Source organism: Pelobates fuscus, chromosome 1, assembly GCF_036172605.1.
Source record: "Pelobates fuscus isolate aPelFus1 chromosome 1, aPelFus1.pri, whole genome shotgun sequence".
NCBI classification, from domain to species: domain Eukaryota; kingdom Metazoa; phylum Chordata; class Amphibia; order Anura; family Pelobatidae; genus Pelobates; species Pelobates fuscus.
The window spans coordinates 428,201,077-428,345,255 of record NC_086317.1 but is presented as its reverse complement, the minus strand read 5'-3'; the positions used below and the strand labels follow the sequence as shown (position 1 = coordinate 428,345,255).

The 144,179-nt window shown below is 36.8% G+C and overlaps 1 protein-coding gene across 4 annotated transcripts; it reads right to left on the bottom strand.

Annotated features, from left to right (window-relative positions):
• Nucleotides 1-74,974: 74,974 nt before the first annotated feature.
• On the bottom strand, nucleotides 74,975-120,083 carry POSTN (periostin). 4 transcript variants are annotated; one of them, XM_063429042.1, is made up of 27 exons: nucleotides 119,936-120,083; nucleotides 118,575-118,673; nucleotides 108,196-108,260; nucleotides 106,700-106,857; nucleotides 105,045-105,209; nucleotides 103,857-104,003; nucleotides 103,430-103,571; nucleotides 102,620-102,832; nucleotides 101,858-101,992; nucleotides 100,176-100,324; nucleotides 99,182-99,318; nucleotides 95,120-95,250; nucleotides 93,964-94,094; nucleotides 93,754-93,856; nucleotides 93,169-93,236; nucleotides 90,872-90,917; nucleotides 88,910-88,933; nucleotides 87,573-87,626; nucleotides 85,010-85,057; nucleotides 83,686-83,778; nucleotides 82,238-82,336; nucleotides 81,814-81,909; nucleotides 81,372-81,452; nucleotides 79,587-79,667; nucleotides 78,176-78,211; nucleotides 77,989-78,030; nucleotides 74,975-75,917 (listed from the first exon to the last, which is right to left on the bottom strand). In XM_063429042.1, the coding sequence occupies exons 1-27, from the start codon at nucleotides 120,046-120,048 to the stop codon at nucleotides 75,874-75,876; spliced, it is 2,700 nt and encodes an 899-aa protein (XP_063285112.1). In that variant the 5' UTR covers nucleotides 120,049-120,083; the 3' UTR covers nucleotides 74,975-75,873. The 4 variants fall into 4 exon arrangements, with proteins under 4 accessions (XP_063285112.1, XP_063285128.1, XP_063285136.1 ...); XM_063429058.1 differs by lacking the exon at nucleotides 79,587-79,667; XM_063429066.1 differs by lacking the exon at nucleotides 82,238-82,336.
• Nucleotides 120,084-144,179: the final 24,096 nt, after the last annotated feature.

Genomic DNA, 144,179 nt, shown 5'->3' with positions numbered 1-144,179 from the left:
AGGAACAAGGCAATAGTAAATCCACAGGCAGAGTTTCCAGCAGGCAAAATAACACAGCAAGATCCCCACAGCAATCCCAATAACTGGACGACACACAGTTTCAGGAACAGAACTTGCTGGCTGGTACATCCAGCCTGCCTTTTATTACAACTGTACACAGACAGGCCACACCCAGGGGAGGCATAAAACAACCAATGGTATCTTGGGTGCAACCCACAGATTCCCTCCCCTTAGCCTGGGAGATAATCCACTTATTGTACAGTTTCAAACATAACTTTTACACAATATCCATAACTTCTATAATATTCGTGCTACAAACATAAAACATGCATTTTCATAATCAGCAGCCTTTAATTAGTAATCCTCTCAAAAATCGTCCCAATCCCTCCAGTAGATCAATAGTTAGTTGGAGGTCCCTTTATGACCGACCGCAAGCACATTTTCCTGCCCAAAACAGTTCCATAGATTTGAGCTGTGCGGTCGGTCAATTTCTGGCATAAAAACGTCTAAGTCCCGTTCCAAGTGTGGCCGGTACTTCGACGTTAGTTGAAGTGTCGAAGTGGAGTCGATGGTACGGGTCGGCGATGTTCGGAGTTAAAATGGCCGCCGCCACGTGGCCCTTTGTTCGATGCCGTGCACTTCGACGACTTTGACCGCTTCGACGATTACTTCGGCACTTCAACGGTATCCGAAGTGCCCATTTGAAGTAGCAACACTGCCCTGAGGTAATCCAAGGGCCAGGCACAGTATTTGTCTTTAGGGCCAAGGTAGGATAGATGAGGGCAATCAACAATACAGGAAGGACAGCCACAATAGGGTTCCGCTACAATATGTTTAAGGTTAAGATGCCCATAGTTGTTTTGCTTAAACCCAGCAACACCAACATTAGGTTATGGATGTGCTCCCAAGTATTTTTTTGTTTTTGTTGTTGTTTATATCATTCCTGAAGAGTATCTCCCCTAAAAGCGTCTTCTTCTAGTTTCTAAAGCTGTGGACTGTGTGGAACACACATCTAAATGTGATGGGAATGAAGTCTACTTAAATCTCTTTTGCATCAAGTGTTTCCTCTGGAAGAGGAGAGAGCCAGTGTGTCATAGACTTTACTTAAAAGAGTATGCTAGGAACCTGAACACTTGAGTAGCTAATAATTTGTAAGACAAATATATTAGCAATAGTCAAGCCTTAATAAATTATAGATCCCTTACTTTGTGGTTGAGAACTAAATTTGGCAAAATTTCATCCTAATACTAGGATGCTAGTGCCTGTTACCCCTGTTTGTTTTTCACATTTTCCCTTCATCTACTTTTCCTTTTTTGTTGAATGTTTATAAGAAAAAGGTATGAGATACAAAACATGAGTAGGTTAGCTGAAGAATGCAAGGATGAAGAAATATTAGATACAAAGACATGTTTAGGGGACTGAACTCTCTCCCAGACACACTGGACAATGAAAAGACACATTGAATTATCACATCTTGTTGTGATGTGACAAGAAGGAAATGAAGACTTGTTGGTAATAATGATAAAGATATGGTGAAGACCCAGGATGAAAGATGCCAAAGCAGAGAGATAAAGAAATATAAAATTAAGTAGGATGAAACACAATCCATGTTCAATGACTCTATGAAAGTAAGTTAAACACATACAAATAATTATTCCCGGGGTCTCAATCCGTGTTTTGTTGTGAAATTATTACTTTGCTGTGAGTTAATTACTGTTCTTTATGTAATATAATTTTATTACTAATTTAATAATAAACAAAACATCCATGACACCTTACATCTCAACGCAACTTTCAGTCATACAAAGTACACATGTAGAATATTATCATTAGCATACTCAAGGAGAAAACATAAAAAAACATCTAAAAACTGCAAAAGAAAAAAAAGAAAAAAAATAACCAAACAACAATACACATACAAAACACACAAAAAATGTCTGGAATTCAGTAACTGAAGGGTGTTAGAGGTAGTGGATAGGCTATAATTACTATTTTTTTCCCAAAATCAAAGTTATAACTCTTAAATCCTAGATCAAAAGCAGTCATATCATATTGAAACCATATAACTTACCTTTGAAAATAGAGAAATGAAATTGAAAGCTGTAATTTACGCATTCCATTTTAAGAATTGTCCAATGAAAGATTGTCATGGAAGGTTATCTTATTTTGTACTATGTAACACTTAAAGGAGATTGCATATTTGTAGTTTTGAAGTTCGGAAACAAAAATTGTAATGATGGTTTTGAAGAGCGAAACGATAATTAAAAGTGAAGATAAGATACATCCATTGAATTGACTCAACTACAAATACCAACAGGAGATAAGCAGACTTCCTTGCATTCTTTATGCAGTTTATATACACAGGAAATGGAAAGAGAATACATTTGAAGGTAAATGAAGAATGGCATAGAAATCAATGTTTATGAGAAAGACGTAAAAGAATTTTGGAATGAAAAATGAGCATATCTATGAGGTATGGGACTTAATAAAAATATACGCCCATGACTCCTCTCCTTAACCAGTTCTGTTTTTCATTAGTTGTTTCAGAAGTTGACATATTAGTCTTGTAAATGCATAAAGCATGCATTGCAGCAACTCAAGATAGGTTATAAATTTAATTTACTTCAATTCTTTCAGTGATTCTTTAATGTTGGAATGCCACATGGAAATTTCCTACTGACCTGCTAATGCAGATTATGTTGTTTTTTTCATGCCCAATATGTTTCTTACTAGCTTTAATGTCCCTGTTACATTTAATATTAATGTACTAAACTATATAAGGCCATAAAGACTATTGGTGCTCCCCAGTTGAAAACATTTGCTGCAATAGGACAGGTGATTCAGCACAGGTGTAGGGCAGGTATTCGAGCACATCATTCTTCTGAATTTCTAGATCGGTTAAACACAATATCGTATTATCTAGTTTCTTACTAGCTTTAATGTTTACTAAACTATACAAGGCCATAAAGACTATTGGTGCTCCACAGTTGAAAACATTTGCTGCAATAGGACAGGTGATTCAGCACAGGTGTAGGGCAGGTATTCGAGCACATCATTCTTCTGAATTTCTAGATCGGTTAAACACAATATCGTATTATCTAGTTTCTTACTAGCTTTAATGTTTACTAAACTATACAAGGCCATAAAGACTATTGGTGCTCCCCAGTTGAAAACATTTGCTGCAATAGGACAGGTGATTCAGCACAGGTGTTGGGTATTCGAGCACATCATTCTTCCGATTTTCTAGATCTGTTAAACACAAATATTGTATTATCTATGGTCAATATGTACATATTTATCTCTAACATGTTAAATAATCAAAAGGCATTTTGAAAAACGTTAACATTCTCATAAATTTTTATGTGACAAAATAGAATGCTAAACAAAGTCAATAATATTTGTCTATACCAGTGAGTTTTTTTATGTGCTTATTATTAATGCTATTATCAGAGTTCATTTATAAATCTAGATTGTAGTATATTACATTATATTATATTGCATGATCTAGCATTTACGATATTATATCCATATTAAAAATAAGCTATTGCGTCTTTCAGGGTTGCTTTATAATTTGGAAACTTGCCATAAGTATGGTATTTATAATTTTGTTTTAAATAATTTCCACTCCAATAAAAATATATAAATTGTAATAAACAAAATTAGATTGTTATAATTTATTGTATCAATAATGGTACAGTTATGACAGAGTGAAATCACATTAGATCAATATTAACTGAAAAAAAGTTTAAATTATTCCTTTGATGCCTAAGGCACATGTTTTGTTATCAAATCCAAACCCTATTTCTTTGATATATAATTAAATTTTCCTCTGTAATCTAATATAACGTTAAAAAAACTTTTGCAGTTCAGTTTAATTTATATTTTGATTTATGAAAAATGACATGTTTATATAAATTAATTTCCAAACTGTTCAAGCCAAATAAAAATAAAAAATCAGGAAAATTCCAAATAGTTTTTTTTAGAAGCAAGAATACTTATTGTGCTGTTTGTTTTTTGTTTGATATCATGTAAACTGTTTCTGGAACCCCACTTCAATTAAGGGCAAAATAACCCCTTAAACAAGTGACGTGTCCCAAAATTTATTTTTCAGTTTAAAGACATAATCTACCCTAAAAATGGTTGTTATTATTTTTTTTTTAAAACAGAATATTACATTTTATACTAATATAGATGTTAACAGTATGTTGATCCAATGGGATATGCCATTACGATTTTGGAATCAAGAAGAGATTTTTCCCTGTTTGCTGCACACTTGGGAATATATTTGAACTGTTTTTCTTTTGCTTTCTTTTTTTATCAATTGCGGAAACACATTTTTGGACAGTTGAACTTGATGAACGTGAGTATTTTTTAAAACAGAGATTAGATTAGTATGTAAAATAAATTGGGACAATCATTCTGATTAGAGTTACTCTGGAAAAAAAACTATAAAAAAATAAACAGAACAAAAAAAATGAAGACGTTGCTATAATTTATTATCTTTCAATAGTTTTGTATTCACTTTGTCTAAAATGTATCAATTTTTTTACTACATTATATTTTTTAATTTATGGTGTTTTTTCCCTAGAGAATTTGGAACAACAAATATGAAAATGAATCCTCTTGTACAATTTCACTTAAATTAGATCAAGGTTTTACCTGACATGGTCTGTGTCTGTTTTGAAATGTTTGTGCATGTTTTCTGCATAATGTTTGCTGCAGGCAGATTCTTCCCAAGAGAGTAGAAATAAAAGGTTTTTTTTTTAAACAGTCAGAAGGATAAATTAGTTATTGGAGAGAACAATTATTTCAAGATGTTATGTACAATTAATTTAAATTGTTACACACCGATTGTGTTTCTTCAATTTAACAATTTATCTCTAGTAAGCATTCTGTAACTTTTGAATCTGCATAATTCATTGAGTATTTGGTCTACTTTATATAGTTTTTGAAAGAAAATAAAAGGATTTTGGATTTTGCATTTGAATATGCGGAAGGAGTTGGGGGATTGCAAAGAGACACACCGAGGGGTTAGGGGGACAAAGTAACACACAGAGGGGCTGTGGGGGATGAAGAGACAAACAGTAGTGCTGGAAAAACAAAAGGACACACTGAGGGCTGGTGGGGGATAAAGAAACACACAGAGTGACTGGGGACAAAGAAACACAGAGGTGGGCTGGAGGGACAATGAGACACACAGAGATTAGGGGGACAAAAAGACACACAGGGGGGCTGGGGGACATAGTAGTTTAATGTTTTATGCTTTTATTTTTTTTTTTCTACAAACATTAATATCTGTTTTTAAAAATCAAAGCTGGTAATTTTATAGGGGGGTGTGGATACTTTAATAAATATATTTTAAATAACTATTTTTGCCTCATTAATATGCTTAATTCTTTTTAGTTCCAGCAATATTTTCATGCAATCAGCATGGGCAAGGTCTCCTACTACCACCAATGAGTTTCTGTGTAAAATGTTGTTGTTGTTTTTTTTTTCTATCAATTTGGCATGGTGCCAAAGTGATCATGGGCCTGGCAGAGCCATAGGAGGTTTATTATTGGACTATCTCACTTGTCAGAAATCCAAAAATAACTAAATATTGCTGATCGCAAATGGGGGCAATTTAGCTAACCAGTGCACGTGCAGCCACTAACTGCATAAAATACATTTCTTAACACAATATTTTGCTTATTTGTTCTTATACACCCCTTAAGGACCAAACTTCTGGAATAAAAGGGAATCATGACATGTCACACATGTCATGTGTCCTTAAGGGGTTAAAACAACAATAAAATTGTATACATCTGCAAAATATGTAGCCGGTATATCAATGCTAATAATAATAATAATAATAATAATAATAATAATAATAATTTTCTTTACATTATTGTCAACCTATTTCTATCAATTTTTTTAAGTAATTTGATTTACATCACCATAGTACTTCTCATGCTTCTCTCATATTTATCTTTTCTGCCCTAAACTCGTCAATGTTATCTTTAACTTTTTTTAATATCTTGCCCAATTCCAGCATGTTTTTATGGACGGTAAAAAAAAACATTTTTGTTTCTTTTGCCTTTCTTCTGTATCCTTCCTAAATTCTTCTCAGCTATCAATTGCTGTCTAACTTTCTACCCTTGATTTTGATGTCAGACCTGAAAACAATAAGATCTCTTTATATGTGAATGAGCACTATAAGCTGCTATGGATTTGGATACCCTTCACATTATGTATCAGTTATTGGATTCAAATAATTGTCAGGATAGAGATTAGATTAGCATTCATTATGTTCTGACTTGTGGGGGAGAGAAATGCAATCCTTTGCAGTGGTACTTATGTTCCATGTCACAGCATTCCTTTGGAAAATTATTACTTAAGGAATCTGAAAGCAATGTAACACTTTTGAACCAAAATCGTGGTTCCGCTGTTGCGGCTGTGATTAAAGCTCACACATTTTTATCAATTTACCTTCATTTTTATGTAGTATATTATCTTGTTCTTGAGAAACATCTTAGAACGTTTAAAATGTTTTCAAATACATATTCTATGTTACTATTTGAAATAATAATGATACCACGAAAATATGATTTTTTCATTTGTAGCTATTCTGACCACAGCATTTTTAATATTTCAACAATATATATTCTCATGAATGATTGATTACATTTTGATTTTGAAAAACTGTAACATTTCTGTAAACGAGGACATAAGTAATTTCATAGGCTGCTTTATTTTTATAGAGATATTGTTATAACTGAAAAAAATATTTGACAAATTTCATGGAGAAAAGAGTCCTGTGAAACCTTCAAAATACTTTTTTTTATAGAAAGTCACTTGTAAAAAGTGATTTTGTCTTGGCTTCATTCAGTAATTTTAAGTCACGTAATTCTTGCAATTCGCTACTAGTCAAGTATAGGAAACGTGCATTTTGTAAAAAAATAGCAAACATGAGCAAACATGAACTGACCTTGAGTACACTCTTAATATTTTATTGGTTGCTTAGCAACATTCCCTAACATTCAGCTCTACAAAATTTGTTAATGAGCAGCAACATCAAAAACTCTGATAGCAACAATTGCAATAAAAATAATTAAGAAGGGATGCATAATGGAAACGGGGGGATGAGTACAAAATTAAACAATAATGGATCTTCCAGACATGAAGGACTATGTAATGTTTAGGTTTTGAAACATACACAAAGTATTAACCCCTTAAGGACCAAACTTCTGGAATAAAAGGGAATCATGACATGTCACACATGTCATGTGTCCTTAAGGGGTTAAAGGGGCACTGTATACACTTTAACAATGTAATCTTATTAAACTTGTTTTAGTGCCATCAGTGCTTGCCTCCCTGCCCTACCCCCAAAAATCCAAAATTAAACTAATTAGAAGGCTTGACGTCACATGCACATGTGTATTGCTGTCATGAGCGCCATAGAGAATCATTGAGTACAATGAGGAGCATTGGAATGACCCATCATCCTGATTAGAAGGTTGAGGCAGCATTGAGGGAGATTCAATGCTGGAGAAAAGGTGAGTAATTTGTTTATTTTTTATTTATTTTGTGCTTTTTTAGAAGCAGTTGTGGTGGGTGGACCCAATTGACAAGGAGTAACAGGGAGGTAACGTTAGGAATAGAGATATGTATTCCTAATGCTAGAGTATTCCTTTAAATAAATAAATGTTCCTCTTTTAATGAGTCATTTAGTTTCCATCGCACCAACTGTTGTCACCTTCTCACCAAGCTGCTTGGCGATGGTCTTGTAGCCCATTCCAGCCTTGTGTAGGTCTACAATCTTGTCCCTGAGATCATTGGACAGCTCTTTGGTCTTGGCAATGGTGGAGAGTTTGGAATCTGATTGATTGCTTCTGTGGACAGATGTCTTTTATACAGGTCACGAGATGAGATTAGGAGCACTTCCTTTAAGAGAGTGCTCCTAATCTCAGCTTGTTACCTGTATAAAAGACACATGGGAGCCAGAAATCTTGCTGATTGATAGGGGATCAATTACTTATTTTACTCCTTGACAAGCAAATCAAAATATAACTTTTTTGACTTCCTTTTTTCTGGATTTTTGTTTGTTATTCTGTCTCTCACTGTTAATATACACCTACCATTAAAATTATAGACTAATAATTTATTTGTCAGTGGGCAAACATTCAAAATCAGCAGGGGATCAAATACTTTTTCCCTCACTGTACCTATATTGTATATAAACAGGAAAATATCTAAAAAACAACAATGAAATGGGCCAATAATTCAAAGGTCTAGAAATGATTAAATTCAAGTGTTATATAAACCAGCACAGTTAGAATTCCACCGTTAATCATGGCAAACACTGCAATTCATATACATCAAGAAAAAAACAATATGCTTAGTAATGTTCTTTAATTTGTTATAGAAAATTAATAAGCAGTGTATTGAAAGTGCAAATTGTGTGTGATTGACTTCACTCGCTCTGTTCTCACAAAGGACAATTGAACGTACTAATTCTCCTTCTAAGCATGGTATTTCAATTCTCGTCATGCCTTTCATGAGTTTACAGATGAAGTTGAGCGTTACATCTTACTGTAATCACTTTGATGTTTACACTTCCTCTTAATCGACCTCAAGAGCTTTGAGATATAACAGATTTTCTTTTCATGCTTTTCCTGTGGTTAGGAAGCACAATGGAAAGAATAGATAATATTATTCTGCACTTTATCAACCACTAATGAGTAATGAAAAGTATTTCAGTGAATATGAAAAATAAAACTCCCTAAATATATTAGCAAAATTAATCTATGGACTGATATGCCATATTTGAAACCATGATCACATTTACTCTTTAAAAAAACTTTTAAAATATCAGTAAAATATCAGCCCTAGTGAGAAGAAATTAACCCCATGCCAGGAGCCCTCCAGGCTTTCAGCAGCATGCAGCTTTTAGGCCAGTCTAGTAGTGTGAAACTTAAAAATTATGAGCCCTGCCTCTACTGTGCATGGCATAGACCTTAAGCAAAGGATAAAACAAGATATACTATGAATTTGTAAGTGTTTTTGATATGAATTGGACATGTCAAGAAAGATACAAAGGATTGCCTGTAGACCAAATTAGGAAACAAAACTTGTCCATGAAGAATGCATAGAGCATAAAGTGTGTCCCTATGGTTCAATGCGCAATGACAAGCTTCAACTTTCTACCGAAGTAAGATCGTCACAAGAATTGTTTGAAAGAAATTTCAAGAAATGGGTCTCAGATAGTAGTACGACCATCAAAAAATCACTAAGCACACTTGTTACATTCAGGCATTCCAGACCATAAGAGAATCTGGAACATTTCAATGAAGCTCTGTTCAACATCCTTTCATGTTGACTTTACCTCTAATATTTTTTTTATGTGGCTATTGTATGAAAAAGTTTGTGTTAGCTAATAGTATTGATTTATTGGTATTGTCGGCTGGATGTTCAGTATTCTAATTTAAAGTTTGTTTAAAATATATACATACATTTACAATAATGTTTGGTTACAACCCAAATGGATATTTAATGTGAGCAAAATCTACTAATGTATTGAACAAGAGTTTAAAGCTAGCATCCATTTTAATTTTGAGGACACCAAATTATTTGCTGGTGTAAATAAAATATACTTGCCTTTAAAAATATAAAAAAAAACTGGCTTTGAAAAAAAAACATCTGAAATAAATTCTAAAAGATTGGTCTATAAAAATTACAATATCATTGGAATAGTTTTATCTTTTCCCAAAGCATTCATGCTATTTTACAAAAGGACTAGAATCTCGAAGATAAAGAACAGTTATATAACAGTTACATTTGTATATATATTCAACTATTTAAGAAGCAGAAACCATAGTTTACTATATATGGATGTATTTCCATTTGAACATTTTTTGTTTTAGTTTATTTGTGAAAGTACAATGTTATGTAGCTGCAATTCTACTGTGTACCAATAACATAACATATATATTCTGGTAGCAAAAATACCATGCCTATAGCCCTGCATTTCGACTACCTCATGTATTCATCTACAGTAATCTACAGAGAATTGCTCGGAAAAAGAGAGAAAGTTCATACTTTAAATGAATCAGCTAGTTATGAAATCATGCTTTGTGTCTGGATCATGGAATAAAGCAGACAATATATTACATTATACTTCATAAAAAGGAAGTAGCCATACCCATTCTTGAAACTTGTCTTGCTTGGCAATTTGCCCATAGCGACTATACTAAACAAAGCAAAAAGTAATTTATGGGTAGTGAAGAATAAAAAACAGTAACATTAAACAAAAATTGAAGTATAAGAAAAATGAAATTTAACTCTGGAGTTATTTGAAAAATGTAGGGATAGATTGCAATAAAGGAAAAATAAAATAATATTTAGTCCTATTTTATCTGGAAATGTCCATTGGTAAGCAATACATCACACTGCTAAATTGCTTCCCAAATACACATACAGTTTTTAATTATTTTTTATAGTTAGCAAAATTGTGTGTTCTCTATTAAATAATAACAAATAGTATAACATGAGGAGGTAAATTCTTAATAGAGAATCTATGTCCCAATCAGCCTGCAGCAAAGTGGGCAGTGTGTGGTGGTGAAGATTCTGTAGAAGAGCAGTGTGTGAGGGGTGCAGTGTGTTTGAGGGGTGTGTTGTGTATGTAGGGACTCAGTGTGTGTGAGGGGTTTAGTGTCTGTAGGAGTGCAGTGTGTGTAAAGAATTCAGTGTGTTTGAGGGATATGTTGTGTGTATGGGTGCAGTGTGTGTTAGAAGTGCAGTCTGTGGGAGGTGTATAGTATGTGTGAGGGATATAGTCAGTGTGTGTAGGGGTATAGTGTGTTTAGAAGCATGGTCGTGCGCAGGAATTTTTGCAGGGCTGGACTGGGGATACAAAAAGCCCTGGAAACAATTGTTGAATGTAGTGTTTATGTGTGTGTGCATATATATATTATTGGTATGTTTCTTTTTCTAGTTCAAAATATTGGTTCTGTCAGTGTAAACATGTAACTATACAGTAAACATACTCACATGCAGACACAGACAATCTCACTGATACAAACCCACAATAAAACAGACAATCTCATTGATACACAAACTCATTGACATAAAAACACAAGATTACTGATACACACAAATAGGCTCACTGCCAGACAATCTCACTGACACACACAGACAAGGTTACTGGTACACACACACAAACTTGGTACAAACTATGACACTCACACAAGATTGCTACAGACAAACTCATTGGTATACAAACACAAACATACGCACACACATACGCTCACTAAAGAGAAGCTTACTGTCACACATATGCCCCTACAAACAAGCTCACTGACACACACGGTCACTACAAACTCACTGACACACACATATGCTCACTACAGAAAAGCTCACTGATACACATGATCACTACAGACAAACTCACTTACATACACACATGCTTACTACAGAAAATCTCACCGACACACACAAGTTCACTGACACATATACACATGCTGACTACAGAAACACTCACTGGCACACACATGCTTACTGCAGAAAAGCTAGCTTACACATTCATACATGCTCACTGCAGAAAATCTCACTGACACACACACAGGCTAATTGACACACATGCACATGTTCACCACAGACAAGCTCATTGACACAAACATGCTTCCTACAGACAAGTCTACAGACAAGCTCACTGACACACACACACAAGCTCACTGATACACATACTCACTACAGACAAGCTCACTGACACACACAAATGCTCACTACAGAAAAGCTCACTGACACACAAGCTCACTGACACATATACACATGCTCACTACAGACACGCTCACTGACATACACATGCTCACAGCAGAAAAGCTAGCTGACATACACAAGCTCGCTTACACATAAGTTCACTGACACACACACACAAGTTGGTTAACAGTGCTCCTTCGCAGGTATTTTAGTCAATTTACCATAAGAGGCAAGACGATAAAGCTGGGAAAACTTATTCTGCCCTTCATCACTCTGTATTGTCTAATTTTGTTTTAGAAACTTTCTATGAAACTTTAAGATAAGGCTTGCAGGTGACAGCACAACCCATGAGCTTTGTTATTTGATACTGCTCCATTTGCTTGTCAGTCTGTAATATCTAAGTTATATGCTTGGTTGGTACAAATGCCTCCTGTTATGGTTGATTTATTTGTCAAAGTCTGTGGTTTCTAAGCAGATGTGTCCATAACTTTGTGTCTGGCATTATATCATAGAATATGTCACGCCACTCGGAAATTATTTTTTACAGAAGAGCACGGCCATGTAAAATGTTACTGATGTGTAATGAACAAACATGAATTACTTAACATTTAACTATTACAGGGCACTGCACAGGCATATACTCAAAATTAAATTAAAAACAATAGAGGCCGTCTTAACCGTGTAATGTAAACATTGCAGTTCCTTTTTTGATTTTTTTTGTATGGGTCGCTCTGTTGGTCACTGAGTATGTATGGGCCACTTGTGTGTGTCAGTAAGTGGGTATGGATTACTGCTTGTTATGGAGTGTGTATGAGTCACTGTGTGTGTCAGGGTGTGTTAATTAGCTTAGGTAAGCATCAGTGTGTGTCTCTGCCAGTGTGTATTGATATGTGTATCTGAGATTTTGTATGTACTGGTCAGTGAAACTGCAGGTCAGTGAATCTAAATGTGTGTGTGTGCACATTTGCAGTCATACACAGCCATACAAATCACTCACATGTATCCACATCACACACTGACTGCCACATACACGATACACATAACCATCCCATACACAATCAAAACATTGAACATTTGTATATTTTCACACACCTCACTGTTTTGGCAATTTGACAATCTCCATGGATTCCCCAGGCACCTAATCTTCTCCTGCAGCTGATGTCTTCATAGAGCAGGGGCTGAAAGTGAAGGTGCTTGTGGGAACCAGTTAATTTGCTAAACGTATCTCAACCAGTAAGACAAATTACTCTAGGTGGACACCAGGACAGTCCTGGCACCATAACCATTATAGTGGGTTGTAGTGGATATGGTGTTTAGAATGTTCCTTTTTTTTTTTACTCCTACACATAAACAACTAAGAGATTAATTATCCTAAGGTTGATTAATGTTTGCAGCATACTTGAAAAATGTCAGGAATACATCACATAATTAAAGGGACAGTCCAAGCACCATAACATATTTATTTAAATTAAGTTATTTATCCAGGAGGCTTGATGGTGCACTTTTATCTTTTTTTTTTATCAAACCCTAAAGTTTGCCTCTAGCGCTGATCTCAAGGTCTCCCAAGCGGTGTCCAGCTTCTAATTCAGAGTTACTGGAAGTGGGGAGTGCTGCTAGACATGGGCGCTGCTGATTGGCTAGAGCGGTCAACTGAAACTCTAAGTCAGTCAGTTGCTCGACATTCATAAAAAAGGTACATACCATCAACCTATTGTTCCCTGTAGCACTTTGTAATGTCTTCTATAGTGTTAAATTCCCCACTTTATAGTATTGTAAAGCGCTGTGGAATAAGTTTGCTCTATATAAATGCTACCGCTACTTAAATAATAACTATTGATTTCTGGTATAACATTGACACTGCAGAAATTACCCTAGAGGGTAACTGGACATATTGAGAAATGTAACTTAACCTGTAATGCTAAGGTTAGACATCACTGACCCCCAGTGAGCAAAGGTCACAATTTTTCTCTTTCAACTCTTTCTACAGTTCTGATCAGGACAGGCTACAACACACAGCTGGGAAGCCCCAGGCATTGGCAATCACCCACGGATATAAGTAACACTATAAACCTACATTTTGAGAAAACCCAACCTTCCCTGTTATTATGATACTTTATGAAAAGCCCAAGACGTGCAATTATTTAGATTTTATAGTGATGCACAGTTATATAACAATTTTATTCAATCTCGTATCATCAACTTGAAGATTTTCATAAAAATTATTTTGGGGAGCTTCTTCACATTTGTTTTACTGTGTAACATTGCATATTATATATGTGTATGTTATGTTTCAGCACACATGTGTTTGCAATGTGTAATTTATTATGTGAAAAGGTTAAAAAGCATATAATTATTATTATTATTATTGCCATTTATATAGCGCCAACAGATTCCGTAGCGCTTTACAATATTTTGAGAGGGGGGTATGTAACAGTAAATAGGACAATTACAAGAAAACTTACAGGAACAATAGGTTGAAGAGGACCCTGCTCAAATGAGCTTACAGTCTATAGGAGGTGGGGTATTAGAAACATTAGGATAGGAAATATCAAGTAGGAGTGAAGCAGAATATGTGAGTATATTAAATTAACATGCCTGACAGGTGGCCATTTCACATTAAAGGGACTCTCCAGTGCCAGGAAAACAAACCCGTTTTCCTGGCACTCCAGGATCCTGCAGTGCCCTCCCTCCCACCCTCCATCCCATGTTGTTGAAAGGGGTGGGGGATTCCGGCGATGCTTGAGGTCCTCATGCATAGCGCGAGGATGTTGAGCGTCGTTTAAAACACTGTTTGTGTTTTAAGAAGCCAGAAGTCCCTCTAGTGGCTGTCTGATAGACAGCCACTAGAGGAGGATTTAACCCTGCAAGGTAATTATTGCAGTTTATAAAAAAGGGTGATGGGAGTTGGCACCCAGACCACTCCAATGGGTAGAAGTGGTCTGGGTGTCTGGAGTGTCCCTGTTACGGTTGCCTCCAGGCTGGCAGGAAGTTGGACAGTAGAAAAGGATGCTCCTAGCGCTCACCAAAGGACCATCAGCACCGTAGACACCATAACTACTGTGTAGCCACCATAAGTACTGCAGACTCCACGAACCACCGCTGCTGGGCTGGTATCTCGCCGTCTGCTCTGCGCCCTGGACCTACGACCAGGCTCCAGGTTCAAGTAGGTGAACCTCTTCCTTCTGTAGAGCGAAGCAGGATCAGGAACAAGAGCTCTTACAAGAGCTCAGTAGCTAAGGGAGTATGAAGAGCATAGCAATCCCTGTAGTGATTATAGCTGTCCCCTACAAACATGAGTCAAGGCTGCAAGTTAGAGGGTCAAGTCATTCTGTTTTATTGGCACCAAAAGAACCTTCTTTTATGCAGGATCCCCTTAGATAGGACCACCCACAGGGCGTTACAAAAGAACCAATCACACACGTACATTACAGAAAACACTCCCAGTTATTACACACAAAATCCTCCCCTCTACCTGTGATATAATTATGTTATACAAGGGATTAACATAATTATCACAGACAGTAAAAATACAGTTTTTACCCATACCCTGTAACTTTAAAACCATACATCCAATCTTCATATAAATTGCATATTTAGAATCAGCAGAACATTTAAATACACACATAACCAAAAATCATACAAATCCATGCAGTGGATCCTTTATGACTGACCGCAAGTACATTTTCCTGCCCAAAACAGTTCCATAGATTTGGGCTGTGCGGTCAGTCAATTTCCTGTAGAAAAATGTCTAAGTCCCCTTCAAATTCACGAACGGGTCCATTCGTGCAAATAGCATATTGGAACCGGGTGTTCGAATTGTTGAACGTACTTCGACTTTCACCGAAGCGTCGAAGTGAAGGCGACGGTAAGGGTCAGCGGTGTTCGTGTATTTGCATAGCCGATTTTAGTTCCATGGAATCTTTAGCATACACCACTGACCGCGTTCGACTAAATTAAAATGGCCGCAGCCACGTGTTCCTTTGTCGAATGGCGGCCACTTCGACGACTTCGACAACTTCGGCACTTCGACTGTATTCGAAGTGCCATATAAAAAGTACCAATCCTTCCCCACAGGATTTAAAGGGCCAGAATGAGTGACATACACTCTGGTATGGCCGAATACTGGTTTTAAAGGGCCCAATCTCCCAGGGCCATAGTCATGCGGGAGGAGGCTGGCAAACAGGCTTTTCCACAATCCATGGAAGCAGGGCAATTTCTAATTGAAAGGGCCAGTTACAAATAGCAGTTTGTAACAGTCCATTTAAGGATTGTGATGGATATGCTTTGGGAAATGAAAAGTTTTTTTCTAATGACTAGTTACCTAAATAAACTTAAATTAATTGTCAAAATACTTTCAAATACTTTCAAATTGAAATTACTGATCACTAACATTGGATACTCACTCAGGTATCTTCACTTTTTCTGGAATGATTGGTTTAAAGGGACACTTCATTTTTCTCTTTCACTCCATTTATTTACATGTGAAGAGTGTGTCCTCTTTTTTTATTTGACAAAATATGCTGATTTGTATAGAAAGCATAACTTTTATAAATTAAAGGAACACTATGGGGTCAGGAACAAAAACATGTATTCCTTATTAGTGATGTACCGGACGGTTCGCTGGCGAATAGTTCCCAGTGAACATAGCATGTTTGCGTTCGCCACGGTGGGCGAACACATGCGCGGTTCGATCCGCCCCCTATTTGTCATCATTGAGTAAACTTTGACCCTGTACCTCACAGTCAGCAGACACATTCCAGCCAATCAGCAGCACACCCTCCCTAGCAGACCCTCCCACCTCCAAGACAGCATCCATTTTAGGTTCATTTGGAAGCTGCATACATTTTTTTGTATTATTCTTTATTTTTGTAGTGCATGGAGGTATAACAAATGAGGATGTGGTAACTCAACGGCATTCCTCATGCTTTTCAAGTAACAATTGTAACAATAGGGTATATGTTAATACCTAGTCTGCGCGGAGCCCTCCATGGGTGAAGATGGATTAATTTTTTTTTTGCGCTTGGGTTTTTTATTTTATTTTTAAGTTCGACTGGCTTTTTTTAGAAAAAAGAAGACGTTGAATAGTAAGTGGAATTTTACTCTACAGGGTAGTCATTTTATTCCCCCCTCACTATTTTTTAGGGTGAGGGGGGTAGGTAGGGGCTTTTTTATTTGGGTGTGTGACTAGGGGCTTGGGGACCCCTAGTCACCTTAGTCACCTTATTGTTTTTTAGGGCCCCTACCCACCGAGCAGGGGTGGGGGCCGGGGGGGAGGACAGTAGGTCCCCCCTCTTATTGTAACTTAGGACCCCCACCCACCGCTCAGGGGTGGGGGCGGGGGGAAGGACAGTACGTCCCCCCATTATTCTTTTATAGGGCCCCCACCTGCAGCTCAGGAGCCATGTTACTCTGTATATAGAGGGAGCATGTTTACACTGTATATAGAGGGAGCCATGTTACTCTGTATATAGAGGGGAGCCATGTTACTCTGTATATAGAGAGGAGCTATGTTTACACTGTATATAGAGGGAGCCATGTTACTCTGTATATAGAGAGGAGCCATGTTTACACTGTATATAGAGGGGAGCCATGTTACTCTATATATAGAGGGAGCCATGTTATTCTGGGTGGCGAAGTGCCGCCCTGTGTCTTGTGTAGAGGGACCGGCCGCTAATAAGACTATCTACCCGATTTTCCCATCCAGCAGCAGCAGGGTCCTCTGTTCTCGCGATCCGCGAGAGCGTTGCCTTGGGTTGCCATAGCAACGCTCTCGCGGATCGCGAGAACGTTGCCATAGCAACGCTCTCGCGGATCGCGAGAACAGAGGACCCTGCTGCTGCTGGATGGGAAACTCGGGTAGATAGTCTTATTAACGAGCATGGAGAATACTGGGCCCCTCTAAACTGCCCAGTGATTCTGTGCCACCGGACCACCAGTCGAGGAGGACCGGAGGGACAGGTAAGGCTCAGCACTTATTCCACACAACATACACACTGCATCTGCATACACTCTACACACACTCTACACACACTGCATACACTGCATACACTCTACACACACTGCATACACTCTACACACACACTGCATACACTGCATACACTCTACACACACTGCATACACTCTACACACACTCTACATACACTGCATACACACTGCATACACACTGCATACACTCTACACACACTGCACACACTACACACACTGCATACACTCTACACACACTGCATACACACTGCACACACACTGAAAACACTCTACACACACTGCATACACTCTACACACACTGCATACACACTACACACACTGCATGCACTCTACACACACTGCATACACACTACACACACACTATACACACACTGCATACACTGCATACACTATACACACACTGCATGCACACTGCACTCACTGCATTCACTCTACACACACTGCACACACTCTACACTCACTGCATACACTCTACACACACTGCATACACACTACACACACTGCATACACTCTACACACACTCTACACACTCTACAGTCACTGCATACACTGCACACACTGCAAACGCTGCACACACACTGCATACACTGCACACACACTGCATACACACTACACACACTATACACACACTGCATACACTCTACACACACTGCATACACTCTACACACACACTATACACACTCTACAGACACTGCATACACTCTACACACACTGCATACACTATACACACTCGACACACACTGCATACACACTGCACACACTGCACTAACTATACACACACTGCATACACACTGCACACACTATACACACACTGCATACACCCCATACACACACTGCATACACACTATTCACACACTGCATACACACTATATACACACTATACACACTGCTTACACACTATACACACACTGCATACACACTATACAGACATTACATGCACACTATACACACACTGCACACACTATACACACACTGCACACACTATACACACTGCATACACACACTGTACACACTATACACACACTATACACACACACTATACACACACACTATACACACACACTATACACACAATACACACACACACTGTACACACTATACATACACTGTACACACTATGCACACATTGCATACACTATGCACACACTACACACAATGCATACACACTGCACACAATATACACACACTACACACACTGCATACACACTGCACACACTATACACACACTGCACACACTACATGCACTACACACACTGCATACACAAACACTATACACACACTGCATACACTATGCACACACTATACACACACACTATACACATACTGCATACACTATGCACACACTGCACACACACTGCATACACTATGCACACACTGCACACTCTATACACACACTGCACACACTATACACACACTGCATACACTTCATACACTATACACACACTGCATACACATACATTTAGAAAAAATTGCAGTTGTTTTTTACATTTCAAAGTTGGGGAGAGGGTGTCAAATAAAGGATCCGCCCCGGGTGCCAAATGCTCCAGGTATGCCCCTGTATAGAGGGGAGCCATGTTACTCTGTATATAGAGAGGAGCCATGTTTACACTGTATATAGAGGGAGCCATGTTACTCTGTATATAGAGAGGAGCCATGTTTACACTGTATATAGAGGGGAGCCATGTTACTCTGTATAGAGATGGAGCCATGTTATTCTGTATATAGAGGGAGTCATGTTTACACGGTATATAGAGGGAAGCCATGTTACTCTGTATATAGAGGGAGCCATGTTATTCTGTATATAGAGGGAGCCATGTTTACATGGTATATAGCGGGAAGCCATGTTACTCTGTATATAGAGAGGAGCCATGTTTACACTGTATATAGAGGGAGCCATGTTTACACGGTATATAGAGGGAAGCCATGTTACTCTGTATATAGAGGGGAGCCATGTTACTCTGTATATAGAGGGAGCCATGTTATTCTGTATATAGAGGGAGCCATGTTTACACAGTATATAGAGGGAAGCCATGTTACTCTGTATATAGAGAGGAGCCATGTTTACACTGTATATAGAGGGAGCCATGTTACTCTGTATATAGAGAGGAGCCATGTTTACACTGTATATAGAGGGAGCCATGTTACTCTGTATATAGAGAGGAGCCATGTTTACACTGTATATAGAGGGGTGTCATGTTACTCTGTATATAGAGGGAGCCATGTTACTCTGTATATAGAGGGAGCCATGATTACTCTGTATACAGAGGGAGCAATGTTACATCTGAGGTGGTTAACTATGATTGGCCCTGGCATGTTTGTTAGTCTGGCCTGCATGGTTGTCTGGCATGAATAAAAGTAGCATGTTTCAACTATATTAGTAGTTAGACTAGTTTGCACTAAAACATGTGCAAATGGGGAGTTTGCGGTTGTGCAAATGGACTGTTTGCGGTTGTTTGCGGTGCGTTAAACGGGGAGTTTGGTCTGTCACTGTGAAGCGGGCGTAACCCTGACACTACCTGATCGATACAACATCATACCTGATGTTTTAAAGCACGTTATTCCAAACAATTTAGGAATGTAAGGTGATTTATGCCCTTTATGGATTAAAACCAGACTCTGCATCAACTATGTAATTTTCCATGGGAGTTTTGCCATGGATCCCCCTCCGGCATGCCACAGTCCAGGTGTTAGTCCCCTTGAAACAACATTTCCATCACTATTGTGGCCAGAAAGAGTCCCTGTGGGTTTTAAAAATCGCCTGCCCATTGAAGTCTATGGCGGTTCGCCCGGTTCGCCCTTTCGCGAACATTTGCGGAAGTTCGCGTTCGCCGTTCGCGAACCGAAAATTTTATGTTCGTGACATCACTATTCCTGATCCTATAGTGGTAAAATCACTATCTTCCCCCTAAATATAGTAAAATCGTACATTCTGCTGGTGCTGGCTTTGCCTCTGATCTCGCTCATTGGCTGACATCATCAGAAGTGATGATCCCCCATGGGAAAGCTTTGGATTGGTTCAGATTGTCAATTCTAATGATCTCAGCTACTGAGGTAGTCCAGGGGTGGAGCCAAACACCTCATTGGCCAATCAGCATCTCCTCATAGAGATGCATTGAATAAATGCATCTCTATGAGGAATGTTCAGTGTCCCCATGTGTCTGAAAAGACAGTGTTTGCAGCAAAAATCCTGCAGGGACTGACTATACTCACCAGAACAACTACATTAAGCTGTAGTTGTCCTGTGACTATATTGTCCCTTTAACCTTATTCCACGCCCCAGCTGTCAATCAGATATTCGGTCCTGTTACTTCCTGGTTTAGCTTAGTGGAGCTAACCTCAAAATGCAGGCAATTGCTCAAAGAGCAGCATTTATAATTCTGTGATTGGACAGCTGCAGAAATACTGGGAGCAGGGCCGGCCTTAGGCATTTAGACGCCCTGTGCGAAAAATCTTCACAGCGCCCCCCCCCCCCCCGTCATCCATGTATGCTGTTATGTTTGTGTTGTCTGTGTATGTAATAGTACATGTGATGACTGTGTGTGATATGTATGCTATGTGTGATATTTGTAATGGGTATATTAACAGTGTGTGATATGCGTGTATTGGTTGTATGTGACACACACACACACACACAGAGTCAGACGGCCATACACACACAGGAAGACATCCACACACACACAAGCAGACAGTCATACACACACACACACAGGCAGACAGTCACACACACAGGCAGACAGTCACACACACACAGACACACACAGGCAGACAGTCAGTCATACACACAGACACACACAGACAGTAATACACACAGACACACACAGAGGCAGACAGTAATACACACAGACACACACACAGTCATACACACAGAGGCAGACAGTCATACACACACACACACACACACGCAGACAGTCATACACACAGACACACACAGGCAGACAGTCAGTCATACACACAGACACACACAGTAATACACACAGACACACACAGACAGTAATACACACAGACACACACACAGTCATACACACAGAGGCAGTCATACACACACACGCAGACAGATACACACACAGACACACACAGGCAGACAGTCATACACACAGACACACAGAGGCAGACAGTCATACACACAGAGGCAGTCATACACAGTCACACACACAGAGGCAGACAGTAATACACACAGACAAACACACAGATGCAGACAGTAATACACACAGACACACAGTGGCAGACAGTCATATACACACACACACACACGCAGACAGTCATACACACACACACACACAGACACACACAGGCAGATAGTCATACACACAGAGGCAGACAGTCATACACACAGACACACACACAGAGGCAGACAGTAATACACACAGACACAGTGGCAGACAGTCATATACACACACACACACAGTCATACACACACACACACACACACACACACAGGCAGGCAGACAGTCATACATACACACACACACACACACAGAGACACACACAGGCAGACAGTCATACACAGGCAGACAGTCATACACACACACACAGTAATACACACAGAGGCAGACAGTCACACACACACACACAGACAGTAATACACACAGAGGCAGACAGTCACACACACACACACAGACACACACAGGCAGACAGTCATACACACACACAGACAGTAATACACACAGAGGCAGACAGTCACACACACACACACAGGCAGACAGTCATACACACACACAGACAGTAATACACACAGGCAGAGAGTCACACTCACCTGACAATCACACAGTTACCTGTGGAGTTCATTGTTGAGGCAGTGCAGCTCCTGGTGACTGTTTGGTGGGGAAGCAGGGACTCCTTCCTGCTTCCCCTGCAGCCGTTTTCCAGCGCTTTTAGCTCCGCCCCCGCCGCACGGTAAGCTCCGCCCCCGCTGCAAATGTAAAAAAAAAAAATTTTTTTTTTTTTAAATCGGCTGTGCGGCCGCACGGCGCCCCCTGCTCCATGGCGCCCTGTGCGGCCGCACAGCTCGCACACCCCTAAGGCCGGCCCTGACTGGGAGGGGTTGGTTGGAGAGGACTTGCTATGACTTTACACAAGAGATGTGCAGCTTTTCCAAGTTGCTTTTATATATATAGCCCAATTAAAAAAATGCATCATTAAATGCATACATGTTTTCATTGAGGGTTTATTTACTAAACAATTATTTATTTATTATTTATTTTTAATCCAGTAGGTAATTCATATAGGCAAGATACTCTTAACCCCTTAAGGACGCAAGACGGTTCAGGACCGTCATCGGCATTTTTGCGTTGCCGACCGACGACGGTCCTGAACCGTCCTAAATTTAAAATGTACTTACCCGATCGCCGTCGTTCCCCCGGCGGCGATCGGCGTTGCTCCCGTTGTGGGGAGACTGCCTGCAGCCCAGACAGTCTCCCCATGGCGGATTAGGACCCCTGGGGCCATGTGATCGCCCAACAGGGCGACCACATGGTCACAATAGGTGTCCTAGTCTCTGCCTGCAGGGGGACTGTCTGTGCTGACAGGCAGTCTCCCTGCAACTGTAAAATCATAAAAAAATTTAAAGTGAAAGGTAATAAAAAAAAAATATTATTATATATGTGTATATATATATGATATATAGACATATATTATACCTATATAATATATGTCTATATATCATATATATAATGTCATGCTAAGTGTATTTTTATATTAATATGTACATATATTAATATAAAAATACACTTATAATTAATTTACACACATATATATATAATATATAATAACTATATATATATTGTATATATATATATTATTATAAAATACGAATAATAAATAATTTAAATTAAATTAAAAAAATTAAAAATAATAATAAAAATTAAAAAAAAATTATATATCTATACGAAATGTTATTCTAACTGTATTTTGATATTAATATATATATATTTATATCAAAATACACTTACAATGAAATTGTATATATATCTATGTATATATAAATAAATAAAAAGAATACGAACTATTCATATGTCCATATACAAAATGACATAAATAATTATATAAATATACACGTAGACTTCAAATATATAAATATGCATATATATTTAAATTCTACGTGCGTATTTATGTAATATTTTTACATAATTAAGTTATTTTATTGATTGCAATTTAAGGGACCTGCCTGCCAACCCAGGCCAAAAGTCTAGAGAATTTAATTTGCTAGCACTGTATTTTACCCTGTAACGTTCTACGACACCCTAAAACCTGTACATGGGGGGTACTGTTTTACTCGGGAGACTTTGCTGAACACAAATATTAGTGATTCAAAACAGTAGAACATATCACAGCGATGATATTATCAGTGAAAGTGACTTTTTTTGCATTTTTCACACATAAACAGCACGTTTACTGATGATATAATTGTTGTGATACATTTTCCAGTTTTGAAACACTAATATTTGTGTTCAGCAAAGTCTCCTGAGTATAACAGTACCCCCCCATGTACAGGTTTTATAGCGTTTTTGAAAGTTACAGGGTCAAATATATGGGTCAAATATTTTTACATTGAAAATGACCAGGTTGGTTACGTTGCCTTTGAGAGCGTATGGTAGCCCAGGAATGAGAATTACCTCCATGATGGCATACCATTTGCGAAAGAAGACAACCCAAGGTATTGCAAATGGGGTATGACCAGTCTTTTTTAGTAACCACTTGGTCACAAACACTGGCCAAAATTAGCGTTCAATTTAGTTTTTTACTTTTTTCACACACAAACAAATATGAACGCTAACTTTGGCCAGTGTTTGCGACTAAGTGGCTACTAAAAAAGTCTGGACATACCCCATATTGAATACCCTGGGTTGTCTACTTTAAAAAAAATATGTACATGTGGGGTGTTATTCAGCGATTTATGACAGATAATAGTGTTACAATGTCACTATTGATACATTTTAAAAATATATGTTTTGAAACCGCAATATCCTACTTGTACTTATAGCCCTATAACATGCAAAAAAAATAGCAACAAGCATGTAAACACTGGGTATTTTTAAACTCAGGACAAAATTTTGAATCTATTTAGCAGTTTTTTTTCATTCGCTTTTGTAGATGAATAAAAGATTTTTCACATAAAAGTCAAAAAACATGTATTTTTTTCAATTTTTCATCATATTTTTTCATTTTTTAAAAATTAAATTACATGAGATTATATAAATAATGGTATGTAAAGAAAGCCCCTTTTGTCCTGAAAAAAACAATATATAATTTGTATATGAACAGTAAATGAGAGAGCGGAAAATTACAGCTAAACACAAACACCACAAAAGTGTAAAAAGATGCCTGGTCGCAAATGTACAACATCGCAAAAAAAGTCCAGTCCTTAAGGGGTTAAAGAAACCAGTTAACACTCCTCACTTGTAAAAAAATTTTTATTATTTTTGATAATCTTTCCAAATCACCAAATTCTCTATTTATTCTTACATTTCCTCCTCTGATGTTTCTAGTAAAATATTCACGTTCCTATACAGAAAAACACCATTCTTTTTGTGCTCAAGTAACCTGTTTGTATTCTTCAGTTCCTATGATGGTTAGCCAATTTAATGAATATCAATTTAATATAATTTGCTTTACTACAGAAACAGGCTCAAACTAGACAGACTGATAACAGTAGGGAACTCTACGCCCTGGCTACAAGTTTGAAAATAACATTATTTTTAGACTATTCATATGAAATTTCAAGATATTATTAATTCTTTAATTAGAGCTACCTGGCAATATTTCTACAATGTCTTGGCATGGACCTCGACAGCTAAAAAAAAATCTAAAAAATTTTTATGCAAGAATCTTTTTCTTCTATAATCATCTATGAGCCTCCTGTTACAGTCATTGCATGAGTAAGTAACTCCCGTTTTATTTGGAGATAAAAATGTGAAATGAATCAGAATATTTTTTGAATATATTTTTGAATATATTTGAAATGATTATTATACTTTTAAAATGTTTAAATGCCAGAACATCCCGCAGCACTGTACCTGGGTACAATTGACACACATACAATGCATCTGAGACAATAAAAAAATTGACAAACAAATACAAGAGTGTTTGAGGGTCGTATTCCAATGGGAATTTACAATCTGAATGTCTGATATAATTTGCATATACTTATATACCAATTTTACAATACTATTTCAAGTCAACCGTCAAGGAGAAATACTTAATAGTCAACTAACATCAAGGGGCTTTAAAGTTATGTTATACAACTGTGTTTAAGGTCACTAGTTATGTTAGCAACTAACTAACTGTTGTAAAAATTAATAATAATAATAATAATAATAAAAAAGTAATAATAAAAAAAACAATAGCCCATTCTCTTTCCACTAATTGTATTATCTCCTTGGTAGTTTTACCGTATTCTGTCACTTCCCAGGTTTTACTATTCTATGTTTAAATATCATTATTTGTATCCCTCCATAACTGTGAATTTTTTTATATATATATATATATATATATATATATATATATATATGTATATATATATATATATATATATATATATATATATATATATATATATCAAATCTGAGCAAGCAAGGGGGAATGAACTGGATAAAGTTTTAAACTCACAGAGATGACGCTCGCTCTCAGTCTCGTTTAAACCATTACCACAGCATCAATAAGCACTTGCATTTTAAATTACAGAGCACAATTACTTTTACAATATATTTAAAAAATAGCGGGGGAAAAAAATCTGTTTTACTTTTAATAATTTTTACTAGTGGAGCTAAAGCAAGATAATTCTAATGAGTCACTTATTAGTTCTGATTGTTGAAATGCCTTATATGCCTTGCAGTTCAAGTAATTCTTTTGTTTTAAATTATAAAAAACATATTGCAAGGAGTGTGGTATGAATTCAAAGTTACATATTTTCTAAGACTTAAATTTAAAGAGCAGTCACAAAATCTAAAATGAATGCACAAAATATACACTCCCAGAGTATTTTAAACCATTTTTGAAACTTTTCTATGAAATGTTATCACCAGTGTTTGCCAAAACTGCTGGCTATATTTAACTTTTTCGAGAAGTTATAAGGAAAATTAGCAAATATGCATATTTCAGTTTTTATTTTATGTTCAACTTGTTTAAATTGATTTATGTGTACATGCCACTTGTGGGACTAAATACTAGTCTCAAGTTGCACTTTACCCCTTTTGTAGAATGTTATTTGCAATATATCCGCTATTTATGGGGTATTTTAAGTTGTTTCACTTGGCTGTTTCATCACAAGTTTATGCTGCATTTAGCAATATGTTTTATTTTTTTCACATGCATATTGAATGTTAATGGCAAACTTCACAGATGCTGTGTGTCCTACTACTTCAAAGAAACCAAGGCTGCATTCTGCTGCATCTTCTCAAAAGTACCCACAATGTATATATGTATATCTTTTTGTTTTTATTATTTATTATCTCTTTTTTAGAAAGAAATTCTTGTTTTTAACAATACAAAGCATATAAAATACATACATACATTGTGACAATAATAAGTACAATTATTACCAGATATCTAAAAGTCAATACTAAGACACAATCCTTTCATACCACATTCATACATGGTGGCCAGTCAATAGTCATATTTAATATAACCAATTTTTCAGTTGAAGGTTTAACTAGAATTCATATATACATCCGTACTGGAGATCTTAACATATCCCCTTTAGTTTTTTCTAATAAGATTATCATATACTAAATGGATTTTTTCTTTATTTATATTGAAGTGCACATCTTTCTCCATTTCAAATTGATATTGTAATTGAGATCTAAAGAGACAACATTGAGGGGACATAGTAGATTTCCAATTTCTTGCCAAGACAATTTTAGCTACCATCAAACAATGTGTAGTCACAATTCTACCCTTCAAATTTATATTCCCCCAGTTCAAATGCAAGAGAGATAACCAATTTAACATTACTCAAATAAAATATAGTGTTATACACTTCCTCCCAGTATTGAGTAATTAAAGGGCAGCTCAAGCAGATATGTACCATGGATCCTCCTTTTTGTCTGCACCTCCAACACAAATGACAGTTTTTAGATGAAATTTTAAATAGTCTTGTTGGGACCATATACCATCTTTGAAGTATCTTTATATGTGTCTCAAGGCTATTTAAGCAATGAATGATTTTCTTGATATTATACAAAGAATCACACCACTCTTTATATGCTATTGATATATTTAGTTCCTTCTCCCATTTTTTTCATTTCCGGTGATGACTCAAGATTAAATCTAGTTTTTAAGAGTTTCATAGTAGTTGAGCATATCTACTTAACATTTCTGCCACCGAAAATATTTTTAAACAGACCTTCATCATATTCGTTAATAGGTGATCTTTTAAAAAACCTCTTAATTCGTAAGTAGTTGAATATTCCCTGGCTTGGTACATTAAATTTACTCGCCAAATCATTATATGTAAGAATAATAGAACTGTTGCAAATATCATGTATACTTGTATCTTTTGAAAGTCTCCAATTAGAAAGAGCTACGTCTGGCATAATTTTCTCTAAAATCATTATATTAGTGCCCCCATACATTTTATCTGTAAGATGTAACTCTTTCCTGATTAATTGCCATTTGTTTATAGTTTGTTGTACCGTAATTGCTGAGCCATTCGGGAAGGTAAATCCTTGGTCATTGATATCTTGCCATAATAAATACTCTAGGTGTGTTTCCCCCACTAAATCTGCTTCCAATTTATACCAGCTTTGAGTCAGTTAGTTCTAATTTATGAATATGAGCCATCATATTAGCTAGATATACTTCTCTTATTATTATTATTATTACTGGCATTTATAAAGCGCCAACAAATTTCGCAGCGCTGTACAATTGGGAAAAAGACAAACACAATAAGAACAGACTGATACAACAGGTAGAGGACCCTGTCCGTGAGCTTACAATCTAAAGGTTAAACTGGAGAGATGAGACAAGAGGTAGCAGATGGATTTGTATGTGTTAGCAGAGAGTGTTAATAGTATAACTGCAGCAGCTGATAGCATGTGAAGGGAATGAGGAGGTGATTGGCTATGGTTCCAAACAGCTGGAAGAGCATGCTATATAGTTAGAAGAAACCAGGGTAGGCAGGAGGAGGGGAGGGTGGGTGGGTAGAGCCGATCAAAATTAAAAGGCCTTCTTGTAGGGATGTATGGTGACTTGGGGCTAAGGAAGAGAGCTAAAATAGTTACTTATTTGCTATAATTTGCTATAAACAAGTAAGTATTGGCAACCAAAATTCTATCAGCCAGATTATTAATAACTACATGTAACATCAAGTACAAAATATTACAGTAATAAACTATATGTAACAATGGTAGTATCATTATAGTAAAGTAATTATCTAGTAACAAAATGAAAGAAATCTGGTTGAATATCTTCTCCATCTCAGTTCCTACCTTACAGCTGCAGTGATTAAAAGGCCTTCTTGCAGGGATGTATGGTGACTTGGGGCTTACAGCTGCAGTGATCAAAATTAAAAGGCCTTCTTGCAGGGATGTATGGTGACTTGGGGCTTACAGCTGCAGTGATCAAACTTATTACCGGGTGGCCTACCCCGCCTTGATATCCTTTCTTCGCTAGAGTGTTAACGTTTATTCTAGGTTTTTTACCTCACCATATGAAATTAGAGACGCTTGTCTGTATAAATTGTAGCCAGCTATTATGCATTTTCAGTGGTATCAGTGGTATCATGCTAAAAAGTATATAGTTCAATTTTGGAATTATATAGGATTTGATAGTGTTTATCCTACCCCACTAGGAAATCTCAACCTTACGCCATTCATTTAATTTTCTATTCATAGTTCTTAATAATTTACCAAAGTTTAACTCCAATATATTTTTAGTGTTATTTGTTATCGTAATTCCCAAATAATGTTTGGTCCATCGAAAACAAACATTTTCTTTCAGTTTTTTCAGATCCTTTAATTTTATATTTTTATACATTACTGTAGTTTTTTCCATATTTAATGTATAATTAGAAACATTACTATATTCATTAAATTCAGTCATTACGCCTGTAATGACAAATGAGGATTAGTAATTGTAATAAGGATATCGCTAGCATAAAGACAAATTTTTAGATAGTCTTCCTTAATCTTCATGCCTTTAATAGCTAAATTATTTCTAATGCTAATTGCTCATGGTTCACTTGAGATAATGTATAGCAAGGGTGAAAGTGGACAACCTTTCCTAGTACCATTAGAAAGAAAAAGACAATCTGTACAGAAATCATCCTCTTGTACTCTGGCAGTTGGTTTTTTATATATAAAGCATTTATCGCTCCCAAAAACCAGCCGTTGAAACCAAAAACGCTATTAGGGACTTTTCTAAGTATCCCCATCCAACCCTGTCAAAGGACTTCTCGGCATCAACTGACAGGGTCAGGAGGGGGATACCAAAAAACATCTGCTCGGTCAATAATATCTATAATCCTACATATATTGTTTTTGAAAGGAGGAAAAATTACTGTACAGACATAGATACCCATTCCAAATCCTTTTTGTGTATTTCTATTTTGATCTATAAAATATATTAGGAAAGCCATCTGGACCAGGGGTTTTAAAGTTTTCCAGTCTATTTATTGCAATGAACACTTCTGTTGTCGTTATTTCCTTATTTAGAAGGTTTAATTCTTCTTGTGATATATTTGGTATTCTTAATTTATATAAATATCTATTATATAGACTAAATTATATAGACTTTTATAAAATTATTTGAATGCCTTACCAATTGCTTCTGGGGAGTGAATAGTGCTTCTGGGGAGTGAACTTAATACACGTTTACTAAAAAAAAAATTCTGACATATTTTTTTTTAAAGTTTTAATGTTAACATTTTATCTGCCTTATTGTTTTTAAAGTAATACTTAATTCTTAATTTGCGTAAATTCATTTCCATAATGATTTTTAGTGCTTGATTTATTTGTTCTAGAATTTGTATAATATTTGACTTTTCCACCGATGGATTTTCCTTAAAATCTGTATTCAAATTATAAAATGTTATTTGGCGATCAGAAATATTAGTGGATTTATTTTTGAATTCTTGACTAGCAATTTTTATCCAGTATCCTCTAACTACCGCCTTATATGTCCACCAAAGTATATCATCCTCGATACCTTCGGTAGTATTTTCTTTGAAAAAAGAGTTTAGATATCTTCCCTAATTGACTTAGAATAAATTAACTTTGGACTCAACTTCCAGGGCGGTTATATTTTCTTTCCTTTCGCCTCCCAATCAATAATTAAAATATCATGATCTGACCAGGTGTTTTGTTTTTTTTAGATACACGAGTAAGTTATTTTTATTAAACTTAAATCCCCCATACACATGTCAATTCTTGCTGAAGTACCATGAGCACTTGACTTGCGAGTAAATTCAAGTTCATTAGGATGCATAAGCCGCCAGCAATAATAAATGTAATTTTTCTTAATCAATATGTTTAAAAGATCAGCTTGTTTGGTTATTATTATTATTATGATATTTATATAGCGCAATCAAATTCCGCAGCGCTTTACAATGGGTGGACGAACAGACATGTAGTTGTAACCAGACAAGTTGCACACACAGGAACAGAGGTGTTGAGGGCCCTGCTCAGTGAGCTTACGTGCTAGAGTGAGTGGGGTAAAATGACACAAAAAGGTAAGGATAGTATTAGACTAGTGATAGTTGCAGAAGAGGAATCAGTCAGGAGCTATTAACAGTTTAATTGATACGCTTTTATGAAGAAGTTTTTAACGATTTTTTGAAGGAGTGGAGACTGGGTGAGCATCTAACGGAGGAGGGAAGTGAGTTCCACAGGAATGGTGCAGCCCTCGAGAAATCTTGAAGGCGAGCATCAGAGGTGGGAGTACGGACAGAAGCGTAAGTCTTCAGCAGATCGTAAGGGCCTAGATGGGACATACTTGTGTATAAGGGAGGATAAATAGGTGGGAGCAGCATTATGTAGCAATTTAAAAAGCAAGAATCAATAAATTGAGCTCTATATTATACAATTATGTCTATTATACAATTAAAGTCACCTGCAATCAGCAAGATACCTTTTACGTATAGGATTTACTATGTTTAATATTTTTGAGAAAAATTTGAAGGGGTGAATTGTTCGGTAGATAGACATTTACAAAGGTAAAAAGTTTATCATTTATTTGACATACCAAAATTATAAACCTCCCTTCTACATCAATATATCAAAAGGGAAATTTAAAATGTATTGAATTGGATATAATTAATGCTACTCCACATTTCTTTTTGTCCTTAAGGGAGGCACTGAAGACCAGAGGAAACTACCTATATTTCCAGTATCGTACATCCTCTGGTCTCAAGTGTGTCTCCTGGACAAAACCAGTAAGAGCCTTCTCTCTTATCAGCGTTTTATAAATAAAACCTCTTGTATATGGTGAATTTAAACCCTGTACGTTGACTGATATAAGTTTAACCATTAAACCCTAAATCCATAATCTAAACACATGACTAATTTGGCTGGCCGTCACACACACATTCATACCAAAGCAATAAAAACAAAAAAAAACTAGCTTACATCTGCGTGTAATGGGATTACCTAAAATTATGCACATTGACAGGGACATTATCTCACTAAAGCCCATGTCCATTAGGCACTACTCTGTGCCCAATATCTGAGCACCTATCATGTACTCAAAGGGAGGAGACTATCTAAGCCGTCAATAAATTATATAGTTAACAACTTAAGGAGAAAGAAAAAAGAGAGAGAAAGAGGGGAAAAAAATATTTAAAAGTCATCCTTCATACATTACGCTTAACATATATCATCAATATAATCTTCCTTATCTTTTGTGAATGTTAATTGTGAAAGTCTCTCCTTGATATTTATCTATCATTACTGTCTCGTGTATTGATGTGTTTATAAAGAAGAAGAGAACCCCCCAAATAAACCATCTATTAGTGATGAATCTAAACATTCAACTTCTTATAAGTGTACATTTGCTCAAATAACCATAAGTATAAATTTAATGTTAGTTTATTTATGAGTGAACTTACTATTCGATTTGTGTACCTATATATATTTCTAATAGTAACCCTCCATGTATTTACTAGTACATATTCTTGTATATATTATTTATTCCATTATTATGTGTGTGTGTGTGTGTGTGTGTGTGTGTTACTAGGTATTAATCATAATCTCAATACTATATCCAATTCAGTTAGATAACACATTCTTCCCTTTGTTCAATCATCCTCAGCGTTTACCTCCCCCTTTCCGCTCCAAGTCATATCTCCAATCCATAGTTTATAGAAAAGAGAGAGAAGAGGTGAGAAGAGAGAGACAAAGGGAGGATAATAAGAAATGTTTTTAAATCCATATGTCCTTTCATTCCGCCTTCCTTTCTCTCAATGTTTATTTTCTTTTCGTGCTGAATATCATCATATCGATTTTAGTCTTGTGTTTGCCTTTCTAGGTTTTTCTGCTATTTCATGTTTCGTTACTTTTTATTTCCTTTCCCTATCTCTCAGATCATCTCCCTCCAGCTCTTTTCTTCATTCTCAGATTCTTCATTCCTGTCTTCTTGATGGAGATCTTATATTTTTCATTTAGATTTATATAGGTCTTAGTTTTTCATCGATCCATATTTTCATTTTTTCATGATTGTCAAAGGTTGTCCATGTGTCTTTATATAATACTTTTAGGATGGTTGTCTAGCCCCAGCGGAATTTTAGATTATGTTGCTTCAATAATGAAAAGATTGGGGCAAATGCTTTTCTCTTTATTCTTGTTTGGTATGATAGATCTTGTATGACTAACACATCTTTGAATTTTTCTTCCATTGTTTTTGAAGATCTAGCAGCATAAAAAACAGAGTTTTTAAAGTTGTAAGAATGAAAGGCCACAATGACATCTCTTGGTAGATCTTTTGAATTTGATGGGCTAAAGATCCTATGACATCTTTCAAGTTTGCTTTCATTGGGTTCCTTTGATAATTGAAGTTTAGAAATAAATTCTACTAGAAATTCCGCTTCTCTGCCGCAACCCTTTCAGGTATATTTCTAAATCAGAGATTGGCTCTCCTTGATCTGTCTTCTAGATCTGCAATTTTGTCCTCTAATTGAGTAATTTTTGTTTTCATTTCATTGTGTGATTCTTTCATTGACTGGGATTGAAACTCTAATAGAGCTTCTTTCTCTTTTATCGATTGCATTCTTTGGGTGATATTAGTTAGATTCATTTTTATATCTAGGAACTTGCTGTTTATTTTTATTTTTTGTATCATCCACGGTATGTTCCAGACATTGTTTAAGATATTCAGGTGAGATCATATTGGTAACGGACTTATGCTCAGTATCATTAGAAGGATGTTGGAAGGACATCTCAACTAAGGAATTATCTTCTATTTCTTGTGAGGTTTGAGGTATAAAGAAAGTATATCATCTTTTTTCTTGTTTACTATTTTTTGTCAGCGTTTGTAGTTTCTTGCAATTTTTGGGTTGCCATAGGTAAAAAAAAAAAAAAAAAAAACTAGCAAAACTGACCAAGTTTAGTAGTCCATACAAAAATACACTGCCCTTCACTTTAATAATTGCTTTTGCCTTATCTCGAATAGCTTTACAGAATGAAATGGCTATTAAATCGTTGTCTTTATATGTTGTTGTTTGTTATTCATATAATTACCCATAAATCAAAGTAAAAAGTGCACAGAATAGAGGACAAAAATAAATTGACTTTCTTTTTTTTTTTTATTTATCTTAATTTTAAGTTTTCTCAGTACACCACTATCCTGTGGTTGGCAGAATTGTCGACAATAAAGGATTAGAAACCAGCAGGTTTCTAGTAGTTAATGACCCCTCTAGAGTTAAGTCAATAATCAGATTTTTACAGCAGTGTGTTGTCCACAAGCATTATCTTTATAGGAGACTTTGGGTTGCTCTTAAATTCTGCTTACTTTTAAGTAGAAAATCCACCACTGGTTTGTTCTTCCCATCAATTTTCCCTTTTTTCCCCTTTTTTCTGTTTCTTTTTCGGCGCCAAAGCACCTATGTACTCACTTCAGCCGTATAACCGCATAGCCTCATGCGGCCGGCGAGCTTCCAGCCACCAAACACAAATGCAGACACCCTCAACCTCTCCAGTCAGCACAAGTCAGAGCCTGCCAGGAGAGACACCACTGAGGATCCTCCAACATGCCACCCTGCACCAGAATGGTAAGCTTGTCGGACATCCACAGACCCGTCAGTACAGTTTTTCTTCGGCGTCCCCAACACACAACTCTCAGATCATGGTCGTTAGTTTCCTCCCTTACATATATATATATATATATATATATATATATATTTTTTTTTATTATTATTATTTTTATTTTTTTTATCCTTTATTTTCATAGTCCTATTGTGTTTTACACCCCACCTCCTATAGAATGTAAGCTTGTTTGACCAGGGTCATCTCCAACCTAACGTTCCTGTAAGTTTTTTGTAATTGTCCTATTTATAGTTAAATCCTCCCTCTCATGATATTGTAAAGCGCTACAGAATCTGTTGGCGCTATATCAATGGCAATAATAATAATAATAATAATGCATAGATTAACATACAAGCTTGTCATGCTACGAAAGCAGTAACAAGCATTTTTGATCATACATCTAGATATAGTGTCATAGCAAGTGAGAAAATTGCACAATTTGTATGGTTTAATGCACAGGCTAAACTAGCGGTCTAAACATAAGACCTGAGAGAGTATACGGTTAAATAAAAATAATACTAGCAATCATGAGTATCAAATATATGGTAGCTGGTCAACATCATTACAACAAGGGGATGAACAGGCTAGGCAAACTAGTAACACGACTGGTTATAGTGATGTAAGTAATCTTGCATTGGTTTGCGATGGTTATAAACTGTAGTAAACCGTAATTAAAGTAAAGTCCACTTTGTGGGCACTTGGTACTGAGCGCACCGTGAGAGCTGATTTAAAAGAGTAAGATTAAGTGTCCCTGCAGGAGAACAGGCATACATTACAGGGCACTCCTTCATCCTATGCCGCAGATGGGCCATCGGAGATTGGCAGGCTTCATGTCCAGCAGGGTAGCGTTGTTCTCCCTCAGGAAGGGCTGTGTGTTGGGCCATGCTCCCTGTATGTGGACTGCAGTAGGTGAGCTGCGCTGGGGATTTCCACCCTCCTGAGCCCAGGCCTTAAGGGGAGCCCATGCCGTAGGTCCAGGGACCTTTCATTTTCGTTTGACAGGGTCACAGGCCTGTAGGTGCTCCATGCATCAGGGAACCCTCCAGGTGTCTTGGCGGCTTGTTGGCTGTGCCTCCGGGTGGGCCCCCAGCTCAGTGCAGGAATCGTGGTCCGGCATACCCTCTTGATGAGTCAGCAACCCATGTGGGTTTCGGCTAGTGATACGGTGCCAGAACGCCTGGCATAGTCGCTCAAACCGGGCTTAAAACCTTCCCGCCAGGTCTGGATGTGAGCTTCTTCTTTGGTATGTGGAGGCTGAGGCTTGGTAGCCATCTTGTGCTCACCATGCGGTCCCCGGGTATGGGAGATTCTGTAGTTGCGTGGTGGTGGCTTTCCCCAGTGGAGACCAAGATATCTCCCACTGGTCCAGAGGGGGGGGGGGGGTGACGGTGCATCCGATTTGTCGCTTGTGATTGAGCGTCCCCAGTCAGGAGATCGGCCGCCTCCCCCAACCTGCAGGCCGTCTGTCTTGCTAGGCCTCACGGCCAGACGGTTGGTATCTGTGTTGGAATGGCTTGCTGCATACATAATCATGCCCCTGTTCTTTTTAGTGATAGGATGCTGCTCAGACCAAGTCATTTTTTGGCCATTATAGAGCAAGAAATGCTGATATTCAGCCCTGTTTTGCAGGAGTTGAGCTGAGACACGTCTGGCCATCTTGACTGACAGGCCCCGTCCCCTAATTTATTTATTTTTAAATAAATGGGCCTATTCCATAGTCATGGGCCTGGAGCTGCTAACAGTATTATGAAATTCACAGGTAAAATGCCATGCAGAACTTGAAAAATAACTAAATTTCTCACATCTTTTTAGATTTGATGTGAAACGAAAGCCCTACTTCTCCTGAACAAAATGATGTATAAAGAGTTTAATATAAGATGTAAATTATGGTTGAACAGACATATAGGTAAATTCCTATATTTTGTTTTGGCTCAGTATGTTACTTGCCCCTGTCCTTAAGGGGTTAAAGAACAACAAACATACATGTTTTGTACCAGTTCCCAGTCCATTAGCATAGAGACCTCCAAATTTTGTTTTAATGTAGACAGATAGTGGGACAAATAGAATATTACAGTTTCTCCTACTCCAATGTAATTTGTGCCCTGGCTGTGCCAGTATTGATCTGGATTGTGACGTGAATGTCAAAATCTTTAATATACATTTAAAAGAAAAGTGAGTATATATTGAATAATATGTTAACACAACGTATAGGTAATTTTCAATGTTTTGTTCTAAAGTATTATTTGATGTAATGGTTCACCTTTATTTTGAATTAAAATGTTATTTGTAACTTTTTTTTTTTTTTTTTATTAGTGCATGAAATCACATTCTGGCTTGCCCCACCACAATAGCGGTTGGAAACCGTTAAAGGAACACTATAGTCGGGGGGCGTGTCTGACTTCCGGTGAGAGCGGTCGCATGGCTTAGGAGCTCCGCCAACATCCCGACCTAAAAGCAACTTTATTCACAGCATTTGTCGATAAAACTTGATAAAACTCACCTGCCCTGCCGTAGTGAATGCACAGGCACACCATGCCCTCAACTAAACAACTAAAACTTTCTGAAACGGCCAGAACGAAAAGATCTGAACGACGCAAAGAAACCCAAGATGGCGACGATGCGCTTAACCTGTCGGATGGCCAGTCTGACTACGAAACGCACACTACCAAATACTCAGAGGGCCCGGTTACGGAGCGCGGCCTCCACAAAATGCTGCAGGAACTCCGGGCGACAATAACAGCCGACTTTCATCGCATAACTGGTGAACTGCACAAAGAAATCTCCAACTTAGGCGAAAGAACAAATAACCTGGAAAACAAAACGGATGAATTATGTGCGGCCCACAATGACATAGCGGACAAACTCCAGGTACTTTCGGAAGAAAACGCAATGCTGAAAACCAAAATGGCGGACATAGAAGACAGGTCTAGAAGACAAAATGTACGTTTTAGAGGCATACCGGATGATGTTTCCAGCGATGCTATGCCTGCTTACATTCTTTCCCTGTGCAAGTCTCTAGTCCCGAGCCTGCCCGATTCAGCATGGGCCTACGACCGAATGCATAGACTACCGCGCCCGGCTCGCTTGTCAACCGAAGTCCCAAAGGATGTTATTGTCAGGTTCCACTATTATGCGCATAAAGAAACGCTACTACTGGCGGCGAGGAAACTCTCAACTTTGCCAGAACCTCACCAACACGTCGCTCTGTACGCAGATCTATCGGCGGCCACGATGGCGAAGAGGAAGGAGTTCATCACGATCACTAAGACTTTACGAAACAACAACGTAATCTACAAATGGGGATATCCCACAAAACTGGTTATATGGCGACAAGGTCGGAACTATGTGGCGAATGATCCGAAGGAAGGTATGAAGCTGATTACATCCTGGGGTCTATGGACTGGATCGCCCAAAGGACCAGAACCCGCTGAGATTGCGCCACCTAAGAGGTTCCAGGCAGAGTGGCAAATGGCCAAATCTCCAGCCAAAGCCCCTTGAACGCTTTAACATATCTACCTACTTGCAGGTTATGTTATTCTGAGGTTTGCCTTAGCGTTGTTATTTTGCCGATATGTGCACTATATATATGTCTTTGCCCTAACTGTTCACTATGTTTGAAATAGGCCCACTTTCAGGTACGCCTCATGGGCCTTGCCCACGCCACGTGGTGCCCACTCAGCGTTATTTAACTCACGCTTCCAATCTTTCCTTTATTACCGCTAAGCTGGCCTGCATTTTAGTTACTTAGTGCGCAACCTCACTATTCCCGGGTGCACGTTGTCATACATTTCCAACTCGTATAATTTCTGAAAAATGTATCTCAATGCTATTTTGAGGATTTAACGAACCTCTGACAACTCGCCCACTAAACCCATACCACTTGTGTTTACGCAAGGCGGTACCCCAACATACCCCATGCACTCCCAGTTATGTTCATACCCAAATGTTGTTTAAGCCCCAATCAAGTGCTCTCTGAGAGCGGGTGTTGTGTATTGTGTATTGTGTATTATGTAAGTTATGGTTCTTCAGAACTCACATATGTGGTTATTGTTAGTATTATACTAATTTAAGGATACAATCCATAGGTCGGGAGGAGCCTCAAAGCCCCTCGTCGTGTCACTCCTGGGTACTACAGTTTTACCCTGAGAATGACTACGTTTGTTAACCTTACCAAGGGTTATGTATGTAAATACTTTCGTTACTGGTATATTTTCTCTTCTGTGTTTCCCCTCCCCCATCCCCCTTTTGTTCCCCACCTAGATGGTTCCCAGGAAAACCCATTGCAGGAAAGACGTACTACCTGCCGTCCCCCCGTGACCACTCGTTCTGTCTGCATGGCTTCAAAGTTTCAGAAAGACCCAAAACTCTCATGGCTCCAGGTACTCAGAGCTCGCACTACACCTTCCACCAGGATAGTTCGCCCCATAGCCTTATTGATCCTAACTCATTATGGCCCATAAATCAATGACAATCCTCTCCATAAATGCCAAAGGCCTCAATAGCCCTTATAAGAGAAAACAATTATTACAGGAAATGCATAACTCAAAGGCGGCTATTGTATGTGTACAGGAGACTCACTTTTCGAGCAAAAACCCTCCCCAACTTCGTTCCCCGAAGTACCATACAGCTTATTTTGCTCACTCGCGAACAAAATCTAAAGGAGTTGCAATATTATTCCACACGGACTGGGTGTTCACATTACACAAACAATATACTGACAAAGAAGGCAGGCTACTTATATTGGTAGGAGAATTAAATGGAATAACGGTGACAGTAACATCCCTTTACGCCCCCAATGAGGCCCAAATTTCGTTTCTAGGCAAGGCATTCAAAAAAATTTCATCCATCAAACAAGGTCACTTAATCGTGTGCGGCGACTGTAACTGCACCCTAGATCCCTCCCTGGACATCAAACGCACACACAACAAGTCTCCCATCAAATCCTCCGCACACAACAGCAAATTACTCTCTCAACTCATTCATACACACGACCTCTACGATACATGGAGAAATTTATATCCCAAAGCTCAGGATTACACATACTTTTCACCCGTCCACTTGACGTATACGCGCATTGATATGTGTTTTATTGACAAATCTACACTTCCCCACCTGTTAGATCACACCATCGGTCTTAGAACGTGGTCAGACCATGCTCCAATACTGATCACACTTGAGGTACCATACTGTCAGGATCGGGACAGGGATCCAACACGCAGAGTACAAAGAGTGGAAAGATACGTATACCGGGCCTTAGAATGGCCGGACTAACGTACCGAGAGTAATAGAGAATAGTCAGAGACAAGCCGAGGTCGAGGGAACGGGAAGACAGATAAGCGAGAGACAAGCCGGGTCAAGGGAGAACAGAGAAGCAGGGAAGTACAACAAGCCGAGTCAAAACCAAATAGAGCAAACTAGAATACCAGAGCACTGAGTGACTAGACAAGCTAGAACCACGACAGGGCAATGAGCTGAAGAGAGAAGTAAGCTTAAATACCCTGGCTCCGGATGGTAAGCACGCCTCTGACAAGTACCGATTGGATATCGGACACTTGAGTGACAGGTCGCTCGTGATAGCGTCATGACGTCACGTATTGAGCGTCCTGCTAGAAAAGGACGTGGATTCCTCGCGGCCGGTGTTTAAGTGGCTGGATGAACCGCGAGGAACGGAGGAAACAGCTCGCCTGGACGGATAAACCACCAAGTCTCTACCTCCCTTAGAGGTAGAGGCCTCAGGTACCCTGACACATACCCCCCAAGAGGGAGAGGGAAATGGCGCTTAAATGAGGCCATCCTTGACGACCCCAAGAATAGTCGACAGATTTCCACAACCCTCGATACTTACTTTTCCCTCAACTCTACTGAAGACACTTCAGTTGAAACTCAGTGGCTTGCACACAAGGCGGTTATCAGAGGGGAATTCATAAAAATAGGATCTATGGCCAAAAAACGCATCATTTCCAGAGACGCCACACTCCGTCAAAACCTCCTGACACTGGAAACCTCCAATAAAAAATCTCCTTCTAAATCTATCTCCAAACAAATTGCTAAACTGCAAGAGGAAATTCATAATCTCCAGGCCCAGGTGTACGCCAAACGCCTACTTAAAACCCGCCAATCATACTACGTTCAGGGTAATAAAGCAGGGAAACTCCTAGCCAATCAATTAAAAGTCAGATACTTGCAGACAAAAATCCCATATATCCTATCCAAAGACAACACCAGAATTTACAACCCTAACGGTATTGTGGAGGAATTGTCCCATTACTATGAAGATCTATATAACCTAGCCGCTAACGGGACCACGCACATACCGAACTCTACTGAGATATCACACTTTCTATCCCAAATCACGTTGCCACAAACAACAGAACATCAAAATGAACTACTAGACGCACCTTTCACTGAGGAAGAAGTAGCACAGGCGATACGTTCCCTACCCAAATATAAAGCCCCAGGACCTGATGGCCTCTCCAATTATTACTATATCAAATTGTCGTCATCCCTAACACCGCATATCACTAAACTATTTAATAAAATTAGATTGATAGGCAAATTTCCTGGCGAAATGTTAGAAGCTTACATCATCACCCTGCCTAAACCTAACAAATCACCAACAATCTGCAGCAATCTACGCCCTATCTCCCTACTTAACGCTGATGTTAAATTGTACGCTAAACTGATTGCCAATAGACTTAAACCCCTCTTACATAGCCTAATTTCGGAGGAACAAGCAGGATTTGTTCCCGGGCGACAAGTAGGCGACAATACTAGGTATTGTATGGATCTGATTGATTGGGCCAATAAGCATAAAGTACAGGGCGTCTTAATGGCGCTAGACGCAGAAAAGGCGTTCGATCGCCTGAACTGGGACTATATGACCGCAACACTGTCGACATTCGGCTTTTCACAAGCCTTTCAGACCAGTGTTCTGGCCCTTTACTCAGCACCATCTGCTAAAGTATTTAATTCTGGCTTCACATCTAGAAATTTCCGAATATCTAACGGAACAAGGCAGGGGTGTCCCCTGTCTCCGCTGATATTCATCCTATGCCTAGAGCCATTGATTAAAATAATAAAACAGGACAGGAATTTACCCGGCCTTGTTACTCCAACAGGAGAGAAAAAACTGGCTCTCTTTGCGGACGATATTGTGCTTTTCCTTGCCAAACCGACTGAATCTATTCCACGACTCATAAGTACTTTATCTACCTACGGCTCCATATCGTACTACAAAAACAATGTCGGTAAAACACAAATCCTCCCTATAGGCGTTAGCAAACAAGTGACACAGGATCTGACAGATAAATACCCCTTTGACTGGAAAACGAAGGCCCTTTCCTATCTAGGGATAAAACTAACTCACTCTAGATCACAGACAATGAAAGAAAACCATATAGCGGTCCTCACCAAAATCACTAAACAAATGGCAGGGTGGGAAAAACTGTATACTTCCTGGATAGGCAGGATCAACTCAGTAAAGATGATGATTCTCCCACACATACTCTATTTGTTCAGAACACTGCCCATAGCTTTGCCTGCTTCTCTTATCAAACGGTTCCAAGCAGCAATTAATGCCCACATTTGGAAACGAAAGCCACCGAGAGTGGCCTTTCGGTCGCTTTGGCGTCCACTCCGACAAGGCGGGCTCAGTGTGCCAAACATTGCACATTACTACAGAGCAACACTGTTGGCGCAAGGCCTAAACCTCCTATTGGGTACGACGACTCCGGTATGGGTGAATCTTGAATCCGCCTGCGGCAACTTAGTCTCCCTCCCAAATGCCTTGTGGGCCTCCATTTCCCCGTCCACTCCCTCCATGCTCCCAACAACCCGATTCTTATTAAATTCTTGGCAAAAGTGGAGCACATCACTGTGGTCCAAGGAGGAGTCACTGTATCTGGCACCTCTATCAGCCCTCTCCAGTATCTCACCTGATCTCCCAACTCACAGGTGGATGTCACTAGGTATATCCCATGTTCACAAATTATTTGATAGGAATGGGCTACACCCGTTTCCAACACTGCAGGCGAAATATAGCTTACCACCAAGAGATATATTTTTATATATCCGACTGAAAAACATACTTCACTCCAATTCGATCACACATATCAACCCATTGGCATTTGGCAGTCTAGGGAGGAAATGCTTCAATGCAACAATGTCTCGTCAATCTTGTAAGTTTCTCTCCCTATGTTACTCAATGCAACACGACATCAACAAGCTTGCAAAATTGCCCTACATGCTTAAATGGGAGGAAACTTTAGGTATAGCCCCCACTATAGATGAATGGGAATATGTTATTTCGTGTACTCAAAAGTCATCGCATTGTGCCACGCTTTGGGAAGCATACGCAAAAATGCTGATGAGGTGGTACCTGGTCCCGAGCAGACTTCACAAAATATATCCTGACTCCTCCCCATTGTGCTGGAGATGTAATAAGGCGGAAGGGTCCCTAGAACATATATTCTGGTACTGTGAAGACATACGTGATTTCTGGCGTGACATACAAAACGCCATTCACTCACTTTGCAAAATTAAGATCCCATTATCACCCAAAAGCTACCTGGTTCACATTATTGATGACCTGCAAATTTTGCCTGCAAGGGATGCGGTAATTAATATACTCTTAGCTGCCAAAATCAGCATAGCAACCCACTGGAAAAGTCCCACCTGCCCCACGGTAACAGAGGTTCTTCGTAGAACTGACACCACATACTACCACGAAAAAGAATGGGCAAAACAGGGAGGACTGGCCAAATTCCTAGTCAAATGGCAAGATTGGGAGACATTCAGAGAAACGGCCTTCTAAGAATTGTAATCGTACTGATATCTTACTGTTTGGGGTAGCATGCTGGTCACCACATCCACTCCCCTATCCTCCCCCCTTTTGCGTCCCATTGTACTCTTGTTCTTCACTCTACTCCCCTGGGGTACCTGCCTTAAGAGGTTAAAAGTGTTTTTGATTGTTATTGTGTACAACATTTGACAAACAGCCGCTTACACTCACGCATCTTGTAACACAATAAGTTGTTGCCTCCTTGTAAATGTCCACCGAAGAGTATCCGTGTAAGACACAGCAGATGTACCAAGTAGATACCTAACCGCGCTGTAGTATATTGTTGTATCTGTCGCTGTCCAAACTTTTACCTCAAGCATTGTAATACTATGTTTAAACCTCCTAATCCTGTACATTTTATCTTTTGTTATTGTATTGTACTGTATTATTTTCCCCCTGTCTGTAAGTCTGTTATTATTTGTAAAATCCAATAAACATATACATTGAAAAAAAAAAAAGGAACACTATAGTCACCTAAATTACTTTAGCTAAATAAAGCAGTTTTAGTGTATAGATCATTCCCCTGCAATTTCACTGCTCAATTCTCTGCCATTTAGGAGTTAAATCATTTTATTTCTGCAGCCCTAGCCACACCTCCCCTGGCTATGATTGACAGAGCCTGCATGAAAAAAAAAAAACAGGTTTTACTTTCAAACAGATGTAATTGACCTTGAATAATTGTATCTCAATCTCTAAATTGAACTTTAATCACATACAGGAGGCTCTTGCAGAGTCTAGCAAGCTATTAGCATAGCAGGGGATAAGAAAATCTGAATTAAACAGAACTTGCAATTAAGAAAGCCTAAATAGGGCTCTCTTTACAGGTGTTTATGGAAGGCTGTGCAAGTCACATGCAGGGAGGTGTGACTAGGGTTCAGAAACAAAGGGATTTAACTCCTAAATGGCAGAGGATTGAGCAGTGAGGCTGCAGGGGCATGTTCTATACACCAAAACTGCTTCATTAAGCTAAAATTGTTCAGGTGACTATAGTGTCCCTTTAAGTATCAATATAAAACATGGCATGGGAAATACTGTGCACAATTTTTAAAGGTAGAATGAGAATAAACCAGTTTATCTGACATTTTGGCTAGAAATTATCGAAGCATAGGAAAGGATACAAGCTTTTTTAAGTAGTATAGAGTAAAGTTCATGCTTAAGGCACATGTTAGGTAAATTAAGGATTAACGTTGCCATCTGAACCGGTGTAGGCATAGGGTAACACAGGTAGGGTCATTCCAACAGCAGTGACAAGGTACGTAGTATACACATTTGTGCAGCCTAGGACAATATAAAGTACAACGCATTTTTAGTAAGGCTAAATAAAAGAGTGGCACATGAAGGTTAGAAGATACCTCCGCATAGAAGCCTGACTACTAGCGTGTTACTGTCAGATGTCACAAGAGAAACATTGAACTTAGTATGATACTGAACCTGCTAGGCATATAAGAAATAATTAACTGTAAATCATCGCTGACTAGCGAACGGATAGTTATTACACTAACTTGGTGAGTAGAAAATGAGTCATTATCTTTATTTTTGCAAGTTTAGCTAAAACAGCTAGTTCTATAGGTTAGATAATGGGACTATACTGTAATTGTGACAATAACCCACTTCCTAAACTAACCCTGGCGTTTGTAGGTTTATGCACCACCAAACATTATGTGGGTGTTAGAATAGAGTAACGTAAAGTCCTGCAGAGATAACAAGTCAGAAACAGTCACAAATAGAGACAGTGGGAAGTGTGGGGTGCTTATCTTATCTGTGGTGACAAGTTTCCCGGTCAGCCAACTCCTGCTAGAGGTATGTTGCAGGCCCATTTAGAAGCCTTTGTAAACACAGCCTTGCAGCCATCTATATGTTGGGGTTAACTTTGGCGGTCTGTGTGAGAGACTTGCGGCCAGCTGTGGTTTGGGGTCAATTTTGGCTGAATTAAAATGTTATATAATGTAATTTTTTATTTTTTTTATCTGATACTTCAGGGACAAAATCTGAATGTAAATACAGCCAGTAGGTGTGTTATTTACTAAACAATGAGCAGTACTGAAGTGCAATCCATGTTGCTTACACTGGTCTACTCGTTTTAAAAGTTATTTTTAACTCACCATAACAAGCTGTTTAGTAAATACATCCCTAACAGTTCATTGTTCTTGCAAAATTCCAAGCCGTTGGTCTACAAAATCCTTGTCTACACTTTGTCTTAAAAAATGACATTTATATTTATTATACTCCTTATTCACTTCTTTACATTCCAACTATATATAATAAGCATGCTATGAACCTAAATAATAAATGACATACATTCTATGCTTTTGAAGTTAAAAGCCTGGGGAGCCTGATAGACCATCTTCAAGAATCTAGTGTTCTACTTCCTTACAGAAAAGTTTTGAGTGATAATGATTAGTTGAGCTAATCCCACAATAAAAGAGAAATGTTCTATTCTACTATGTAATGCCATTAAATAACACTTCATCAGAGTTAGAAGAAAACGTAGGGCTGTTTATTTATTGAGGAACAATGTAGTGTTTAACACATCAAGGTAATGATAAAGCAACCTGCAAAGCACATTTTAAAAAACATGTTTGCAGATATGTACAGCTCAGAGTGACAGAAAGTTGAGACAGTCATTGTTCCATTATGTGTTTAATACTCATTTTTTATACTAATCTTAAAGGGTTAAAACTTTGTTATTTCTATGAATGCAAAAACCATAACTAACAAAGCACATTTGCAGGAATTTTCATTTTGAGAAGCAGTTCACTTTCAGTAGATGGTATTCTACAAAAAGGTTCAAATTTCATCCCAGAAAGGAGAGGCCCTTAACCCGTTCATTACTAAGCAGTTTGCTAAAGAAAAAGTATTTTGGGTGTCTTGGGAAGTCATGTTTAAATGTATTTTTAATTTAAGTAGGTATAAATAGCACATTTCTTAATGGAAAGAAAAATTCACATTCACATTTACAAATGAATAATGAAGTGAAACATGAGTAAATAACATTTCTGAATAAGTAAAATACTTTTTACCATGTTGTCCTCACATTGCAGCCGTGTTGCAACTTTGAACATGCACACAAATACATGCACACACATACACAGACTGATACATTCACGCATACTTACACTTTGATGCATGCATACATATACACACTCTAAAACATGCACACACATACACACTGATACATGCATACACATACACATACACACGCAAACACTGATGCTCAATGACACATAGGCATGCACCCTGACTGATACAGATACAAAGTAACAATGTGTGTGGCATTGTCCGTGTGTTCTTGTCTGGCATTGTGTATTTGTGTATGTGCCTGAAAATGTATGTCTGGCAGGGAGTATCCTTGTAGATATGTGAGTTTAGTTCTGTGTGTCTGTGTATTTGTATCTGTGACTTTGTCTGGAATGTATATCTGTTTGTGTGTATGTGTATGTCTATGTGCCTGAGAGGATGTGCATCTCTGTGTCTGTGAGCATGTGTGTGGAGGATCTCCTTCGAGTGTGTTATATTGGTGTCTGCTTATGAACTTGATGTGTGTTGTGTTTATGGCAAGGTTGTGTTGTGTACATTAGGATGACTATGTGTGATTTTGGCAGGGTGACTGTGACAGAGGTGAGTGTAACAGATTGACTGTGTGGGATGAGTGAGGAGGGGTGAGTGGTGTGACACGGTGACTACGTGTAGAGTTGAGTGTGGCAAGGTGAATTGGCAGTAATTACGTATTGCAGGGTGAGTTGGGGGTAGACTGTATGGGGAGACATCTCTGTCACATTTTTTTTATTTTATTTTACCACTGTCCATTCTGTTTACCACTGTCTTCTGCTTACCTTTTGTGCATGAGGGGGTGAAACTACTTTTCCCAATGGGCTCCATGATGGTTTGGTGCAGGCAGGTATGTACCTATGGCTGGGATGCAGACCAGCTCTGAGAGCGAGCACTAAGACAGAGTGCAGGGGGGGGGGGTAGATTTCCACTCCAACACTTGCAGCTGCTGAGGGGTTTAGCAGAGCCAGAGCTGTAATGGTGGTGCTGGCTCGGCTGTCAGCACAGAAATTGCAAATGTAAATTAATTTGCAAAAACTAATTTAATTTTGAATTGTTAAAATAATTCCAGGACATGATAAGTGTAGTGAAAGGACTAATCATTCTTTTGTTTCTCTATTGAGTTTTTGGAACACTGATTTGTTTTAGGTACTAATATATTTACCTAACTAAATAAATCAGTAAATTATTTATTCAAAATATTCCATTAGCATTTAAAACAAGAAAATGAACTAATAATCGTCTTTCTAAAAGTAAATTAACAGATTCATTTAATACTAATTGTATTAACCGCTTCAGTGCCATCCGTATATAATATATATGTATATATATATATATATATATATATGCAAAATACACAATCCAGTGCACTCGCTTATTCACTAAACAATGATTTCAAATCTTACAGATTGTAATAGTTTTATTTAAAAACACCTCACCCAGGCAAAAAATAATGGGGGTTTGGTTACAGTATATGATCATAAACTAATATAAAGTAGATAGGAGCTGATCCAAAAGTCCCAATGGTGCTGGGGGCTAGTGGATTAGTTCTGAAAATGCCCACTGTTACTCTCCTAGAAGTTGGGGAATAACCCACAAAGTACAATATTACAGAAAACGGTGGGCTATCTGAGTTTCTGGTTTGGGGTTGTTGTGGGTGGTTTGGGGTTTGGCGCCTTCATCTTCACCCCAGTATGCCTTACCTCTGAATATACTTGACCTCTGTATACTGGCTGGGACAGTGCTCAGTTTAGGTTCAGACCTTCTTAGTAGTTTTGTTCATCTTAGCTAACCCAGCAGTATTCCCATAGATGTATGTGTATGTGTGTATATATACATATATTACATATACTTTTCTCTCTCTCTCTTTCCTTTCTTACAACTCCCATTTCCCCTTAGGACTATTAAAGGTAGGGTTTCCTTTCTCTATATTTTGTGTTACTCTCCTAACTAGGACTTCTAGTCCACCCTTTTCTGTTATAGTATATGATCATATATTGCACAAGCCTGCCACAAAGTCAATGTACCCCATTCTTGGCAGGTCCTACTCTAGCAGCCTAATGCGGAATAAATAAAACTATTTTGTGGATTAGCAAATATATGTGTATGAAAGGTTGAATTGAATAGACTTCGAGTATGTGAGGAGTGACAAACCAGACACAAATGAAAACAATTCTAAAAATGATAATAAATAAATAAAATGTCAGTAATTAACATTCTGGCCAATTTTCTTATTTGTAATATAATACAAAAGGTTAAAGGGGCACTGTAATCACTTTAATTACTTCATTTTATTGAAGTTACTACAGTGCCTACAGTCTTGCCCCTCCCCCCTCCCCCCTACTAACCCTCAAAATCCTTTAGTTTACTAATTAGAGGGCTTGGAAGCACATCAAGCCTTCTGGGTAAGAGAGCTGGAAATCTTACTTCCCGAGCCATCTCTCGTAACATACCGTAATGTCATGCATGCGTACGCAGTGCCATCACATTCGGCCATAGAGAATCATTGTATTCAATGATTCTCTATGGCAGAATCTTTGGCGCATTGCAGCAAGCATCGTGGTGAGCATCACACATGCACCTAAGATCACCAAAGCTTCTCCATGAGGAGCATTGGTTTGGACCGTCATGCTGGAAGCACACCACCAGGATTACGCATCTCGAGGAGGAGGTTGAGGCAGCTCCACTGGAGAAAAGGGGAGTAATTTGTTTAGTTTAAATTTTATTAATTTCAGTTTTGTGTTTTTTACACAAGATGGGAACCTGATTAATAAGGGGCTTTACGTCTGTAGCATTAGAAATACAGACAGGAATTCCTAACGCTACAGTGTTCCTGTATAGTGTACGCTAGTGAAGAAAGTGCAGACTGAAAATGGGTAATGTTCCAGAATCTTTGATAATGATATAACACTACTAATACCCATGAAATAAATTTGCTTATGTGAAATATTGCACAAAGGTTATGTAGGATAAAATAACCCAATTATAATGAATTAGTACATGACTAGGTACATATCACATAATTCTTTATATCATTATGCATATAATCCTATATACAAGGGTGCTGTGGTAGGTTTTGAGGAATATAACGTTTAAGACCACCTAGCTTGTAAAGATTGCAATACTAGTTATTGAGTAAGTTGCCAAATTACGTTTACTTACTAAATAAGCAATATGTTAATAGCTGGAAATCCCTGAGGTTACTGTCTTTTTTTTTTTTTTTAAACCTAGATGGTTTTAAGCATGATTCCCATAAAAGTAATAGGTTTAACAAAAGTTCAGGATACTATGAATGACATGGCAGTTGTGAAGGTAACAATAGTAATTAAGGTAGGGAAAAAAAACACCAAACTTTTCACAAATACTTGTCGTGGATGTTGATACAAAGAAAGCTGGAGGATAAAAAGTTACAATGACTTAAAGCTATATAGTGAGTAAAGGTCAGGATATGTAAAGTCATAAACCTTTCATAAAGGCATCATTCATGGGGCGATGATGGATATATACGATCTATGGTGCAGGTCATAATCAGCAGCTGTGAACTGCAATCTGTGTGGAGAGAAAACCACCTCCAACTCTAAAGAATTATAAAAGGTTAGTGAACACCTAGTAAAACATAGCTAAATATATTTAGATTAATTCAATAAACATGGACTATAGAGAAACAACAAAACAAAAAATACAATGTACAATGCAGAATAAAACCAAAGTATTTATGAATGTATCAGAGAGAAATGTCTTTACATTTTCAAACATCACTCATATAAGTGAAAAATATCTAAATGGTACTTTCAATAACGTATACAAGTTATACCCATATTTTTCAGGTCCTTTTTTTATATCGTCAACATATAGACCAGTGTCAGCAAACTACAACACACAGAAAAGCATATTAGCAGTATTAACATAGTTATAGTGTATTTTTTTCCAAATTATACCAATGTGTCAACAAGCCACTGACAAACTGTCACGTACATGCACATTGTGCACCTTGTCAGTGCGCAAATTTACAACCCTTTGTATTTTTTCTCATCATTATTGATGAGGATCTCTGCCATACAGGGTTCTTTTATAATGCCAGTCACCTGAGTCATTCTAGAGCACCAATTACCATGATATCATTTTGGCAACCACGCAGTAAAAATGCTGTGGCCTCTGTGCCCGAGAATGTGTCATTATTAGTGTTGTGATTTTGGTAATTCATTTGGACTTGTCCCTGATTATTCAGTTCTCTGTAATCCCAACATTGGCACTGTCTCTGATTTTGCTGATTCCTAGATTCCTGACCTTGGATAGCCTAGACTCCACTTGATCTCTTTTCTTTTCAAATAATTTTTATTGAAAGATTTTGCAGATTTTACAAGTAATAAAAAACAATATATTAGGGGAGGGGAAAGAAAGGGAAAACTTGGAAGTGGGAAAAAGGGGGTATCCATCCATTATGGTAAGTATGTTAATGTACCAGGCACTTAAGTTGAAAAACATTCCATAACAAGTTATTAAAGGTTATATGTTTTGTTGAAATCAGTTTCCCATTGATCCCAGTGGTATTTCAATTGTGCAAATATATGTGTGTTATTTCTATGTGATTCGTATGATTCGTATGATTTGTTTTCTAGTGTTAGTGTTAGTACTTCTTTAACTGAGGGTGTGTTTTAAGATTTCCAATATCTAGGTAGGCATGTGGTTGCAGCTATCAGAATGTGGCCTACTATAATTCTATCAATTTTACTGATGGATTCAGGGAATTTCTTTAAATAGAGCCAGTTCAGATGTGAAGCTACCTATGTTACTGTTCACCTTAATAATTAAGTCATGTATCATTTTCCAATATCTAGTCAGTCTTGGGCAAAACCACCATATGTGGGCCATGTTGCCCAGTCCTCTGCGGTCTCTCCAACACCTATTGCTGTACTTATTATTCATATTATCATATCATACCCTGTCAAACGCATTCTCTGCATCCAATGAAAGGAGCAGAGAAGGAGTTCTTGTTGAATTGATATGCTGAATTAAGTTAATGAACCGTGTAGTTCCATCAGGTGCTTGTCTACCTTTCACGAAACCCACCTGGTCATTATTGATCAATAAAGGTATTAGATTAGTTAATCTGTTCGCTAATATCTTAGAATACATTTTTGTGTCATTATTAATAAGGGATATGGGCCTAAAATTAGAGCATCTGTCGGGAGTTTTACCCGGTTTTGGCAATCTGTGCGGACAAAGACTCTCCTGGCATCTTCCCCCCGGACTTATAGGAGTTGAATAATTTGGACATATGAGGAATTAAAGTTTCTGCAAAGGTCTTATAGTATAAAACACTTTATCTGTTTTCTGTATGTGTTTGTGTTAAGCCTGGCAACCCTAAGGACCAGTAATACACTCTATCCAAGATTTCCTATTCTGTCTCTGGTTTTACTGTTTGGGTATTCCAAAGCGTACACAAACCAAAGGAGTGCACAAAATATTTAAGTATTGTTAAATTAACAGAAAGTGGTTAAAATTTTTAAAATCTGACATGGTTAATTTGCCAAAGACATACAATAGCATCAAAGTCCCATTCATTATAAATTGTTCCATACATTTAAAATCACACATGACTCTGTCTATCTATTTCACAAAAGTCGAAAAGTATTTAAAAAAAATGTTAAAGTAAAATAGTAACACATAGAAGAAGGTTTTTATGCCACAAATAGAACAAAAAGAATGATGTAACTTCAAAATCTATGCTATTGGAGTGGTCTTGGACTAGTTTACTCCAATGTATCAGTAGCAATGGGTAGTGGCGTACCTAGAGGCTGCAGGGCCCCAGTGGGGGCTGGCTGTATGTAGTTGTGTGGGTGGTTGGCTAAGTGTTATTGTGTGTGAAAGTGTGACTATGTTCAATAATAATTCAAGCACTCCCTTGCAAAGTGAACTCACAGGCATCAAGAAGCATTTTAGAATTAGATAAGGTATTATTAGTATTGCGATTTATATAGCGCCAACAGATTCCGTAGCGCTTTACAATAATATTGGGGGGGGGGGGGGGGGGGGAGAGGGGTTGGGTTGACTATAAATAGGACAATTACAAAGTGTAGACTTTAATTCACTTTATTATTATTATTATTATTGCAATTTATATAGCGCCAACAGATTCCGTAGCGCTTTACAATATTATGAGAAGGGATTTAACTATAAATAGGACAATTACAAATAAACTTACAGGAACAATAGGTTGAAGAGGACTTTACTGTTCAGAACTGTTCATAGCAAGCAATACTAATGAAAAATAATTTTAAAAAAATAATGATAAGCACATATATTCTTGTGTAAATTCACAGATAACTGCCTTTCAGAAATGAAAACTCATATTGTGCATGGCATACAGAAACATTACACAAACATTATACACAAACATGATGCAGTGTCCCAGTAACACTTAGAGCATAATTTACATCCTCGTATACTATACAATGTTTCCTTGTACACAATTGTTTAGTTTGATGGACTCTCACTTGGTGCTATGGGGATGTCTTACTGAACTCTCAATGAAAGATAGAACGTCCTCTGACTCAGGTATTTCTTTGGTTCCTGAGCTGTAAAAACTAACAATAAAGTAAGTTAATGTTAACAACTCATAGTTGTCAAAAACCAACACTCTTAACTACTCTGTGTTATGCTTGTTCTACTTATAAAATTTTACTACTGCTGCTATATCTTCAAGGACAGTAAGAAGTCATTCTCACCCTGCCCGGGAGTCTTCCTTAGGGCTGTTTCTTTTATTAAACATTATTGATAAAACCCGCAGAGAATTTTCATATTCTTGTCTTTTGAAAGTTAACTGATCTGCCGTTTTTAGAAGTTACAAAAGCGCAGCTGTGTAAATGGATTAATGCAAAGTGATGAAAGATTAAGGTTGCTGTAAGATATGTAGACAATTCAAACTTGTTTTTTATCTGTGATATCTTTGACAGCAGGGTCACTACTCCCTCTCATTTCAAGAAGAAGAAAATATGAAATCAAGGTATATATACAACATCTCCTACATTTGCAAGCAAACACCGTAACACCGTCAGCAGATTTTTAGAGAAGGAGTTTTAGAGAAGGAGGCTTGTAAAATCTACTCAGAGGACAATCAAAGAAGAGGACATTCAATGTCAAAATGTTATGCTACTTTTATGGCAGAAATAAATGTTACTAAAGTCTTTAGTTTTAAAATAAAAGAATACTTTAGGCACTTCCTGACACCATCTTTCTGTTAAAGTGTTTTTTGGATAGTTAACACTGAATGAGTTAGCAGTGAACAGAAGGATGGCAATAAGATGAAATGGTTATAGTGCTTAGAGTGTCCTTTTAAGCAAATGTTGAACATTCTACAAAGGGTCGACTAGAGGGGACAATAAATCATGAATACTATATGTTTTTAGATGATGAGCGTGTAATTTTTCTCACTCTAACCATTTTACTTTAGCAGCATTTTACTTTTAACACCCATATGGTGTTCTTTTTCCTCTTCTGCTTCTCCACAAATTATCTGGGCAATAAAATTAGGCAGTGTCCATTCTATGGTTTTCATAACCAATTGCAAAAAATTATCTTTATTTATTTATTTTTTTTATTTTTTTTAAGCACACAATTGAAAGAGCAACCCCACTAACCATTGTGAAAACCACCACCATTATGCAAAATCTGTTGTGCAGAATTCACGAATGACACTAGATGTGACATTGGAAAAGTCACCCTATTGAAAAAAAAATCTATGTGGGGACCTGTCAGAGATAGTGGGGATAAATGGCATGTGTGCACTTGAGTCATACAGATACCAATCTGTATTATACCATGTCCCAAAACACCGAGGGTCAAAAAAATACATAGACATGCATACACAAGAACATGCCTAGAACTCAAGGTGTACCTTGATGTTGACCACTAAGCTTACACTTTGATGCTCATTACAGTGATACTAAAAATATAGGATTCTTAGGATGACGATACATAAAAATTTATGGTCTTAACATATACATTCAAGGAGGTGAATATTACATATACAAGTATGCCTGTCCCGTCACCATTTGATGCCTTGATTTTATCATTCATCATCATTGGATGCCTGGATTTACTCACAGTCAATTGCAAGTGATCAATTTAACAATCCGCATGTTAACTGGTTATTTATATTTTTACTCCACAACAGTTAATTGCAAGAAAGCCTCTCATAGTTTCCACTTGGATGCTTTTGCTAACATCTATACAAATGTTGAAAATAAATACTTCCCACAAAGAGAAATTGGAGATCCCTCTTATTATTACTCATCATGAGTGATGGGATTTGCTAAGTAAATTTCCCTGTAGTTAATCCACAAGATGGGTGCACCAGATTAGGAGTCAGCACTACCCATTTAGAATAGATGTTCAGAAAAAAGGGATCCAGGCAGTCCAAAAGCATTAGGCACATTTATTATAATAAAAGTGCACAGAACAGCATTATGGCCTCAATAGGTCTTTCTCAAGTTTGACAAGAACCCATTAGGGTAGAAACGTTGCTCTGTGCACGTTTGTTCTAATGAATGTGCCTATTGCTTTGAGCCTTGAAGTAACCAGACTCTTTTTTGTCTGATTATAGTTTTCCTATATCCTCAGAACATTCTAATATATAACGAATCATTTTGGGTAATAAACTTAGCAAACCTAATGAGTTACAACATATGATAAATTAGAGCATTCTATTCTCAAATGAATCTGCAATGATGGTTTTCTCACTTGCTACATTCGTATATGCATTGGATGACTGCTGAGTATGTTCATTGTGATTGGTTGCAGTTTAAGCACATCTAAAGTAAGACAATGTTTAATAAACATTAAAGCTTTAGGGAAGTAAAGAGAAAATAACCTATTTGTCTAACTATTTGATCTATTTATAATTATGGCATCTCTCCTAACCAAAACCTCAGTTTTAAACAAACCTAACCACAGAAAATGTCAAATAAATTTATACATTTTCAAGAGATGTTATTTCTGGCTTTAGTGTCTGTATGAATCATTAATAATATGCTACTGAACTTAGCATATAAGCTTGGCACAAAATCACGACATCAGCTAATTTTCCTTTATGAAAGCAGTAACAAAGTAACAAAAGCCATACACAACCATTAACAATATGGTGCATTCACACACTCACCTTCATATATGCTGGTATTCATAAACACTCACCTTCATAGTAGTGAATGTGGGTGTTTATACATGCAATAGTAGAGTAGTAGAGAGTCTGGTGATCATAAGGATCTAGTCGCTATTTGAGGTTGCTTAACATAAAGCACTGAATGGTGTAACCTTGTATATGATGGATCTAGGAGAGGTTTTTAAGTGTCATGAGTGGGTGACCGTTCTTATTCATACTTGAAGATATATAACCTTCAACAGAATTGATTTATGAATTGCATTCCGCTTGTCATCTAACTTACAAAGTCCATGATTTAATATTTTTGAATAAATGTTTAAATTATTCAATATTTTGAAAAAGATATCAATATTTTAATATGTTTCAATGTATTAAAATATATATATTTTATATATGGTATATTTTTATATTTTAATATTTTGAAAAAACAACAACATATTAACAGTTTAACCAAAAATGTTAAATAATTTAAAACTCTTTTCCCAAAATGGATATCCTTTTAGCTCAATCTCATTGTACCAATTTTACTCTGATTATTTTCCTCCTAGCACTAAAGTGACTCCTAGGCTTTTGTTATAATGCATCGTAAATCCACCGAAGCCCTTTCTAATATTTCTTAAAAATTTAACAACATAGCCACTCTTTTAATAACAGTAATCTCTGTTCTCTTTTGTTTCAGTAATAATACCTTGATTCATTTATCTAATATTATTCTCTATGAATTTATATAATATATATGTATTGTACACAAATGTTACCTGTGATGTCCTCTGCTATTTGTTGCTGTTTCCATCTTATAGATAGAGGCATATTATTATTATTATTTTATTATTTATATAGCGCCATCACATTCCGTAGCGCTGTAAAATGGGGGGACTAACAGACATGTCATTTTAACCAGACAAGTGGACGTACAGGAACAGAGAGGTAGAGGGCCCTGCTCAATGAGCTTACATTCTAGAGGGAGTGGGTTATAGTGACACAAAGGGTAAAAGTAGGGATATGAAGTAGGTTGTTAGAAAAGTATTCTTCGAGGGCTTAGTAGGTAATTTTTGACAGTTGCAGAAGAGTAGTCATGAGGGATGGGGGATAAAACCTGCTAACAGTTTAATTGATATGCTTTCTTGAAGAAGTGAGTTTTCAATGATTTTTTGAATGAGTGGAGACTGGATGAAAGTCTTACGGAGAAGGGAAGGGAGTTCCACAGAAGAGGTGCAGCCCTGGAGAAATCTTGGAGGCGAGCATTAGAGGTGGGCGTATGGACAGAGGATATATGTAGGTCTTTGGCAGAGCGTAGGGTCCTAGACAGGGCATACTTGTGTATTAGGGAGGATAGGTAGGTTGGAGCAGCATTATGTAGGGACTTGTAGGCAAACACCAGAATTTTAAATTGAGCCCTATATCTAACTGGAAGCCAATGCAGGGACTGACAGTGCCTCGCAGACGTATTCATTATAGATTGCAGCAGTGCAATCTGGGAACACGTAAGACCACTGAGAAGGTTATTGCAGTAGTCAAGGCGAGAGAGAACAAGAGCATGGACCAGCATCTTAGCCGCATCCGGGGTTAAATAGGGGCGAATGCGCTCTATGTTTGTGAGCTGGAAGCAACAGGATTTGGCAATTGATTGGATATGAGGGGTGAAGGAGAGGTTTGAGTCAAAAAGAACACCCAGGCAGTGAGCCTTCGAGGTAGAGGTGATGGTAGCGCCGTTGACTTGGAGAGAGGCAGACACGGGAGTAGTAACACTTGAGGGAGGAAAGACCAGAAGTTCTGTTTTGGACAGGTTGAGTTTAAGGAAGTGAGCAGCCATCCAGTTGGAAATCGAAGAGAGGCAGAGACTCGAGTCAAGATGGGTGGAGAGAGATCAGGAGAGGACAGGTAGATTTGCGTGTCATGCTCATAGAAATGGTAACGGAAGCCAAAGATGCTGATGAGTTCACCAAGGGAGGTAGTATAGATAGAGAACAGTAGGGGACCAAGGACAGAACCTTGGGGGACACCAACAGAGAGTGGTTGGTAGGAAGAGGCAAAGTCAGAGAAAGAAACACTGAAAGAGCGCTGGGAGAGGTAGGAGGAGCACCAGGAGAGAGCAGTATCCCGTAGACCAAAATTACAGAGAATGCAAAATAGCTGTTGATGATCAACAGTGTCAAAGGCAGCAGAAAGATCAAGGAGAATTAGGATAGAGTAATGGCCGCGAGATTTAGCAGCAATTAAATCGTTGGATACTTTGGTCACAGCCGTTTCGACAGAATGACCAGCGCAGAATCCAGACTGAAGGGGGTCAAGCAGAGAGTTGGATTTGAGAAAGTCAGTAAGTCTGGTGTACACAACTCTCTCGAGGATCTTAGAGGCGAATGGCAGTAGCGAGATAGGGTGGTAGTTGGATGGGGAGTTGGGGTAAAGGCTGAGCTTTTTCAGAATCGGGGTTACAGTTGCATGTTTGAAGGGTGAGGGAAATGTGTCAGATGAAAGGGAGATATTGAACATTTTAGTAAGAGGAAGAGCAAGAGAGGGAGACAAAGTGTGGATGAGATACGAGGGAATAGGATCGAGGGAACAGGTGGTGGGGCGGAAGGACTGGAGCAGAGCAGAAACCTCTTCTGCTGTAGCAAGTGCGAATGAGTGTAGAATGCTGGAGGGAGTGGGGTTGGGTGATGTATTGGTAGGGGAAGGAGAAATTAGCGATCTCTTCTCTGATTGTAGAGATCTTAGTGAAGTGAGATGCAAAGTTTGTGGCGGACAAGGTGGTAGAAGGAGGGGGAGTAAAAGGGCGAAGAAGAGCATCAAAAGTGTGAAATAGGTGTTTTGGTTGATGGGACAGTGTACTTATGAGGGTGTTAAAGTAATTTACTTTTGCAGCACAGGGAGCCAGGCTGTAGGAGAGTAGCATAAATTTATAGTGGAAGAAGTCAGATGCAAAGTGAGACTTTCTCCAGCAGTGTTTAGCAGTTCTAGAACATTTTTGGAGGTAATGGGTCAGCTTGGCATTGGAAAAAAGCAAAATAGTAGCTAACCAAAGGGTAAGACATGAGATGTTAATAATGGTAGCGCAGTAGCATAAACATTTACATATTTATATTCTGACGATTATGTAAATTGCTTGTGATTTCTCATTTACATTCACAGTAATTCTTGCATAGCTGAAGACAGATTTTGAAATCTGCATTTGTACACATATACACAGAATTAGTTGTAAAAAAAAAACCATGAAAAACACATGGGAATAAATTTATCAAAGTGTTGCCTGCACTTTTAAATCTAATTTTGGGCTTAATTTATTAATAATTTTTTTCCTTCTGTTGGTTCTTTTGCACCATAAAGACTTGTCTTTACGCGTTTGTCTCACTTCATCATTTCCAAATCTCTCCTTGACCTTCTTCAATCTATCTTCCACCCCCTCCACTCTACTGAGACTGCTCTTTTCAAAGTTGGATTTAGCTCTTTGGATTTAATGACCTAAACGCAGCTAAATCCAAAGGCAACTACTCCATACTAATTCTTCTTGACCTCTCTGCTGCTTTTGACACCGTTGATCATGCTCTCCTTCAAACTCTTCAATCACTTGGTCTCTGTGACTCTGTCCTCTCATGGTTTTCCTCTAATCTCCCAACACTCATTCAGTGTCTTCTTTTCTAATGATTCCTTCTCCCTTTGTCCTGTCTCGATTGGAGTTCCCCAAGACGCTGGCCTTGGTCCCCTTCTCTTTTCTCTTTATACTGCCTCTCTTGGCAAACGTATTACCTCATTTGGATTCCACTACCACCTGTACGCTGATGACACCCAGATATATCTCTCCTCCCCGGACCTCTCCCCTGCTATCCTGCAACATGTCATTGCTTGCCTTTCTTCCATCTCTGACTGGATGTCCTTCCACTTTCTGAAACTCAATCTCTCTAAAACTGAGCTCCTTGTCTTTCCTCCTCTTTCACTCTCCCTTCAAGTTAGTGGTATCCACATCAGCCCATCCTTGCAAGCGCGCTGTTTTGGTGTTTAGTCTTGATTATGCTCTCACCTTTGAGCCTCACATCCAGTATGTTACCAAATCCTGTAAATTCCATCTTAAAAACATAGCCCGCATCTGCCCCTTTCTTATGCAAGATGTTACTATGGAGCTTGTCCAGGCTCTAGTAATTTCTTGCATTGATTTTTGTAACCTTCTCCTAATTGGTCTTCCCAAAAGCCGTATTGCCCCGCTACAGTCTATAATGAATGCTGCTGCCTGACTGATTTTCCGCTCCAGTCAGACCTCACCCCTCTGTCAGTCCTACATTGGTTTCCTGTATCCTATAAGAGTGAATTCAAAGTACTAACCCATACCTATAAAGCATTAAACAATTCTTGCCCCTCTTATATATCTTCATGGATCCACAGGTATGACCCTTCTCAGTTTCTCCACTTTGCACATAACCTTCTCCTGCCCGCTGCTCGCACCCGTACGGATACTCCCCTAGTCTTCAATCATTTAAGAAGTGCCTTAAAACTTATGGCCTCCCAGAGTAACCTCTACCTTACATACCTGTCTCTTGCTCTCTCCAAAATGGCAGCACTCTACGCTCTCCTCCAGGTCTGCTACACTCCTACTTTATTTGATTGCTGTCTCCTCTCCTATTGTGTTTTATACCCAACCTCCTATAGACTGTAAGCTCGTTTAAGCAGGGTCCTCTTCAACCTATCGTTCCTGTAAGTTTTCTTGTAATTGTCCTATTTATAGTTAAATCCCACCCTCTTATAATATTGTAAAGTGCTACGGAATATGTTGGCGCTATATAAATGGCAATAATAATAATAATAATAATAATTGGAAAATGTATGGCATTTTCCTGGTGATGCAATGGATATATGTTCAATTCTCTTTTGTTCCACCAATCTAAGTTTAGCAATCTTCTAAAATTTACATTAAAACTGGTGGCATTCATTCGAAATAACACCATTACTTTAAGATCACTTTTAGAACACTTTAATAAATTCAATAACATGATGATGTATTATAAACATCACTTTTAAGAACCCTTTAACAAATCTCCCCATAGTGAGTATTTTGGCACACGGTAATCCACTGAGATATACATGTTCTTGTTTGCCAAATGACAGTGTTGGCTTTTAGTGCTTCAGCTTGCTAGTCAAATTTCGATAAGACATCCTACCCTACCCCCAAACAGAAAAAGAGAGTATGGGCAGTGAAAGTCCAGCACTCAATGTTGGATGAATAGTAATGCACCATTTAGGACACGTATCATGACATGTCAACAATCTACAATGAAAAGAAATTATATATTTCTGAGGTTTTGCCAGAGCTGGGTTTTAAGATAATATGATGGTCCAATACTCCATTGTATGCATCAGTTTATATTTGGTGACATTACTTTTTGGCACTATGAGAGCAAAGGACGAAATCTTGTGTTTTATTCTCAACAGCATATAAATCATATGTGTAAATGCATTTTGAGAGTTGTCATAGTAAGTCAGGCAGGAAGATTTGAAGCCAAGTTTAAGTATATTTGGGTTAGATACAAAAAGCACCATTGGCAACTGGACAATGTAGTGTTTTTAATGCAACCGCTGAATTACATAAGTGCTTATGCGATTATCATTTTAATTTCATAAGTCACAGAATGGGTAATTTTTTTATTGAAAGAGGAAATATAACCTTCACAACAAATATCATTGTAGGCAGCAAATTAATTTGATGAAATAAATAATTTGAGGACAGATGATGGTCCTCTTTATTATTATTTATTGTCATTTTAAAGGAGAAACTGGTATTCAGTTATTTAGTTTTGTATATTTATTTACTTAATATTTAAAATTCATACACAAGTGTTCTAACTTACCTTTACGTTTATTTATATTTTAATTTAATTTAAATCTCTGGAAGTTTTCTGCCAGGATCCCGTTCTTTATCTCTGCATTTTTGCAGAGTGATTGTAAATGACGGTCCCCCATATTGCACAACACCATATGGAGATGAAATGTACATCTGCATTTTAGAACCCAGAGGAAGGGCTCTAAACACACTGACCATATTACAATGATTTTTTTTTTTTTTAGACTGTAATTGTGTCTAGTCTACCAGGGCAATATGCCCACATCTAGACACTGCTGTCTTAATTCAACAGGAATTTTGAAACACAGCTTTTCTGTAAATTCCATCAAGGTCCTCACAATGTCCATAAGCAATGTCCATGACCTTTTTTTTATTAATCTATATTTACCATACCTGTGAATTCTCAATTTTTTTCATACCTCATTTGAAATAAGGTATATCGTTATAAAGTCCAAAACAAAAAAAAATGTCTAACTGCAGTTTATTCATTTATTTATATCCCAAACTACAGTCTTGCTATTTTTTGTTTTTACCTTTTTGGTGGTGCAGGGGTAAACTGAACACTGTGATTATTTATCTAAATGTGTTCAATCAAATATATGACACAAAAAGAGTTACAGATGTAACTCATTTTTCATGAGTAATCAACTTTTCTATAGTCATGTCAGTTTTATAACTAGCAGAAGTTTGTTATTAGAGACTTGTCTTGGAGAAAGTTTGACTTTAATATATCATTTTTATTCATAATACTTAAATTTGGCATTCATTACAAATGACACATAATTATTTAAAAAAAATATGACATGTTTACAGAATGTACAATTGATACTGGAGACCTAAAACACTCTCGGACTGTGTCTTATTAGAGGTAACCATAGGGAATGGATGATCAGAATACTTTTAAATTGTGAATGCATTTGTCTTTCCAAATGTAGTATGTTGTATCTATTTTATTAATGTATTTGTGTGTATGTATTGGCTTCATAGTAGATATCTTGCAATGGTACCTGCAATTATTATTAGTTATAAAGCGCCAACAAATTCTGCTTTGCTGTGCAATAGGTGGATTAACAGACATGTATTTGCAACAAGACGAGTTGGACGTACAGGAACAGAGATTGTTGAGGGCCCTGCTCAAATGAGATTACAAGGAAACACTTAAGAGATTGAAGTTTGAGATTGAACATCTGTACATAAAAAACACTTTGAGTGGCTGTCCAATTTTTTATCTCCATACCAGGTTGAAATCTCTACTCCTGCCTGTAACTTTCCTTTTTTTCCATTTTTAGTTGCTTTTCCATGTTTTTTCCACAAATTTGCCATTTTTCTCTCCTTGCAGTAATTACATTTCCCTTCACACTTCTTGCTTTGAAATGTTATCTTCCCAGAATGTCTACCTCTTCTACTCCACTTAGATCCCTTCCTATTTTTGTTTAGCTTCAGCTTATTCTCTCATATGTTTAATCAATACATAGAAAAATAATAGTAATAATGGAACTTCCAAGTCTTTCACAATCACAGTTTTGATTTTGAAATGAAGAGTGTTGTACAAATTTATGCTTAGTGATATTTCTTAAAAAGTATTATTTATATCATTGAAACAGTGGAGGGCTGGTAGGAAGGGGGACTTCCTCTATTGCTATAAATATACAGTGGTTCTGAGTTGTAGCCTCGTATATCATCAGTCTTCTGCTAAATAAATGCTATGGATGGTGTGTTTTGAAGTCTTTTGGCAGAGCACTATAGGAATTAAGCAGCAGATAGGAATTGTGCAAGGCATTTACCAACCTTGGGTTTGTGCTTTGGCACGTTGTGCAGAAACTCAATGCTCTGAGGGTCCAATTTACAAGGAAACTATTGTATTTGGGGCTGGCAGGACTATGATGAATATGTATGCTCTCTGGATATGTTTGGATGTGGCTGCAGGTTGATAGGAGACAGAGCTCAGAACTTTACAGCATGTGTCATTGGTGGTGTTGGAGTTTTTAATACAAAGTATGCGTAACTTAAGCAAGCACACATCTTTGTTAATATTCCGTCACACTGAGCAGGTTAAACTGATGGAGGTTACAGCTACATATGATGTTGCTTCTCCTTTCTCCAGCACTCTTCATCTAAGTGAGTGGGATCACCCTCAAAGGTATCTGTGTATTTTGTAGGTTTTTTTTCTCAAAGTAGTGTAATGTGATTGCATAATCAATATAATAATAATACTATAATAGTTCAAGCGAGCTCACTGAAAACTCTGAGCTTTGTCACTGTAAAGAAACACCACTGGAGATGTGGGTTTTACTGAGCTCCTAGTTGGGCTGACCTCCGGAAGGGCTTGTCCTCCTAGGCTGGTATTGTGAATTCTTCCAGTCCTACCTTCCCAAAAGCAGGAATCGACCCCTCTGCCTGTCCTCCTTCTCCCAGCAATATATCGACCCCTCTGCCTGTCCTCCTTCTCCCAGCAATATATCGACCCCTCTGCCTGTCCTCTTTCTCCCAGGCAGGAATTGACCCCTCTTCCTGCACTGCCTACAACATGGGGGGGGGGAGGGGATTTAGTAGAGGGGGTGCTGTAGTTTAGTAGAGTGCTGTTTTTTTTTTATACTATACTTTTCAAAATAAACCTACATTTCTATGAAAATTGTAGTTTTTTATTTAAACCTTGTTTATGTGGCCCGTGCTTGACTTTGAGTTTGACATGCTTGATTTAGAGGATAATTGCACTGGCAACATTTCTAGATAACTTCACTTATCAAATCCAATTCAGTGATATAATTCTTTGATGTGTCAAGATGGATTAGCATTAATGGATTCAAAAAACAAAGAGGAAGACTTTTTTAATTTTCTAAAATTCTAAAAAAGCTAATCACAGTAATAAATTAATTTGAACAAAAACAAAACTAGTAGCAAACAGACTGAGTAAGCTATGTACAGAGGCCTCTAAGGGTCAAAAAACATATACCACAAAGCCGAAATTGCTTAATGGCAGAAATAACTCGGTATTCAAGAACACTGCTGTAAGCAGAGAGCAAATAAATCATCTAAATAAAGCACATAACAAACAATCTGTCCTGTATATTTGGGTCATGTATTTAATCAGCGAGTGCACTCTGTTTTTGCAAGGACATGCATTGATAAAGGGGATAACCCAAAGCATTTGTACCTTATGTCATTGTAAAAAACTATGTTTGTAGCATTTGTTGTGCACATTTACAATTGTTTGCGCTGCCCTCATTTTTTGAGACAGTTGAGAAATCAGCTGCACCTGCCACCACTGGCATAAGAAGCTCACTCATGGTAACCCACAATGTTACCATCACCACCACCACAACTATCACCACCAACAACAACAATACCACTACCATTAACATCAACTGTACCAGCACCATCAACATTTCCGTTAGCAATAATCAACCAAGTGCCAGTGTACAGGCTAGTGTTGTGACAGCTTCCAATGCCACCAATGCATATCCACCTGCATAATCAGCAGACCCAAGGCAAAGGTGAAGGCTAGTGTACCAAGCAAACAATAAAAGGTTTGCGATTCATTGTATGTGCCTCAAAGAAGGCTGACCTGCCAAGTAAAAATTGTGTAACAAGGAGGTGAGTTGCGGGTGAGTGAAAGGCCTTTTCACTAGTGCCAGTATGCAACAACATGTTTAAATATACAGCAATTCTGTATTACTCATGGAAGAAACAGAACAAGAAAGTACTAGGCCAGGCAGCAGGTCCACTGATGCCGCATCTGATTCTATGCAGTTGTCACAAATTACAACCAGTGCTTCCTTTTCCGTTACTACTATCACTACCTGCAGGCAAAGCAGGATTGATAGTTCGGATATCACCAGTAGTCGATAGAGGCAGGTTACATAGTTACATGTTACATAGTTACATAGCTGAAAAGAGGTGTGCGTCCATCAAGTTCAGCCTTTCTCACATTTGATTTTAGCTGTTGATCCAAAAGAAGGCAAAAAATCCAAGGTTGTTCAAGAATATTTAGACTACTCATCATCCAATGAATAAAATAAAAACTGAAAAAAAAATAGAAAAAAAGTTAAAGATTTAGAATTGCTTTACTGATTTTCAATTTTTCAAAAATGTTATTTGTTGTAAGAGATAGATTATTTGAATTGCACTGTGCTTCTGTTTCTATTTTCAAGATTGCAAACTTCTTCCAGCAGTGATATACAAAATGAACCCTGCCTAGTATGGTAGATTTTTTTTTTTTACTTTTTCTTCACCTTCCCAATATAAATACATAAATTAAATAAATTAAAAAAATTACACATATATTTTAGTTCTGCACACAACCTAAATTTGTAATAAAGTTGCCTGGGTGCATCAACGTATATATAAAAATAAAAAAATATTCAAGGTGCTCTCACAGGGCTTTAAAAGACCACTATAGGCACCCAGATCACTTCAGTTCAATGAAGTGGTCTGGGTGCCATGTCCCCCTAGTTTTAACCCTGCAGCTGTAAACATAGCAGTTTCAGCTCCACTCGGGAACTGACGTCGCCATGCGTAATCGGCTCCACTCGGGACCTGACGTCGGCTGGGAGAGGAGAGGTCACCAGCGCTGAGGGAGCCCGGTGCTGGATTAAGGTAAGAGCAGAAGGAGTTTGTTTCCTGTCACTATAGTGCTCCTTTAAGGTGGAACAATCCAATTTAATGTGAATGAATGATGTAATCTTTACATAATTTCCTTGACACAATATCAAAACAATATGACATGTGATATTGTGTCAAGGAATATATATATATGTTACGGTTGTTACGGTTGCCTCCAGGCTGGCTGGAAGTTGGACCGTAGAAAGGATGCTCCTAGCGCTCACCAAAGGACCATCAGCACTGTAGACACCATAACTACTGCGTAGCCACCATAAGTTCTGCAGTCTCCACGAACCACGGCTGATGGGCTGGTATCTCGCAGTCTGCTCTGCGCCCTGGACCTATGACCAGGCTCCAGATTCCAGTAGGTGAACCTCTTCCTTCTGTAGAGCGAAGCAGGATCAGGAACAAGAGCTCTTACAAGAGCTCAGTAGCTAAGGGAGTATGAAGAGCATAGCAATCCCTGTAGTGATTATAGCTGTCCCCTACAAACATGAGTCAAGGCTGCAAGTTAGAGGGTCAAGTCATTCTGTTTTATTGGCACCCAAAGGGCTTTCTTTTATGCAGGTTTCCCTTAGATAGGACCACCCACAGGGTGTTACAAAACATCCAATCATACACGTACATTACAGAAAACACTCCCAGCAATTACACACAAAATCTTCCCCCTCTGCCTGTGATATAATTACTGAACACAATGGGTTAATGTAATTTATCACAGGCAGGAAAAATACACTTTTTATACATACACTGTAACTTTAAAAATATGCATATATTCACATAAAACATACATATTCGGAATCAACATACTTTAAATATAAACATAACCAAAAATCATACAAATCCCTCCAGTACATAAAAAGTTAGGTGGAAGTCCTTTATGACCGACCGCAAGCACATTTTCCTGCCCAAAACAGTTCCATAGATTTGAGCTGTGCGGCCGGTCAATTTTATGCAGAAAACATGCGTTTGAATTGCCGAACGGGACTTAGTCTCTGCAGCTGAAAGTTCAGTATGGGAGAAGGTAAGGGTCAGCGGTGTTCGGTGAAATGTGTAGCCGATTTTAGTTCCATGGATTTGGCTACACACACCGCTGACCTCGTTCAAATGAACAAAGAAGGCCGCCGCCACATGTTTGTTTGCACGAACTGCGGCCACCCAGCGGTCGGCAATTTACCTACAGCAGGCTCCCAGCCTGGGAGGTACATTGCCTGCACACTTCCACTTCTGGGTGGTCCGCCTGTGTGGTACCTGGTTCAGTAAGCTCCATTTACTGAACCAAGTGGGAAAAAGCCACGAACAAAGTATATTAAAGGTTTGGGGACACTGTCTTAAAGGGGCATTGTTCAATAAAGTCACAATATGTCTCAAGACGGTTCTTAAAGGGTCATACACAACCAATAAAAGTCCATAAGTTTTCAGGGGCACAATCTTCCAGGGGCCATAGTCATGAGGAAGGAGGCTGGCAAATAGGCTTCTCCACAACCCAGGGAAGCAGGGCAATTTGTCATTTAAAGGGCCAGTTACAAATGGCAGTTTGTAACAATATATATTAAAGAATTTAAATAAAATTTCTCCTCCTGCCGCTCCCCGTTTCATTGTGGAAATGCCTTTCATTGGGGTTTGGCCCTACCTGTATGAGTGTTGCGGTATATATTACCTCTGCAGACACAGTTTCGGGAAGCTAATAGGGCACTGTTTTTTCCCATACTGAAGGACAGGCTAAGGAAAAATTGAGTGGACATTGAGCTATTGACCATCCACCCACTCAATTCTTCAACAAACAAAGCTTTCCTCCACATCCAGTATGTAACATGAGTGAACGGCCTTTTGCGTGAACAAAATTACAGTGCCCTATCAGTATATACCATTTGCGGATGTAGCAGGCATAGAAACATAGAATGTGATGGCAGATAAGAACCATTCAGCCCATCTAGTCTGCCCAATTTTCAAAATACTTTTAATTAGTCCCTGGCCTTATCTTAAGCGTAGGATAGCCTTATGCCTATCCCACGCATGCTTAAACTCCCTTACTGTGTTAACCTCTTCAGCTGGAAGGATATTCCATGCATCCACTACCCTCTCAGTAAACAAGTACTTCCTGATATTATTTTTAAGCCTTTGCCCCTCTAATTTAAGACGATGTCCTCTTGTTGTGGTAGTTTTCTTCTTTTAAATATAGTCTCCTCCTTTTCTGTGTTTATTCCCTTTATATATTTAAATGTTTCTATCATATCCCCCCTGTCTCGTCTTTCCTCCAAGCTATACATGTTAAAACCCTTTGACCTTTCTTGGTAAGTTTTATCCTGCAATCCATGAAATCGTTTAGTAGCCCTTTTCTGAACTCTTTGTAAACTATTAATATCCTTCTGAAGATATGGTCTCCAGTACTGTGTACAATACTCCAAGTGAGGTCTCACCAGTGTTCTGTACAATGGCATGAGCACTTCTCTCATTTAATGCTAATGCCTATCTCTATACAACTAAGCATTCTGCTAGCATTTCCTGCTGCTCTATTACATTGTCTGCCTACATGTAAGTCATCTAAAATAATTACTCCTAAATCCCTTTCCTTAGATGCTGAGGTTAGGACTCTATCAAATATTATGTACTCTGCCCTTGGGTTTTTACGTCCAAGATGCATTATCTTGCACTTATCCACATTAAATGTCAGCTGCCACAGCTCTGACCATTTTTCTAACTTATCTAAATAATTTGCCATTTGGCTTATCCCTCCTGGAACATCAACCCTGTTGCAAAATTTAGTATCATCAGCAAAAATACATACAAAAATACATACAAGACTCAGCCAGGGAAGGCAAATATAAACCACTACAATAAAAAGACATTTGTAAAATGGTGGAGGAACTGCAGCAAGAGTGATTTAATTTGAAAATATGAGATTTAAAAAATTAAGGAAAAAGTTAGTGGGCAATTGATGACCAACTCATTCATTCCACCCTTTTATTTTTTTAAAAAGCTCTTATTTTTCCAATGAATTTACTCCAGTGATGCCATAGACTTGTTCTTCACAGGGTGGTAGGTGTGAGTGGATAATGAATTGTCCAATTAATTTTTCCTTTCATTTCTGGATATTTCCCTTATTTTGCACTTGAAATGACTTGTCATCCCCATTTTTCATTAAAACAAGATAGCAAAAGACAGAATCTTACAAGCAGTCATTCTAAGGCTAAGTTAGTCTCACTACCAATATTTTTTTTATTAATCCTGATATAGAATTGTCATTGTAACTATGGTTAGTATTGCATAGCCATTACTCCAGGCAAAATTGTAGTTGTAGTTGCACAGTCAGAGTCCTCTTTTTTCCTGCTTTTCTGCCTGTCTGAATGGCTTTCTTGAATATTTTCATTTTACCGAAATTTGGCCAAAATGAACAGTGGCATGATCTAAATTATGTGTACCCAAAAATGTTTTTTTTGTTTGTTATTTTTTCTATTGAAGTGCTTTGGAAGAACCAACATGTTTTGCTCTGTGCGAGTCCAGTTGTTTTCTGTGCCTCTCTGAACAGATATCTAAAATACTAAAGGTTAATTCCAAAGAATGTATCTGCTACTATCTGAGAGTTCCATTCGAATTCTGATTGGAGACCACTTGTTCACAACAAGCCATGGTTACTGTTTTATAACCTCATTACTAAATTTATTTACATTGCAAAACACACTTGCTGTTTTTATAGTGGTGTGTTCCCCTTGTTGACATGTAAAAAGGGCATTTAACATCAGGAATCTGATTAATAAGCACAAACATAAAAATATTAATGTGAAACATTCAATAGTAAGACCATTAAACCAAAATTGCTTTTTGTAATTATTTATTTCAAGGAAAAGAGGTAAAGAAAATCCTTGTCAACCTAAAAGGCACTACATTCTTCATGTCTCAAGCACATCTAAACCAAATTAAATCCTAAATCCCTTGGTTATTGCTTGGGTATTACCCATTGTTGTGCTGCCATGGATATCATCATAATTTTCATTTCCTGGTCATAGGCCATGGCAGCACAACAATGGGTAGCTCCTCCCCATCCCTAATTAGACAGGAACCTATTAAAAAGATTGGCATTAATACACCCTCCTATCACTCCCATCCTTAGTCTTGTTTCCAGCATTATCCCTGGGCAGGATCTTTGTGCTGCCATGGCCTGTGACCAGGAAATGAAAATTACGGTAAGTATGAATAAATTTTCTGTTTTCCTGGCCATATCCATGGCAGCACAACAATGGGTAATACCCAAGCAATAACCAAGGGTGGGAGAAGAAACATACAGACTCCAAATAATAATGTAAGATATTGGCACTTCCAATAAATAAGTTATACTTGTGAGATGTTATAGCCTCTATTTGGGATAAGCCTCTATTTCATTATCATCTGGAAGACTTTGTCTGGAAGGCACATTTCTCCTGGACCCTTTCCGATCAGCTGAGAAAGACTGCCAATGAATTCTGAATCCTGTGAATACCATCTCCAGCCCATGTCTGTATTCAGGGCGTAAGGCACTTAATAGGTGACACAGAGATCTCTTGAACCTTGCCTTGTACTTTGCAATTGATCTTTATTCATATAGATACCAGATGATGCTGAAAATTGCTTGAGTGCTTTAACACAGCAGACTGCTCAATAAAAGTTGGAATTGAGGTTTTTGGCCAAAAATGCCTCTTTCCTTTGGCAACGATGCTTTATTGTATGTGGTTCCAAATGATATTCTCCAATCACCAGCCCCAATTCCTTCTGGTAGACTAAGTACTAATGCCAAAGTATGGATATGGAATTTGTGGTATCTGGAGTACCTCTGGACTTACCACCTCTGATTGAAGATTGACTGATTCTTAATTCTCACTTAGGCCTGTATTCCAATGTAGCGCCATACAATATAAGGGACCTAGATACAGAGGCTAGGATGAAAGCCTGTGCCAACTGATGTGTAGACAATAGGATGAATAAACCATACTCTTTCCCATAAAGACTCTTAGGCCACTTGCCATCCATAGGAAAAGTGATGAAACACTTATCACAACGACATTCACTTAGTATCCGTGATGCAAAGGTAAGTATCCAAGTTTTCCAATAGATAAGGACAAAAGTATTTGTTTCCCAATATTTGAGGACAAAGCTTGTGCTTGGACGCTTACTTGTCTAGACCATAGACTCTTGATAATATACAGCCCTCAGGATACCTTGGTTCTTGTGGGCTTATTCTCGCCATATTTACCAATCTGCATTCTAGATATAATCCATAGTATCTGAAGTAGGTATGGAGGGGATTACTCCTGCTTCCGGACGGGCTGATCCAAGACACTTCTCATCTAGTGATATAACAACCTCCGTCTTGCAAAGGATTCGTTGTTGGATGATCCAGCAGTTTCTTTCCCATTGACTTATGATATGGAATAACTGCTGACCTGCTCTCTTTAGTTTGAGAAAAATGAAAAAGGGAAAAAAAATTAAAATTAAAATGAAGAATGGTTTACCTATGGCTCTTAGACCATGACCTTAATTTAGAAGGTTAAAAAGCTGCTTCCATGCCTGCAATTTTAAAGCAAAAATAGATGAAAGAAAAATAAAAAAAATAAATTAAAATAAGTGCTATATACCTTTAAGTGCCAAAAAGTTTCTTTTAAAACTTACCCAGCACATGATGACACAACAGAGAATAAACTCCTTCCAGGTACTTGTATTATTGCCCAGACTCTTAGCACTTTCAGTAGGAAATGAGAGCAAATTGACAGCATCAAATACTCTACTTGTCTCATAAAGATAACAGTAATATAAACTCAGCAACTCTATGAGGCAAATTGGCTTGGTAACCATGAATAGAATGGATGTTAACTAATTTTTCCAGGCTCAAACCTTAATTTGTTTTCCTTGAATACTACAAAACATAACTGCAGTAGTTATAAAACACAGCTGTATATGACAATGTTCATAGAGCTTGTACCCTACACAGCATTTCTGCACTTAGTATCTGTAGTTCTGTGCATGCGCGAAAAATCTCCTGCCGCAACCTCCGTCTCACGCATGCACAGTAGTGAATGCCGAAAGCCGACAAAGATGGTGCCCACAAGAGCCCTGGGACCTAGAGATTGTTCAAAAAACTTTGTGAAAATGCCGCAAATATGGAGGGGCATCATCAAACTGCATTATAGAAGGGCAGAGAGATAAGTTGCAGCAGGATCAATCAGGTACTAAAAAAGTTTAAAATAAATTAAAAATGTAATTTGTAGAAAATAAAATTAAAATTAAAAATATAAATATTAAAATGTCCATATGCACATACCTTTAAATTGATGTAGGAGAGGGTGTTTGCCCTAACCTGCTACCCCTAGGGTCACTGCAGAATGGAGGGAAAATGGCAAACTATACTTGCTACCCCTAGGGTCACTGTAAGTTCTCCCCTGGTCACTAAAGGGGGTATCTTCATGGGGACACCTTTGCACAGGGCCGTATACTGAAGCTTCCCAAGGAAGAGAGGCTGAACTGGGGCAGAGGATAACAACCCTCAGGTAAGTCAAAAAGAAAAACCTAAATGATCAAAAAGATTGAGGAAGGGAGAAGGAAGGAGGGCGTATTTATACTATTCTTTTTTAAAGGTTCCTGTCTAATTATGGATTTGGAGGAGCTACCCATTGCTGTGCTGCCATGGATATGGCCAGGAAATATATATATCCATATACATAATTACACAAATAATTTCAGTCTTTTTTAGTAGTCACTTAGTCAAAACACTGGCCAAAGTTAGCGTTCATAATTGTTTTTTTTTGCATTTTTAACACTCAAATATAAATGCTAACTTTGGCCAGTGTTTGTGACTAAGTGGCTTCTAACAAAGACTGGACATACCCCATATTGAATACCCTGACATTTTATGTCTACTTTAAAAAAATATGTACATGTGAGGTGTGATTCAGAGATTTATGACAGATAACAGTTTTACAATGTCACTATTGACAAATTTTAAAAATATATATTTTGAAACAGCAATGTCCTACTTGTACTTATAGCCCTATAACTAGCAAAAAAAAGCCAATAACATGTTAACATTGGGTATTTCTAAACTCAGGACAAAATTTAGAAACTATTTATTTGTTTTTTGGCGGTTGTAGATGGGTTGAAGATTTGGGTGTCAAAGTAAGAAAAATTTGTTTTTTTAATTTGGTCATCAGATTTTATAAAAAACTAAATTCTATAGTAAATGATATGATATGATGAAAATAATGGTACCTTTAGAAAGACAATTTAATGGCGAGAACAACTGTATATAATATGTGTAAGTACAGTAAACGCGTAAGAGAAAAATTACAGCTAAACACAAACACAGCAGAAATGTAAAAACAGCCCTAGTCCGGTAAGAAAATTGATAAACGGTTTGGTCACTAAGGGGTTAAAGAGACACTACAGTCACCAAAACAAGTTTAGCTTAATAAAGCAGTTTGTGTGTATAGATCATGCCTCTTAAGTTTCATTGCACAATTCTCAGCCATTTAGGAGTTAAATACATTTGTTTCTGTTTATGCAGCCCTAGCGACACCTCCCATGGCTGTGACTGACACAGCCTGCATGGAAACAAAACAGTTTAATTTTTAACCACTTTCAATTAGTAACTGTGTTTAGAAGTTTTTCTCTCCTGCTGGATCTAGTAAGCTATTAACAGAGCAGATTCTAAATTAAACAGAATTTGCAATAAAAGAAGTGCAAACATTAAATGTCTCTTTACAGGAAGTGTTTATGAAGGTTTTGTCAGTCACATGCAGGGAAGGTGTGACTATGGCTGCATGGACAAAGTAATTTAACTCCTAAATGGCAGAGTATTGAGCAGTGAGACTGCAGGTGCATGATCTATAAACCAAAACGGTTTCATTAAGCTAAAGTGGTTTTGGTACTCTGATGTCTCTTCTAATATCAGGTTTATTTATCCATCACATTTATCAAGATTTACCAAAGTGTTCTGTTCTTAAAATTGTTGAAAATAAATGTAAAGGGTGAGGAGTCACCAATGGATTTTGTTCACTGGTTCTACTGGATTCAATTGTTATTGTCTCATTATTAGTGCTCTAGACCAGTTTCTAGAATAGCACAATCCTGTAAATCTCCATTATTTTTTCTGTTTCTCTTTCCCAGTGATTAAGGTGCCCTGATTGAACTGGATTGTAATTTTATTTGCTAAATCTTTACTATACATTTGAAAGAAAATGGAACATCACATAAAAAAGGTTAGCACAATTTCTTTGCATTGTTCGTTGTAAGATGTAATATCCAGAAAAGTGGACGGTTTCCCTTTAACGTTGGTTATATTGTCACTTTTATTGACCTGTGTCTCCAAACACCTTGGAAGACCATGTAAATGAAGAAAGTAGAAATGCAAAATATAAAGAAAATGTTTGTGAAATACAGGGAAGATAGTAAAGGTTGTTACGGAAGATCACAGAGATTGCTCTGAATAATAACCTTCTGGTATAATACAAATATATAAATATAAAATATATTAATATATGCAAATAGTAATGTTACTAAAAAAAACACAAAGAATAGTATATAATTCAACCACATTCTTTATTGAGTATTCGTTTAAGAAACAGAGGTATACAGGCACACCCAACAGATTTTTAAAGCCTTTAAAGAAAAAGGCACAGGGACATAAGGTAAACATTTCCTCCCTAGCATACATTGTTGTTGCATTGCAACACATGTGAACCAAAAAAAAATAAAAAAAAATTAAGCAAATGACTCTATAATTTTATGTTATAAAAAATGACATCATTTACAAATAAAACCCACTTGAGTTAGTATCAACAATTTGTATAGCAGTTCCTTTTTTTTATTTTTCATTTATTTTTTTTATTTTTTTCTACTTTTGAAAAGGCTTCAATTCCAAGCACCAATAGTGGTATATTTTCGTTTTTTATTCATTTTGTAAGAAACTATGCTACCCTTACAAACTGAGTAGCAGTAGGAATGATAACAAATTAACACCTTCTGTCATTTAAAAACATTTCAAACAAGTTTAGAAAATTTTAAGAGTCATCTTATGAAGTATAGCGGTAGTAGCTTTTCTACGACTAATGTGGAATCGCTGTATCTCTAAAATATCTTTGTTTTGCTTTTTTAAATCCTTGAGCTTTTAGATTTGACTTTAAAATAATTAGCATTTTATGGCACATTATTTGCTAGAGAGGGTTATATATTATGGAAATTATCTAAATTTCGAAGATACATTCAGCAATTTATGTGTTTTTGATATTTCATACATACCACCCTCCTTATTCAAATTTATTTTCAGGACATCAGTATGAAGTTTTTCTCAAATAAAGACACAATTTGTGCAAGATGTCATATAAACCATTAAACCCCTATTCCATGATAGCACACTGTTTAAGTATTTCTCTTCAAGCAGATGTTCCATTTTTCGGTACAGTTTCTGTTGTTAATGGAGTTATAACTTATGGCTTCTCTTCAGCTTTCTTCTTACAGGTTGACCTATAGAAGGTGGAAATACATACTCATAATCAAAAATACAATCATTTAAGTTCTGGATACAAGTCCATTTGTGGTTCCTCAACATTAAAACAGCTAGATCCATAACCATAAAATAAAAAAAAGGTTATTTTTGTCATGCAACATAACAAAGTATAACATGCAGACATTATCGTCATTAAATAATGAGGTCCATACCCAACGATCAAGTACCAATCCAAAAATGCAAGTCACGATAGTCAAAATAGAATTGCAAAAAATATTTAAGTTAGCTGAAATTGGTATTTTGTCAATGTTTTTAACCCCTTTACTACCAAAATTGTGCGTACATATTTTTACTGTCATTTGCTTTCCAAAACGTAATTTAGTCCATGAATTCTCAATTACCAACATTTATATTCCAGAAGTGATTATCAGTTTGTCTAGGAAATATTTCCACCTATTTAGGACTGCATTCTCTTAGCAGAGTAAAATATATCATTATGATATACCTTTCCTGCATACCAGACTCTGAAAATGTATCTTAATTATTTCAGGCATAGTTGCACCAATCTGGTGTAGATGTTGACGTGGTTCAGCTTTTCATTCAACCAATATTTCTATAACGGTTGGATGTATAAATAACAAATAAAATATACACACATTTACATTATATATTTATGTGCTAGCTATACAACACATGTTTCAAATAAATGTTATGCTAAGATTTTTCAAATAAAAATGATTTGACAGTGAAGGGGATAATCCAAATATTTCTTTCTAGATAGACTGTTATGGAAATTTAAATTTTAAGTATCTGTACATTGTGCAGTAATGCCCAGTCAGTTTCTTTTCAAATAAGCATGCTGTTAGTGCATATGCATTTCATTAGCAAAGCTCTACCTTACTGCAGTATGGTCAAGAAGTTACGCTGTAAAAACGAATTAGTCTAAAATGTAGAAAGAAAAGTTCAGTTTCCATTGCATAGCATTTTTTTTTTATGGATACCATCACGTTTAATTAGCTTGATTAAGCGCTAAATCAGTACCTAAATTGTGCTTTTTTCCCCAACGTATTAGTTAGTCATGCGCTGTGAAGCAAAATTCTGCATAATTGGACGAAAAAATATTCTGCATGCAAAACTGGACGAAAAAATATTGTATCTAGATTTTTAATTTACTGCAAAGTTATTAACAAACAAAACCACATGAATTGTCTGGAGATTGTAAAATACTGCGCTTGACAAGTTATTATTTGTATAGGGTCAACACATTTTGTAGAGATCCTGAGGTCTTGACCTGACCAGCTGTACATAGTAGAGAAAAAACACCTAAAAATATTGATCTGCCATCAGGCAAAGAGTTTAAACCAACAATTTGTATTTGTGGATGGACGTAAAGCCTACAATAACAGTCAAGATGCCAATAACTTCTTGCTTCATGCCCTTAGGTTTAAGATACCTATGAATGCTACCCAACTACGACTTTCTCTTAGATTTTAGTTTTAGTTATAATAGTTAAAATATTTAAAAGTCTAAAAATCCCAAGAATTAAGTTGTTCAAATTATCTTTTGAAATGTATTTAAATTCTGATCTACTTAATAATTTCTTGATGTCACTTGAATTTAAATTTTGCTCTATCTTTATGTTAAAGAGGTTAGTACATACAGGTGAAGAACTTGTGGGGTACTCCAAAATGACAGCTTCCATAAACAATCCGACCACCTACACATAAATTGGCAGCAAAACTATTCTTATTAGCAAATACATTTTATTATAACTTTTGTTTTGCTTCAGGGCCTTCTTCACCCCTTGTCCTAATATAATCTGTGTGTAGATGACTTGTCAAATATCCACATTTTATAATTGTAAAGTGTGACACAATATGTTTGCGCTATATAAATGCTAATAATAATAATGAGGTAAAAAAAATCATAAAGAGAGCATGCAGTTGGCCAATTATTTTCCTGTTGTTAATTCATCAAACACAGTTTTCAATCTGATTTATGTTAGTAATCCTTTTGCACTATTTATGCATTTTTTTAAAAACAATTTTAGAAATGTTGAAGAAATTTCACAATTTCAGAAAAGTTTACCTTGTATCCTTCTGCTAGTCTGTACCCTTCTAACTTGTGGCTCTAAACAAGAAGAACAAACACATAAACACATAATATCTACCCAACACAAAATATACAAATATATGAGGTTGTTTTTAGTTAGTAACATATATAAGTCATTAGTCTTTTACAGTCTTTTAGATTAGTATTGTTTCTGATGGCTTACCTTCAACTATTGTTGTGACTTTGGAGATCTCGGAACCTGGAACAAAAAAGAATGACTCAGAGAAGAGGCACAGAACACTCTTTTTTTTTTTATTTAACAGTTACACACAACTGTAAAATGACCCTTCTTCAAATATATAGATATACGTGTGTACCATTCCATAATTTACAACCAATTAAAAAAATACTATATTTTTCATGGAATGTTTTCAAAATCCTTAAAATAACACCACTGTATCATCCCTTCACTTCCTAGGGATTCCTACGGATGTTTTATATTAAAACAAACATACTGTTATCTTATGTCATTGTATACTTTTAACACATTACTACAGAATCTACTTATCTAACCACACCACGAAGATCACAGAATGTTTGATATGGTTTCCTTCCTTAACATCTTACTACAGAATCCCACCATGTTGACTCATCGGCAGAATGTGACTGTCTCCTGCCTTTAGCATCTTGAAGATTCAAAGTAATCCCTACTACCATGTTTTGCTCCACATGATTTCTCTTAAGTTGTTAACTGTATTTAATATCTATATTATAGAACCCACAATGGGTAATCTTTGGCCGTATCTGACTGCCTTATATAAATGATGGTCCTATGAGAAGCCATACTATTTCTTAAGTAATTTTATTGTTTTGCAAGCTGGTGAAAGTGTACTTATATTGTTGTTATACACTTTCTCATTATTTTGTATTGCTGGTGAAGGTGTGGTTATATTATTTTTATACACTTTCACATTTTTTACATTTATTTATGTATTTTGTACATAAAAACCTCAGTCAATACACATTGTTTGTTCAGAATTTTACAAACACATTAAATCAACGAATACTGAAAAAAAAAACATTTTAAGTTTACAAAATTACTTGAGGCATTTATATTCCAGAAAACAACATTAATATGTTATTTGAGTACAAACAATTGATTATTAAGTGTATTAGTTGCTAATCATTTGTTAGGAGAGAAAAAAAATAAAGAGAGTTTACAATATGTAATTGCAATAATTAATTGAATTTGTAAAATGTAAATGCCAGAAGATATTCAGAGACCAGTAACATGCCATTTGCAGTTAATAGGGGGAATGAATATTTGTTTTATAATTAATTTAAAACATTCTGGTAATTAGTGAGCAGATCATCTTTTAAGAAAAGGTGTAAACAAATGCTCATTGCCCCATAGCTATCTTGTTAGTTTTTTTTTTTTAAAGACTAATTATGTCTGTCATGTTTATATTTTCTTTTGTTTAGTTTTGCAGCCTAATTGTTGAATTATAACTCTTTTTTTTCCAATTAACTAAAACAAATCTTAGTCTTTAAAAGCAAGCCATAACACCAGAGAGATTTCCACCACCGACACCTTGTTATAAGATAGTAGTTGACGGTCAGTTGCACTCACTAACCTCCCTGGAGAAGCCTTTTCAGCTCGTCATCGTCAAGTAATTGTGAATCACCTTCAATGAACTTGGATACTCTGGTAACTTCTGATAGGACACATTTTTATGTCATCAATGTTTAGATATGTAACAATTGTAATGGTTATCATGAGGCAGAGAATTGAGTACCCACAGCATACATAATACACGTTGAATGATTACAAAATTAATTATTTGCTTTGACCTGCAATGGGAAACCAACTCTATTTATAAATCTTCCATTTCCATTCTGTTCAAACACCAGTTTTTACCTGGATGGGATAAAAACATCCTGCATCTATATTTAGTCTCTCTGTATTATGCGGAAGCACTTGAAGATCCTACCCGGTCCCCAAGCCGTCCCATACTTTACTGATGCCTGAGAAGTTTTCAATGGGAAGGCATTGGATTGGCTGAGATCATTAAATCTGGTGATGTCAGCCAAGGAGGTAAAATGGGGGCAGAGCCAGTGCCGGCGGACATCCGTGGCGCTGGAATGAAGATGCGTTTTAACCATTTTTAAGTGAGGCAAGGGGGCCGGGAGGCTAAATAAAGTTTTAAACACTACAGGGTCAGGAATATGTGTTTGGGTTCCTGACCCTATAGTGTTCCTTTAACACAACGGCACAATATTTTTATAGCACATGAATACTGTAAGTTACATAAAAAAGAAAAATGATTTATACGTTGGAATTAATAATAGAATTGGACTATCATGAGATGATTCTCTTCTTTAACACATATTGTCTTACCATTATTGCTTTATCTTACTATCAATTAACTGTCACTTTTACCATGAATTGTAATGGCATTTTTTTCAGAATCTAACCTTAGTATTTACAGAGAGTACTAAATATTTAAATGATGATTGAACTCTATAGCTTGGTTGTAACTCTGCCTACTTTGGATAATCTATTTTATTTTTATTTAACTCATCATTTTTGGGATTTATCCTCTTTGGTGGTCGTTTCTATGTAATTTCCATTTGTAAAGTAATCACAGCAATTGACAAAAATCACATACAACAACATATATTGTATATATTTGGATGCTATGCAAAGTGTAATTTGCGTAATATTAATCAACATAGCATATACTGCACCATACTATTTTTTATAACGTTAACATTTCTAGAATTATCAGTTAGAATGTTAATAGATCACAGTCACAATATTCAAATTGCATTTAACTGACTATGATCAATTATGCATTCTTTAGGGATACACACAAACTATATTCATTCTGACATGTATCCTTGGTAGATTTTTTTCAAGTTTCAAGATATAACTATTATTCTAGATATAATCTATTAAAAGCAGAAATATTTGTCACATATCCATTTACTGATCCACTTCTGCCCAGACATTCAGTTACTCACTAGAGATGTCCCGAACAGTTCGCCAGGAACTGTTCGCCGGTGAACACAGCTTGTTCGCGGTCGCCGCGGCGGGCGAACATATGCAATGTTCGGTCCGCCCCCTATTCGTCATCATTGAGTAAACTTTGACCCCAGTCAGCCGACACATTCCAGCCAATCAGCAGCAGACCCTCCCTTCCAGATCCTCCCACCTCCCTGACGAATAGGGGGCGGACCGAACATCGCATATGTTCGCCCGCCGCGGCAACCGCGAGCAAGCTATGTTCGCCGGCGAACAGTTCCCGGCGAACTGTTCGGGACATCTCTATTACTCACTACAAGATCAGCAGAAATATGTGGAATCTGTAATTGTATGGTATAACATAACAACAAGTAATTTTAAGTACAGTACTAACCTTCTTCAAGCATTCTTTTCAGTGTAGCCTCATCGAGGTCACCTCCAACTCCAGAAATGCGAGTAACTTTTACTTCAGGGCCTTGAAGACAAGAAAAAAAATGTTTAAAAAATTTTTTACAAAATGTGTTTATTGCCCCACAAAATATATTTTCTATACTGATTGACACAATATACCTTGTCTTATAAAGTTTTGCTGCAAGGAGTTTTGTTTCTTCATTATTGAAACAAAAAACAGATTATACCGTAATAAAATAAATAATTTAATTAAAATTAGAAATGTTAATTATATTGTAAAACCAGTACAGTTTTACAAACCATATTGCAAATAAATATTTAAGGACATTGAAAGCAAACAATTTGGCAAATTCTTTACATTTAAGATACTAATACCAAACAATTCAAAATAATTTGAAAAATCCATTTTTTTTTTTTTTTTTTACCTTGGATGACTTTAGTCACTTGAGTTCCACCCTCCTTTATCAGTTTAAAATCTTGGTCACCTTCAATCACTCTAGTGATCTTAGTTAGTGTGGGATCTGACAAATGTGAGTGTGGAAAAAAAATTGTTAATAGGAAAGAATTTTCATCTTTTATATTTTTCTTGGGTATTAATTTTGGATTTAATGATTTTGTGGGTAATGAAAGCATTATGAATTCGAAGAAAGAATACAGTACAATATTAATATTAATAAACATATGAAAACATATAAAATAAATAAATATATGTAATGAATTTTATAGAAAATGTAGGAATTCTCTAATTTGACAGATAGCTTAGATACTATTTTCTAAAAAAATATTTAAAATATAAGGTCACTGGGCTCAATATCAGAATATCAGTACCCCAGCTACTGTCTACTTTACCTCCTTGGATGATTCTAGTCACTTGCGTCTCGCCTTCCTTTATCAGTTTAAAATCTGGCTCACCTTCAATCACTCTAGTGACCTTAGTTATTGTGGGTTCTGGTAAATTTTATTGTAAAAAAGTACAAGAAAGTGATGAAGTAACGGACAAGCCTAAGTATTATATTTAAAAGGCTTTCAGTTCAGTAGAATTGCTAGATATTTGCAAAAGGCTAAAAAGTCTTGAAATGGAAGGGAAAACACAATAGAAAGCTAGATGTGATGCAAAAATGCTTAAATTATCTAAACATTCTATATTTTTATAAAGGTTAATACACAAAAGGATGTACAATTAAATGAAGATTTTTTTCGCCAACAACAACATTGCACTTCAAGATAAGTTGCAAAACTGATGCAAAAACGTAACACTTTGTCCCAACTCAACAATTGTATATATGTTCTCAAATTATTTTTCAGTTCAGTATTTAATGAATAACCCCAAAATGCTTTCTTTAATAAAAAATAGTCTTTATAAACATGCTATTAAGTTATTTAGTGCAAACAGATAATACATGACACTACCAATGTATTATTCATAGTCTAATTAATATATACCAAATTGGCTTGATTATGTAGAAAAATATTGCATATTTTTAATATTAAATAAAAACAATTTAAAAATCTCTGCTTTGCTCACTGACCATAAAGGCTGCAGTGAAGTACCACCCTTTTCATAATGAGAGGTGCGGCACATAGCTCTACCCACTTTACAAATCATTAACTCTATCGGCTTTGGGTATTTAATGTTCCTTTCAGTCTATTTCCAACACGTATATCTCCCCAAATAAGTACAGAGCTCCACCCCAAATGGGTGATGTAAATAAGTAATATGAAAATTAGAGGATACTTCAAGCCAAGTATATATATATGTGACTGTATGTAGAGATAGGACAGCTGAGAACTTGTTTCAATGAAACAATTATTCATTGTTTTTACATTATAAGAAAATCCTAATAATATCTTAGTAAAATATTAAGCTAATAAACATAAAACACACTCCTTGCTCTGATATTTAACCCCTTAAGGACACATGACATGTGTGACATGTCATGATTCCCTTTTATTCCTGAAGTTTGGTCCTTAAGGGGTTAATGAAAAAGCACCCAGCTGGAATTGCAAATAATACATGGAGTCACATTATACAATTCAACCTATTCATGTTACAGAATGTACATCTAATACAGGGGAAGACAACCTTCAGCACTCCAGATGTTGTGACTACTGTCACAACCCCCTGATGATTTGCCAGTAATATGACTGTAAGATTATTATGGGAGATGAAGTCCAGAATATCTGGAGTGCCAACGGTTGCCTACCCCAGATCTAGTTTTTCATTGTGCAAGATTTAATAAAACACTCAGTGTGAATATACACAGTTACCTGAAATGTGCAAATTTAGAGAAACATACCTTGGATTACTTTTGTAATTCTTGTCTCTCCCCCCTGAATCACTTTGACTTCTGGTTCTTGAATTATTTTTGTCACTTGGGTAATGGTTGGCTCTGAAATTATGGGATGGGAAGAATATTACATAAGTCAATAAAAATGGAACTACTATGAGATGTTGGACTATTATTCACACAAACAACATAGATACATATTGCTGAAAGGGAACTTATAATCATTCATCTCAAGCATATTTCATGCAAGGTAGCTTTGGTGGTAACACTGGTAGGTAAGTTGCAGAACAACTCCACCAACTGCATGCTTCTTTACCAGTTCTAAAATTTGGAGGTGGACGATCCATGCTTTAAGTTCTCTTTTACTCTCTGAACTAATTGTAAGATAGTAAGATGCAGAGTATGACATAACTTTAGACTTCTTCAGTTACAACTGTAGAAGTGCCAAGAGAGAAGTCTGTAACATCAAAAGTAAATATCCCTCTTCTCATGGAACCTAATTACTGGACTTGGGACTAACCTCCTAACCAGCTTGGATTGCCATATGGGGTGAAAGTTTAAATATCAAAGTAAATGTTAACAGAAAAAGAGGCAAATACATATATCTATCAACTTTGATGTTTAACTTGTTTTTGAGTGTTCTTATTTTTTCAGTTTAGTAATTTATCAAATAACCAACACGAGGAATATTAAAAGTGGTTTGAGAACTACGTCTGTGTCTGTAGTCACTGACAAGTCTTAATAAAAAACAGTCTAGACATTTGATAGGAATTCATTATTTGTCAATCGATTGGATTTGTTAACAAATCTATGTTCTTTAGTACAAATTTGTCAAAATCTATTTTAATCATCTTTATGAACCAAACAACATGTTAGCATTTCAAGAATTGTGACATGGTGACTCAAAGTTCAAAAGCAAAGCAAGTGAAAGCTTGGTGTATAGCAAAGGTGTATTATAAATAATAGGCAGAGCTTATATATAATAAATAACATTCAAGTTATATACTCACCTGTAGTTAACAACATAATTACATAATGTATATAATTGAGATATATTTTGCAAGAATCAGAAAATATATTCTTTTGCACGTTGTGCACAAGATGCAAGCAAATTTGTGAAGAAGAGAAAAGTGTGAACATGTTCAATGTGATACATGTGGACATGCCTCTTATGGATAATCAATATTTCATGCAATCAATAGCAATCAAAGTCAGGCTTAGCAGCCAGGTGAACTTTGATCAGATTATCAGTCAGTGAACCATAAGCAATGGTGGTGACATTCCTGGGTGCTCTTTGTGTTTTAAGTCAAGACATTCCCAGTTTTAAGAATACCTGTGATTTTAATCCCAGATGCATCAAGTTCCTCAGTCAAAGTGCCCCCTTATGTAATGTAACAATATTGATAGATTTTTAGTTATGTTTACTCTTCCAGGAGACAATTTAATGGAATTGTAAAGAAAAAGGATTTTACTTGGTTATTGGCTGCTATCCACATTTTTTGATCAGTAATAGTTCCAGTCACAAACTTAAGTGTCTTTGGAGACTCACATTCCACTTTACGAAGACACTAGATTCTCACTGACTTTGTTATGGTGCTGGGAGTCCTCTGGCACTGTCTCTCCATTCAGTGTTATACCATTTTCCATCAGTTTAACACTAAATAAGGGTCCCAGGCCACCCACAGCATGGCCCTTACTGAAGGTCTTGCTAAGGCAGAGATCGCACACTTCCTTCTAGCCATATCAATTCATACCAGCAATGGGAGCTGTGATAGGCTAAAAACAATAAGTTGATACTCCCAGCCAATCACAGCCTCCCAGGCCAATTGCCCTTATTAGCCCAAGCAGAACATAAGTTAAGGGCTGCTGAAAGATCTGATTTAGAAAAAAAAACAATGCAGAATAGAAAGACTACACAAGAGGACCCTAGACACTATATCACTTTCAATGAGATGAAGCAGTTACAGTGCCGTCAGTCCAGGCATTTTGGGGGTTTTTCAATTTATTTCTGAAGCCTTAGTCACACACACCTTACAGGGACACACATGACTTCCCTACCCACTGAAACATGTTTTCATTATGTACCTATTCTATAATTCACTCAGTATACAGAGTGCATTTAATTATGTTACATCATTTAAGTTTTATTAATGTCCATTTCCATGTATGATTTTATAGCTTCTAAAAGAGATCACTGAGTCCACAATGTTTGTCTAATAGATGTATTTGATTGCGCACTGCCCAGCATGAACAAGGAGAGAACAAGGAAGTCAGTCTTGAGCAAAAAAGAAGGTGGGTCAGTTTAGCTGCAAAGCCAGTAACCAACCTTATACTGATGATTTGCATTAACAACAAAAAAGCTGCCCATGAGTGGTTAACTGGCTTTGCATCTTTTTACTAAGTTGTGTTTCAAAGCTGTTTTTATACAGCAAACACAAACTCCAAGGGATCCATGTTTAAAATGGAATGAGGCAAAAATGTGATTTTTTTTTTAACTCATTTGCATATGCCCACCCAGAATCCTTTGCGGTAGTGACCTCACTGCAAATTTGTGATTTCTGTGGGAAAAGCAAGTCTTATGGCTTGACTGGTGTGCAGATCTTTAACATTGTATTGACTATATATATATATATATAATCAATACAATGATAAAGATCTGCACACCAGTCAAGCCATAAGACTTGCTTTTCCCACAGAAATCACAATATACATAGATATTTTTTTTTGGATATATTGATACGATTTTTTATATTTTAATATTTTGAGAAAAAAGTATTTTAAAATCAGATCCCAAAATAGTAAATCATTTAAAAAACATATGCAAAAATTTTAAAAGGCCTAAGTTAGAAATAATTAACATATTTCTGCCAAAAACTGAAAAGGAAAAGTTTGGAATACCCCATGATTTTTCCTGAAATTAATAACAACTCTCCAATATTCCAATTCATGTTTATTTTCTTGTACATGACAATAATCGGAAGAGCCACATAAAAACCATGTAAAAGAAGTGCTGCTTTTCACTACAAAACTCTGCACTTTTTTTAGTTTAGCCATTTTAGTGCTGGAGGTTTAACTCCACCTCCTGTATCGTCATTGGAACATCATTAGCCAGCTTGGAAAAAGAGTTTCTTGATGGCTAATGTCATATTCCTATGCACAGACTTGCATTCATTGGTTGAGGGTGAGCAGCTCATACTCTCAGCCAATGAATGGCTGTCAGGATCAACATCAAGCTTCTGCAGCTATGCAGAAGCCAGAGGTATGTCACTGGCTACAGAGCACACTCGGTGCCCAGTAGGGACCCAAGTAAGAGGACAACCTTTGCCCCATTACTGGGAAACAGGGCCAGTGTACCCCTAGTATCATAAGCAGTACAGCAGGCTTGAGCCATCATGATGCTTGGATTAATCCTTTTAAAGGACAAGCAATTTCCTAACTTTTCTAAATTGTTGCAGGCATTTTAAGCAAAAAACGAAACTATTGCAAAACACGTTAGTGTGAAAAATTCTAAAACACAAATCAGTAATATTAGTGAAATTTAGCTTTCACACTATCTCTTTGATACACTCTCTCTTGCACACACTATCTCTATTATTCTATCTATAAAATACAACTAATACCTCAAACAATTAAATTCACCTCTCTCTCCCTCTCATACACTCTCTTCTTCTCTCTTTCTTTCTCACACACAGGACAGGAACATTTACCAAACTAGTGAAATATATAAGGCAACTGTTAAAGGACCACTATAGTCACCCAGACCACTTCAGCCCTGAGGGTAACCTAAAGACTATATATTGCCAGGAAAACAAGTTTGTTTTCCTGACACCATAGTGGTCCTTTAATTCTAAATATCTTTTGGAATTCTGTTTTATTGTTGATTTATTTGTGCATACCTTGAATAACTTTGCGAACAGTTTCAGCTCCAATTATTTTAGTGGTTGAGGGACCTTCAGACAATAAAAAAAAAAAAATGTTACATTTTTATAACATCATGTAAATTGAATATAATGACAATTATATTAACATATTGTAAATTGAATACAATAGCATTTAAATAACATTGTGCAAGAGTTTGTTTCTATATATTCTACACATGCTGAGAATCTCTTGGCATGGCTGCTATATTACTAATTCATATGTATTATTTATTTAAATGTATCCTGAATAATGGTGATGACACTGGAAGGGCTAGCTAGTTTATTAGTTTTAAAAATTATTTTTTTTTTATATAAAATCTATGCTCTTCTAGGAAACAAAATCTGAGGGGTGAAAAGGCAGAGTCTGCATAGATTAATGGTGGTGTTTGTAAGAGGCCATGGAAGGACCTAGAGGGAGGTGTGCACTGGGCTCAAGTCGCAGGTATTTTTCAGACATAGCAACGCCCCTGCTGTCCTATCAAATCTAAGCCTCCTTGTCACTTATAACCATTTTCAATCATGTCTTGCTTGCATTTGCTTTTTTGTTTCAAAGATGAATAATCATTTAAATTGCATTAAAAGCTTTTAGAAATTACATGTTAAGTAGAATAACTTTGCATATATCAGTAGATTTAATTTTCAAAATACTGTTTATAGAAAGGAACTGATTTAAATGAACACAGTGTGCGCTTTCTACTTTTAATCCCTGATTCAGGGCCCCATGGAACCGTGGGACAATCCAACAGCCGTGGAATTTAATAAATGCTGCTATTCTTCAAGAGGACAATGAATGGACTTTCCTAACCATAAGTAATGTCATAAGTCATGCTACATCTGCATTAATCTTTTTTAGTGCTTTTTGTCTGTTAGATTTACGAACTCGACAAGTCATTTTGGTTTCAAGCTAAATCCTAAAAAAATACAAAACATAACTTTCCTTCTGAAGAGTTACTTCTGTATATTAATCATGAAGTCATTAAGCAACCCCTTCTTGCTGCTCCGTAAAGTGACTTGCGTAAATCCATGGAGGAAAAACAATGTATCATGACAAGACAAGCTTGTTAAATAGCTTGACTATCCATTATGCTTGGAGTAATCCGTTAATTTATTATACTGTCTTCTTCATCTTTAAACATAATTCCACATGAACTTTATCATTAAAATATGCATTGTTACCATGCAGCAATATATCTTATCACACAGTAAAAAATGTATTTTACAAGATGTGATGATCTTGGCATATTTTTGGAGGAAAGCAAGCCTAGTTTGTACTTTTGTACCCAAGCAGGGGTTAAAACAACTAAAAAACTTACCTTTGCTGACCCGGAGTTTTGTAACTGAAATAAAAATATAAAAAAATAAGTATTAATACTTTACTAAATCATCAAATAATAAGGAATTAGTTTACACGGTGAAATATGGGTGAGAGTAAACAATTCAGAAATAAATATGAAATACTGAATACAATGTGCATCACTGTAAGAATTCTTGTAAATAGATATAATCTGGAAGCTTGGAAATTAAATTTGCCTATCTATGTTACATTTTTCATAACAAAAAAAGGATAGAGGTATTAGTTTCATATATATGTTTTTCATTTTTCTTCAGAAAATATATGATAATGTGTCTTAATCTGCTGTTTCCAACCAACGTGGAGGGTATCTAAGCCTTATTGATGAAAGGTCTATAACCCTAAATGATATATGATAATTTGTCTAAATCTGCTGTTTCCAGTCAAAGTGGAGGGGATATAAGCCTTAATGATGAAAAGTCTATAACCCTAAATGTGGTAATTTGAAGGTTAAAACAACACAAACACTCTCTTATTGGGCATTTGGTTGCATACATGGTGAGGCACTAGAGAGTTGTTTCATAAAAAAGAAAGTTGGGTGTTTTATCATTCACATGGATAAGATGGAATAGAGGCCACAATGATGCATAATTGTAAGATTTATTAGAGGAAACATATGTACAATTGTACCCCCTATTCTGAGATTACAAAGTGTAAATTTATATGAATAGTATAATTACTACAAACTTTTCTACCCCCATTTTTGCATTGCGTCTTGGTAGTTTTGTGTTTGACAAGAGTCTGATGTAATTGTGTATTTATCAGTAATTTTTTTGAGATTATAATAAAACCAAAGGGCTATGTATGAACATCTTGTGACATTAACATTCTCTGAGACGCTTTACTAGCACTATGTGTCTCCAGAGCAAACCAGACATTCCAAAGCTTTAAGCAGGTCTCAGGCTGGCTACTCCATCAGAGAAATTTGAGTAACTTCTTACAAAATCCCATATGAAACATATGCATGTTCCTATTCTCTTAATCTTGTTTAATAATCATGAGTCTTCTACAATAGAGCTGATTTTATTTACAGTGGCCTATATTGGGGATTTCTTTGGGGTATCTCCAGATCTAAATGACTAGAGATCTATAACATGCTTAAAAATAACAATTGTAAATATTGAAAGAGAAGTGTAAATGTGACTCCCTATGGCAACACTTCCCTTTGGAGCCTGGGAGTGATTCTGCACCCCTGTCATTGTCAGTAGCCCAGTGTTTGTATCTGCCTGAACTTGTCTGCCTTCCAATCCAGCTGGCTTTTTTTCTCTCCAAGCAGTGAATTAGATCCACAGACAGGAAAATTACGCAGATCCACATTGAAAGTTGATCACTAGTGGTTCTTCACATAGACGTACAAGGCTTGACTGGAGCCTGATTTATAAAGTTGAGTAAAAACAAAGGGCCTGACAGGCTAGCCATAAAGAGTAGTATGGTATCAGAATTTGGGCCATAGAGTAAAATAGGTGGGCCAAAACACGATACAATTAATATGTGTAACGTGTATTAGTGCTGAGTACTTTAGCACATGCTGCTTAAAATCAAAGCACTTAATCAAAAACCAACGCTATGATTGCTTGACTTGTCTAACTTTGTACATAATCTCGTACTGTTCACAGCCCTGCCTATTCAGGTAAGGAAGCATTAAATCAGATAACCAAAGGGTTAAATATATTTTAATTATATCACTGAATTAAGCTAACATAATCTGAGACCCTACGCTAAATTACAAACAGTTGACTAATAACTCCTGTTGGTTACTTTAGGAAATGAGTTGAGAATATAGTCTCAAATAATGCAACTAGAGCCATTCAAAAAATGTAGACAAATAATAAAAGCAGAACTATTATAAACTATTATATTATATATCAACTATTATAATTTAAAAATTATTATTTTTTTCTGTAATTAAATCACATTTACTTACTATATTGATTGAGGGGAATTTCCTTGAATGAACTGCCACGAACAAACTAGAACAAACACAAACATATAATCTTTATACAGATTTATGCATTTCTCCATTTGTTTCAACTTGTCCGTTCTCTTTAATGTAACTATTAAAACTAATAATTTTCTCTTTAAAAAGTAATATGTCACTAGTCTGGAGTGGCAATAAAATAATCCCAAACTATGTGTGGGCATTTGGAATGTGAAATCTGGATATTATTTAATTCATTCAAAATGTATTACTATCAAGATTTTTCAAAGCAGCCCCCAAGTTAAATCAAATGTATACTGGATGCTACCTAAAAAAAACATCCTTAGACCCATCTTCCCCTTTCAACTATTGTCCCATATCCCTGCTTCCTTTTTCCTCAAAACTTCTAGAAAGACTTGTCTTTACTCGTATGACTCACTTCCCAAATTCCAACTCCCTCCTTGATCCTCTTCAATCCGGCTTCCGCCCCCTCCACTCTACTTTGACTGCTCTTATTAAAGTTACAAATTACCTAATCACAGCTAAATCCAAAGGCCACTACTCCATACTAATTCTTCTTGACCTCTCTGCTGCCTTTGACACTATTGATCATGTCCTCCTTCTCCAAACTCTTAAATCCCTCAGCCTCTGTGACACTGTCCTCTCATGGTTCAACTCCTATCTCTCCCAACATTTGTTCAGGGTCTCCTTTTGCAATGACACCTCCTCCTCTCGCCCTGTCTTAGTTGGAATCCCCCAAGGATCTGTTCTTGGTCCCCTTCTGTTCTCTCTTTATACTGCCTCCCTTGGCAAACTCATTAACTTCTTTGGATTCCACTTTCATCTGTATGCTGACGACACCCAGATATATCTCTCCTCCTCTAAACTCTCCCCCGCGGTCTTGCGATATGTTACTCCTTGCCTCACCTTTGCCCCACATATCCAGTATGTTGCTAAAACCTTTCGATTCCACCTTAAAAATATCTCCCACATCCGTCCCTTTATCACGTAAAATGCTGCCAAGGAGCTTGTTCATGCTCTGGTAATATCTTGATAGCATGAATTATTGTCATTCTCTCCTAATTGATCTCCTCGAACTGCCCTGCTACAATCGGTAATGAATGCTGCCATTAGGCTGAACTCACCCATCATTCCTCCCATGCCTCGCACCTCTGCTGATCCTTACACAGTCTTCCTGTATCCTATAGGTGTCAATTCCAAATACTAACCCTTACCTATAAAGCTTTAACCAACTCTAGTCCCTCTTACATTTCTTCACTGACTCATAGATATGCCCCTTCTTGGTCTCTCCGCTCTGCCTTCTCCTGTTCACTACTCGCACCCTTACTGCTAACTCGCACTTGCAGGATTTCTCGCGGGCGGCTTCCTTCTTTCTCAACCCTCCTACCCCCATTAGACTGTCTCCTAGTCTTCAATTGTTTAAAAAGTCCCTCAAAACACATCTGTTCAGAAATGCTTATGGACTCCCAGAGTAACTTATCTATACTTACCCAAGTCTGTCTCTTGCTTTCCTAAAGAGCCATACTCCACTCTCTCCTCCAGTTATGCTACTTTTACACCTTGATTGGTGGCTGTCACCCTTGCTGCCCTGTTGTGTATTTGTAACCCACCTGATCTAGACTGTAAGCTCGTTTGGGCAGGGTCCTCATCTGCCTATTGTTCTTGTGTCACTGTGTAATTGTCTCATGTATTGTAAATCCCTCCCCCACTTTATAATATTTTAAAGCGCTGCGGAATTAGTTGGCGCTATATAAACTACTAATAATAATAACTGAACAGCTGACATCTGGAACTGAATGATAATATTTTGGATATTTGTCTGTTGGTAGAGCTAGCATCCAACAGACAAATAGTCCCAATTAAAATAGATTCACTTGCAAAAAGCAAGTGTGTGTATTTTTCTTGATTACTCTGTTCAATGCAAAATCTAACTGGTTTAGCTTTCTATTATTAACAAGTTGCAAATTAATTATTTAATTAGTCATTGTATCTCCTTCTTTCCTCGTGGTGTATGCAGAGTGGGAAGGCAATTTTACAAATTGATGTAATTCTTACAGAAACCAAGAGTGGGCTTAGCGTGTTCTAAACACAATGCACTTCACAATGGTATTTACAGTGCTCATAGTACACCCTTTAACTAAATGTAAACTTGCAACAAATGGGTTTTATTTTTACCTTTAAATAAAAGGTGACAGTAATATTATTCATTTTTAAAGGTATCTATTGTATGATCTATGAGTATTCTGTATGAAAAGTAAAAATAAAACACAAAATTAATATACCCTGATGGTGAAGTACTTGATGACTTTGTTAAGAATTTGTAGAAGTTGTTCATTACCAATAGATGCATCTAGAAACAAAAAAAGATATATAAATAAAATATAAAAGCAGCTATGTCATTGATTTTTTTTTTAGAAATAATCTTGTGATTAAGCAGCTCGGTTTTTCTTTTCTTCCAAACGAGCATTGCTCACAAAGTTATTCATCAGGAAATATAGGGACTATAAAAAAGCAAGGTATTGAGCTTCACCCTCAATTTAAAAAAAAAAAATATGTGTGTATTTTTTTTATTTCTAAATTAGCGCTTCGAGAGAGACTAAAAGAGAGAGATAGATATTAAAGACATCTGAGAACACTGTCCAGAAGAATGTAGTTCGAGGGACAGCTAAGATAGCTAAGATACAGCACAGAGCCCTCAGACTATATATCATACCTTACGAAACAGTGTCTCTACAGGAAAAAATGACATTTTTGAGTTGTTTAACCACACAAAATCTTGGAGATGTTTTTCTTGCATTATATCCTATAAAAAAGGCAGCCACTCTATGGTTTATCAAAATAAAAAGTTGCCCTTATACCATACTAACCTGCAGGGTACAGCAGCTTTTTTACAGTGTGGATTACACCATTAGTTGCCATGAGATCGGACTCCTGAGCTGGAACGTCATTTACAAAAATGGAATTATTTCCCTGGGGAAAAAAAATAATCAATTTTAACATGTTGTTTTTCTCGGGTGGTGATTCTCTATTTCCTACACCGATATCATAAATTACTGTGAATAAAAAGTTATGCTTACCGCTTTGATCATTAATTTACTTAATTGAAGAGATTTTATAACATTTGTTACACCAGGTTCAAATCCATCTCCGATGAACACACCGGGAGCCAGATGATAGAGGAGAATATTTTGCAGAGCAACTTTGTCTTCTACAAATAAACATTTGCAAGTGCATTACATTAAAAATAATCATTATGCACTTTTTATGTATTTTAAACACTTCCAACTGTTTTATTAGTACATTTCAATCCCCCACCAAAAAAAAAAAAACTATCTTGGGAGGCATATTTGACAAATGCAAGTTTTGTACAATCACAGTTTTTATTGTTTTCATGTTTTCTGTTCTACTGGGATACAGTTAATGTCATTTGTACTTTTTGCTAATTTCTTGTTTAAATATTTATCAGGGCAAAAATTAAGCAGTTTTCAGTAAAATGCTACATTTGCAATATTTTGTGTACAATCAACATGTTTAAATTTGCTATGGAGTTGTTCCAATTTGCCTTGCTAAATTGAAGCTGTGTCATTAAATTCAATGAATGCCTATCTGATCTTAGACCTTCATCAAACAGTAAATCATATTGGATGTCTTGGCCTCTTCGATTGACTTCATTGGTTAAAGTGAGAGTCAAGATCACCTCTAGAATATTCTGTAATAGTGTTATCCCATATGATTAGACAATGTTAGAGGCAGTTACTTCAGTATCAAAATGGATTGATGTTAGGGTTTGGACACGTTCCAAATTACAAAATCATACCAAGAATTTATTAGATTTAGGGCACGCCCCATAAGTGAACTTGCTCTCAATTGAATACATGTCAACTTTAGATTCCTCACTATGCTGTGATTATAACTAGAAAAAAAAAACAAGAATTTACCGAGATCACTCATAGGAGTATCAGGTGGCCACACATTTTAGCAACTTAATTATGAAGCTAAAGGGCAAAGTTCATGCACTAAATCCCTACATATCATCATTACTGTAGATCAACTATATAATTTGGAGAATTCTAGTACTTGTGAAATGAATGAGAAATAAATATCCTTGAACTCCGATTCTTTTTCAAATTTTCAAATACTTGAAAATATTTCCCCGTTACATGTGAAGATAACATGCTGCCTATATTTTTTGGTAATCAAAACTATGTAACAAAAAGTAACAGTTTTACTTACTCTTTAAGATTTCAATGTCTTCTCTGCTGAGTCCTTCAAATGCGTCGTTGGTTGGAGCAAATAGGGTCCAAGCTCCACCTTGCATTAGAAGATCTTTCAAGTCAGCATATTCAATAAGACTTAGGAAAATACTATTGGATTAAAAAAGAAAAGGCATATTTATTATTTAACGTTTAGTGGCATGCTGAACACAAGAGCACCAGTGTTTACATACATATGCATTAGGTTAAGCAAATATTCAGTTGACAATGATTAGTGGTTTTTGTGTCTCAATATCCATTATTTTATATATAGCCTGATAGTAAAGGGGAAGTGTAGCGGAATGGGCCTTGGGACAGTACCCGTATTACTGCTATGGGCTGTCTGGGTCTTTTTCCCCCAGTTGTCCCCTATGTTTTGTGCTTGCAGTCCCTGTGTGGGACAGATCCCCCTGTTATTGGATTATCATGTTTTTTCCCTGTTTGCCTGGCCGTTCGGTAAATACCATTCTCCTGGCCTACTACCACTGTCTTGTTTGCAACCGAACAAAGTACAGAATGGCAGGCACCCATATGCCATATGTGGAGTGTGCCACTTCTTAACCTTAATAACCCCTGTTCACACCTCCACAAACCGCAATTACATGAATGTTCCAAGCGGTCAGCTGGGTGGCCGCTGTTCATATGTGCGAACATGGGGTGGTGGCCATCTTTAGATACGAACAGGGACAAAGTTTTTGGGTCGTCGAGTGTATGGAACTAAAATCACACATTCGACGGTGCGAACACCACTGGGACTTCCACCTTCCGTTATATTCATGGGGATTTAGGCGAACAGAGTGGCGTTCGGGGGGAGAAAAGTCCCGAACAAGATACACATAACGAATGTAGACACAAACAGTTTTGTATTGGGTTTTAATGTAATTTATACTCCTGAAAGAGACCGACTGCACAGCCTGATTTCATGGAACCATTTTGGGCAGGCACCTCGTGTGGGGTCTGTCTAAACTATACCCCGGTGGCGTTTCGGCTGTGTTCATGGGATCTGATCGTTTTTCAGATATGTTGGGCACTCAGATCCACAGGCTACCAGGAGATATAGGACTTAAGGGGGTACCTTGTGTGGAAATGTATATTTTGGGGTGATTAATATTGTACATGTCCTGGACCTGAGAGTTAATGTAATTATGTTGTGTACTTTGTCTTAGTCTACTCTCAGATCCAGTAGGGAATGCCCCTGGAATATGTAATTGGAAACCCCTTGCAAGGGGACTCACATAAAAGGTTGTGTATGGCTCCATTCAAACCAGTTATACCCCCAGAGCTGAGTGTCGTCCAGTTGCTGGGGAGGTGGTGGGAGATTCCTGTATTATTTTACAGTTTTTGGCTGTTCCCTTGGAGTATTCTACTTGTTCCTGAGTGTATGTTGGAGTAACCAGCAGAGAAGAGTCCCTGCTAGGACTAGCGCTCTGCTACAGGAAGTCTTAGTAAAGTCTCTCTAACAGAAAGCAAATGCAAGTTGTAAGCAGATTGGGAGGCCCAAGAAAGTGTGTTCTTGTCAAATTGTAAAAATACATAGCTTTAAGAACAATTATGAAGAGCTTTGTAGGTGCTAGGTGGGTACTATAATTTAAATTAGACTTCTATAGTACTTCAAAAGATAAATTATTGAATGATTGATTGTGGGACGATGTATAGAAAGGCAAAGGAATGATGTGCTATAAAGATCAAAAATAATTGAATATTGGTCTTGGGATAAATGTCTGAATTAAAATGGATGACAAGATAATGGGGTTGTGGGTCAGAGATGATTGTAAGACCACATGAAGTTCTGTTTCTAGAGCAACTACATTTCATGAGGGCTCACCTCCCTGGTGGATAGCCTGACAGAGTCATTATACAACTGATTTTTCTATTTATAATTGGTGGCTGCTGTGAGAAGCTCCTGTCTGATGTAAAATAAAAAATAAAAAACACGGCAGTGCCCTGTTGCCCTTCCACTAACTATGGAGATCAGAAGCTAAAGAATCTCATATCTAGGGATATAGCCTCCAAACCACCCATCCGCACCTCTACCAACAACTATAGTACAGTTTGTAACTAATACTCTAAGAAGCCTGAATGCTTGTTCAGTAGCACAACCTTGTGAATGACATAAATAATTAAGTGAGCAGTGTTCGAGAAAGAAATGGGAGGAGCAAATATATTTGGGATGGGCATACATAGGTTACATAAAAAATAAAACTGAAAAAAACAAAAACGTGATGGCTTAAATGCCAATTTAGTTATATATTTTCAATTTAAATTGGCTAATGTGCATAGATTTAACTGAGCTGCAGGAATTCACTGTGTTAGAAAAATAACACAGATCATACAATTCAAAATTTCGTCTGATTTTCTAAGTGTATCCCATATTAACTGTTAGCTTAGCTCAATGTAATTACTCCAACTAAGTCCATCATTTAGTACTATAAAACCACTGTAATTTTGTGCAGCTCACAGTACCCACTATCGCATTACACACGCATTACATTTCATATTCTGAGCCACAAAATAATGCCTTTTACCCAAGGCATCTGAAAAACCACAATGATAAGTGAACATTTAAGCCATGAGGCCAACAAGTGGTTTAATCAGCATGTGTTTCATATGTTGTCAGATAAAGCTGCGTTATAGGAAAAGAAGATTGAACTTGTGTGATCAAGAGATTAAAATTACATGTTTTATTTCCTGCTGAAGATTTCATTAAAATATATATATATATATATATATATATATATATATATATATATATATATATATATCTTTTATTAATATGAAAGAAATGTTTTCCTCTACAATTCTCATGTTACATGTGCCATTATGATATATATTTTGTTGATTACCTATGGTAAACCTCAGGTCTATTACAAGTGGTTTGATTCAGAATTATTTTTATTTAAGCTTCAAATTATTCAATAACTAGTAAACCACAGTCTATTCTAATGATAATACATGAATTCCACGGTAAACATTCAATCTACAGAGCAGATTTGGCGGCTCATTAAATATATATTTACTCTTAGAATTATAGAAATTATACTGGATCACAGACAGAAAATAAATACATTTTATCGACTCATCAGGAACAAAAAGTATAGTTATTTTGGTATTAATATAACAGGCCTTATTCACGACACAATCAGGGTTATCTACAGCTATTTTGCCCATTCATTTGAAATTCACTTTGAATTCTCACTTTATTAAACAACAGAATAATTTGTGGTTAACTTCCAGTAGACTTTTAAAATTTTGGCTAAAATAGCAGCACTTAAGAACATTTCAAACTTGTATTAACAGGACATTACTATTGATAAAGGGCTACTGCCCAAAAAGTTTGTGTTTTGTACACTGTACTTCGACTAAAATGTGGTAGCACCAGGGTGTGCACTTCAATGGTAATGGCGCATGACCCCATTTTTTTCTATATTTTTTTATTAACAGTAATTAAAGAGAAGTAAAAGGGAACTAAACATTTTCACCAACATAACTTAATTAGAGCAATTATCAAACTCAAAATACATCTAAGGCACTTGTTCAAGCACTCATGATTTCCTGACTTGACTATTGCAACTCACTACTCATTTAATACTCAGTCATTAATGAATGCTGCCGACAGGCTCATCTTCCTAACTGACCACTTCTCCCACCCCCCCCCCCCCAATTGCCGGGCACTACACCAGCTTCCTATACTCTTCAAGATTCAATTCATTTAAAAACCTTATCTAAAAGAATTAAATCAAGGCTTCAGTTATATTCCCCTCTCATGCCTCGATTTAATTTGTTTGACAGTATTGGAACTGATGACAATCTGTTAGAAAAAAAATGTTTCAAATTATTTATCTACAAAAGTCTTTGGGAATTTTTGTATGTAAATCATGTGAAACATTTTTTTCTAACAGATCGTAATCCTTTCTGATTCCAAATCAAATAATTTAAATTTGGTCTAAACGATTGCAAATCATTAACTCAAAAACCTCATTGTGTATTAGTATTGATTAAAAATGTTTGTAATAATAATAAAAAAAAAAAAAATCATGTTTACCTGTAGCGTCTGTCTTGGCTTAAAATATCATACATGGACTGCTCTGCTGGACGAATGATCTTTCTAAATGTGTGAATTGCTCCATTCCTTCCTTCTTTGCTTCCTCGAAGCATGCATGAATTTTCAATGCACACAGCCTTGAATGAGAGGAGTATGTATCATCAAAAATGTAGAAGTAATGAATACCATAATTACTCGAATCTAATGCGCCATTAAATCTAATGCACCCCTCAATTTTTTTAACCTTAAAGCTGAAAAAACTTTTTTTGCTGGCAAATGTATTGCCCGTTTATACAAGAATATACTACTATAAAACATTGTGCTACAATGAAAATGTTTATTGCCATATACCATAGCAACATTGATGGTATTTCAATTTTCGTGTTACATGATAAGTCTATTATTTCTTAATCCCACTTTAAGGGTTGAAATTTGCGCGAGTGAATTCGCCGGAATGGAATTCCCCTGTGTGAACTCACCTATTTAAATTCACCAGTTTTAATTCGCCTTTGTGAATTGGCCGGACAATTTCAAATTTTGCCCGAATGTAATGCGCCATTGAATCTAATGTGCATTAACATTTTTAAAATTTTATTTTTTTTAAAAAAAGGTGCACATTAGATTAAAGTAAAAACGGTAATTGCGTTTCATTCAAAAATATTTTTTTGTTTGTTTAATGTTAGCACTAAATAGATACATACACATGTTCAGAAATACCTCTACACTAATATTTACTAAAGGTGTTTCATTATCAAGTCACCAATTAACACTACATCTGTACATGACATACAACTTCTTCATTACAATCTGACACTAAAAAGTATTCCAACTATAATGCTACCATATATTTTTACATTTATATAACTTAGATTTCTATTAAGTTACATGGTCAGTTGTTTTATTTAGAGTATGTTGTGTTACTGTAGACCAAGGTAGTTTAAGCTGATTAATGAGAATTTTTTTTAATTGTATTAACTATTTTGTATTTACTTACGGTACGGTAAACAAACACTCTCAGTTGCTTTCCACCTAGTGTCTCCAATGTCTGTCCATTGTAAAGTTCACTAAGAACGAATTTTGATTTGAGAACGTGATTCTGCAAAACTGTTTTTAATACACGCTGATCCATTTTTAAGGTTTCATCTGCAAACATATAAGAAAAATGTATTACCACAACGTTTTTATCTGTCGTTTTTCTGGTTAAGAAGTTTTTGTTTGAATATATGGTTTAAATAGGATAACAATATGTGTTTATTTCCGAGGAAGGAAACTGGAAAACTAAATAAGCAACAGCATTTGGATGTTTATTAACTAAAATATAAAAGTTCCAGTCCAAAAATGAAAAACAGCTGCGGAAATGTATGTCAATTTGTTGGTTAACTTGGCTAAAATGTAGTATACTGGACAGAATTTTTTTTAAATCTCCATAAATACTTCAATATATAGACTATTTAAAGGTTTATCAGAGTTTTTATTACTTTTTTATTTTTTTATAATAATTACTTTTCCTCAATTACCACGACCGTTTCCCCCTCACCCATCCAACCTGCAGTGTTTCCAATTTTGCTCCAAAGTACTGCTGTACAAGATATCTCAGATTTCTGGGAGCTCTTGTTCAGCAATAAGCTTTTTACAGAATAGAACTGAGAATGGAACAACAACTTCTGTGAACGTTTGTTATGTTCGTGAATAACAGTTTACGAAATAAGAAATTTTGATGACTGCTCATTGCGCAAGCGGCAAAGAATTTTAAATGTGAATATCATTTTAGATTTCGATTTTAAATGTACTCTTTTCAAATAAATTTTTAATACATTACATATGTAATCCATCAAAAAAATGATGGATCAAGCCCTCCAGGACACCCGCCCCCCCAAAAATAGAAGGAATGACAACTGAAGTTACAGTCTATGCACAGGTCACACTCTAAGTAATGAATGAGCAGAAGTCTCTGTAATCTCATAATGATTAGGATTGCCTGATAAAAGCTGCCATCATTTCACCCTTATTTTGATAATAATAAAGCTGATTGTCAGCACTGATGTACCCACTTAGGACTCATAATGTAAGGGTCTACTGTTAGCAGTGGTCTATATCTATTGTGATATTTCAATAGTTTTATATACTTTCACTCAGCTTATCCTATGTTCTTTGTTCTGCCCTAGTTTAGTGTTAGTACAAGACAAAATTGACACTAAGTGAAATTACATTTTCTATACAATTTCTATTCTATCTCACAGCTTTATAGCTCCCATTTTAGCATTTTTATCTTTGAAATACATATTGGTAAATTATATTATTTAGATACACTTAGGGAAAAATATAGTTGTTCATCCACATCATTTTTAACTGTACATATTTTAAAACCAATTTGAAAATGCATAAGGAAAGTACCGTAGGCTAAAATAAAACATCTCCAATGTGAAATTATTTTGTTCAATCGTCATAACTTCAAAGGTTCATTGAAAAGTCAGTTCTGTGTTAATAGACTACAAGGGTTGTACTAAGTGAGTATAATAAAACTATACTCCAGGACCAAAGCAGCTAAAGTTGTGAATACTGTAAGCAGAATGTAGAATGTATGTGTGTATCTAATAGGCTGTTCCATCTGTTATTATAACTCCAGTAACATTATTGTGTAATAGATATTGAGTCTCACTGTAAAAATATACATACCAGAGAAAGCATCGTTTAAAGGAGCAAGAAGTGTATATTCTGCATCTGGTCTCATTGCAGCTGCCAGACCCATCTGAGCCATGAGATCGGTGAAAGTTGTCTGCTGGCTTCCAGCAAGCTCAAGGACTTGTTTGGCTAAATGAAAAAAATTATATTTTATTTTGCATTACTGTTAAGAAATTATATGGTATCAATATTTTCTTAGCTCATCTCAAGAGGTTCAGAGCAGAATTACCATTGCTACCTGGATAGTGGTTACAAAAAAAATTATAGTGGATACACAAATTATGAAATCTGTTACTCAGATTCTATAGAATATCTAGAAATAACATTGTATAAAATAATTTTCCATCAGATAACCACAGTCACTTTGTAATAACAAACAATAAGCAATAATGGTAACCTTGATAGTCTCCTGGTTTTAAGGTTACATACTTAATTACTTTATATACTGTTATATGTTTCTATGTTCCTATGTAAATAATTGGTTATAATTATTAAAAGTAGAGTTGGTTTCAATTTAAACAGTGGCATCTTTGGTTTTATTGTTTATTGCTCATTACTCATGGCATTTTGTTTTTTCTCTCAAAAACAGAATAAATATTAGTTGTGCAGTAGATTTTACACAAAAGTATAAAAATACAACATTCTCCATTTCAGTTTTGAATTTCAGAACCACAGAATTATAGAATAACACTACAGACTACTAATCTTACAAATCTTATCTTACAAATGTTATCATATTAATACTTAAATACTTACCAGAATCAGGAATGAGGACATCATCAATCAAGTGAATGACACCATTGGTTGTGACAATATCTTTCCTATTCAGAGTCTTTTTACCGTTCACTGTTAAGCTGTCACCATCACATCCTACTTGAAGACTGCTTCCTTCCAAGTTATCTAAAACGGAACCTCCCATTATGGCTTCAGAACACTGAACAGTGTCCAGGATATGGTAGTTGACGAGAGCTAAAAAAACAAGAAAAAAATTGTCATGAAACCAGTCGATTGGATGGTTATTAAACAGCAATGGTCAGTTGGTGAACATTTTTAGAAAGAGGTGACTCAATTTACTTCTTACTACTCTATTTTGAAAAAGGAGTATACCAAGCACTATAGCTTTGAGACTTATTTTTCTTTATCTGCTTTAATTCAACTGACTGTCTATGTGTATTCTACATAAAAAAATAAAAAAATAAAAATGAGAAGTGCACAAACGCATTGCATTTATTCAAAGATGAAATGTGAGATGATTTGCCCCTGCTCCATATGAATTCTAAGTCCTTACACTAGTGTGGTACTTATACACTTGCATTTGTGTTTAAGATGTTTCAAATCTTTCTTATCCTACTAGATTGTAAGCTCTTTAGAACAAGGTTCCCATTTTTTTCCTTCAGTTTTTTTTTTTTTTTTTTTTTAAACTATTCACGGTATCCCTAATAAAAGCAGTAGACAGTATTAGTTAAATGATAAAAAAAGAACACGCATTTCTTGAAGATGGAATTATTTTAAATGTATCTAAAATTATACCTTTAAAAAAAATGCTTTGCAGGGATTGATAATTACCTTCAGCAGCTTTTTTATCAGACATAATTCTTTCCAGAACACCACGTGGAAGTTTTTCAAAAGCCTCATTAGTTGGGGCAAAAAGAGTATAATGTCCAGGTTCGCCCAGTTTGTCAAATATGTTTGAAGCAATACTAGCTGCCTAAAATAGAAGGAATGTGATATAAATGTTGTCAACTTCAAGTTTCATTTTTAAATCATCATAATTCCAAGTATGAAGTGAAACTGACATTAAATAAAAGGATAGATGATATAAGGCAGGGTATTGTTACTATGACTAAAGGATGGGAGCATGTGCATTACATTTAAGACTTTAAATAATTAATTTTATTTTATTACTTCTACCAAATGCATTTTCCATTTAGTCAACTATGTTATACCTAAAATAGTGCAGGAGAGATTTACAACTTTTCATGGACAAACTTACTCTGAGAGAAGAGAGATCATCTTCAGAATCAACAAAATCTTGAATTGTATTTCCAACAGCTGTAACAACACGGTCAATGACATGGACAACACCATTGGTGGCAATCTGGTTGCCATGGATGATTCTTGCACAGTTAACTGTAACAATCTGTTTTAATACATTTCAGAGTGTTAATTATTTCAACAAAACCAAAGAGTCATTCACAAAATATAGTTCAGTTTCACAGTCTGCTATTGCTTAAAGGAACACTATAGGGTCAGGAACACAAACATGTATTCCTGACCATATAGTGTTAAAAACACAATCTAGCCCACTCCCCACCTTGCCCCCTAAATATAGTACAAATTGTAACGTTATCCAAGTCTGTTGCTGCTGGCTCTGCCTCTGATCTGCCTGCTTGGCTGACATCATCAGAAGAGTTGATCAATGCCAATCACAATGCTTTCCCATAGGAAAGCAGTGGATTGGCTAAGACTGTCAAGGAGGCAAACCAGGGGCAGAGGCTACACAAGCCAAACACAGCCCTGACCAATCAACATCTCATCATACAGCTGCATTGAATCAATGCATCTCTACGAGGAAAGTTCAGTGTCTCCATGCAGAGGGTGGAGACACTGAATGGCAGTGCAGCACTGCCCCAGGAAGCACCTCTAGCAGCTATGTAAGGAATCGCTTGGCTGTAATTTAAACACTGCCTTCCCTCTGAAAAGACAGTGTTCACTGTAAAGAGCCTGAAGGGAATGATTATACTCACCATAACAAATACAATAAGCTCTAGTTGTTCTGGTGACTATAGTGTCCCTTTAACTCAGAATGCCTTGGTTTGTTCAAAACAGGAAGTGGGTAATAAAAATTACCATTATCATCTGCTTGTTGCTAGTGCTTTACATATACTTCAACTTTGTCCTCTTCAAACCAAGGTTATCAGAACACAATAAGCAATGGTAATAAGTTCAATGATAATATAGTATTAATTTTTTTTAAAAAAAAGGTAGAACAGTAAAGTATAACTACAGTTGTAATTGCTGAAAACTTAAAAAAATAAATTTTCATTCAACATTTCTAAAGAATTACAAATATTTAATTTTAGACATTCACTACATTGATTTCCGTTCATATGATTTATAGTTTTTACATAATTTTATGAGCTAACATTTAAGTATGTAAAATAGGTAAAAGCTGTCTCACCCCATTAGGATAATGGTTTATTAACAATTTTTCATTATTAAGCATGGATTCAAATGTCAAGCCATTTTTCAGATCTTTTGTCAGCAATCGCTTATTAATCATATGATAATGAAGAGCATTAAGCAATTCAATGTTCACATTGCTCAGCAATGAAGATCGAATTTCCTAGAAAAGAAAAAAATTACAAACAGGCATAAACGCATTGAGTTAGCCTAAGAACATTTTTTTTCTTTACATTGGTTCTATCCTGTTTTCAGTTTGGATGTGCATATGCAAAAAATTCGGTTTAGTTCGGAAATTCGTGTAACAAAAATTTGTCTGCTTCGGCTATTCGGACCAATGGCATTCGGTTCGGTTCGGCACTTCCAAACCACAGAACTTCAGCAATTCGGAACTCCGGCAATTCGGACATTCGTAAGCAACCGAATGTCCAAATTGCATGAAACGAATTGCACATGTCTAGTAAGTGGTTGTGGTGGCAGTCTTGGCACTGGGAGCCATGGGCAGGGGGGCTCCCAGTGCCAGGACTGCCACCACAACCACTTACACATCTGTAGGGCTCCCAGTGCCAGGATTGCCACCACAACCACTTACACATCTATAAGGATCCCAGTGCCCGGACTGCCACCACAACCACTTACACATCTATAGGGCTCCCAGTGCCCGGACTTCCACCACAACCATTTACACATCTATAGGGCTCCCAGTGCCAGGACTGCCACAACAACCACCTACACATTGACAGGACTCCCAGTGACAGGAATTAGCTTATTGGTCAAGATTCCTGTCATCATTCACATAATTTTCCCTCCCTCTCTCCTCTTTTGCCACTTTTCAGAAATCCGAAGCACCTCGGAACTTCGGCATTTTGGTTCAATGTCATTCAGTATAGTTCGGCACTACCGAACGTCGTCACTTTGGAACTTCATCACTTTGGACATTCGTAGGCATGTGAATGTCCAAATTGCATGAAAATAGTCCGAATGTACATTTGGAATGATACAAATTGCACATGTCTAATTTTCAGTATCTTTATATGGAATAAAGAAAACTCTGAAAAGCAAGTAAAGCTTTCACCTTATTGATTTTCAATTTCAACTTGTTTTCTCTCAACAATGATTGAAAATTAGACTTTACTTGATAGACCTTTTGGTTAATTACCGAGTTGACTCGACCAAGCTGCCTAAATCAAACCCAAGCTCTATTACCTTAAATTCATGGTCTACCATCATGTACCCTGCATCTACAATATACTTTATTTTCATTGCAGATTTGTATTAAAGGTATAAGGTATTATTTCTGATTAATGTTTTTAGAATCTGGAAAGCAAACCTTATAGAATCTGATTTACCAGGATATTATTCGTTACTAAATAATGTATTAACTAAAAAATAGAGCCTTGAATAAAAATAAATATTAAATATTAACTAAAATGACAAATAAATCTAATATATCAAAATAGTTTCTAGACTGTTTAGTCTTCCTATGATGCCTAGACAATAAAACTATTTACAAATATTAACAGAAATGTATTTGTATAATTATAGTCCACTAAGGCAATCAAGATACTTGACATATATTGAAATCAATTATTAGATCTCTAACCAAACTCGTAAAATACCTATTGAAAGGTGGTAAATAGTTACTATACTTACAGCGTCTAGCAGATCCCAAGCATCATTGCTGGGTGCAAAGAAAGTGAAAGATCCAACTCCTTCTATTTCCTTTCTCAGATCAGACCTGTCAGAGTAATCCTGTGTAGCTAAAGCACCAACAATACCAAGGGTGCCATACACATTGTCGATTGGAGCAACTGAAAATATAGAAAGATAATTATTTGAAAATAGACAATTTTTAATTTATTTTATATTGGGGATCATTATTTAGCGATTTACATAAATATGTATTGTATGAGAAATAGATGACCATACACTGGACTTGACTACCCCTGATTAAAAGGAGTTCCTGAGAATAGTTGTTCATGCTTCTTCCCACTTCCCACGCATTCATACACCGTTTATGAGATGTCGAGGCATTCACGCCCTTAGGTTTCATAATTTCTTAATTAATAAATACTCAGTGCAATCAATTTTTTTCTTCTCATGGTTGCTCAATTAATGGAACATCAAGATTGTGCAACCTAAAATCATAGGCATGGACCACTGAGCTTGTTAACTCATGTTTGTTTAAATATCCAATTTTTATACTGTTAGTGGAAACTTGACTTTTTTGCTATAGTGTAAATATGTAACCTAGACATTTAACCTTTAAATTAAACAGAAAATCGTACCTACTCCATCTACAACTTGCCAATGTAAAAGTTCTACTCCTCAGAATCATATAGTGAAAATCAGTCTACAGAGGACATCTTTGAAAAAGAAAGTACTCAATGGAAGGTCAAGAAAATAAGCAATCCATTATTCCAGCTACTAATTTGCACAAACAAGAGGACAATCCTTTGCATTTTGGACACATACAAGTCCTTACACATCCAATGGATTAGGATTTTCTTTAAACCATGCAGTGCTTTCTTTTTTTAAAGATGTCTTTGACTGGCTTATTTTCATGAAACTGCTATTTTACTAGTTATAGCTGATTAAAATTTCCAATGAGAAGGGAGATGGTTGCAAAATGTGACTCTACAACTGAGTTAACTTCATTAAAAAACTGAATAGTTGCCATAAAAATAGTATTGCGTTTTTTTTGGGTTAGTTTCAAAATCAGTGTAAATTGACATTCAAAATAAAGTCCAACTGACATTCAAAAGAGAGCTCCAAATATATCTATATATCTATCTAAAACAATGAAATATACATATATTCCATAAGTTGCAATGTGTGGGCCCTAAACAACTCCAAAAAAGCATGTATTTGTAGACTTTAGACAGTTCAGGGTATTTACCTAAGGAGCATATTTCATGTAGCCATTTAATCACCATTTGGCTTGTTTTGTGATAACATAGAAATGCTTCATCAACTTATATCTAGAATTTATACATATATTTATAAATATTTACGTAACAAACATAATCTTGTTCAAATCAGCCAGACAAACAAGATAACTCTTTCTGGATGTTCTTCCACGTATTTTAAAGTAAGCAAACATTTACATGTCTTTACTTATTTGATTGATAGCAAATGTTTATTCATACCTGCAGGACATCCCTGTTGGCCATTCAATTTCATGTAGCCAGGGCAGCATTCATACATGACAGTCCTGTCCAAAAAAACAAATAAACAATGCCACCATAAATATAAGACAATATATTTTGCAATGCATGTACAAAATACCCCACTACAAATTCACTTATTTTGTAAATGCTCCATAGTTCTAGTACTCCAATTACTTTATTTAGCAGTTACAGGTTAAATAATACCAGGAATGAAGTACTGTTTTTAACCTGAAAGATTGCAAAATTTGGTATGTTGGAACAAAATGTGATATTAATCACCAAATCCAAAAACTCTCCATAGACGTATACAATTATAAAAACTAGACTTCAGGGTATTTTCCTATGGGTATTAAGATCATTTTTAGGTACTCATTTTATCAATATTCATTTGCAAATTGTTTGATTTTTGTCATTTACACATCTGTATGTGCCATTAAATTTGATAAACATCTCATTTGTTTTCCAGTACATCCCCTGAGAACAATAATAGTTCAGCCCATAGTTAATCTGTTTTATGGAAAGTTATGAGTGGCCTGCCCATTTCAGAATTCAGACTTGCAATTTTCATAAACTCAGTTACAAATTTTTACAAATTACTATTGTGGCCCAAAGAACGGATTTCATCTTTGGGTCACAGTATTAACCATAACACACCACATCAGGGCATACCATTTCCTGAAAAAGACCACTCGAGCTAGTTCATATTGCGTATACTGATGGGGTTATTTCCTAGTGTGTACATTTTTGTGAAATCAAAGTGTATTTAAAATTTTAGGACAACTTCAGGCCCCCACTCCAACCCTATAGCAATTGGCATTCAATGGTTGTCCAACAATGATGAGGTATCTCTATCTGACATAAAACACGCAAAGTATATGTATACAAAGCAGGTATAATAGTATAATCTTCTAAAGTAAACCTTTCATGCTTTTTGTAGGAGAGGTTTTTACAGTAATACATTTAGTTCTATGCAAAGAAGATTTTACTATTAATACTAATTGATCAAATGAAAACAGTAGTTAGGAAAAAAAACCAAAAAACAATGCACCCACAGACTAAACTATTCACGTCAATAAAACATATCCTATTGCTCAAAATATGATAGAATAGGAGAAACTATATCCTATATAGTTTCCTATATACTATATATATATTTGCTATAAACTATATCCTATATATATACTATATATATTTGCTATAAACTATATCCTATATACTATATATATTTGCCCCTCCTGGTAAACCGGGAATGTAAAGGAACCCTCCCCAATAAATAAAATGATTTAGTTATTTTGTTAACCCTTTGCTACCTAGCTGATCAAGAAGAAACACATCCAATTTTTTTTTACAACTTATGACTCATTGAGAAATGTATTGTGATATAATTCCTGAACATTTTTAAATCTAGTTGGCACCATTTGGACATTTGATGCTATAGTAAATGGATTTGAATGATCTTCAATTCTGAGCTCATTAAAATCAATTTATAGGTAGCTATACAAATTTTGGAGGAATTGTTGTAAATATTCTGTAAATATTCTTAAAAATTGTTTAATCTGAATTTCTATGAGCTGTTTTTAATAATAATTTAATAACAGATAATTAAAATATATATATATATATATATATATATATATATATATATATATATATATATATATATATAATCCTCTAGGGATGAGCAACATATAATAATTTTATAAAACAAAACCCCCTATAAAAATAATAGCATATTAAACCAGTCCAAGTTAACCAGCCCTTACAAGACGTGGAATGATTCCAAACTAAAATGAGTGATTTAGGAAAAAAGGAATTCCTAGAAATTATTATGGTTGGAAATATATCCTTTGTCTCAAGGTATGCATACTTTGCAGTAACTATATTAAGATAAATTATGTCCAGACATTTTTCTTCACTGACATTGATAAAAAAATGAAACCGCATATATGTAGAGTTGAATATTTTGGCTTCTTATATGCAAATCAAATTATAGAATACAGCATACATTGGATCTGAAGTCAACATTGTAGGTCAACAATAGGGTTGAACGATTAAGAGTGTTGTACTACCATGTTTAATAACTATGTAATAAATATCTTCAGATGCTTGGAGGGCTTCTCCATATTCACATAATCCATCAAAGACCATATGTTTTTTGAAATATGTTTAGTTGTGGCTAAGCACCAACAAATTAAATAGTTGCAAATTAAATTTTAGAGCTTTGGGAATATATCTGGCAAAAATCAAAGAATGAAGCCTTGAAATCCTCTAATTTCTAACAGATTAATGATAAAATCATGTCAATGACTTTAAGTTTTCATCATGTTTCAATAAAACACTTGGTAAAGTCGAAAGTTAAAGAGTCATGAGATCTTCTTTATCTTGTGCCTACTCTCTAACATGTGACAGGAATTATATCTATGACCCACTCCTCTCACTTCACTCCTTTTTTTAAAGATATACTATTCACAGATTCCTGATAAGCTTTTCCATTCTCTCTTTTTAAAATCCCAACAAATTGATGTACGCGTTATAAAACAGTTGAAACCATTTCAAAATGTGTTACTGAGATGATTCGATTCAAATAATGTCTCTAATATAAGAAAGAATTGGGAGGAGGATTATTCTAAAATATTTTTTGATAAATATTAGTAATACAAGTACTCAGCAAAGCTCAGATCAACACATATTCAGCATGTTAATTGTTTAGGAAGTTTTCGTTAGTCACAAGTAGTAATTTGCTTGTCAAATTGCAATACACTTTGAGACTTTAATACACTTTATGGGGTCTAATGTGGCAAGGAACCCTGCATTTACCATCCAAGTTAAACCAAATTGTTACCAGGACACTTTTTCTGAACACTGCCTGGACAAAAAAAACATCCAGGGAAATTTATAGAACACAACGACTCCATGTTTATGTAATATTTTGTGCATATTTTGTGTATATAGAAACACACACACACTGAAAATGAAATAATTGCCACAGTGTTCAATCTGGTCAAGAAACACATAAAGCAGTTCATGGAGGCACTCACAGGACTTGTCAAATATTCATATCCGTGCTTTTTATTGCATATCAATCCATTGTCAATGTCGCAGTCCTATATATGGACTTCTTTGTAGAGAAAAGTCCATATATAGGACTGAAACATTTACATTGGACTGATTTAGTGCTTTCCTGAACCGGGAGAATGTGCTCTATTTGTTAGATCCCCTGTTTAGTAGGGATTTAGGGCATACCCAGAGCATATTTTGTCTCCCCACTTCTGTAATACATGGCTACCATAACTATTTCCTTCTTGAAAGCTCTATTCTGCCAGAAGAATTTGTACAAAGTTCTTGGCGAATATGGACGTTGTCTTGGCAGCTGTATTTGTGAAGTCAGTTATAAGAGAGTATTATTTAGCAGTAAGTCAGTATCAAGAGAGTAATAAGGATCAGTCATCTTAGCTGTCCGTTTTTGTTTATTTTGTTATATACTTTTACTTCTTCCGACCACAATTTTGACTTGATCTGAAATTGAGTTTTATCAACCTTTCTTTCAAAATTAGATTAATAAATTGAGGCAATTTCAGTAGAAAGAGATCTAGTTTTATATATACAATCTTATAAATAATACCCTATAGGTTGAACCATATCTAATTTCCTCTTAATGTGCTAAGTAGCAAAATCTATAGTCATAAGTTAAAGGGACACTATAGGGTCAGGAACACAAACATGTATTTCTGACCCAAACATTCCATCTAGCCCTCCTGCCACCTCCCTTGCCCTATTAAATATAGTACAATATTACCTTTATTCCAGACTATTGCTGCTGGCTCTGCTCTTCATTTGCCTGCTTGGCTGACATCATCAAATGTGATTCTCTCAGCCAATCACAATGCTTTCATATTGGTTTGGCTGAGACTGCCAAGGAGGTCCATCAGGGGCAGAGCCAGAACAAACCAAACATAGCACTGGAAAATCAGCATCTCCTCGTAGAGATGCATTTAATCAATGCATCTCTATGAGAAAAGTTCAGAATCACCATGCAAGAGGGTTGAGACACTGAATGACAGTCACACTGTGCAGCATTGCCCCAGGAAACACCTGCAGTAGCCATATGAGGAGTGACCAGTGGAGGTATCCCTAGGCTGTAATGTAAACACTGTCCTTTCTCTGAAAAAACAGTGTTTACTGCAAAAAGCCTAATGGGAATGATTATACTCACCAGAACAAATACAATAGGCTGCAGTTTGCCTGGTAATGTTACACAAGAAAAAGGAGAAGGGCTGTGCAACATCAAAATTAAGGTAACAAGAGGTAGTTGAGATAACACATAATCCAACAAACTGTTATAAATGTCTCATCCCAACAATAAAAGTTCTCACATAAAAAGATGTCTCTTGTTTAGAGGTAAGTGCAGTTGTAGGTGCTAAATAAGCATGGATTCTTAGTACTTGGGGGATGGGGTAATTCAAATCTCTTAGGTATCCGTATGTGAATAAAAAACAACAAGGCAAACTGATATGTCAAATACCTGATATTTCAAAACTCAATATCAGGGTATATTCAAAGTTGCGATGTTACACTAACATGTAACAGAGCTATGGCTATCTCCAGTGTATATTGCGTTCAGTGGTACAATTCCCACTTATAGGATATGATGAGGGGAGTCCACAGCGGTAGAAGTATCCAGGTGCTCAAAAAGAGAGTAAAATAGCAACAAATAGTGCTCTCAATAAAATAATAGTAGAACTGTATAAAATTAATAGAAGTTATACTCACAAGAGTAGAGCAGGCTCACTGCTCTATCATGATAGTGTTGGTGGTACGATCCCCACCTGGGATTTCTTGAGAGTAGAGATGATAAAAATGCGAGGATGTATGAAATATAAAATTAGGTGTTTTTTTTTTTTTTGGTTTTTTTTTAAATATGCTATTGTGGTAACCAAATCCTTTATTAGATAAAATAACATCCATAACGCGTTTCACCAATGTAGGCTTTTTCAAATGGAATCAAAACATATAACCTGGCTAGCCATCCTGGCTATATAGGGATGGCTAGTTTCAAATTGGCGCCAAAAATGCATCATAGGCAATCAATATAAATGTAGACAAAAGGCATATACTTTTGTAGATCCTCAAGTGTAGAGTTGAAATATGTTAATTTACCATAAAAACGAGTGTTTATAGAAATAATATTGGCATCTGAAGCCAAAACATGTGACGCACATCATATGCCCGTCATAATTTCCCGGCCACTAAGCCTTATGAGATATGTAGTATTTTGTGTAATGTGTACGATGTCGGCGAAAATCTTGTGTTTGCCGACATTGAAATAGGGCTACATGTATTCTTTATAAAGTGCACACGTAGTAAGAGGAATATTTATCTTGGGAGAGAATAGCTTATTAGCTATGAAGGTAAATAGTGTTTTAAATAGCCTGAAAAATAGCCACATTAGCCATCTTGGAAGGGGAAAGAGGAGTAGTAGTAGAAAATCATGACAGTATCCATATTGAAAGGTGGTTAGGTTAGTGTAAGGTGGACATATTAGGAGGGGAACAAGTAATTCTAGGGGGAGATACAACAGGACATATTAAAAACAAGACGTATTGGTTGGTCTGGTGTTTATAGTATCCCTTTAATGATATACCATTGAAATATTCTAAAAAAAAAATAAAAAAAAAAAATATATGTATATATTTCCAGTTGCATTTTAACAGACGGACATTTCCTTATTTTCTACATGCTAATTATATCATTTTTTATTGGGATTTCTTAAATCACGTGGTTTTAATGCCAAACAGATGTGACTTCTCAAACTAAAGTCCATGGAATCAGGTTAGTGTCTCATACCTACAAAACTCCTCAGAGGTCAGGTTTCAGTACAATCAAATAATAAAATCTGTAATATACCTATATAAAACCAGGTCATATCTGATTATGGGAAAATATAAAGGTTTTAAAAGTGTGCTGTCTTACCATTTGAGTTAGTGCATGTCAAATATATATAGTTACAAATGTAAGGGGATATCAGTATCAATAAACTGAAACACTTCACAGAGTGGCAGTATTTAGGAGATTTATACCTTAAAAATGTCTCTTCTACATAAATATTCAAAAAGAATTCTTGCGGAATGCAGGTCAGGTTATTCCACTCACAAACTTAATAGGAAGCAAACCGACATGAACCATTTTATTAGTTACAACTTTTAAATTTAGAGATGGTAGAATAAGTTGAAAACTGGATTAAAACAATGTTTTCAAGTGGATTCAAGATGGCCGTTTGATCCATGCCCATACTTTTCATCCTTAGCCGAGTACATGATACAGTCAGTGCACCTTCTAATTTGAAGACACCAATTCTAAAATCTATCAACTCAAATCAAAGTAGTCCAGTCTTACTGTGTGCAAACATACTTATCCTTCTTTTGTTACTTGGCCACTCAAAAGTGTGTTTATGTCTCATAGTACAATAATGAGAATTTGGCGTCCCACATTTAGAATCTAATGCCTACCCTAATTTATTTTGACCCCATTGCTCATTGGTTGAAATAATAGTAAACCTCTTAGGGTAGGAGTATCAAACATATAGCTTGTAGGCTGGTTTTGACCCACTAATATCATGTATCCCACCCATGGGTCCTGAGTGCAGTTAGGACACAAGGGAACTTAACTCCAACACTTTCAACTGCTTTTATGCCTACTGGGACTCTGCACATGCACTTTATGTACATTGCCCCCTCAACATATGGAAAGATAGGAAATCAGAAGGTGATCTCATGTATTGTGGAAAAAATAGAGTATCTTTGTTTTGTGGAGTTATGTAGTACACTCATACACACTACATGCTGTATTACTGTGTGGAATTCTGTGATTCATTCACACATCACACAGAATTGTTAGTTTTATTGCTTTGAAAACCCATTTCATACACACGGAAATGGTGCAAAAGGTAAATAACTAATTTGGAGATTTTTTACATGAGACCACTATTTTACCCACCAGTGGTGTGCAGAGCCAATGCAATTTTACTTTTAGTGAGTAGATCTCCAGCAATGCATTTTTATATTGTAGAATATGTATTTATACACTATCAGCAAGTATATACACATTGCAATGTCTGAAAAAGCAAAATAATATATAATTGTGTATTTAGTGATATGTACTTTAGTCCAATTAGATTTAGTCCATTATGTTAGATAACTATGTATCGGATAACTAAAAAAAAAAGTTATGATGATTTTACATATTTACTAAAATCTAAATTCACAGGGGAAGTGAATGCTTAGTTTCAGAGGTTATGAATATTATATAAAGAAATTGATAGTAATACAAAATACACGTTGCAAATGGAATTAATGCACTAATTATTGGATATATGGATGGATGTGAGGGTTGTTGGGTGGGGACTTCCTTTCTAAAAAAAATATGTACATTACATTATAGAGTTCAGAAACATTCATTTAGTTGTTTTGAACACAAGCAAATATTAAACATTAGCAACGACTTTGAAGATTATACATTATTTGTGGTATATTATGGAATTGAAAAGGTCAAATGTGATATAAATTTGCATCTGTTAAATTTAGTTTGTGTCGTGTTACTTTTGTTTTCTTAAGGTTAGGTGATATTACATATTTTTAAATGTTTAATAGTTTGAAATAAAATAAATAAAAAGTTACGTTTATGACAAAGTGCTTAAAGATCTGGAACACCCTCTTGTGGACATTATTCAGCATTTCTTTGTAATTAATTCTGACAGGCAAAACTGATTTTCAAAATGGGACAAGAGAAACACTTCCTGCAAACAATAGCTCCTGTCTGCCATGGGCTTAAAACAGAGCAACACTGTCTATAGTGATTTTCTTTGTTAATGTGACATTAACAGTATTGTTATTGGTTTTGCACTTGTTACATTTAGAACAGATTTTCACTAATTTGCATGTCTATTGCCATCAGCTTGCAAGTTGAGTAATAAATAATCACAGATAATTGATTAATGAAATAAATTCATGAGAAATTAAGGAAAATAGCTGTATACATATTGCAGTTACACAACATTATAGTGTTATAAGTGTCTTAGTTAAAAAGTTAGTTTCTTCTACTCGTCAACTGTATGCCCATTCTCACAAGTTAAGGGATGAAGAAAGAATGGGATACATTGATACCCGTGCTTATTATTATTAAGCGTTAGCACGTGCCGAGCAATCAAGTAACACCATGTATTAACATTAAATTAATTTCAAGAAAATTCATGGAGCCACTTGGTTTTAATAAGCTTCACCCAACCAATTGTGAGTAAGAGATAGTACTAGGAAGTTATTTAATTTGTTGATGCAGGGCATGGAGCCCAAAAGGTCATCACTTTCCATAGCCAATCAAGTTTACCATTAGCCCTCATTTAAACTAACATGGAAGGAGTGAATTCTGCTTGTCTGTTTTTAGGTATGTTCTCATCCACCTAATAGGGTAATCAGTAAATACTACTAAACTTAAACAAATTGTAAAAATAATTCTAAGCAAAGTAAATTGAACCTTTCTCTTCTCATGCATGCCATAGTTCCATTATAAGGAACACAGCTAATCAGCATGAAGAGTGCAGAAGGATTGTTCAAGTCAGCTCAAGTCAGCTACTGTGAAAGTTGACCCAATCTATTCGATATAGTTCCTTAATAAGCTATTACTGAATAGTTGGAGTATTTGAGATTTCCTGACTTGAACCAACTTGAAATCACCTTTCTCAACTGCCTGTCCTTCAAATGTTGCTTGACAAGTCTTTTTTTTTTTTTGCGTGAGTACACCTTATAGTTATCCCTGAAACCTGAGCTAGACTAGGTCTTATGCTTGGCTTTAAGTCTATTATGTCAATAATGGAAACTCAACACAATAAATGAGCTGAAATGGAAATATTTTTCATTTATTCTAGTGGTCCTCATATATAAATTATATATATATTTTGACTCAGACACAGTTATGTATACAAAGTAAGTCTGTGATTTCTAAGTTAAAAATTTAAGAACACATCAGTTGTTAACAATGACTTTTAAAGTTGATACATTTGGGTATGAAAAGTTATTAAAATCTTAAATGTAATCTATTCCTTCTGTGAAATAGCTTTAAGTGTCTCATTATATATGACCAGAAATCTGAGATAATTCTATAGAAAAAGAACAGTTGATACTATATTTTCTTTTGTTGTATAAAGAAGGAGATGTATTAGGTTAGAGATGTCATTATTACCAAACTCAATAGTATCCATAATACAATTAAATTGTAATTGTTCTAAACTACATACCATTATAAAACACATAAGAAATAAACATTTAATGCAATATGATGCATTTGCTATTATTTTGTATTGTGATTGAATTATTTGCAAACATTTATAAAGTCTGAATGTTGCCATTCATGCATATATCTAAACCATATGTTGTGTCTGGACCCAAATTTTTGTCCCAATTACATTTTCAGTAAAACAACTGGAGAGTAGAAAAGGAACTTCCTATTCATTAACTCTAATGCAGCTGCCCATGATATATGTGTATACTTTGGTAGAATTAACTTCTCTGGACAAATAAAGAGCCATTTGTCTCTGGGAAGAGTCCACCAAGGGTATTTTGCTTTACAGTGAAAGAATGAGTCACAAACTAATGCTATACAAATAGCCTGGTTCCCATTCAAAGGAGGTTAAAAACCACTTGTCTAATGTATTACTATTATTAGAACCCATTTAGACATGTACACCAAATTCCAAGCCAACATGTGTTCTTTAAACATCTGAATCATAGATGATGTGTTCAGCATCTTGCAAAATGTTGTTGGCTCTCCATCTGTTAAAAAGTGTTTAGTAAGCATAAAAAATGCTTTGTATCTAACTTTCCACTGGAAAAGGCATAATTTACCCATAGGGGGGAAAAAAAGAAACATTACAAAATGTCTAGGAAGGAACTGAACTGACCTCTACCTTATAAATCTTGGCATGTGAATGCATCTGCTGTTCTCCTTATATATCTCAAGAGCATTATGTTTAAGTTATGTCTTCCCCTAGATAATAGCCCAGTATCCATATTACAGGGCAAGGAAAACCTATTACTAGTCTGCAACCAGACAAGGAAATCTATCTACCATGGAACAACCATAACTAAATACATCAACCCCCACAACTCTCTGCTCATCCTACAACTACTTTATGTTATTCCACTTTCCAGGAATGCTGAGGATTGTAGTCAGAAAAACTCTAAACATTGACAATAAAGCTAAGGAGACATAAGTCATAATAATAACAAAGTATTTAACCTATTTCTAGTATTGCATTTTGCACACGCCATTATTAAAGAACTGTACACAAAAATTATTAGTAAACTTACGCTTTCTTGCCGCAGATGGCCCCTTGGTGCCAGTTTTTGCAAGTACTGAAGTACTTCTTTTTGGTTCCCATAACTTGTTGCAAAGCACAGACATTTGGACTATAAAAAAAACAAACAAAAAAACACATACATATAAACTAATTGTCATTTGTTTCCTTTGTAAGTTTTAAATTCACAGATTCACAAAACATGCTTAGAAACCAAAGAAAAAAGAACTCTCCCCCTACCCCCCTTTGTGCACTGCACAGAGACAAAAAAAGCTTTATCCTTTTCTGCTTTGCAGCGGTTGCCAGTTGTGCTGGAACATGTTGAAATGTGTTTTATAGCTTTTGCACTGAGTGTTCTAATCCATTATAACTACAGCCCACTCCAAACTGAAATTGTATCCATTGCAGCCAGAGCACATGTGGAAGGGCATTTCTTTGTTTAGAAAACCTCCAGTATCTGGTAAAGTAATCAGTTGTTTGGTAATCCCATCAATTTCAGGCATCCGGCCCCATTAAACTAACACGGTTTAAGTAAAAAAAAAAAAAAAAAAAATATTGTCAACTTTAAAGATTTTTAACCATTGAACTTGTATTGTTCAATCATCACAGGACATGTGTCCTTGGTCAATAAACATCTTGTTACATCATTTATATATTTTGACTGTTATTGCTATTGATTATTTTTATTTAAAAAACAAACAAAAAAACAACAGTTTAAATGAACATAAAAAAGCATGAAAAATAATATTAAAGTATTAAATTAAATACCATATTAATACTTTTTAACTTATACAAATATTCCTCTATGAGCAACAACAGATGTGTTTAACTTAATGTCCACTTGCCTTGAGTTTTAACTTAAAACCAAAGTAAAAATTCCTAAATGAAATTATATGTAGGAAACTGAACAACTCTAATAATGCAATGAAACGTAAATGTAATAATATTTATATTACTCTGCAATGAGCAAAGGATACCATTTCTGGTAAGTCAATCCCTATGACAAACTCTTTTAATGGATGCTTACAAAAGAGCAAATAATTCAGTCTAAAATTAATGAAATCTCTATCAGTTTATTAGTTTGTCTCTTATATAGTTTGTATAATATTTTTTTTTGTTTGTTTGCATTATTGGATGGATGTTTGTATACTCTTGGGATGAACATCAGAGAACAATAGAAAACAGAAAAGTTAAAGTTTCTCTGAATAAGGATTCAATATTTGTCAATTATTAAACTTTTTTCCATAATGTTAATTTTCATGGGTGTATCGCCATCCAAACTTTGTGAACTTAATAAAGAATAATCCCAAACTTAGGTTTAAATGGCTTTTTATTTATGTAATACAATACAATTTTAGACAAAATCACACTTACCCCTCTTTTCTTGCCCTTATGCGACTGTGTGACAAAATCTTGTCATAATAGCCATTGCTGTCTGCCTGGTGTAAAGCAGACGCTAAAAATATGGATAAAAATATGAGTTTCATCACGTAAGTTTCCCCAATGCTTCTTGTTAATGAAAAGGGAGAACTGCCAAATGATATAGATGTGCACTCACTTTATATACTGCTTGGAATTTTGTGGGAGTGGATTATTCTATCAACCTGATACAAAAGTACCACCCTCTAAAAAGATTTGCAACTGTTAAACAAGTTAAGGAGTTACAACACATTTAGCCAAGAGCAATTCTTTTCTTTTCTCTCCAGGAAAAAATAAATAGTGTGCTGATTGGAATCCTATGACTAATATGAAAATGTAGTCATTCTCATTTGAATCATTTCATATATATTTCCTCTTCCTAAAGGAAAATAATTTTGCTTTGTGCACCCAAGATCATGCTTTTAAATTCAAAGATATGCACTGTTAATCGTTTGCTTATAGAAAAAACAAACAAAATATAGTGTTAAAACACATTAAAAAACTAAAAAAAAAACTAAAAACAAACAAAACTCTGGAAAACATTCGACATACTTGTGTTATCTGTTTTATGTTGTACATTCATTGCTTGCAACATTCAGGATCTGTAGATTTAACGTAAATCAGACTTGCTTAGTCAGCTGCCCTCCAGATGTTAAAGAACTCTGTCTCCCACTAAGTAGAGCCATCAGCTGAATCAGGACTATAGGAGTGGTCATCCGGCAGCTGGAAAGCCAAGGATTGTGAATTAGAAATAAATTGAATGTACGCTATTCAAGCATTATACAGTAGATCCATACTATATATTTCCTATTGCATCTGTGTCTTCAAACTAAGAAAATGATTGCTTTTTGCTAGTCCAGTTTAAGTGTCCCACTTGCAACAGTTCATTATATACCGAGTGTCACATACTTGGTTTTATATATTGCACTTTTTTTTTACCTGTGTAATAAGAAACCATCAGGCTCAAATAAATGTATTTTGGTTGGTTACTGACTGGGCTAGGATTGGGTTGCTCTGGCCAGTGAGCATTCAGTGTTAATTGAAACAGAGCTCTTAGAATTGGAATGTATGGAGGATACGATGTTTTTTTTTATAAACTATATAATCATAGGAGGTCACTTATAGAAAGAGTTATAGGGCTGATCAGGAAGATTGCCCCATTTTCAGAATTAGCCCCTGGATTGCCCTGTTTTATTACCGGTACAGTGTTATTACTATACAGTGTTTTGCATTGATGTAGACGTATTTATTTAACATGAAAACAAGTTTTTATATGAGAATAGTCATTGTGATATTTAATGTTATACATATGAATAAGTAAACAATCCATACTCTTTACATGTTCACATGTGATTGAGCCTTTTCCTGACTCCCTTCATTTCATCCTTTTTTCTTACAAAAGTCTATTGCTCGAAGCAGTGGAAGTGCTCAGGAAAACAAGTACGTTGGAAATCTGCTTCCCTATGACCCCTGAACATGAGCACGCATATTTGTAAAAACCTTATGTTCTACTAAGGTGTATCCAGTTATATCAAGGTTTACATGTAGAAATGTAAACATGATTGTTCAAAACCCATTTATGTTATTCTGCAATAGTAATATCAAGTCATCCTTTTCAGGTTCCTCAATATCTGCCACTTGTATATTGCCATGGTAAATCATATGGCAGTATTATTTACTATTGCTATTTGAAAGGAATGTTACTAATTAAACGGCATGGAAAACATTGGCTGTTATGGGGAGTGGTAACTGTACTGCAATGATATGTGTACATCGGCCTACCTGTGCTCATCAATAAAGTCCACCTAGAAGACAGCAGTTAACATCAATTACAGGTGACAAAAAAAATGATTAAATACTCAAAGAACTGGATAGAAAATACACTGCCCAACAATAACACAACACATTTCCTTCAAAGTCCTTCACAAAGACACAGAAGGTACTACACTTGTCCATTCCAGAATATTTTAAGAAAACATTCATCATCCGATCTTTCCATAGGGACCTCTCTTCATCTTCAACATCCTTTGCAAAAACCATACTGCAAGACAATATACGGGGGTCATTCATTTTTATACGCTAGGCATTTTAGTCCTGGGACTTTCCTTCTCTATATATATCAGAACAACAATGGATCACCATTCATACAGACTGAAACAAAGTTTTTTTTTTTTTTAACAAGATATTTCCTCCCACTGCCCCTTAACCGCACTCACTCATCCCCACTCCCCTCTGTCTGGTTACTTTTTCTCACTTGATCTGAGAACAAAATGACAGGGAAATGCTCCTATCAGTGCCCTGCAAAATATACATATGGTATTTATATTTTTTATATATTTTGCTGTACACTGGATGGCCCGTTTTTGTGCCCCTTTGATTTGTTTGATATGTTTTCAAAATGTTTTTTGCTAATGATTTTTTTTTTTAATATGCACAAGTGGAGTATTAAGACAATTTGACATAATTGATGTCATACATACACTTAATACAGTTTGACCATGTGCAGTGTCTAAACCCATATATATGTTTACATGAGATTTTAAGTAGTAGTAAAAGATATAAAATGGTATATATTGTATGTGTGCTGATTCCACTTTGGGCAATTTAGAAATATTATCGAATGTCTGAACTAATGTGGGAATAGGGGATCCATTCTTTGAGCCATAATTTTGTCAGACATAGATATTGCAAACAACTAAAATAACACTAGAAAGCTCTAGCCACATGCTCACAAATGTGTAATATAATCCTATATTCCCAACTCGAGTGTTCACAGCTCCCAGTCAGGCTTAGAGCAAGACAGTCTTGAACAAAGTGCTTAATGCTCAAAACATGTCAGACTAACTCGTCCACCATTCCCATTTCCCCTGATGCATTTTTTTTGTGACTATTAAATAAAGTAAAAAAAAAAATCTTTACATTAATTGGTAAAGACTGTTTTATTCTGGCACCCTCTAGTGGGCTCAGACTACTTGTTGTTCAATTCACAGTTTTTACTCCTATTTACTCTATGCGGCTTGCTGTAAGGATGAAAAGTCCATTTAGCTGTCCTTTAATTTAGCACCGATCCAGTGTTTTTATTTTTATTTTATATTTTTAAAACATTTAAACAGACACTAGAGTACTTTTTAATGCTGATCGGTTCTTCCTTAACAAAAGACTTTTGAAATGTGGCTTCAATAAGCATGAATAGGGCTTTCTGGGTCAGTTTGAAATTGCTTAACCCCTTAAGGACCAAACTTCTGGAATAAAAGGGAATCATGACATGTCACACATGTCATGTGTCCTTAAGGGGTTAAATCATCTTCTTTTCAAGGTTTAATTTTTTTTCCCCATAAATGGATACTTAAAATAATTGCTGGCATGAAACAGCCATTTTCATTAAACTTAAAACAACTATTATCCACTGACTTTCTTAAAAAACATGAGTTGAAAAGCATGCTGGATGGCATTATGTTTCTCATTTTACAATGACTTGACAATGTAGCGACTTGACAACTAACCCGCAGTGTTCCGTTGGAAACAATCTCCATATTTCTCAACTGTTAAGTTTGCCTATTTTCTTCAAATCGCTTCTCAAATACCGTAACTTAAAGAAACACTCCACTGCCCAAATACAAAATTTATAAAAATCACTGTTTAGTAAATATACCCCAAATGAAAACTTGTATGCATTTAATTATGCATTTTTTCATTGTGGTTATATCTAAAAACAGCTTGCAAGAACGCAGATCTCTTGTCTGCTGCCTTTGCAAGTCTTCCCCTTCTAACAACGCACAGACTTTCTGTGGCTGTCCAATAACAGACTTCTCAACATAGGCGTGCGCACGGGGTGTGCCTGGGCACACCCTAATCCCCGCGGCACGTCTATGGATTGTCCTGCAGGAACAGCGTTCCTGCACTGTTATTTGCGCAGGAACGCCGTTCCTGCAGGCACTCAGCGCAACTTAATGTCCCCCTTCCTCCCCCTGTGTCCCCCCTGTCCTTATCAGCCTCTCTCTCTATATCAGCCGCGGCGAGGGAGCTGTGAGCTGTGAGCTGTGTGCTCTCTGCTTCCTCTCGCCGCGCGCTGTTTGCTGATGCTGGGAGCCGGAATATGACGTCATATTCCGGCTCCCAGCTACTGTAGACAGCCCGCGCGGCGAGAGGGAGCAGAGAGCACACAGCTCACAGCTCCCTCGCCGCGGCTGATATGGAGAGAGAGGCTGATATGGAGAGAGGCGCCCGCCCCACTGGACCCCAGGGACAAGTCCATGCCAGCACTCCAGGTAGGGAGGCTGGGTGGACAATTTTTTTTTTTTTTTTTATTAAAAAAATAATTTGTGAATGTGTGTCTGTGAATGTATGTGTGTGTGTGTCTGTGAGTGTGTGTGTGTGTGTGTGTCTGTATGTGTGTGTGTGTGTGTGTGTGTGTGTGTCTGTATGTGTGAGTGTATGTGTGTGTGTTTGTGTGTGCGTGTGAATGTGTGTGTGTCTGTGAATGTGTGTGTGTGAGTGTATGTGAGTGTGTGTCAATGTCTGTGAGTGTATGTGTGTGTGTGTCTGTGAGTGTATGTGTTTGTAAGTGTGTATGTGTCTGTGAATATATGTGTGTGTCTGTAAGTGTGTGTGTGTGTCTGTGAATGTATGTGTGTGTGTGCCTGTAAGTGTGTGTGTGTGTGTGTGTCTGTGAATGTATGTGTGAGTGTATGTAATTGTGTGTATGTGTCTGTGAATATATGTGTGTGAGTGTATGTGTGTGTACGCGTATATATATATATATAGATATATATATACACACACACACACAAGTGTATATTTTTTTTTGAGGGGGTGGGAATCTTGGGAGAGATCCCACATATTATTCCCCAGGACTTGACCCCTGCCGGCAGGGGAGATCTCCAGATCTCCCCTGTCGGCTCATGCAGAGCTGGCGCTATCTGAGTGCCGGCTCTGCTCTTAGCCTCCATGGGCCGGCGGGGAGATCAACGATGTACCTCACCAGCCACAGCAGCATGGAGGGAGGAAGGAGAGGACCCGGGGAGCTCTAGACAGAAGCTCCGCCAGGTTCCTCTCGCGAGATCTGAGCTTTGCCGCGGCAATGCTCAGATCTCGCGAGAGTGAACTCTAGCCCCGCAGGCTAGAGTTCACTCTCCCTTGGACAGCAAGGATCCCCCCTCCCTACATAAGGTAAGAAGGGAGGGGGGTTATTTACTAATCTGCCCCCACCTTCACAATCCCTCCAAACATACAGCACCCACACACACATACAGCACCCACACACACACAGCACCTACACACATACAGAACCCTAACACAAACAGCGCGCGCACACGGCACCCTCACATACACAGCACACAAACAGCACCCTCACACACACAGCACACAAACAGCACCCACACACATACAGCACCCACACACACAGCACACATACAGCACCCTCACACACAGAGCATCTTCACACACACACACACAGCACACTAAGAGCACCCTCACAAACACACACACACACACACACACACACACAGCACCCTTACAAACACACAGCACACTAACAGCACCCTCACAAACACATACAGCACCCTCACACAAACAGCACACTCACACACAGCACACTAACAGCACCCTCACAAATACACGACACAAACAGCACCCTCACACACACATATCACACAAACAGCACCCTCACACACAGCACACTACCAGCACCCTCACCCACATAGCACACTACAAACACCCTCTCACACACACACACACACACATCAGTATATGTATATGTATTTATATATATATATATATATATATATATATATATACATGCGCCGTGTGTTTGTGCTTTAGGGTGCACACCCTAATGCAATTGGCTGCGCACGCCTATGCTTCTCAATACTGCTCAATGAGACATATTTGCAAGGCAGGTGCTCTGGGCATTTGCTGCCTCTTGAGTACAGTGCAAATAAACTAAGCAAACGAGGAATTAACAGGCCCTGTTGTCTGCTTGAAAACTCTGGGGGTGCAACCACTATCATTTATAAAAGTGTCAATTTCTATTGAAATCTGCACTTTTACCAAAATGAAAAAATAGGACACACTCGTCACACATAAAGCTTTTCAGCAAGCTAAAGTGTCTGGAGTCTGGAGTGTCCACTTAATGTTTGGGGAACAGTCCTATACTGTTCCTTTAGTGTATCAACAATCAGATTTAGTGAAGAGGACTGCAAGAAAATTAAAGTTAGAACCTAAGAAGGGCCTTGTATAAGCAAGTCACATTGGATTGTTTCCGTATATTGTAGTGTTAGAACCTGTAATTAAATTAAATAAAAAGTAAAATATAATCACTTTTAACTGTAATTACAGTTGTGAGAATTTTGAGTAAATCTCTACCAGCCTTGCAAATTTGGATTCTGCAATATCTTGCAAAAATGTTCAAGCTCTGTCAGATTGAATGAGGACCATTGGTGAGCAACAATTTTCACATATTTCCACAGATTCTCAATTGAGTTAAAATTTATTTTTTTCCCCTCTAGAATAGCTCTCTTTTGGCTTGAATGAGCTTGACCTCAATTATGACCAGTTTCCCATTCTCAGCGGATAAAACGCAAAATGATGCTTACACCACCATGACTCAATGTAGGAACGGTATTCTCAAGGTAATCAGCAGTTTTGGCTTTGCACAATATATCCTTGTTTTTCTATTTTTTTCTATTTCATTAAATACACTTAACAGACCAGAGAACCATTTTCCACATGTTTACTTTCTTTCCCATTGTTTGGTAAACTCCATATGGGATTTGATGGAATTATTATTTAACCACTTTCTTCTCATCAATGTGAGGTAGTGATGTCACGAACATAAAATTTTCGGTTCGCGGACGGCGAACGCGAACTTCCGCAAATGTTCGCGAACGGGCGAACCGGGCGAACCGCCATAGACTTCAATGGGCAGGCGATTTTTAAAACCCACAGGGACTCTTTCTGGCTACAAAGTTGCTTCAAGGGGACTAACACCTGGACTGTGGCATGCCGAAGGGGGATCCAAGGCAAAACTCCCATGGAAAATTACATAGTTGATGCAGAGTCTGGTTTTAATACATAAAGGGCATAAATCACCTAACATTCCTAAATTGTTTGGAATAATGTGCTTTAAAACCTCAGGTATGATGTTGTATCGATCAGGTAGTGTAAGGGTTATGCCCGCTTCACAGTGACAGACCAAACTCCCCGTTTAACGCACCGCAAACAACCGCAAACAGTCCATTTGCACAACCGCAAACTCCCCATTTGCACATGTTTTAGTGCAAACTAGTCTAACTACTAATATAGTTGAAACATGCTAATTTTATTCATGCCAGACAACCATGCAGGCCAGACTAACAAACATGCCAGGGCCAATCATAGTTAACCACCTCAGATAGTAACATGGCTCCCTCTATATACAGAGTAAACATGGCTCCCTCTATATACAGAGTAACATGGCTCCCCCTATATACAGTGTAAAATGGCTCCGCTCTATATACAGAGTAACATGGCTCCCCTCTATATACAGTGTAAACATGGCTCCTCTCTATATACAGAGTAACATGGCTCCCTCTATATATAGTGTAAACATGGCTCCTCTCTATATACAGAGTAACATGGCTTCCCTCTATATACCGTGTAAACATGGCTCCTCTCTATATACAGAGGAACATGGCATCCCTCTATATACCGTGTAAACATGGCTCCCTCTATATACCGTGTAAACATGGCTCCCTCTATATACAGAATAGCATGGCTCCCTCTATATACAGAGTAACATGGCTCACCTCTATATACAGTGTAAACATGGCTCTCTCTATATACAGAGTAACATGGCTCCCTCTATATACAGAGTAACATGGCTCCCTCTATATACAGTGTAAACATGGCTCCTCTCTATATACAGAGTAACATGGCTTCCCTCTATATACTGTGTAAACATGGCTCCCTCTATATACAGAATAGCATGGCTCCCTCTATATAGAGAGTAGCATGGCTCCCCTCTATATACAGTGTAAACATGGCTCCCCTCTATATACAGAGTAACATGGCTCCCTCTATATACAGTGCAAACATGGCTCCCTCTATATACAGAATAACATGGCTCCTGAGCTGCGGGTGGGAGCCCTGTAAAAGAATAATAGGGGGACCTACTGTCCTCTCCCCTGCCCCCACCCCTGAGCTGCGGGTGGGGGCCCTAAAAAAGAATAATGGGGGGATCTACTGTCCTCCCCCCGGCCCCCACCACTGCGCGGTGGGTAGGGGCCCTACTGTCCCCCCCGGCACCCACCCCTGAGAGGCGGGTGGGGGCCCTAAATGAAAATCCCCCCTCCCCCATCAAAGGTGACTAGGGGTCCCCAAGCCCCTAGTCACAGACCCAAATAAAAAAGCCCCTACCTCCCCCCCTCACCCTAAAAAATACTGAGGGTGGAATAAAATTACTACCCTGTAAAGTAAAATTCAACTTACTATTCAACGTCTTCTTTTTTCTAAAATCTTAATTTTTCAGCCCCAAAAAAGGCCAAATAAAAAGCCATCATACCCGTCGAACTTAAAAATAAAATAAAAACCAGAGCGCAAAAAAAAAATGAATCCGTCTTCACCCATGGAGGGCTCCGCGCAGACTACAGGGAGTGCAGAATTATTAGGCAAATGAGTATTTTGACCACATCATCCTCTTTATGCATGTTGTCTTACTCCAAGCTGTATAGGCTCGAAAGCCTACTACCAATTAAGCATATTAGGTGATGTGCATCTCTGTAATGAGAAGGGGTGTCGTCTAATGACATCAACACCCTAAATCAGGTGTGCATAATTATTAGGCAACTTCCTTTCCTTTGGCAAAATGGGTCAAAAGAAGGACTTGACAGGCTCAGAAAAGTCAAAAATAGTGAGATATCTTGCAGAGGGATGCAGCACTCTTAAAATTGCAAAGCTTCTGAAGCGTGATCATCGAAACAATCAAGCGTTTCATTCAAAATAGTCAACAGGGTCGCAAGAAGCGTGTGGAGAAACCAAGGCGCAAAATAACTGCCCATGAACTGAGAAAAGTCAAGCGTGCAGCTGCCAAGATGCCACTTGCCACCAGTTTGGCCATATTTCAGAGCTGCAACATCACTGGAGTGCCCAAAAGCACAAGGTGTGCAATACTCAGAGACATGGCCAAGGTAAGAAAGGCTGAAAGACGGCCACCACTGAACAAGACACACAAGCTGAAACGTCAAGACTGGGCCAAGAAATATCTCAAGACTGATTTTTCTAAGGTTTTATGGACTGATGAAATGAGAATGAGTCTTGATGGGCCAGATGGATGGGCCCATGGCTGGATTGTTAAAGGGCAGAGAGCTCCAGTCCGACTCAGACGCCAGCAAGGTGGAGGTGGAGTACTGGTTTGGGCTGGTATCATCAAAGATGAGCTTGTGGGGCCTTTTCGGGTTGAGGATGGAGTCAAGCTCAACTCCCAGTCCTACTGCCAGTTTCTGGAAGACACCTTCTTCAAGCAGTGGTACAGGAAGAAGTCTGCATCCTTCAAGAAAAACATGATTTTCATGCAGGACAATGCTCCATCACACGCTGGCAAGAAAGGGTATAAAATAAGAAAATCTAATGACATGGCCTCCTTGTTCACCTGATCTGAACCCCATTGAGAACCTGTGGTCCATCATCAAATGTGAGATTTACAAGGAGGGAAAACAGTACACCTCTCTGAACAGTGTCTGGGAGGCTGTGGTTGCTGCTGCACGTAATGTTGACGGTGAACAGATCAAAACACTGACAGAATCCATGGATGGCAGGCTTTTGAGTGTCCTTGCAAAGAAAGGTGGCTATATTGGTCACTGATTTGTTTTTGTTATGTTTTTGAATGTCAGAAATGTATATTTGTGAATGTTGAGATGTTATATTGGTTTCACTGGTAAAAATAAATAATAGAAATGGGTATATATTTGTTTTTTGTTAAGTTGCCTAATAATTATGCACAGTAATAGTCACCTGCACACACAGATATCCCCCTAAAATAGCTATAACTAAAAACAAACTAAAAACTACTTCCAAAAATATTCAGCTTTGATATTAATGAGTTTTTTGGGTTCATTGAGAAAATGGTTGTTGTTCAATAATAAAATTAATCCTCAAAAATACAACTTGCCTAATAATTCTGCACTCCCTGTAAGGTATTAACATATAACCTATTGTTACAATTGTTACTTGAAAAGCATAAGGAATTCCGTTGGGGTACCACATGCTCATTTGTTATACCTCCATGCACTAGAAAAATAAAGAATTAAAAAAATAATAAAAATAAAAAATAAAGAAAAAAAAATTAAAAATAATAAAAAAAAAAAAAAAAAAAATGTATGCAGCTTCCAAATGAATCTAAAATGGATGCTGTCCAGGATGTGGGAGGGTCTGCTAGGGAGGGTGTGCTGCTGATTGGCTCTAATGTGTCTGCTGACTGTGAGGTACAGGGTCAAAGTTTACTCAATGATGACGAATAGGGGGCGGATCGAACCACGCATGTGTTCGCCCGCCGCGGCGAACGCGAACACGCTATGTTCGCCAGGAACTATTCGCCAGCGAATCGTTCGGTACATCACTAATGTGAGGTACAACTTTGTGGAAATGTCTAGGCTATTTTTGTCTCATTTACTTTTTTTATTATCTCTCCAGCTGTTTCAGAGTTACCATTAGTGTTGTAATTGCTTCTCCTGATAATTAGCCTCCATACCTGGACACTTGAACAACCATCCGTAGGTAGAGTCATAGTTGTGCTATAGTTCACAGTGCTACAGAGGTTGTTCAAAATTTGCTAAATTTAAGGACATTAAAACCATGACTGTTGTTTTTAAGGTTTTATAGCTATGGTTTGTATACATATGAAACAAACAAATGTCTATTTTTCTGTTTATTTACCTCTTGGGTAAAGACATAGTGTTACCTTTAATGTGTCAGGTATGTTGTATAAAACTTATGTTAAGATTCCATTAAAATTAACTTTCATTTCAGGTTGCAAGTTTAAAAAAATGTTAGGATTGAAAAGGTATGCGAAACATTGTAGCTTATATTGACATTTGTGAGTTAATCATTGTTTAGTGGAAATAAATCCTCTTAACATCAGGGCACAGGTGAGGAAGAAGAAATACGAAACTGTGATAAATCTTGTTTTAATAATAGCTCTATGAACCAATTTAGAGTCGTTTTTACTGTTTTAGCTCAAATTACGATCATTAACATTTTTTCACATGTGTATAATTACAAGACAATTTAATGAAACTTGAAACAATTTGGACATGCTTGATTACATTCAGCCACACCTTTTCGCAATTTGATTTTAAGAAGAATTGCTCAGAAAATGTAAGTATGTATGCAGTTCCTTCAAAATGCTACATTTTTTAGGGCAATTTTGTTTTTGCTTTACACTGGGGCAGGTAACTTGTATAAAGCAAATTAATGGAAATATGAATAAAGCAAGTGACCATTTTGCTATTGGGCAAGAATCATGAAGGATAAATTTTATGAGAACCTCTTGAATCCTCGGTGTTATTGCTACGAATATCACAAATAAAGGAAAATGGAGATCCCTACTATTAAATAAGTAGGCGACAAACCATTGATCCTGCTGGGTAATATATTTATAATATAATCCCCTCATCTGGGAGTCCATAAAATTGAGAGAAATGTAAGGGTAGGAGGAGTTAATAATTACATGCTCATTTTCAATGTATGCCCTGTCTGTGCCTGCATTGAACTGAATTGTGATGTAATTTGCTAAATCGTTAATATAAATTTAAAACAAAAGGAGAATCACATGGAAAATATACAATGTTACAATGTTTTGTTCAATTATGTAATTTACAGAAAACTTACAGCTCCTCTTTGAAGATTTTGTTTTGATGGTCTATCTTTTGACCATATGCATCTCAAATGATTTGCATATAAAAAACTTCCAAGGTTATTCATAAAAGTGAGAATTGTTGGGAATTCAAAGTGAAATTCAAATTTAAAGGAACATATAGTGATAGGAATACAAAACTGTATTTCTAACAATATAGTGTCCGTTTGCCCCCCTACTTGATTCCAGCGCTGAGGTCCCTCGGTGTTGGGTCGGGCACTTGCTCCCCCAACATCAGCCAATAGGGGAACCCTAATGCACCACAAGCACATTAAGCCTTTCCCACACAAAAGCATCGAATAAATGCTTTTTTATGGGAATGTGAAGATGCCAGGAAGCTCCTCTTGAGGTTGTTCGGTACACAGCCAGTAGAGGCAGGCTTAACCCTGCAATTTAAAGATTGAAGCTTCTCTTAAACTGCAATATTTCCAGATGCAGGGTTAAAATGACCGGTACTTTGTACCCAGACCACTTCAATGAGATGAAGTGGCCTTGGGGCCTCTAGTGTCCCATTAAGGCCAAAATAAGAGAGCTGGAAGCGAATCTCACTGTGATAAATAATCCTGTTACACTACACTGAGGCTATTTTTCTGATTTTCACATCAAATTATTTGAGAATGTCATCTTATTTTAAATATAAAGGATATCTAGACAGAGGGAAGAGCAGATACCTAAAACCACAAACTAATATAGGTAACATGTTATAAGTCTGTTATGCATTAAAGTACGGATAGTTCTTACCCCGGAGCAAAATCTTTTAATTTTTTTAAATTAAATATCATGGAATGTTGAGCCTTAGGCTATTAAAATCAGCATTCCATTGTACAAATCCTCTTCTGCTAACTCAAACACCTTGTTAACAACACACCTAAAAGACCAAAGGAATGCAAGCATAAAAGCTTTTGAATAGAGGTACAAAATTCTAAAAGAATAAAACTATCCCTAGTTTATTACTGTGGCTTTCATTACCTCTTGAGTGCACTTTCAAATCCACATCAGTCATTTGGAAAGTTAAGTACGGTGACCACACAAATGTCAAGTTCAATTAAAAGCAAGATTACTACTGGCTTTATGCATTTTTATTATCTAAGGCTAAAATAAATATTTATATTTTAACTTTCATCTTGTACACAGAGTGAAGTTAAACCAGCCCATTGTATAACTAAAATAGGGGAAATACCTGTTGGTCACTGCACCATATAATGTAGTAGGTGGAAGATGAGTTTAAGATCAAATAGAAATGTGGTATGCATTGAGGCATAAATATTAGGTATATGTATGTACTGATGGGACATAAATTGTAATAAACTATGCTTGGATATTTTTTAACGAGTAGAATGCCAATCTTCCTATTTATTCCCTCATCTCTGTATCTCTTTTCCAGGAAGACCAAGCGGGCAATCCATTTCAAATACCTTATGCTGAATGGAAGCATGTTTTTGCTTTATAAAACAATAATCTCTTATGCAGTAGAATTGTTTCCCTTTGGGTACATCTATTTCACAAATATTAGAAAAAGTAGATGAATGGCAAGAGATATCACACAAAGGCAACTTGCCAGTAGTTGAGTTATGCAGCAGGAACACTAATTTTAAAACAATGTGTCTTCTTCCCTATTTCCGTACCTCCGGCTTCATTAGTTCCTCAGAAGACAGAACAGAGTGAAAGATTGACATGGAAAAATTCAAGGGGATTAATGCCTCCAATGGCAAAGATTTATTTTACCTGTATCTGAGTTTTCACTGTCAGTCATTCTGAAATGATGGTTATTCAACATTTTCCTTCAGAAACTTGTAATAAGGTCCAATAAAGTAGCTGGAAAATAGATATCTTTGCCATTACATATGCACAAAAGTCAGCCACCTCACACACAGACACACTCAGCCCCCCATACAGTCAATCTACACACGCACACGCACACACACACACACGCACAAACGCACACACGCACACACGCACACACACACTATGATAACCAGCCTAGTGCCTTTGGCAATCTTAATAAGGCTCTGTTATCGCCTCACAAACTATACACACTATGGTATATTCTGGTGATGTACAAATAAGCTGTAATCATTTTGACTTTAATTAAACAGTATATGTGTGTTGAATGCAAATCAGTGCAAAATGAGTAACATGCTAAACATGTATGGCTACTGAAATATTTTTTTTATTATGCACTCTATATTATAAGTTCTGCTCAAATGCTGCCGTTATCAGAGCTAGTTCCCAACATTGCATGAGTTATATGTAATATGCAGATACAGGCATGTTTGCCTAGTCTACCAAGTGTATATGTGTCCCGAGTTATAAAACTTGTATGTTTCTCTAGAGACATCTAGTGGATAATGAAAATATTGCACTGTAAAAAGAATACCTTAATTTATTTATTTTTTTAAAAAGTTTAAAAGACAGTTATTTAGAACATTACTTCTTACTATGGCCTTGATTTAATATTTTATGAAAAGCTTTGAAAAATATTTAATATTATCGGATCAACTTGTCAAATATTACTATATTAAAATGTATATCATATCGAAAAAATATCATAATTGTAATATGTTTTACAAAATATTAAATCATTTTAAATGCTTATCCACAAATATTAAATCATGGCCTATGTTTGCTCCTGCTCATTAAATTCAAGTTTGTTGTGATTAATTTTAGCAGACTTGCCATACAAGCATAGGAAATTATCCACAGTGATCTAACTTGGACCTTTTATTATTATTATTATTATTATTATTATTACTATTTTTAGCATGTATGTAGGACCAGCATTATACACTTTACAATTATAAAATGAGGTTATTTTACATTGAGACACAAGTTATTTTCAAACAGACATAAGAGGGGAAAAAGGTCGTGCTCAATATGCTCACCGTCTAGAATAACGTGGTAAAGAAACACAAATAGAATTGTCAGGAATTCAAAGTCAATTCAAAGTGAGTTTCAAATTTAAGGCCAAAGTAGCTGAAATGGAAGTTTAGTTGGTTTTGAGAGTTTTTCCAGTTTGATTGTTTTGACCTTAAACAGAAAATTTACTTTGAATAAAATTTAAAGTCCTAACGCTATTCAGTTTAGTGATACGCAGTAAATGAGTCAGAGGGGATAAGAGGTTTATAGAAATGATACCCGTGTCTAGTTGAGCTTGTAAATCCCACTGATTCAGATGTTAAAGTTATGGATGTCAAGGTAACCTACTCTTTATATTCTGACTTGAAGATCTTTAGAATTAGAAAAGCTGCTTGAACCATTGAGCTGCCAGTACACAGTCAGTTCATATAATTAAGTCAATCAATCAACAAATATAAGAGCTAAAATTATTAAAGGGACAGTTCAGGCACCAGACCATCTTAATTGCATTTGATTTGGATTTGGCCTGATTAATATGTTGTCATTTATTTCATAAATAAATCAATCATTATTTAGCAAAATGCTGCACCATGAGGTTTCTCTTTAGTCACAGCCCCTTATGCCAGAAATACTTCCCTATCAGTGAATGCACAATTAGATTTAGGAGTAATTTTTTCAGATGACTTAAAGGTAGACAGACAATGTAATAGAGCAGCAGGAAATGCTAGCAGAATGCTTGGTTGTATGTAGAGAGGTATTACAGTAGAAAGAGGAAAGTGCTCATGCCATTGAACAGAACACTAGTGAGACCTCACTTGGAGTATTGTACGCAGTACTGGAGACCGTATCTCCAGAAGGATATTGATACTTTGGAAAGAAGCGTTCAGAGAAGGGCTACTAAACTGGTTCATGGATTGCAGGATAAAACTTACCAGGAAAGGTTAAAGGATCTTAACATGTAAAGCATGGAGGAAAGACGAGACAGGGGGATATGATAGAAACAATGAAATACATAAAAGGGAATCAACACAGTAAAGGAGGAGACCATATTTAAAAGGAGGAGACCATATTTAAAAACTACCACAACAAGAGGACATAGTCTTAAATTAGAGGGGCAAAGGTTTAAAAATAATATACGGAAGTATTACTTTACTGAGAGGGTAGTGGATGCATGGAATAGCCTTCCAGCTTAAGTGGTAGAGAGCATGCATGGGGTAGTTATGAGGCTATCCTAGACTTATGAAAAGGCCAGTGACTAATACAAGTATTTAAAAAATTAGGCAGACTAGATGGGTCAAATGGTTCTTATCTGCCGTCACATTATTTGTTTCTGTGTTTCACAAAGCTCAGCTTCTAACAGCACTGAGTGAGCTGGTTTAAGTTCACAACCTGGTTTCAGACAGTCAGGGGAACTACAGGCTAACAGATAATGATATACTTACTATATATCTCCATGTATGCCCTCTCCTTCTAATGCAGGTTGCTTTGTAGTTCAGATAATTCCATACTGTCAGTGAATGAGCTATGTACACAGAGAAAGTGGTTTTCTGTGTGGGAAGACTAATACGACAGGTTTGTAGGGCAGCATTTTCCAAAACATTGTTTTTTTCATGCAAAAACTATATCAGCCCTAACTCTGATTAGCAATCCTATTTAAATCAGAATTAAGGGGTAATAGCTCACTTTGCACACTGACATTTGTAAGCTAACTCTCAACGAGCAATATTTGACAACCTTTCTACATAAAAAAACCTGATAGGGGGGCGGGGCCGGACCGCCAGGCCGAGTGGACGCCATCAGCTTGTGCTCCGGCGTTAAACCTCTGAAAACGCACTGAATACAGCCCCAGACCTCTCAAAAGCCAAATTCCCCGCCATCCCTGAAAGGGGAGAGGCTCCGGCTCCCACTCAATACCCGCACGAAGCTCACCGCATACTGGGCAGGCAGAGAGGGCCGTGTCCGGCCTACAGGCGGCACTGAACACCGGCGTCCATTACTTGCCGCATGGCGCCGTGGAACTGAGGAACTGAGACATCCGCTACATGATAAGCGCTCCGACGTGGGGTAACTCTCGGCCCGGGGTACGGCCATGCCCCCCCCCCTTGGCCGGTGGGGGCTATCCCGGCCTCATGACGATGGCACGGGCCGCAACGGGAGCCTCCGCATGTGCTGTGTGCTGAAAGCCTACACTGGCGATAGCTGTGTGATGGACAGCCAGCCAGCTGAAATGGACATTGACACGGAGGGAAGGACACACTTTGCTGAGGAAGCACCCAGGCAGGGAATGAGGTGACTCAAGCCATCACAGAGGTTATGGAGGTTGGTGACCTGACATGGCTGTGCCCAACAGCCGGGACAGGTTCTACTTAAAGACATATCTGAACTACCAGAGTTGGAGTAACTATGTGAAACGCCCACCATGGTGAGCTGACCTGGACGGCCCGTGTGGAATTTGGCACTGCTGAGAGCCGGATGGACCCCCAGCGATGGCTACTAGCCTGCAGAAAAGTGAGTGCCCTGGCCTCTGGGTCTGTGGGGTCCCCAGAGAGCCATGTCCCTGATGCCGCGAGCCCTGTGGGGTGGGACAGCGCGGCCCTTCCGGCGGACCGGTGGCCGGGAGCGGCGCGCACCGGCTCCGAGTGTGTGGCCGGCACCGGGAGAGACATTGGGACACGTGCTTCACTGGGTCTGAGGTGGTGATGGGGAGGTGCAGGGAGTAGGGGGCCCGCGGACTCTAGGTGTGGGGGTCAAGTGGACTGTTTCTGCTCCTGAGTGCCCACAGCACCGCGGAGGACCCAGGTGCTGGGCTGGGGTCGTCTTGGGGAGGACGGATGGAGACTCGACGTCTTGGGTGATGCACTGCGGCTGAGCCATGGGAGGCCCTCATCGGACTGTTCCCGTATTGTTATAGTTCTCATCATTTATTTTTATTCTTTATGCATTCATTATTATCGCATGCCTGTGTCATGACTCACTAGGCACAGTTATAAGATAGCTATGACTTCTCACTGCCCCATGATTCCTGCTTGTTAACTTGTATTAGCCATGTATACGCTGGGTAGGCTGCAATGCCCACAGGGGCCACAGTTCCAGGTCGTTAATTATTGCACACAATACCTATCTGACTAGCTGTAAGCAACAAACCGCTCTATATAATCTCATTATAATAAAGGAATACGCAGTTAACGCCACAGTGACCGCATGGGCGTAAGCTTACTGTTGTTATATATGACCCATCGCTTAAATACAGCACACAGATATGATCTAAGACACACATTGTACGTAAGGCTACATTGCTCGTTCACATCTGACTGTAACGGACTGCTAGGTTTGAAGGGGATGGGCAGACCTGTTCCATACCTGTATTGCCAGCACCTTACTTCTTTCCTTTTATTACTTTACTTCAGGGTGTATTACTATGCCCGGATGCGCGTGCACGGCACAAGGCCCTTTTGGACCGATGGGAGATACTCCCACCGGTGCTTAAATGGGGACTTCACGTAGGCCCTTTTTTCCCTTTTTATGTCTTCCCCTTTTGGAAGCAGGGACCAACTTTGATACAAAACTTGAATTATAACTTATAATTTCATCAAAACCAGAACCGCCTAACATAACTGACCATCAAATCAAAGTAATGCCTTCACACTGTTGTGATACTCAGACCTAAATTACTATCACGTCTTGAGACTGACATGCAATGAGACATTCTTAGATTAAACTGTGTGCTGTAGACTTATGTTATCTTCTGCTATGTTGTTAAATAATATGCTATACCATAATGCACATTGACCTATACCACGCTTTGCACAGTTTTTAAATTACTACTCTTTGGCCAACTATGCTTGCTTATGCTTCGAACCGGTTTGCGGGTGGCGAGGGACCATTCGGCCCAAATATGCACAGGAAACCCGGACCACTAACGGCTGCTATAGCTTAATATTACACTGCTGTTTATACTGACTTAGGTTACAAAACAAACGTTTTTAGACGTAGGCCTAGGCTAGGTAGGCTTGATATGCTGGATAGACTCCTTATGCAGAAATAGGCTTTCCGTGTCCACGCCCAATTGTATTACCCTATTATTACAAGCCAGTATCGCCTAGCAAACAAACCAAAACCAGACCTTGACCTGATGCGACGGAGTGTAATGAAACGTATAACTTATAATTTCTTAAAACCAGAGCCACCTGACATAGCTGGCCGTCAAACTAATGAAACACCTCGACAATGTTGTGATACCCAGACTTAAATTACTATCACGTCTTGAGACTGACATACAAAGAGACATTCTTAGATTAAACTGTGTGCTGTAGACTTATGTTATTTTCTGCTATGTTGTTAAATAATATGCTATACCATGAAACTGTACAACTGCAAATTATCTTTAATGCACATATTTGCCCCAACTAATGTAAGACGTACTATGCCTCTGCGTAGGCAACAGCGCAGTCGTTCATCAAACTAGTTCTATGTCTGCTAATATTTTGCATACGAAAAAAAAAAAAAACTGAAATTCAGGCTAAGACTATAGCAGTGATTTAAAAAAAAATTCAAATAAAAAAAAACCTGATAGGAATATATATTTTTTTCAAGATACTCTAGATATAAATTTTTCTAGATACTCCACACCTTTCCTGCACTGAGACCATTACATCAGGTGTGTATATGTCTTAACTGATTCTCTGCCCCTTGGAGAAGGACGGAATTATGGAGCTTCACTGTATGGAAATGTAATGACTATGGAGTCCTGTCATGTGTCCATCTTGACATAAATACAGACCAGTCCCCTTCACAGCTTTAATTTAATTAATACATTACCAGGAAACTATTAATTGATACATTTTTACAAAGGGGAACTTGCACTTCCCAGGACTATGTTTATATATTACTATATTTATACTTTTATATATACTATATTTGTGAGGTGTGGAGAATAAAATGGAATCTAGAAATCCACACCCTCTTTATCCTGCAATACTCCATCTTAGCTCTTTGTTATAAGCACGCCCTTTGTATCTGCCAGTCAGTATAGAGAAAGCATACAGAGAAGAGAAAAATAGAACAATGTTTCAATTTATTCTCTTCATTTGCAATGTTCGCACTGGCTTTACTTTGTCTGAACTGCATCATGATGCTGTTTATTTTTTTTTATATAAATTTAAAAGAAAAGAAAATGAAAAATCTAATTTTCAATGTTTCTTCAATGGTCTACATCCCAGTGAAAGTTCCCCTTTAAACTGGCATTCCAGACCCCTAAAGCACTTTAGTTTGCTGAAGTGTTTTATGAGTCCTGAGAAATAGAGACCCACAGGCGTCACAATGTAGGATGATGGCAAAATAGGAATATTTATTAAGGATCAGAAAGGACAAAAAAGGATTAGTAAATTAGCTAGACTTAGATATTGGAGCATGATAGTAGTGTCGCTTAACATAATATATGTGCAAGTGTGAAGAACCACTGGGGTTAGACTCAAAGTCATGGTACTGATAAAGCCAAACGTAAAAATGAAAGGAACAACACAACAGAATGTCAGAGTGGGCTTATAAGAACAGTGTAGTGGCAACTGATTTTAGGGAGACACCTAGGCCAAACAGTTGGCATGCCCCTGGAGATTAGTTTAGCATCAGCTGATACCCAGATTCGTGAAAGCAGGAAGGTTGCTGCAAAGTGTGACAAGGTGAGTGTGCAGTATGGGATCCCTCCCGCCCCAAACCGTTGCGAAGACCAACTTCTGTGCTCCACGAACTCGGGAGTCCAAGTTCTTCCCTTTTGGGAAATTACAGAAGCTCCGGGTGTTCCGTCACCGCCAGTGGTGGTGGGTTTTCCTTCTACATGGGGGATGCAACGGGACTAAGTCCCTGATGGCCCTCAACCCAGGTAAGTCATTGTTAGGAGGAACTGGTGCTTGTGGAGATGCTTTGCCAGGGGGTATCCCACTCACCCCCAGATCTCTTTCACTGTGCACTTTCTCCCGACTCTGTGGCGGTGATGCCATGTTGCAAGCTTCCAACATACAAAAACATACAGGCTATTTGAGCTGTTGTCCTTTCTCAGTACTCTTGTTTTTTTGCTCTCCCTAAGTTTAGACGGTGATTGAGATGTGGACCCCTTGCTTACGATGCCTAGAGGGGTACTGACGATGCCTATCAAGGCTGAAACGATCGTCTGGGGTTGCTGTATCTCTCGTGCAGAGAAAGTCTACCTGCATTTCAGTTCTGGACCACCCTTTTGGGTGAAATCAGTCTGATATGCAAATGGCCTGGTACTTTCTGCAATAAGCTAAAACCAGCTTAAGATCTGAGCAGGGACCCACCAAAGGACAGGATATTTCGGCTGTTGTCCATTCTCAGTACTGTCTTGCACCTTGTTTTTTTGCTATCAATAATGGTCATACTCTATATAATATGCATTTGTTCTTAGAAAATAAATTCTTATTATACGCAATTTACAGTTTTCTAATCATGTTGTGGTTAAAATAGTATTTTAAAATATAAATTGTAATAGTAGGAGTTCATGTCCCACAAGAGGGCAGTTTGGTAACACAGATACAATGTGATAATTCATTTTGCGAGTAGAAGCAAAGTATCAGACAGTATTAAACATTTAGGATAAGATAAAAAGCATGCGCCTGTATGGTAAGCTGAAATTCTGGGTCTGTCAATGTGTGTGCCTGAGTGATATTGTTCTCGTGCAATCAAAGCATCAGAAGTAAAATATTAAGAGAACAGTCATCTTACAGGAAAATCTGAAGAACTTACTACTAAACTCTGACAATATATTAGTGTGAGGACAGAATACCACTGATTTAATTTAATACAATATAATCATAGTCAACCTCTGTCTTTGCAATCAAACTTTAAACATTGGAATTTGTGACTTTCAGGTTATTAAACTGTCCAGATAAAATGTCAGAAAAGGCAGATAGTTAAAGGCAATAGTAAATAGAAGGACTGTAAAATACTGGATCAAAATGCTACTCCCTAGCCTGTACCTTCTTCACCTTTTGTCCCAGTTAATATTCTGTATGTCAATAACGTGTTGTCAAATATCTATATTCTATTAGTGTAAAGCATGGCAGTATATGTTGGTGCTATAAAAAAATGATAATAAGTATTCTAATAATAATAATAATAATAATAATAATAATAATACAACAGGGATTCTTATAAATGGACAAGTTTTGCAATATTTATAACCAATGAGGCCATAGTCAATAAGAGAAAGCGATCAAAGGGACATACCAACATTTATAGCGCACACCAAACAGACCGAGTAAAGGTTTAAAAACACTACAATATTCTAAAAGTCACATTATATCTACATGATGGTACTCTAACCCAGAGAGATAATGACTTCTGTCCTACATCCTTTATTAGAAAAATACATTAACTTTTTTTTTAATTCAGTGTGTGGAAGGATAAGGCGGAAAGTTAAGAGGCCTCCTACCCATTCCTCTTCCCTGTCTGCTGTGGGTTGAAAGGTACCATAATGAGGGTAAGCTGTCCACAAGCTCCCGATCCTTAAAACCAACCCTCCTGCACCTCTTATTTCTTGTTTGTCTATCGTAGTGGGCCAAGCTGCTTTCCTTAAACCCTTTACTCAGTCCCACCTCTCTCCTCTGACCTTTGCACGACTCCTGCACCCACTCCTTGACAGTGCAAAGAAAAAAAAGATAAATGTGTGCTGTGTAAAAAATAAAAAGTACCCGCTATGTTTGTTAATGTTTGTATGTGATAAACGTGTGCTATGCTTAATTAAAATGTGATACTCCATTCCATTTCCCCATAGTACACCTTCAGATGTTTATTCCTGTCTTCTTTGTTCTCATTCTAATGAACTACACTATTGAGTTCTGTAGTGTAGCTTAAAGTACATTTGATCATACGTGAGATGTAAGGGTCATATCTAGGTTTTTGTACTATGTTTTGATAATCAGTTACAGATGCGTATTTGAAAATCTCAGCACCAGATAGGACATTTTCCTTTAATCTTCCCACTTTGCTGGTTAGACCAGAGTAACTGTGTCATTCATGGTTTTAGCTCACTGTGGCCAGTGCTCTTCTGCGATTAGAAATCGCTAAAAAAAAAAACAGGTTCTTGCAACCGCAAGCCATTCTAATACATATCATAGCTCTTTAACTGATTTCCGAGTGTAACTAATTAGTAAGTAAATAGACCTTATAAATGTTGATATAATAGTTTGCTCTTTTTTTTTTTTTTTTTGTACAAATGGACAAAATCCAGTGAAAATTACGGAATTCCAATCTCACTGACAATTCACAGATTTACTAAACACAAACTCTGGTCAGGATTTGTTCGATCCTACTAATTCTGTAACATTCGTTCAGATGATTTAGAAAATCAGTGGTTTTTGCATCTGGAATAATTTACAACGCAGGAATTGGAGATTTATCAATAACCGCATGGCAGCCGATGATAAACTGAATGCATCTGGTAGGATGCACATTCAGAAATTATCATTTACTTGCTTTTTGCAAATGAATTGATAATTTGAAGAACTATTTGCCTGCTGGCAGAGCTAGAAGCCAATAAATCTAAAACCTGTTAAAATAAAAATTATTCTTACCATCCAAAGTCTTCTTTGTTTTAATTCTTCTGTTCTTCAGCAGCCAAAACTAAATCTATAATAACTGTCTTACTTCTCTAAGCCAATGCAATGCTTACCCATAGGGGGGCATGTGCATCTCAATAGGGAGTATTCAGTGTCTCCATGCCGAGTGTGGAGAAGCAGAACTTTGGTCCTGCAATCTTTGCAAGATCTACCCCAGGTAGTCTCTTGTGATTGTCCATGTGACAGCTATAAGAGGTCACATTAGTCAGCAGCATAAGTCCTGCAGTTTTTCAGAAATAGCAATGTTTACGTCAGATATTGCAGACACCATCTCTTTGCCACATAACTACTACATTAAGCTATAATGGTTCCGGTGCCTAAAGTGTTCTTTTAATTAAATTGTATCTAAATTAAATTTAAATTTAAATAAAATGTAATTTAATTGCAAAATAATAGAAAAAAATAATAATTATATGTTGAGAAAAATCTGAACTCTTTCACTGGGGGCTTTTCCTATATTTTTGAGAGCTGGTTGTATTTTTCTGTGTTTTCTTAGTAAAGAAGAGGCAGCATTGATCTATCTCAAATTTTGAAGATCTGCATGCTTGTCATCCTCATCCAGGTCTCGACCTGACTGCAGTTCGTCGTTGTAACCGACTGGAGTTGGCAAATGCTCATATTCAATGGCGTCTGGAACTATATCCCACCCATTGACAGGTGCCTTCGTAACAATATAATCAATGTTATTCACTTTGCCTATAATTGGATTTAATTTTGTGGCTGTTCAATGTACATATAGGCACTTTCAAAATATTGGAGCCACATGATTTGGAGACTACAAATGAAAGTTCATTGAGATTGGTTTATGTTTTTACTTCATTTA

Coding starts and splice junctions, on each gene's coding strand:
- POSTN (XM_063429042.1), bottom strand. CDS start 120,048: ATGAAACTCATATTTTTATCCATATTTTTAGCGTCTGCTTTACACCAG. Junction 95,251..99,181: donor AGCCAAGACAGACGCTACAG/GTAAACATGATT, acceptor TTAATCCAATAG/TATTTTCCTAAGTCTTATTG. Junction 93,857..93,963: donor GTAAATTAATGATCAAAGCG/GTAAGCATAACT, acceptor TTTTTTCCCCAG/GGAAATAATTCCATTTTTGT.